At 33.4% G+C, this 135,450-nt stretch overlaps 14 protein-coding genes, 1 long non-coding RNA gene and 1 pseudogene across 18 annotated transcripts; 7 read left to right on the top strand and 9 right to left on the bottom strand.

The window, feature by feature from the left end:
- Positions 1-13,148: 13,148 nt before the first annotated feature.
- LOC106445159 (protein SMAX1-LIKE 3-like) lies at positions 13,149-16,645 on the bottom strand. Its single transcript, XM_013886674.3, has 3 exons — positions 15,106-16,645; positions 14,576-14,780; positions 13,149-14,472 (listed from the first exon to the last, which is right to left on the bottom strand). The coding sequence occupies exons 1-3, from the start codon at positions 16,215-16,217 to the stop codon at positions 13,399-13,401; spliced, it is 2,391 nt and encodes a 796-aa protein (XP_013742128.2). The 5' UTR covers positions 16,218-16,645; the 3' UTR covers positions 13,149-13,398.
- An 8,812-nt stretch (positions 16,646-25,457) lies between these two features.
- LOC125575493 lies at positions 25,458-26,147 on the bottom strand. The gene has a single exon (XM_048778074.1). The coding sequence runs from the start codon at positions 26,145-26,147 to the stop codon at positions 25,458-25,460; it is 690 nt and encodes a 229-aa protein (XP_048634031.1).
- A 17,621-nt stretch (positions 26,148-43,768) lies between these two features.
- Positions 43,769-45,560, bottom strand: LOC106445162 (probable aspartyl protease At4g16563). Its single transcript, XM_013886676.3, has one exon. The coding sequence runs from the start codon at positions 45,347-45,349 to the stop codon at positions 43,928-43,930; it is 1,422 nt and encodes a 473-aa protein (XP_013742130.2). The 5' UTR covers positions 45,350-45,560; the 3' UTR covers positions 43,769-43,927.
- A 2,990-nt stretch (positions 45,561-48,550) lies between these two features.
- Positions 48,551-49,766, top strand: LOC106445163. The gene has a single exon (XM_013886677.3). It carries the CDS (start codon positions 48,880-48,882, stop codon positions 49,315-49,317), a length of 438 nt encoding a protein of 145 aa, XP_013742131.2. The 5' UTR covers positions 48,551-48,879; the 3' UTR covers positions 49,318-49,766.
- Positions 49,767-53,246: 3,480 nt separating this feature from the next.
- On the bottom strand, positions 53,247-54,555 carry LOC106435179 (ubiquitin-conjugating enzyme E2 variant 1D-like). Its single transcript, XM_048778020.1, has 4 exons — positions 54,370-54,555; positions 54,024-54,163; positions 53,758-53,883; positions 53,247-53,682 (listed from the first exon to the last, which is right to left on the bottom strand). The coding sequence occupies exons 1-4, from the start codon at positions 54,401-54,403 to the stop codon at positions 53,542-53,544; spliced, it is 441 nt and encodes a 146-aa protein (XP_048633977.1). The 5' UTR covers positions 54,404-54,555; the 3' UTR covers positions 53,247-53,541.
- Positions 54,556-60,609: 6,054 nt separating this feature from the next.
- LOC125608131 (protein GL2-INTERACTING REPRESSOR 2-like) lies at positions 60,610-60,909 on the bottom strand. Its single transcript, XM_048778073.1, has one exon. The coding sequence runs from the start codon at positions 60,907-60,909 to the stop codon at positions 60,610-60,612; it is 300 nt and encodes a 99-aa protein (XP_048634030.1).
- Positions 60,910-67,052: 6,143 nt separating this feature from the next.
- LOC106445167 (ubiquitin) lies at positions 67,053-72,309 on the top strand. Of its 3 annotated transcripts, XR_007339190.1 has the most exons (6): positions 67,053-67,286; positions 67,360-67,444; positions 67,523-67,627; positions 71,800-71,901; positions 72,000-72,180; positions 72,266-72,309. XR_007339190.1 is itself a non-coding variant. In XM_048778019.1 (4 exons), the coding sequence occupies exons 1-4, from the start codon at positions 67,184-67,186 to the stop codon at positions 72,019-72,021; spliced, it is 315 nt and encodes a 104-aa protein (XP_048633976.1). In that variant the 5' UTR covers positions 67,054-67,183; the 3' UTR covers positions 72,022-72,309. The 3 variants fall into 3 exon arrangements, 1 of the variants encoding a protein (XP_048633976.1); XR_007339191.1 differs by lacking the exon at positions 71,800-71,901 and having other exon boundaries at positions 67,054-67,286; XM_048778019.1 differs by lacking the exon at positions 71,800-71,901 and having other exon boundaries at positions 67,054-67,286; positions 72,000-72,309.
- On the bottom strand, positions 68,331-70,982 carry LOC106394897 (beta-fructofuranosidase, insoluble isoenzyme CWINV2). Its single transcript, NM_001315602.1, is given in 6 exon segments — positions 68,331-68,529; positions 68,669-68,783; positions 69,039-69,286; positions 69,428-70,446; positions 70,535-70,543; positions 70,728-70,982. Coding segments are annotated over 6 exon segments (1,779 nt in total). The 5' UTR covers positions 70,921-70,982; the 3' UTR covers positions 68,331-68,334.
- Positions 72,310-73,858: 1,549 nt separating the features above from the next.
- LOC111214475 lies at positions 73,859-79,860 on the top strand. Its single transcript, XR_007339189.1, has 4 exons — positions 73,859-78,410; positions 78,680-79,183; positions 79,250-79,364; positions 79,458-79,860. It is a non-coding gene; the product is annotated as an uncharacterized LOC111214475 (long non-coding RNA).
- Positions 79,861-80,997: 1,137 nt separating this feature from the next.
- LOC106445169 (nicastrin) lies at positions 80,998-86,047 on the bottom strand. 2 transcript variants are annotated; one of them, XM_048778017.1, is made up of 16 exons: positions 85,744-86,047; positions 85,543-85,656; positions 85,361-85,475; positions 84,897-84,979; positions 84,736-84,812; positions 84,308-84,385; positions 83,654-83,725; positions 83,501-83,574; positions 83,301-83,433; positions 83,131-83,202; positions 82,895-83,014; positions 82,651-82,722; positions 82,411-82,551; positions 82,065-82,149; positions 81,542-81,986; positions 80,998-81,389 (listed from the first exon to the last, which is right to left on the bottom strand). In XM_048778017.1, exons 1-16 carry the CDS (start codon positions 85,829-85,831, stop codon positions 81,125-81,127), a joined length of 2,034 nt encoding a protein of 677 aa, XP_048633974.1. In that variant the 5' UTR covers positions 85,832-86,047; the 3' UTR covers positions 80,998-81,124. The 2 variants fall into 2 exon arrangements, with proteins under 2 accessions (XP_048633974.1, XP_048633973.1); XM_048778016.1 differs by having other exon boundaries at positions 81,542-82,149; positions 85,744-86,025.
- Positions 86,048-90,835: 4,788 nt separating this feature from the next.
- On the top strand, positions 90,836-92,834 carry LOC125608109 (F-box/FBD/LRR-repeat protein At3g52680-like). Its single transcript, XM_048778018.1, has 3 exons — positions 90,836-92,098; positions 92,175-92,312; positions 92,413-92,834. Exons 1-3 carry the CDS (start codon positions 91,259-91,261, stop codon positions 92,722-92,724), a joined length of 1,290 nt encoding a protein of 429 aa, XP_048633975.1. The 5' UTR covers positions 90,836-91,258; the 3' UTR covers positions 92,725-92,834.
- Positions 92,835-93,516: 682 nt separating this feature from the next.
- On the top strand, positions 93,517-96,004 carry LOC106448490 (annotated as a pseudogene).
- A 1,456-nt stretch (positions 96,005-97,460) lies between these two features.
- On the top strand, positions 97,461-103,073 carry LOC125608108 (F-box/FBD/LRR-repeat protein At3g52680-like). The gene is made up of 4 exons (XM_048778014.1): positions 97,461-100,938; positions 101,029-101,894; positions 101,972-102,109; positions 102,210-103,073. The coding sequence occupies exons 2-4, from the start codon at positions 101,055-101,057 to the stop codon at positions 102,519-102,521; spliced, it is 1,290 nt and encodes a 429-aa protein (XP_048633971.1). The 5' UTR covers positions 97,461-100,938; positions 101,029-101,054; the 3' UTR covers positions 102,522-103,073.
- Positions 103,074-104,850: 1,777 nt separating this feature from the next.
- On the top strand, positions 104,851-110,909 carry LOC106371448 (F-box/FBD/LRR-repeat protein At3g52680-like). The gene is made up of 4 exons (XM_048778015.1): positions 104,851-107,439; positions 107,530-108,395; positions 108,474-108,611; positions 108,712-110,909. Exons 2-4 carry the CDS (start codon positions 107,556-107,558, stop codon positions 109,021-109,023), a joined length of 1,290 nt encoding a protein of 429 aa, XP_048633972.1. The 5' UTR covers positions 104,851-107,439; positions 107,530-107,555; the 3' UTR covers positions 109,024-110,909.
- A 200-nt stretch (positions 110,910-111,109) lies between these two features.
- Positions 111,110-112,346, bottom strand: LOC106351327 (cytochrome b-c1 complex subunit 9, mitochondrial). Its single transcript, XM_013791137.3, has 3 exons — positions 112,080-112,346; positions 111,813-111,860; positions 111,110-111,351 (listed from the first exon to the last, which is right to left on the bottom strand). Exons 1-3 carry the CDS (start codon positions 112,182-112,184, stop codon positions 111,301-111,303), a joined length of 204 nt encoding a protein of 67 aa, XP_013646591.1. The 5' UTR covers positions 112,185-112,346; the 3' UTR covers positions 111,110-111,300.
- Positions 112,347-133,783: 21,437 nt separating this feature from the next.
- Positions 133,784-134,724, bottom strand: BNAA04G05270D (protein BIC1). The gene has a single exon (XM_013791138.3). It carries the CDS (start codon positions 134,438-134,440, stop codon positions 134,027-134,029), a length of 414 nt encoding a protein of 137 aa, XP_013646592.1. The 5' UTR covers positions 134,441-134,724; the 3' UTR covers positions 133,784-134,026.
- Between the last annotated feature and the right edge of the window lie 726 nt (positions 134,725-135,450).

The raw sequence follows: 135,450 nt of genomic DNA, 5'->3' as shown, positions 1-135,450 counted from the left end.
CTATATAAAGATCAATCATTTGTTGTAAACAATATCACCGAATCTCAATAATACAAAAGTATAATAATACAAAAGTATTTTCAGAAAAGTTTATAAGCCTGAAACGTCTATCTTATTCTTTCTCTTGAACTCGTGTGTAACACACTGTGATCGTTGCGTAACACAAGCGGTTGGTAAAAGATTAACATGGAATCAGAGCTTTAAGGTTGAGAGGACGAAGAACAAAGTACTAGTAAGAAAAACACTTGGCGTGGAGAAAAGGAGGCTAGAAGATTTTTGCATACGATTTTGGAACCACACGAAACGATGAAGAATCAAGTAATCCCCATATTTGATGGAGAGAAGTACGAATTATGGAGCATTAAGATGACAACCATTCTCAAGACCAGAAAGTTATGGTTTGTGGTTGAAGAAGCCGTAGGAGCCCCACCAGCACAAGTGGATGAAACCCCTGAAACAGCAAGGGCAAGATCGCTTAGAGAAGAAGCGATGATGAACGATACATTGGCTTTGCAAATTTTGCAAACTGTTGTATCGGTTCATATCTTCTCACGGATTGCAGCAGCATCAACATCCAAAGAGGCGTGGGATGCATTGAAGGAAGAGTATGAAGGCTCTCTTCAAGTTCGTTTGATTAAACTTCAAACATTGCAAAGGGAGTACGAGAATCTGAAGATGTATGAGAATGAAGACATTAAGGTCTTACGGATAAGATAGTTGAATTAGCAAATCAATTAAGTTATCATGGTGAACAGAAGACAAATGTTCAATTCATAAAGAAGATACTCATCTCTCTCCCAGCCAAGTTCGATAGCATAGTCAGTGTATTGGAGAAAACAAGCGATTTGACTTCAACAAAGATGGCAGAGTTGAACGGGATCTTGAAGGCTCATGAAGCAAGGCTGGCTGCAAGAGAAGAAAGCACCAGTGAAGGAGCATTCGATGCTCGTGTTAAACACATAAATTATGGTGTTACACAAGATAACTCAAAGCGCCGAGGAGGCAAGAAGTGGTGCGGTTTCTGCAAGTAGAACAACCACAATGAGAGCGAGTGTCTGAGGAAACATAAGAAGGATGATCCAAAGACGGATCACAGAAGTAACAAGGAGCATTACAATCGTGGCAAGTTAGGCCAATTTGCAAATAAGTGCTACTCAAAGAAGAAAGAGAAGGCACATCTAAGTCTCGAAGAATACTTGAATGAAGATCACATGTTGTTCAGTGCAAGCGAAGCAGCAACAACAGTGATGGAAGATGTTTGGTTAGTAGACAGTGGAGCAACTAATCATATGACAAAGGAGGATAGTTACTTCTTAAAGCTTGATAGGAGTATCAAGGTTCCAATAAAGATTGGAAATGGATGCACAGTCATGACAGCCGGTAAAGGAGATATTACCGTCATGACTAAAGGTGGCAAGAGGACCATCAGAAATGTGTTATTCGTTCCAGGTTTGGCAAAGAATTTGTTGAGTGTTCCACAAATTGTTTCAAGCGGATACCGGGTGAGATTCCAAGAGAAGAGATGCATCATAGAGGATGCAAAAGGAAGGAGGATAATGGATATCCCAATGACTCACAAAAACTATCGAATCAGGATGAGTTCGGCTCAGGTAGAAGAAGCCATGAGCGCTAGTGAGGAAGGAAACATGGAGACATGGCACAAGATATTTGGTCATGTAGGCGACAAAAGGTTGCAACAAATGTAACATAAAGACTTGGTAAAGGGATTACCAAAGTTTAAAGTCAAGAAGAAAGCATGTGAGGCGTGTACACTTGGAAAACAATCACACAAAAGCTTCCCAAAGGAATCTCAAACTAAGACAAGAGAAAAGCTTGAGATTGTACATACGGATGTATGTGGGCCGATGCAGCATCAGTTTATTGATGGAAGCCGATACTTTTTGCTATTCTTGGATGATCATACTCACATGTGTTGGGTATACTTCATGAAGCAAAAGTCAGAGACATTCTCATTGTTCAAGAAGTTCAAAGCAATGGTGGAGAAGCAATCGGATTGTACCATCAAGAAGCTGAGATCAGATGGAGGTGGTGAGTTCACTTCACGTGAATTCAACCTGTTCTGTGAAGAAGAAGGAATCAATAAGCAAGTCACCTTGCCCTATTCACCACAACAAAATGGTGCATCGGAGCGCATGAATAGGACCTTGGTGGAGATGGCTAGATCGATGTTGGCAGAGCAAGACTTACCGCTCAAGTTATGGGCATAAGTGGTATACATTGCCTCATATCTTCAAAACTGTCTGCCATCAAAGGCAATAGAAGAAGATATCACTCCTATAAAAAAGTGGTGTGGACACAAGCCATATGTGTCACACATGAAAATGTTTGGTAGCATAATTTATATACATGTCCCAGATCAAAAGAAGAGGAAGCTAGATATCAAGGCAAAGCGTTGAGTCTTTGTTGGATATAGCAACCAATCCAAAGGCTATAAAGTTCTCATCTTGGAGAATGAGAAGATTGAAGTATCAAAAGATGTCAAGATTGAAGAAAGCAAGAAGTGGGATTGGAAAAGGCAAGAAGAAGTGAGGAAGACATTGGAGTTGTCTCACTACAAGAAAATAGTCATATTGCAACATAAAAACTGCAACATCCATTTTCGTTAATAATTTGCTATAATTATTGCAATATTTTTGCGATAATAAATATTTGTTGCAGTTTCATTACAAATTTATTGCAAAATCACAACTATAATACATGTTGCATGGTTTCATTACTAAATTGCAACATTTTGCAACAAAAACAAATATATTGCGAATTTTGCAACAAACATTCAACAGTTTTGAATCATCGTTAATTTTCAAAAGAATAATAATAATAATAATATGTGGCAAAAAATGTGACATTAATTATATGTTTTTTATATAAAGTTCAATAGTTTCTCTATATTAAGTACAAGAAATACATAGTATATATTAAGTACATGGACATACCCCAGAATCTATTTCTCCACTTTTTATCGTGAAACAGAGCATATTACAGTTGGTTTCATATCACAGAGTGTTATCTTGATCATTTCAGATACACTATATTTTCTTTCTAGTACTGCCAAAATATAGTTTCTTGTTGTTACTCGAGAGTGACTGCGTTTTCTGGTTTTCTTTTAGTTTTCTACCTCTTTTCAAGCATATATTTTCTCTGTTTTAATTGACTTCTATAAAAAAATGATAAAAAATTCTGGATTCTCAAGTATATAGCTAAATTAGCTATCTACCTTGTGCATCTAATCTTTCACAACTAATATATCGCCATAGTGAAGACTCTCACTCGCCTGAGAAACAAACCGAAGTTACATCCAGCCCTGAGGAACAAACCGAAGGTACATCCAGCCCTGAGGAACAATCCAGAGGTATTTTCAGTCCTGTTTTCATTCAAAATGATGATCATGATACTAGTAGTGGAGATGAAGAAGCTTATAAGGCACCAAGGAAGTTCAGGTCCATGGTTGATATCATGGAAAGGGCACTGAGAGTAGAGCTTGATGAAGCGGCTCAAGCGATAGAAGCTTGTCTTCATGCACATAAAGAACCGTACACTTATGATGAAGTGTGTGGTACCAAGAAATGGAGAGAAGCAATGAATGAGGAAATATTCATGATCGAGAAAAACAAGACATGAGAACTAGTGGACAAGCCAAAGAAGAAGAATGTGATAAGTGTGAAATGGATCTACAAGATCAAGAACGATGCAAACGGCAATCACATCAAGCACAAGGCGCGGCTAGTTGCAAGAGGGTTCTCTCAAGAGTAGTCAACCTTGAGATTTTTGACCCTGTCTCAAGACATGATACAATACGAGCCAAACTTGCCTATGCGGCTCAGATGAAGTGGCGATTGTATCAGATGGATGTGAAGTCAGCCTTTCTCAATGGTGACCTCAAGGAAGAAGTGTATGTCACACAACCGCCTGGGTATGTGACACACGGGAAAGAACACAAGGTGTTAAGGCTACACAAAGCTTTATATGGTTTAAAGCAAGCTCCAAGAGCATGGTATAGAAGAATAGATTCATATTTTCTTCAAAACGGTTTTGAGAGGAGTATGAATGATGCGGCTTTATACATCATGAAGCAAGGAGGAGATGTGTTGATCGTGAGTCTATATGTGGATGATATAATCATCACAGGAAGCAACACTCAGAGCATCAAAACATTCAAGGAGAACATGAAGAAAAAATTCGAGATGGTGGATCTTGGATTGTTGAACTACTTTCTTGGAATGGATGTAATTCAAGACGATGGAAGCATATTTTTTCACAAGAAAAGTATGCAAACAAACTTGTAGACAAGTTTGGGATGCGAGACAGTAAGAGTGTAAGCAATCCACTTACACCACAAGGAAAAGGAGTTGAGGATGGCAAGGAGTATGGATGATGCAAAACGTCAGATATGTACCATCCCTCCGGAGAAACCTCATCTCTACAGGAACCTTTGACAAGTTGGGATTTAAACATAAAGGAGATGGCAGCAAGATCATCTTCACGAAGAACTCCAAGATCGCGTTGCAGGGCAGTCTGATAAACGGACTCTACATTTTGGATGGTGAAACAGTCAGTCCAGAGGCCTGCAATGCAGAGGGACTCAAACTAAAGGTGCCAATCTGGCACAGCCGCTTGGGACACATGAGCTACAAGAACCTTAAACATCTTTTAGGCAATGGGATACTAACCAAGAAAGATGTTGTGGCAGAGTTCTTCTGTGAGCACTGCGTAATGGGAAAGGCCAAAAGAGGAAGTTTTGGTACTGGTAAGCATGACACTAAAAATGTTTTAGAATATGTTCATGCAGATCTCTGGGATTCTCATAATGTTCATCCATCATTGTCTAGTAATAGATATTTTCTGTCTATAGTAGATGATCATTCTAGGAAGGTCTGGATATGGTTTCTTAGGACTAAGGATGAAACGTTTGCTAGCTTTAGTGAATGGAAAATGCTTGTAGAGAATCAGGTTGATAGAAAAGTTAAATGCCTTAGGACTGATAACAGCCTAGAGTTTTGCAACCATGTGTTTAATGAGTTTTGCAGGAAGAATGTCATAACTAGGCACAAGACTTGTGCCTATACGCCTCAACAAAACGGCGTAGCTAAGAAGATGAACCGTACAATAATGGAGAAGGCACAATGCCTACTAAATGAGTCAGGCCTTAGTGAAGACTTTTGGTCAGAGGCAACAGCATTCTCAGTGTACACTATCAACAGATCTCCAGCATCTGCGATAGGGTTGAAGGTCCCAGAAGAGATTTGGCTCGGAAAGAAACCAGGGTACAAACACATGAGGAAGCTAAAGCCAAGATCAGTCAAGGGAGTCTTTATAGGCTATCTTCCTGGCACAAAGGGATACAAGATTTGGCTGCTTGATGGAGAAAAATGTGTAGTTAGCAGAAACGTGAAGTTTTGTGAAGACATGATGTTCAACGACATACCTAAGGGAATTGAGGAAGAGTCAAAGGAAACTGCTAAAGAGAAAGCAGAAAGACCGTTTGTAAAGATGCCTGTTAACGAAGGTTTAGGTAGCTCAGAGAAAGGATGAGCTACTACAAGTTCAGCCGATGAAGGCGAGCCAGAGGATCTCGAGGAAGCTGATGTAGAAAATGCAAGGACTAGTCTGACCAACGATCAATTGGCCAGAGACATACGAAGAAGAACAGTAGTCCCACCAGTCAAGTTTAATGATTACGATTGCTCATAGTCCTTGCATTATATTGTCTATGTTCGAACTCATGAACATAGAAGAGCCGACATATTATGCTGAAGCAAAGGCGAGTGAAGACTGGGAGAAGTGGGATTTGGCATCTGATGATGAGATGGACTCACTGATCAAGAATGGTACATGGGTGCTGGTAAAGAGACCCAAAGACAGGAAAGTGATCAGTTGTAAATGGCTTTACAAGCTCAAGCCAGGAATGACTGAAGAAGATCCTAAGAGGCATAAAGCACGTTTGGTGGCTCGGGGCTTCACTCAAAAAGAAGGCATTGACTACCACGAAGTGTTTGCTCCAGTAGTCAAGCATGTGTCCATTCGTACACTGCTGTCACTAGTAGTTAACTTAGATCTGGAGCTAGAGCAAATGGACGTGAAGCCTGCGTTTTTGCATGGGAACTTGGAAGAGAACCTCTACATGGAGCAGCCAGAAGGCTATGAAGAAAAATCGAAGCCTGACCATGTGTGTTTGCTAAAGAAGTCCTTATCCGGACTCAAACAGTCCCCTCGCCAATGGAACAAACGATTTGATGAGTTCATGACTCTCAACGGGTACAAAAGAAGTCAGCGTGATGCTTGCGTATACACTGCAGAAGGTTCTGATGGAAGTCTGGTGTATCTTCTACTTTATGTAGATGATATGCTCCTAGCAGCTATGGATATGAGAGATATCAAGAAGCTTAAGGAGCAGTTGGATTCAAGTTTTGAAATGAAAGATCTAGGACCACCTCGACGGATATTGAGAATGGATATCTACAGAGACAGGAGTAAAGGCGTGTTAAGATTGTCTCAATCAGTGTATATCAAGAAGTTGGTTTCGAACTTCAGAATGGAGGAAGCTAAGAGTTCTCTAATCCCCATGGGAGCACATTTTAAGCTATCAGCTGTAAAATAGAAGGAGGAGGATATTGATACTGATATTATACCATATCTATCAGCGGTAGGAAGCCTCATGTATGCTTTGGTAGGATCAAGACCTGACCTTGCATATGCAGTAGGGCTTATGAGCCGGTTTATGAGCAGACCAGGGGAGATTCATTGGGAAGCTGTAAAGTGGCTTCTCCGGTATATGAAGGGGTCTGCTGAGTTTCAGTTGGTCTATACTCAAGAGAAGGAGTTCAAAATTCAAGGCTAATGTGACTCAGATTATGCAGGGGACAGAGATAGAAGGAAGTCATTGACGGGTTATGTGTTCACCATAGGAGGGAATGTGGTCAGTTGGAGATCATGCCTACAACCAGTAGTGGCATTGTCTAAAACGGAAGCGGAGTATCTCGCTGACTGAAGCAGTGAAGGACGCGATCTGGCTAAAAGGTTTCCTTGAGGATTTTGAGGTTGTTCATGGACCAGTTCAGGTGTGGTGTGATTCGCAGAATGCCATCTGCTTATCCAAGAACGTTGTGTTCCACGAGCATACCAAACACATGGGAGTGAGACATGATTTCATTCGAGAAGTCATCGATGAAGGAGAAGTTGAAGTGTTGAAGATTCATACAAGTAGGAACCCGTCTGATATTTTGACGAAGGTGGTTCCAGTGAGTAAGTTTAACGCAGCGTTAAGCTTGCTCAAAGTAACTCAAGCTTGAGGAAGCTTGGACCGTGCCAGATGGTGTAAGTCTAGAAGGTGAATCCACTGAAGGGAACAGAGGTAAAAGTCTTGATCGTTGCATAAAATGGTTGAAGTGTCAGGTGAAGCTTAGCTCAAGGAGGAGTATGTTGATATGTGATCTAAGCTTTAGTCTTCTTGGGTTAGTTATAAGTTTGTTACTGGGTAGATTAAGTTGTTGGTTAAATACAGTTATGTGTTGAGCCGGTTTAATACTTAGTCTTCGGTTAGGCTTTGTAAGTCTTCGATATATATAAGAGGATATGAGCTGAGAGAGTAACAGAATTAGATAGAGAGCTGAGAGAGAAGAAGACGTGATTGATCAGAGTTGTAGAAGACGATTGCTTATGTTCGAGTGGATTTGCTAGACTGAGTCTGGCTCCAGGGATTAGTTCTCCATATCGGAGAGATACCTTGGGTGAACAAATCTGTATGTGTCTATCTTCTTTGTGTTTTCTTTACGTGTTCGATCTTGAGCTTCGTTTTCTCGTGAGTGATCGTGAGATTGAGCATTAGTGAGATCGATTGAGACTCTGATTCATCTCGAATCTGAGTGTTTCCGCGCAACAATTTGTATATACTAAACATTCATTGCCAAGGGATTTGTCCCAGTTTTCTCTTCTACTTTAAATAAACTAATAACGACCTTCAGAAAATGATGCTTGATCTTTCTTTCTTTTTCGTACCATGTTAAGCTGTGATGCTTGATCTTTGTCAAAAAAGAAAAGTGATGCTTGACTCGTGAATTATAAGTGAGAAGAACATCACGTTCAGTGGCTATGTCCTGTGTTTCCTCAACAGTAAGGCTTTGGGTCATTTTAATATGGAAAAGCCGAAATGATTATCAAACTAACATCATGTTGAAAGGCCCATTTTAGCAATACACTAACGGGTTACGATTACATCAGTTTTTTTATTTCATATACATATATAGTCCGTTGAACAAAAATACATATATACCCGTTGAACGGAAATACATATATAGCCCAAGGATATACGTATTTTGTTGTTGGGCTCAAAGAATGCACCACAGAATGAATGTGTTGGATTCATGTGTTGGTTACATTCTAATAATAACTGACTTGTTGGTCCTCAAGGATGCGCCACAGAATGAATGTGTTGGATTCATGTGTTGCTTACATTCTAATAAATGACTTGTCGCTCTGTTCTTCTTATTTAGCTGATAAAAAACCATCACGAGGAGAAAAGGTTAGTGTGTTCTCATTACTTTTTAAAGATGAAAGGGAATTAAGTTGAGAACAAAGTTAAGGTCTCTAGTGACTAAATGCCCATCACAAGACTCTCAAAAGCTTAAAAACTCCAAAAGCAGAGAGATAGAATTTAGCTTTTTACTCTCTTTTTTCTGCTTTAAAAGGCTCACCCACTTTCTGCAATTCTTGTAAATAAATTAATCATATACTTTTCAAAAATCATGCTTAACTTTATATTCCTTCCTGCTTTTGAGGATAAACTTTAGATTCCATGCATGAATTTATGGACATATTATACGCATACATATCAAATATCAAAAGTGCCGTTATAATAATGTGGATATCTTTGTGTGTACACATTGGTGTTTCCTTCAAGTGATGCAATTCATATAATTATAAATGTTATCTATTAGACATTTACCGACAATTTGTTGTGTATCGGTTCTTCTTTGGACCATAGATGAAGTGGGATAAGTAAATAGAAAAGCTTTGCTGCATCATAGTTGGTATTATTACTTTGAATTGTTTTTTTTTTCTAAAGAAGTTCAGATGGTAGTGCATGTCTACGAATCAACACTTATTACTTTAATTTATTTTTAACTCATGTGTGTATATATTGGAAGGTTGAAATTTAAGAGGGCAAATTTAAGAACCATGGATTTAATCGAACTGTATACCAAATATTAGAGCAATATATATATAACAAACTAAAGAGACCTTTACCTTTGGTAACAAGGAATAATATGTAGGTGGACAAAAACGGCCTACAAACCGATATTCATTCACATATATTATGGCCTTTAGTATCTCAATCTTAATAAATTGATCCATTATTATATTTATAAAGAAAACAACTGTTCATATTTAATATACTTATAATGAAATGCTCATATTTGATTATTGTATATATATATGCAATGTTTAATTTTATGTTATTATAAAAATAATACATCATATATATCGATCAACTTTTGAGCTCTTTGTCCACCATACGCAACACATCCAAGCGGAAAAGCTTACCTTATTATTTCAAGTGTGAAAGAAGATTCATTCACAAAAGCGTTCCATGTATATTCTAATCCCCGGTCCAAGGGATGCACAATAATACCCAAAACTTCTGAGATTTAAAAGAAAACTAAACTCGGAAAGGCAAAAGAGAAATAGAGAAAAGCAGGAGATTCTAATTAAGGTGGTGGCTTCTTCCTTTTTTCTCGAGAAAAATAAAAGATGAAATGAAACAGAGTGGCAATAAAGTTTGTGGAGATCTATAATATCAATCAAGCTGTCTTGGATGCTAAAGGAAACAATGACTAGTGTTGTATGTTTTATGTTTAGATAGATTACGGCTTAATCATAGTTTATCTAGTTTATATTCCGTCTGTTCCATAGATGATTTTTTCGTTGAGTGTACATTAAAAGAAAAGGTGCATAACAACAACAACTAATTGTAAAGACAAATAAGCAAAATTGATTCCACTTGTGAATCCCTCCATTTGTATTGTAAAAGATAAAATATCAAATGTGTTTTAAAAGGAAAATAGAATGGTAGCATCACTTATTTCGAAATGGATGAAGTTAAAGAATTGTCATAGTTTTTTGTTCTTTTTAATTGTCATAGTTTTTATTTTTTACAATCCGGAGGTGTCCAACGGGTTTCTCGCCCGTACGTCGGCGCCAGATAGACATGATTCTCGAAATAAAATTAAATATCCATATCGTCTGGCTACACAAATAGAAATATTTAAGATGGTAGGTTTCAAATCCGGAATGTTTATCATATTTTCAACCTTGTCGTACAACTCGACTGATTTTAATTGTCATAGTTAACGACAAAACTTTCGTAAAAGAAGAATAAGAATAACATGCTTTATGATAAACGTATAATTGTGTATCAAGTGATTAAGTATACTGTCGCGTTGAATATTTGCATGTTCTTTCTTCTAGCTTAAGCGTTCTTTCTTCTAGCTTAAGTTTAGCTTATCTTCTTCTCTTTCTTTTTTTTTTGTTAGTGTAAATGTGTAATTATCAAAGATTCGAGCTTTGGATTATCCGAGAGTTTCCAAAAGCAATCGATTGAACATGAGAGCACCTCCAAACATAGATATTTACTAAGTATCTAAGTAACTAGGTAATAACTCACACCTTACGCAGAATGTGATTATTAGTTTTATTAATTTTTAATAAAAAGACATTAAATCTGTTTAATCTGGAAAAAAATCTGTTTATTTTGGATATCAGTTCAGTTTTAGGTTATTTTTTTTTTAATCTCTTAAAATATAGCTATAATTCAACATCAATATTTATTTTGGTATGTTCGCTTCAAATTATTGATGTTTTGGTTTTCTCCGGTGATAACCAAAAATTATAATTATTTGTTTAGTTTTAGATTGTATAAATTTTAGATAGTCCTGATATATCGAACCAATGGTTTCATATTATAGTTTTTAAACATATAATAGTTAAAGAAAAGGAAAATAAAATTATTAAGACTAATCATTTTACTATAATTTGGTCGATAGTGAAAGAAGCATTAAAAAAATATTTAAACTTCCAAGAGAATTAGATACTTCAGTTGTGGTGAATATTTAACTATATAGGTATTAACGTCAATGTCCACATGTATGTATATGTAAAGTATATAAAAGTGGTTGGTAAATATATAAAGATACTATTAATCAATATTAAATGACGTTTGTATTCAAAATAACACATGAAAGATAAAATTCTTAAAATAAAATTAATTAAAAATAAAATAAGCCTAGATATTAGTGCATTTTCTTTCATATAAAGAAAATCAAATTGTATCCGTAAATAGGGTAGGCACAGATCTAATATCCAGATATTTGGAGGTATTAGTGTTGATTCGATCCGTAGCCACCCGTATATTTGGTGTCTCGGATATCCGATTTAATCCGTAAATAAAATAAAAAAATTTAAAAATAAATGAAAAATCTAAAAATAATATAAAATAATAATATTTCATCAAAAAAATAAATTATTATTTAACTTTTTAAATTATAATACCTAATATAATAAATTTAATACATAAGAATACTGTAAAAATTATATAAACTATAATATATATATATATATAACTTATATATAATTCTTTAAATATATGTATATATATATATATGTATACAGCAGATCAAATCAGATATCCTTTCCTAAAAATATTAGTATTTGTGATTTTTTTCATTTTTTACAGATATTGCATTTTAGTATTTGATTTTCTTCGTAGGGTAACAGATATCCGGATATTTTGGTTCGAATAAAAACGCATAGCAAATCGAATCAAAAATTTACAAATATTTTACCCATCCTATCCATAAATAATAAAAATAATACATGTATAATTGGACTTTCGATTCGTTATATATCCGTTTTGATTCGAATCGAAAAATCTGGATAGTGTGAGTTTTATTGTAACTTTACATGTGAGTTATATATTTTAAAAAAACATAAACTAGATAGTGTAAGCACATTTATATAGATTTTGTCTAAGAAGCTCTCTACACGTGACATGTCAGTGTGCTTATTCTCAAATTGCTATTATAGTGTGAATGCATTTATTACAATTTGATTAATATTTATTTATATAATTCATATTTTTAACTTTTTATATATAATTCATGTTTTTAACTTTTTATATATACTTCATGTTTTTAACTTTTTATAAAAAGACTTTTTCAGATAAAAATACAATATATACATAAATTATCTTTGTTTATGATTATATTTTCAGATTTTGGATAATTTTTACTATTATTAATTTTAATCAATTATCTAATCAAATAAATTAAAATTCGTTTTTATTTTTAATTTAATTATACATTTTATTCATTAAGGGTATAAACGATATTAACCACTCTAACTTTTAACGTGAGAGCTCGATTCCAAAAATTTACTTCGCAAATGATAGTATAGATTAATATTTAGTTATATAATTCATGTTTTTAAATTTTTATATATAATTCATGCTTTTAACTTTTTATTAAAAGACTTTTTTAGATAACAATACAATATATACAGAAATTATCTCTGTTTATGATTATATTTTCAGATTTTGGATAATTCTTCATTAACTTTAATCAATTATCTAATCAAATAAATTAAAATTTCATTTTTATTTTTTAATTTAATTATACATTTTATTCATTAAAGATATAAACGATATTAACCACTCTAACTTTTAACGTGAGAGCTCTATTCCAAAAATTTACTTCGCAAATAATAGTATAGATTAGTTTTATTTGATTTAGAACCCTATCTTAAATACTAAACCAATGATGGTGCTCTGAGAGAGGAACACTTGTATGCAACTAAGCATTAACTTGCATGCACGAAGCTGCCGAATATATGAAACTTAAATCACACAATTCAAAATCTATAACATATAGAAATAAAAGAACGAATAAGACTTTAAGCGACATATATATATGATAGTAGTATCTAAACATGCTCTTCTCCTAGGCTAGATCTTGTTTTGTTTGTCAAGCTAAAGTACATATACCACTTTGCTGGTGAAGAATAATGTTTTGAAACTAATTTCAAAACCCTAGCTGCCTCATTCGTTACATGAAATTTACATTCATCTAATATATTGATGGTGAGAGGGGGAAAAACATTTGTTTTAAAATAGGGAAAACTTACATAAAATGGAAAATAAACAAACATATCCATCTAGAAAGTTCCTAAGCCAAAAAGTATTCAAAACTACGTCTACACGTTTAGCCCAAAGGCCAAAGTTTTGCCCCAATGAGAGAGAGAAATTCCTAAGGAAACGAATAGCGCATGATGTCATCGAAAAGTTCATTTTCATAAACTGGCATGTTACATTACATGCACACATGCATGGTGCTACGTTGATGAACATTTGAAATGAAACCGTCCATCTACAGCTTCGAGCAAGCCAATCTCATCAGATGACTCTTTTTCACAAACGCCATCATCAAGAGAGAGGTTAAGATCGAGTACAACGCAAGTAGCAACGTTCTTGTCCTCAGATTGATCTGAACCGTCCGACGACTTCTGATTAACCGGAGGAGAACAAGCTCTTGATCTTGAGCTGAATCTCTCACAGCTCAAGATCACAATTGCATCTCTAAGCGAAGCTTCTTCACCACTCGAGTTACAAACTCTTCCTCTCTCGATGGCTCTCTTGAAACCCATTAGAGACAAATAATCAGCTTGCTCTATATCTTCCACTAAGAACACTCTTCTTGGATCAAAGGAAACAGCTTCAGAGAATCTCTCAATGTAACTCCAGTTCTGTTCATCTCTCGGCCTCTTGTTCCTCAAATCTTTCGATGAGAAACTGCTCAAACAGATAGAGACAAAGCTGTCTTGTGAACCGAACACGAGTTTAGCCAATTCTCTAGCGATCTTCTCTTTAGCCTCTACATCAAGACCTTGAAAGAACATCCATGTGTCTTCTTTTGTATCATCTATTCCGTTTATCTTTATCCTACTCGATCCCGACCTACATTTCAAGACAGTTTTGGCTATCTCTGAGATTATATCCTTCTGCCATGGTACCTTGCTCTGCAAGGCATCACATAGTGTCGCTAGGTTTTCAACATTCATCTCTTTAAACCTAGAAGAGACGTGTTCCACCTCCATTCCATCGCTCGAAGAAGCTGCTGAATTACTTGTCGTATTAGGATTCGAACAAAAGAGTTCTGTTCTTTGCTTGCTATCATGTTCTGGAATGAACAGTCTTAGTTCGGATGCACCAGAGGTCACGGAGTGATGATGAAGGTACTTGTTTGTCTCGATCACGGGCCAATCACCGTTGGTTTGAAGATGATGAAAGGAACCAGAAAAGGAAGAAGTAGGGGAAGAGAGTGTGAGTGTTTTTAGAGATGGTCTCTTGTGGATTGAACCGCAGATTGTGTTCCACTTGACCACAAGTTCTTTGATAGAATCTGAATCCTGCCAAATCCAAGAATCACACATAGACGCTCTTAAAATAAAATTAAAAAAATGAGTTGGAAATGAGAGATGTGAATTAGATTTTGTTGGTTATGCAACTCACATTGTGACTACTTTGATTCTCCTTCTTGTACTGCTGAAGCCACGCCGGTAAAGCTGCAATGGTTACATTGCTTTTGCTATTGCTGCATTGCAAGAACCTAGCTTCTGCTTCAAATTTGGGAGAACATTCCTCACAGAAACTGAGCTGCTCCCCTAATGGATGCAGCTGGAAAGGTGAGTTCTCTAACTTCTTCACTTCAACCTCACTGCTTTGAAAACAAAATGGTGATTAGCTAAGGAGTGTTTAACTTGATTTTATCTTTAACTTAAACTGAAATTAAGTAATTCATAAGTCTTTCTTTAGTATTTCTCACAAGAAAGCATTTAAAAGTGAAAATAAATATAAAAAGGTTATAAAGAGGATGCACGTTGTTACACCGTTCTTTTAGATGATCACCAAATAAAGCAAAAACACTATAGGTGAAATTGTCTTTTTCGAAAAAGAGACAAAATAGTTAGAAAATATCCAAGAAAACTAAAAAAAAAAAAAACATTGCTAATAGTTAGATCATATCCAACTAAGACTTTTACCTCTCGGGGACAAGACTCAAGCGGAGGCTACTAGTTGTTGGAATAGTGAGAGTAGTGAGACACCAAAGGGACTCAAGAGAGGGTTGACCAGACTTGCATCTCACGTAAGTCTCTGAAGTCGCAAGACCCATTAACCAAAACCTTCCAAGATCTCCCATGACCAATCCACGAGCCAACTTCCCTATCTCCATTATCATATGCTCCACCGCACAGTAGTTGTTGTTGTTGTTACTATTCGTTCTAGACTCTACGAACCAGTTTAGGTCTCCAAGATTAAGAATCACTCCTTTTCCTACACAGCTTCTCACGAGTGTCTCCAACTCCTTTAGCTTATGCTCCACATCGAATCTAGTTGGTTGTCCAAACGAGGAGAATGATAGAGTTATAAACTTCACGTCTTTTAAAGCTTCGGGCACGTCTTTTTTGTCAACTTTCTCCATCACTGTTCGCACAACTTTGTCAACAGTTGCTAAACACTCTCCCACGATCACGAAGTTCTTTCTCTTTTTGTCGACTAGACTCTCTATAACGTTCATGACATCCTCGTTCCTGACTTGTCCTTCTTTAGGTTTACTCGAAGAGGTTGTTTTCGAGCAAGTCTCTGAAGAGACAGCTTGCTCGACTTTGCTTTTCACTTGAGGACTCGAGAAACCAGCTTCTCTCATAACTCTACTCACGCTAGGATCATCTAGGATTGATATGATCAGCTGCTCCACTTCAATATTGACTGCTAGGACCGGTTGCTGCTGGCTTTCGATGGATCCACGCCGCTGGTGAGCCTGCGCGCGTTTGAAAGCTGCACCGAGAGCGTTAGAGATAGAAGGGAAAGGGGAAGTTTGAACCCCTAACATAGGACTCCCCGTGGAGGTCGGGAGGCGGTTTAGTGCCACGTTAAAGCAGAGCTCTAGTGCTCTGCACTGAAGAGGATGCGTGTGGGATTGGAGACAAGCTGTTCTAAGTAAACCAGTGGGAGCGGAGAGCATGGTGCTAGCCACATGGAGAGGTGTGACTTGAGCATGTCCTCTCCTTCTAGCCAAGCTCATGGCTTGTTTCACCAAGTTTGCAGCCTCAGGCGTGAGAGCTTGCTCCACCGTGCAGCTTCCGGCTCTCATGGTGACAAAACACCGTAAAGGAAGACAGGGGAGGGGTAGTAATAGTACTTAGAAGAGAGAGTTATACGGTAAAGGCTTCAAGGGACTTGGCTTCATAGATAACAAAAGCACTTAAAGTAGAAGGATTGATCCTATTTGGAAGGTGGGATTAAGTCTTAAAGCTAAGAGCAGAGTAAGGAAATAGAGGGAGAGATCAAGGGAGAGGTGAAAAGAAAAGGGTTTTGGTCTTCAAATATATGAGGAAGGAGGAAACGTGTATGCTTTTCTTGTGAGCGAGGCAAAATTTTGGGGGATTTTTTAGGGTCCAAAGTGAATTTTGTAGTGCAAAGTGGAATGCATGTGATGACAAAGCAATATCAAAAGGAAAAGGTAACTCAGCTTTGCCCTTATATTCTTTTCTTTCTCAAATTCCACCAAAAAGATGTAATGGATACTGCAGCTAAGTGGGTCTCTTTCTTTTCTGCAAAGTGTATCACTTATTGATAAAAGAACCTAATTAAAGAATATATGGGGTACTGCAGCTAAAATTACAAATCATCCTTTGCTTATATAATATATAACTAAAGAATAAATTATAGCCTCAATAATATCTGTAGAATTTTTCTTTTATAGATATGGGTTATAATCAGTCTCTCCTTTTGGCACTTTGAAGCTACTAGGATCATATCACATGTAATCAACAACATAGGAGCAACAAAAAACATAGCAATGACCAGATTTTTGTCTTAAAAATAGTATATATTTTAGCCAACTATGTCTCAATAAGCATATAATATTTTTCCCAAAGAATATTTTCACTCAAATTAACATAGTTGATTAGGTGTTAACAGTAATCAATAAGACTGTGTATAATAGATGTTACTATCTCATTTACAAGTAACAAAAATGAAGTATCAAATTCTGTTCCAAAAGACAATCACAAATCACTCGCTTGATGACGAAAGTCGTAACCTGTTTATGTAATTTTCAACCTATCAAAAATTTGTAAAGAAAAATGTTCTCTCAGCCAAAATACACATATGTAATGATATTGAAATCGTACTTTAGTTTACAAATGTTATTACCATCCAAACTCTCAGAACATGACCGGTGAGGGTGGAGTTATTAACGGAATATAAGAAACCGTCTCTTAACTTTTAACTAAAAAGGTTAAGAGACGGTTTCTTATATTCCGTTAAAAACCCTACCCTAAAAACCCCAAATTAATTATGTTCTTAAGGGCAAGAAACACATAACAAAGAAGGGTCATTACCTTGGTCGTTGAATAATATTATACTAGGTAGTAATCCGCGCTGTGCGCAGATTATTGGATTATTTATTGTACATTGTATTAAGAGATTTGTTTTATATCTTTTTCTAGGGGTGAACATTCATATATCTGTTCGAATTCAGTTAATCTATTCGGATTTCTGATTTTTAGAATTAGAATTTTAAATTGTATTCGGATATTACAAATTTTGGTTTGAATCATTGCGAGTTTGATTCGTATTCGAGTTCGGGTACCCATTTTAGTTATGTAGTTTTTAAAAATAAAATTAAATATACTTAAATCCTCAAAAAAATTAAATATACTTAAATCCTCAAAATCCGTAAGTAAAATAATATAAAACATAGAAATTTGAATAATGTAAGACTAAATATTTAAATATTTGGATCAAGTAAATAATTTTAGTATTTTGAACATTTTCTGTTATTTTTTTTATATTTACGTGTAACTATGTTGATAATTTTTAGATATTTTCATTTTTGAATATCTAATAGATATAAAATTTAAAATAATTAACATACTTAAGTATATAATTGTGATTTAGATATTTTTGGTATCCAAAATATTTTAGTTTTGGTAAGATTTAGGTCTGGTTATCTAGATATTAAACTTTTAGATCCACCTGAGTAATTAATCAGTTTTATTTTGTGTTTAGTATTACTTTCAAATCTAGTTCGGTTTGGTTCTTCAGATCCATATATTTTACTCAGACTTACTTTTTTCTACTAATATAAAAGCAAAATAAAATAAATGTAAAACAAATATTCTAGGCTTGTTTAAAATACATAATTATTGGACCATACTTTAAAAATACCAATAAAATGGATGGGCGTCATATCAATATTGTTCGGCATGTTGCAAAATTAACGTAGTCTATAACCAATAATATGTATTTTCTTATAAAATTATTGGTACGTATAATAAAAACACGATAAAAACGAGTGAAAAGTGTTATAGTTGCGTGAAAAATAATGTGATATCTTCTCTCGGCACCTTAATATTATTTTTCAATCGATTCACGAATTTTCTTTTCTGATTTCTGATATTTTCTTAACAATTTGATTATGTTTCTAATTTTTTGTCTAATATGAAAACTCCGTAAAGAAAAGAAATATTTGTCTAAACTAAGGATCCAACTTTGTGTGTGGTGTTTTTAACCCCAGTTTCTTTAATTCATAACCAATCATAATTATTTATTGTCTTCGTGTGCATAAGCCTCAACCATGGCTAAGTTCGACAAGATACAAAACTTTCAATTTCTAAAATATTGTCATTCCAGCATTTTAGTTCATGCAAATCTTAATGATTTTGTAATTTTTTTTCTTTCAAAATGATATTTTTTAGTAGTTGTACAAAGAAAATTTCAGTTCACTAATACAAAGATTAAAAATGCAGGAACTAAAAATAACATGATTAAAAAAATTAGTGCAAACACATTAAATTATCCACAGTATAGTTAAAACAATTAGTACGTGAACGTATTAATTGTTAAATGACTGTGAGGTCAACAAGTATACATACTCAAATTTAAATCAATGTGAGACTACTACGTGACAAATATAGTGTGAATGCATCAATAAAAAATGTTTCTCTTTTAATATATAAGGGATATGGTTATTAGAAACTCAGCTTAATTTAGTCAATAGGCTTATTTATGTAAATACATAACTTATTTGTCAAACTCTTTACATAATTTTTTTTTTTTTTTTTTTGACAGCAAACATTCACAAACTTATGTCTCTGTGAACCAAAGTGGTAACTCTGCATCCATATGTATGACGAAAGACGGTTGTTTCCTAGCACTGCGTGCTAAGCTATCCGCCTTGAGGTTCGCCGTTCGAGAAACATGAATGATTTCTGAGTTGAGGAAACTTCTTCTGAGAAGTTTAATGTCTTCCAGGTAGCCTTCAAATGTTGGCCATTCTTCAGGTTCCGAAACCATATTCACCAATTGAGAACAATCCGTAGCAAACGTGACCTGGAACTGTCTTAAATTCTTCATGCATTTCATTGCCCATATTAATGCCTCTAACTCCGAATGGAGAGGAGACAGACATGCCCGTACATTCCTTGCCCCTAACAAACCATCAAAACCCGGGAGAGTACTATACCAGCCTTGCCCTGAAAAATGGTCATTATCCTTCCATGAACCATCTGTAAAACACCATCTTCCTGCAGTTACTTGAGTGGGTATGGTTTGTATTTTCTGTACCAAACTCTGATTCCTTGTTACCTGCGCCTCAGCCCAAAGTGTTGATTCCAATTCTGCTAATTTAAGAGTGTCCCTCGGATCAGCATCAATGTTGCTAAACACTTTGTTATTCCGACTTTTCCAAATATACCATATTATCCACGCAAACTGATGATCCTCCATTTTTGGATTAACTCTCCAAAAGAGATGATCCATATTGGCATAAAAAGAACTTGTAGGAAAGAAATTCGGATTTGATGGTATCTTTGATAGCGCCCAAACTTGTCGTGCTGGGGGACATTCAAAGAAAACATGGTTAATTGATTCCTCCTGATCTCCACACCGTACACAACAAGTGTCTCCATGTATACCTCTTGCCTTTAAATTTTTCATCACCGCTATACATCCTGAAATTAATTGCCATAAAAAATGCTTTATCTTTGGAGGACACTTTATTTTCCAGCAATAGGCTTTAAGTATATCCACTGTTGGTCCATAAAATTCCGGTGGTTTTTCCTTGTCTGGATAGACTCTTTCCACTTGATACCCAGATTGTACAGTATATTTGCCGTTGTTAGTGAAGTGCCAACCATTCCTATCTGATATCTGATTCCTACTTAAAGGAATACTTTCAATAATTTTGACATCATCAGGGTCCACCAAAGTCCTAATTACCGATAAGTTCCATGTTCGGGATTCCACATTAATGAGAGAATCCACAGTAAGATCCGGGTAACAGTGAAGAGGGTTTTTGTTTGCTGGTCTCGGGCGAGTGGATGAGATCCAAGGGTCGTTCCACACAGAAATAGTTGACCATGTTCCCACCCTTTTAATTAGTCCTTTACAAACCAAAGATCTAGCAGAAGTAATACTCCTCCAGCCATATGACGGGGAGTATGATCGAATCGGTTCAAGAGGTGAAGCATTCCTGTAATACCGTCCTTTAAAGACTCGAGAAAAAAGAGTATTCGGTTTCTCGATCAGCCGCCACAATTGCTTTCCAAGCATCGCCGTATTAAAGTCTGTGAGGTCTTTAAACCCTAATCCACCATTATCTTTAGGAACACATAATTTATCCCATGATTTCCAGTGCATACCTCTTGTACTTCCACCTCGGCTCCACCAAAATTGAGCTACTGCGCTCGTCAGCTTTTTTACCGTAGCTTTTGGTAACCTATAAACAGACATCACATGGTTTGGTAAAGCCGTAACCACTGATTTTATAATCACCTCTTTTCCCCCTCTAGTAAAAAATCTAAACGTCCATCCATTAACTCTGTTATTTAACCTGTCTTGTACGAAACCAAATACTTGTACTTTAGATCCTCCCAGACTTTCCGGCAATCCCAAATAAGATCCCATTCCTCCTAAATTTTGAATTCCTAAAACATCCCTCAATTCTTGATGACTAGATTCTTCAATCTTATGCCCAAATTGAATTGAAGATTTCTGAAAGTTAATTTGTTGTCCTGAGACAATCTCATATTCCTTTAGAATCCTGAGAATAGTTTGACATTCTTCTTTTTTTGCCTGACAAAAGAAAAGACTATCATCCACAAACAACAGATGAGATATTGCCGGACAAGCTCTTGCTACCTTCATACCCGTTAATTGTTTTAGTCTCTCTGCCTTCTTTATATTCACTATTAAAGCCTCAGTACACATAATAAATAGGTAAGGGGATAAAGGATCTCCTTGACGTAATCCACGCTGAGGAATTATCAGTCCTCTTGGCTGGCCATTAAGAAGTACCCTATATTGAACCGAAGATATACACTCCCGCATTAATTTGATCCAATGAGGGTCAAAACCCATTTTGTGAAGAAGAGCCTCAATAAAATTCCATTCTATCCGGTCATACGCTTTACTCATATCCGTTTTGATCGCCATAAATTTATTTTGACAAGATTTATTAGCTCTCAGACCATGGAACATTTCCTGCGCAATGAGGATATTATCCGAAATTAACCTCCCTGCCACAAAAGCCGATTGTGTTTCCGATATGAGTCGTGGAAGACAAATTTTCAGTCTTTGACACAAGACTTTCGAAATAATCTTGTAACCAACATTACACAAACTTATCGGCCTTAATTCCGTCATCCTTGTTGGTCTTTCCGTCTTCGGTATCATACAAATGTTAGTTATATTTAACCGAGGATCTAGATCACCTGAGACCAAAAAATTGTTCACCATTTCGACCACATCCTTCTTGATAATATGCCAGGAATGCTGGAAGAAAAGAGCTGTCATTCCATCCGGACCTGGTGCTTTCTCCGGGTGCATCATAAATAGAGCTTGTCGCACCTCCTCCTCAGTTGCTATTCTCAGTAATAATTGATTCATTTGAGGAGAAATGGATGGTACGACCTCTTCCAGAAAACCATCAAACTCCGTTGGAGAAGTAGTCCTAAACAGTCCATCAAAATAACCGACCGCCACTTTCTCAATCCCATTCTCGTCTGCAACCCAGTTTCCCACCTCATCATGAAGTCCTACTATTTTATTACGAACGCGACGTTGTTTTGTTAAAGCATGATAGAATTTTGTATTAAGATCTCCTGACGAATACCACATATTCCTACTTTTCTGATGCCAATATTCCTCCTCATCTTTATAAGCCTCCTGAAGTTTCCTAGAGACCTCAAGAATATCTTCTTGTGATCTATTATTATCCGTTTGTACTTCTTCCAACACCTGTTGAAGATCTTTAATTTTATCCTTCCCATAAGGTGGATTGTCTTTCCGCCATGAAGATATCTCATGTCGGCAATTACTAATTTTTGTAACAAAATCCTCAACCTGTCCTCTCTGGTTTCCTGTCCATCCTGACATAATTGATTCCATAAGACCCTCTTGACCAATCCACCGCTTATCGAACCTGAATTGTCCCCCCTTCCTTCTTTGTATTTTATCATCGAGAAAAGCCACTACAGGACGGTGATCAGAACCCACCAACCTCAAATATTGCGTATAAGAACATGGGAAGAGTGTATGCCATTCCTCATTTGCCAGAGCACGATCCAATCGACATCGTACCGTTACTGCTCCTTTACCTTTACCTCTCCGTCCTTGCCAGGACATAGTATTTCCACGTGCCGGAAATTCTAATAATCCACTATTCCGTATCATATTATTGAAAGATATAAAAGAAGTCGCACATCTCACGGCACCCCCATCCTTTTCATGATTCCCAGTGATTTCATTTAAATCTCCTATAATAAACCAAGGTTCCGATCTTGATAAACCATACCGGGTCAATCTTTCCCAAACTTCATCTCTTAATTTTTGAACCGGTTCCCCATAGACAAAGGTAAGGAAAACTTGTTTCCCGTTGGCCACCGCTTCGATATCAATCATTCTATTACTAGAATATAGAATTTTAACTTGATATTCATTATTATAAAATACCGCCAACCCCCAACTCCTTCCAGAAGGATCCACAGTGACCAGACTATCATACCCAAAGTGAGATTGAAATCTTTGTACAAAATCAAAATCCTGTTTCGTTTCTGATAAGAATAGAAAGTCTGGTCGATGTTGATGCCATATCTCTCGAAGATAACTTATGGTCCAATGACTCCCGAGTCCTCTGCAATTCCAACTTAATATTTTCATATATTAAAATGATTTGGTTGCTCTTTTGAGCATGAAAAATCAGGTTTAAAGACACCCATTAAAGTAACCATCTGAAACACCATCTTACTCCCCGTGAGACCATCATCCTGATAGGAACCATTATAAATATCCTTTCTCAATATTCTCCAAAATAGAATCCAAAACGGAAGTACCAATATGTCCGAGAAGATAGCCCTCTTTAAGTAATATCCAAATAACTGAAAATTCCAAAAACCACAAACATAACGAGAAAAATGAATAACTTCATCATGTAAATAATTTGACCAGCCATCTTGTAGTGCCTTGCACAGAAACAATATTATAATCAGCGAGCTAAAAAGAACCATAAACCCCGTTATTCCATTAAAAAAATTCATGTTCCACCATTCCTTATAGAGGCAATCTGGAGAATTATAGGAAATAAGAACCATATACAATCGTTTTATTACGTTTACATGCATCTCTACAACTCTAGTTCCCATAAGGTTCCACAAACTCTAATCATACTGCATCCAAATGATAGCAAAATAAAACAAAGGTGGAAACTTTTTACTATTTAAAACCGTCTGATCATTCAATAAATCCCATCCGTGTTGTAGATCAGACCCTTCTTTGGGTCCTATGTTTGACTCCATTAAGCACCGTACAGGACCCAGCAAAGGATAACCATGAACCTCCACTGAGTTTCGTGTTATAACTCTCCCAGTTCTTCTCCAAGTCGTTAAGGACCTCCTACATTGTGCACCATAACTCTCCCCTTCTTGCCACTTACTTGAAAAACACCACCCTGCATCCAAATACATAGCCAACAACACACAGTATACAAATTCTGTCTCACTCAACCCGTTTCCAGCGAACCACAACATGTTGAGGACCACACCAACAGTATCCAAGTGGGTCATCACCAACACCAACATCCATACATTTCCATATTTCCACATCACCATAAGGTAGCCATTCTCACAATGCCATAAGATAGGACGGAAGCACGATGAACACCAGAAAATTTTTTTATTCCAAAACATAACAAGAATCCAAAGAAAAACCCCAAATACGACTTTCCTTATAACCGTAAAACCAAAAAATATCCCAATACTCAAAGAGCTTATTCGAATAAATAAAAACACCCGCCCACAAACCATATCCTTCTTGCTTAATGTTACAAAAAAGGCGTGATCCATAAAACTTAGAATTTAAGATTAACCAGCTTCGGGTTTGAAGGACCCTTGCTCTCCGGTGGTTTGCTGCTATCTCCCTGACGAGGCCCCATTTTTGCCGCAGCCCTTTTGCGTGGAGACAACAGTGCACTTGCCAATCTCATCTTGGTGCTCCCTGCAGTACTAATTGAAGGCTTGTAAAGCCTCTTGCGGTTTCCCTGCTTCGTCGCTCCCACTTCTGGTCCCGTGCCCTTCTCCCCATCAGCTTCCCCATTCACCATCTTCTCTTCCTCCAGCGCGTGCTCACTCAGTACCTGAGCTCGTGAAGCTTGCTCAGCTTCCTCCTCCGAGAGTGTCTGAAACTCCTCTTCTTCCTCCATATCATCACCATTCTCCAGAAGAGTAGCATTAATTGCCTCTATCTCCATTTCTAGATCCTCTTCAGTATAATCCCGCTTCTCAACCATTCCATTGATCATGTTCAAGCCCCTCTCCTCATCAGTAGTTCCCACTATCACCTCTGTCCCCTCCGCTTGCGTCTTAGCTAGCTCCATTTGAAATTCTCGGGAAGGCAACCTCGTATCTTCCTCACCATTGTTATTTATCTCCCCCTCCTCTCTATCTTCCTTAGGTGGCCCCCTCTGCTCCTGGACTGTTCCAGACTGCCCCGAGGAAATTCCAGTCCGAGTTTCTTGGACTCCAAATCCCAATTCCGAGTTATCATTTCTCGCGTCGTCTCGACCAGGCTTGTACCTCGAGCCCTCACCATCTCCCCTGTAGTTTCCTTGATTGTTGTAAGGTCTCCTATGTCCCTTCTCCGCCACCTTAACCCATTTGGAATCTTGTACGTCAGCCATTTTCCCCTTGCCCTTCCCGTAATACTCCCTTTCTTCTCTTTCTTTATTCTGTTGTCCCATGTTACCGTTAATAACTACACCCTTGTAGCTCCTAGCTCGCTCATCATGCTTCGCCTCATCAAACCATCCTCCATTCCCTTCTCTGATTTCCCTTTATCGCTCCGGACTCGTTTTTGGAGCCTTTGGGCAAACCTCCTCCTTATGGCATAGGCAAGCGCAGAGTTTGCAATAGCCAAACAGCTTCTCGTAGCATAGTGAAACCGCCACTTCCTCCTCTTCATAGAACTCTCCACCTTTAAAATCGATGCTTGTTTCGAAACACAGTTCCTTGAAAGCATCAATCACTACCTGAACCCGATTCTGATCCAAGTCCACTGCCACCGTTCTTCCCAAAGCACCACCAATACTTTCAAAAGTAGGGACCGTTCTGAACTCCAGCGGTAGACCAATGACGCGGACCCAGAACATGATCTCTGATGGGAAAGCCTTAGATTGTTTTGGTTGCCATTTTGCCAAAGCTAGCATCCAATAGTCAAAGTGGAACGGTTTCTGCTTCAGTACCCCTTCGAGCTCCTCCTCAGTCTTAAAATCAAACTGAAATTTTCCAAATCCCAAATCCATACCAGTAACTCTTTCCTCCAATTTCCATATCTTCGGGAGATTAGTGAACAGTGCCTTCATCTGCTGCTCTGCTGGATTCATACACCTTCCAATCAGGGTTTTGGAATATGTCTTGATCAAGGCCGAGTTGTCGAAATGGGCCACTGAGATCTTCAGTTTCTTGCGCATACCCTCGCCATTCTTCAGTACCTCATTGTTATTCAAGAGTTGACTCTGTGTCATGATAACAGAAAAAAGGATCAGCTTTTGATCGCTGTTATAGTCAAATGATGAAAGAGTGATGGAGCAAATATGTGCTTCAAGTAAACTCTTATATTGACCCCTATTGGCCGTGATTTCCTGCAAAAGATCTTTCCCCATAAACCCATATCTCTGCAAATTGATACTTTCTGATCTCCAATCCAAAAAATCCCATAACATCCATGCCCCCCACACACCAAATCCTTGAAAATGTCGTGATATCCCCACAATAATTAATGAAAAGATAGAAAAAGCTCCAATCATTTCAGATCTAAGATATTGGAGAAGATCAGAAACCAAAAGACTACCTTTATTGTTCCACGATTCCATATTGATACCGAACGGATACCCAATCCAATCCATCGAAATCTTGCTTTTCCATAACCTCACCCAAATATCCTTATTGAACCCCAAAATTATCCCCAAGTGATCCGATTGAAATCCTCGTTTCTGGCTATCAGAAGCGTGTTCCTGAATCCCCGTGACGACCTAATCTCGTAAGCAAAGACCCGGATCCCATCGTCGGAAAACCATCGAAACCTATATCGTCATTCTTGTCGCGAGAGAGAATTAAAATTATTTGGTTAGATAAGTTGTCAACTCTTTACATAATAGAATAGGAATATAACTTATACATAAATGATATTTTTTTTTTAATGGTTACATCCAAATATATTATAGGCTATCTCGTATACATAAATGATATTTTCTAATAGTTACATCCAAATATATTATAAACGATTTTGTAATCCTCCAAGATCTCCTAATACCCTCCCACAAACTTATATATGATAACACGTATGAGAGTGGACAATCATCAAATCATTTTCATGGTGTTTATACCTCATCATAAGGCTATCAGTAGTATTTATACCTCGCCAAAGTTATCAATATCGTTTATACCTCACCATGGTCATCGCAATAAAATATACCGTAGTAGTTGTGTATCTTCATCGTCTCATGCTACAAAGTAAACTGAACGAACATTTCTGATCCATGCTCAAAGTCCACAGCAACATCATCAAAACATCACTCCACTGGATCCGTATATACCCGCTGGAGTCGTCACATTCGTGACTACATCGAAGTTGTAATTGATAAATAGCCACATGAAGATTGAATAAGAAAATATTACACAAGTGAACATGAACGGATCCATCAATGGTCCATGCTCATAATCCATAATAATATTATCAATCACTGACTTTGTAGTATGAGGCCACGTCTTTTTTTGTAGAAGCAAAATAACCATTTTTTTTCTTTGATAATCTTGGTATGATTCCAAAGGCTTTTGAGGCCCAAGAACTAATCACCAAGAGACCTACAGAAATCCGGGTTTTTTTGCCAATTAAAGCGTCTATAGGTGGCCAAGAGAAATCGAACCCATGGCGGAAACTCCAACTATAGTAGCAAAATAACCATAAGAAAATAAATCAAAGAAAAAGAAGCCTTTTTCAAAAAACAAAAATTCAAAGAAAAGAAAACATAATTGTAATAATCAAAACTCGTCACGAAGTGAAAGTAGTAAATAAGAACTACACATTGGAAGAAAATATTACGTAATGAAAACCATTTTTTTAAAGAAAAAATAATAACAATACCGGTCCGGTAGTAATTAGATCTATGGATTTGATACCATGATAAGTTTGAAGAAAACTCGTAAAATATTTTTTCTCATTTTATTAATGTAACCAATAGACTTATTTATACAAATACATTACTTGTCTATCAAACTCTTACATAATAAAATAGGAAATATAATTTATACATAAATGATATTTTTTCTAGTAGTTACATCCAAATATATTATAGGCGATTTCGTAATCTCCTAAGATCAGCTCCTAATTTATCAAAACATTAAAAAGCAAACCAAACCATCTGGCCCATCACAGATATATATATGTATCATTCACTTTCGTTCCTTTCGTAAGAGTGCGTAGCTTTTGGACCATATATTCCATTTTTAAAACGAGAGGCAAGAGGAAACGAAGGTGTTTTGAAACAAGAAAAATAATAAAAGAAAGCGCACAAGCTAGTCTCCTGGACCTTGGTGGGGATAGTCTTTGATTGTATATGCTACCAACACGACCAATCATTTTCATGCGCATAACAGCATGATTAATCCAAACTCTTAATTTGGAGATATTAATTCATGATTTGATATTTTTTTGTTTTTTTTGTTTTTACACTTTTCGGCTAAGAGTCAGCTCTTATATCTCTTATTTAATAGATGGTTCTTGGTTTTTCTTAATTAAAAGCTAAAAAACGGTTTTTAGTCGAAGCTAAGAACCTCACCATAAGAACACGGATTAATCATGTTCTAATGAAATAAGTTTCAGATCAGTAACAGGAACACAAATCAAAATATAAGAACATAACGTATTCGAGAACAAGAAAGAAAAAAAAACAAGAAAACAAGATATATTTATTCATAAAAGCAGAACTGTGAATTCAATTATTTTATAACTGCAACATAACAGAAGAAAAGTTTGATTCTCGTACCAATAATAAACATGCCAGGCCATGCATTAATATCTTAACTTGATTGCACATTAACACTATATGTATACGCACACAAAGCTAAAATTGTAGATGCCTATCAATCTTTCAAGAATTTATAACCAAAAAAACAGTGATTAAGGAATGATGTAAATCAATGAACAAAAAGAAATGATTCTCTATGATTGTCTTAGCATTGTTACCAAAAAAAAAAAAAAATGATTCCGCGTATGGATTATTCAAACATGAGATTATTGCAGTAATTGGTACAAGGAGCTTTACCTATCTATTATACTCCTACTTTGATGAAAACATCTCTCTCTCACACACACATGAAGCATGCCATTGCATAGAAAGAAGAGAAAAATGCACCACCATTCAACTTGCCTTGGAATCTTCAATAAGATTTATACACTTTGGTAAGAGAATCATATAAGCTATATTCCCACTATAGATATGTATGTCCCGAAAGACTAATGAAATAGTAAATAAATTTATCTTTTCGTATGAGGGAAAATTGAAGAATAACTTTCATACAATATCCTCACAAGAAACAAGAAATCTTCCTTACATTCCCCAATCATCTTTTCTACAGCTTTTTACGTGTTTTTATGTAAGCATTCACCTGAAAGCCACTATTCACTGCAACAAGTACCATTGCACTCACTTCCTCTGGCCAATGCTTCTATAAAAGAAGCTAAAGTATCACTTAACCATGCATATGTGTATAAATTCAAAATGAGGAAAACACAAATATGTTTTGCCATAAAACAAAAAGAGCAATGATCCATCAATCATTATTAAGGAAAAGTATGTGAACGTTTAGAAATCAAACACGATTCTTTGTTTTTAGGTGACAAAATAATATAAGTATGCTTAAGGGTTTTACTTGAGCAAGCAGAAGAATATAACGGGCGAAGGCCCCTAAAATATTTTGCTTATAGAGTTTTCTCTTTTATCAAATAAACAAAAAATCAGAGTTTTGAGGTATTATAAATATAAAGATTAAAATTTTATAATTTATTTATTCACAAAACTGATAAAAATAATATTAAAAGGACAGTAGGTCTCACTTAGTTTTATTTGCAGTGTTTTAGTCTTTCTTTTATTGATTCAACCTAGAACTTACACAACATATATATGTATCTGTAATATAAGAGGACACGAAATTAATTTGAACGTTAAGGCTCAAGTCACCATTCACAAGAGAGCTTCTATTTCTTTCATTAAATCATGAATGCTACTAGGACTATATATTTTAACGTTGCTTACCTAATATGCACAGACCATTACCAAGGGAATACATCATTTCATTTCCAAAGACCCCCTTTGTTCAAATTTTCGGGGTTTCAATGACGTTTAAATTTATGCAGAAGTTGATAAATGCTTAGTTACAGAGGACTTGTGGGACCAAAATAGAAAAGTTGTGAGAATAAACACAAACTCATCAACTGTTTCTTCCAGATTTAAGACAGACAAAAGGAAGGAAATGGGGTTTTGTTTATTAGCTTAGACCCAAAAGAGATCCAAAGGGAGACCAACATCATTTGAATGCAAAAGTGTTTCTGACTGATGAGAGCAAAGGAATATAGATAGTTGCTTCAGGCACACCCAATCAATTATTTTCTCCTTTAATAAAAATTAGAAAACTTTGTTTGCCCTAACAAAAAGATTTCAAACTCTACCACCCAAAAAATCTATTTGCATAAACCAGTCCTTTCGAGAAAGTGTATGACCACAACAGTCAAATGTGTTTGCTTTGACAAGGATCAGACCCCATATGCTAAAGCACTTGCGTTTACGAGAAGAACAGAATGTGAAATCAACCCGTCGCTCTAGCCCACATGCTAAAGATTTAGGTAGCCAATGTAGCCACCAGCTTTTGATAAGTTTGGCCTTTTACAAAAACAACGTAGAATGTTTTGAATCAAATTTTAAAAATTACTTACTGAGTAATTTGCTTCTTTTACGTTAAACTGAAACAGGCGGCATGTAGTTGTTGCACCAAAGTTAAAAAAAAAAAAAACAAATTATAAACCGACAATTAGAGCTTCATACGTGATTAATGCCTAGTTAGATGCTTAGGCGGTGGTTTAGAAAATGGTTTTGTTTATGACCGATTTGCAGTGTGTAAAACAATTTTTAGAACACTATGCAGAACAAAACCTATACAAATTCACCAACTTAGCTATTTTCCATGATGCTGGCCGTGTTTATTAGGGGGGGAGGTGGGGATGTTGAGAAGAAAGGGAAATTATGAGTAAGACCCATAAGACATACAAAGTTGAGACGAACATCATTTAAATGCAAAAGTGTTTTGAACCAAAGAAAGAAAAGGAAAATAGATAGTTTCTTCTGGCACACCCAATGAAACTAATTTTGTTTGCCCCAACAAAAGCATTCAACCTCAGTCACACAAAAAGTCGCTAGCGTAAGCCAATCCTTTAAAGAAAGTGTATGACCAGGATAGTCAAAATGTGAATATGCTTTAGCCAGGACCAGACCCTAGATGATTTTAAAGGACCAATGTTCGAGAGAAAAAATACATCCTAAATTCGACCAGTCTCTCCATCCCGCTTGATAAAGCTTTGAGTTAATGTTTTTTGACTAAAACTTTGAGCTAATGTTACATCAACTTTTGAAGAAATTAGCCTTAATACAAAACGTTTTGCATCAATTTTTTATAGAAAAACTAAGGTATTGCTTGTCTTAAGTTAGATTGAAACTAATTGGAATTTTGCATGATTTAAAAAGTCATACGTGTTTTGCATGACTTTTACGGTTTTACCAGTGGTTTTAGAAGAGCATCAAGAATCTTTTTAACAGTTTCAAAAATAAACAGTCTTATCACCAAATCAAGTATAAATGGGATTATCTACTCAAAAGGGGTTCCCAATTTGTTATTTTTAATAAAGATTTCTAAGCATTCAAGATAAGCATCTTTATTCTCCTGGGTGTGACCATGTGGGGAAAAACAACCAAAGAGAGAGAAAGATCAATGAGGAATTAGTTTAATTAAGGCATAATTCTCCTTAAGACGGCCTAACTTTAAGAAATAATAAAGAGAAACTTTATAAGATTAAAGAAGGAATGGAGAAAAGTTGTCCTAATTTTGACATGACAGCCTTGTTAATATAATATTATGAACTTTATGCACAACATGTTTTCTTTATTCACAAAAGAATTTTTGGCCTCGCTAGAACTTGAGTCTAAAAGTAAGGTTCATTTTGGTTCAAATATATTTTGAGTCTTGCTTGAGAATCTAAGGCGGTGCCGCGGCCGCATATATTCCTCATCACTTGTTCCTTAGATTTTTATAGAGTTTAAGCTAGCAGAGCACATAGGATTTAAATGTCAATCTATAATGTCTTCTTTTTTTGTGAATCTATAATGTCAACGAAATAGCGAGCATATGCTATAATGCAGTGAACATTTGTAATGGATGCTTGTGCTCGGCATCCCTCTCTCTTCTCTCTCTTTTCTTCCAAATCCTCTGAAACAAAACCCTAATCCGTCTTGCCTCCGGCGGCGGTGGTTCCTTTGACCGTCGTCGGGAGCTAACTTATTCTCTCTTTTCTTTGTTTACGTCTTGTTGAAGCTCTGGTTTTAAACGCCTCCTCAAATCACTTTTCTAGTCGTGATAAATCCACTGGTTTGGCTTGTGTGGTGGAAACACTGGTGTGACGACGACGTTCGGAGTGAAGGAATGTCAACGGAGTCGGCTTGTGGGTGGTCGGTGCCGTCTCTCACAGGAAATCTTTCAATAGATCTGTCGGTACCAAGACTGTGGAGAAGAGAGGGCTTGAACCGGCATCAATCCTCTCTAATGCTTGCTCAGATCGATGGAGTGTTCTGCCTGTTTTTTTTCGAAGCTAGGGTTCCGGCCAGAAGTTTGTTGGGCGCGTAGAGTCCAGATGAGGTTATTGTCCGGCGGTTCTTCATTGTATCATCATTGCGGTGAGGTATCTGCTTCTTGGCTTGGATTTAACCTCAGTTTCTTGGTCCCATCCGGATCCGCCTTGCTCATGTGAAATCATGTGGCTGGTTCTCAGTCGTGGGTACGTGTGGGAAGCTTCTTCTTTCGGTGTTGTCGGCCGCGTTTTGGAGGTTTCAGTGGCAGCGCGTGAAGGGTCACGAGACAGCATCCGCGTCTCTTTGGTGTCTATGTCTCCTAGAGTCGGGTTCTTGATTGTGGCAACGTGTATGTCTCTCTTCTTTCCCAAAATAAATCATCATCTTGTGGTGGTGTAGCTTCTGTGTAAGCAGCCCAGTCCTTTAAGTGTGGATTGTAGTTAGTTTGGCACTTGGGCCTCTTGCTAGTTCGAAGGTCGCTTCTTCTGGAGAAGGTGTGTCCGGCAAGTCCCATTACTCTGCGTATGTGGTGGGTTAAATGGGTGTATATGGTCCCGGGGTTAGAGGGTTGGTAACAGCAATCTCCAGTTCTTCTCCTCGAACGATGGCACCGCCTGTTAGAGGACTCCTTTTCGTGCTGTCGGTGTGGTGATTTTGAATGGGTTCGATGTTCCGTGATGTGTTTCTTTGTGAAGGTATTGATGATTGGGTTTTTCGAAAGTTGTAGGTTTTACCCGTTGCATAAAGGTTTGAGCCGCCTTTCTCTGGGAGCTCGCGGCAACCGGGGTCTCAGTCCGCTCATACTTTCCATTGGACCATCAACGCTACGCTAACTCCGGTTCGCCTTGACGGTTTTAGTCTGTCGTAATAGAATTTGCTTATTCACTTGGTGCTCTGTTTAGTTTATATTTATGCATTTTACTACTTGTTTTTTTTGTGTTTTTGTAAAATAATTGAAAATTTGATATAATAATAATTTAACATTTTACCAAAAAAAAAAGTGTAATGTGTTGGAAAGTCTTATCACAAGAAGCACTCCAGCTTTTCTGATATGACAACAAACGGGGCAAAAGGTTAAAAACAAACAAAGTTAGTTAAAATCAAACGTTTCTGATCTCTAAGCAATATTGTTGGACATGTGGTGTGGTGCTAGATAACATCATTCGATTGATTTGGAGGAAACCTTTCTCGACCGTTTCGCGTGTATACTATATCTTCCCTCTTCTGCGTGTCCAGGTTTGGGCTTGTTTGGTGTTGAATTCAAAACGAGATAAAAAAAAACTAAAGCCCAATTTACATATGCTTTCATGGAGCCCATAACTTGAGGGTTGGGCGCATTAATTGGTCGAGCCACTAACTATTTAAGGTTTGCTTAGTTTTGTTGCTAAGCGGGAATGCAGCGGATAGTACCCTTTTTCGCATTTTACAATAATCATAAAAACGTTGTAAACTATCTTACACCATTTTAAACCTCTAAAATCAAAAACCGGATAGCTACCGTTTATAGTTGTGGTGATTGTAGAAAAATAAATAAAATATACTTTTTAATAAAAAGAAATAAATATTTTAAAAACTGAGATAATATAAATACTATTATACACAAAATTTTATATTATAGAACTATAAACAAAAATATTTACTATAATTGGTTAGCTATTAACATATATATATATATATATAACATATAAAACCCCAAAAATAATTTTTTAAACTTTTAATACTATAATTTTAAAAATAGTTCGCTTTGTGCTCACCACATGGCTGCGTATATAAATGACTCAGCTTTGCAAAGGTTTTCTAGTGCTTATTCAGTGTTTGAAGCAGGAGGCTGTTCTGATCATATGCGTTGCAAGATTCAGCTATTGCCTCAAGGTGAGAAAATTAGAAGACCATTCAAGTATGTTAATGTTATTGGGAGTTTGCCAAGTTTTCTACCAATGTTGAAGGAGTTTTGGGATGAGACGCCGAGGTTGTATCACTCTACTTCAGCTATGTTTAGGTTCTCTAAGAAATTAAAGAGTCTGAAACCACTTATACGAAATTTAGGGAGGGAGAAGCTAGGTGATCTCTCGAAAAGGGCAAAAGAGGCTCATGAGATTCTGTGTGTAAAACAGAAGCAAACGCTTTCTAATCCAAGTGAAGAGTTTGTAAAGGAAGAAGCAGAGGCTTATGAGAAATGGCTTCATGTGGCGGAGTTGGAAGAGGATCATCTGAAGCAAAAGGCTAAACTCCACTGGCTAGAGATTGGAGATCAAAATAACATAACATTTCATAACGCTGTCAGGTCGCGACAGGCTCAAAATTCTATCAGGGAGATTCGTTGTTCAGATGGGAGGACTGTCACTAGTCAAGGTGAAATTAAGGCTGAGGCAGAGAAGTTTTTCTCGGATTTTCTCAATCAGAATCCTGTAAACTATCAGGGTACTACTACATAAGAGTTGGAAAATCTGCTTGGGTTTAGATGTTCTTTGGAAGATTGTAGGAAGTTGGAGGAAGATGTCACAGAGGAGGAAATTCGAAAAGTGTTGTTTGCAATGCCTTCTAACAAATCTCCGGGACCAGATGGGTATCCTTGTGAGTTTTTTAAAACCTCTTGGCCTATTATAGCTCACGAATTCACAGTGGCAGTTCAGTCTGTTTTTAGATTTGGATTCATGCCTAAGGGGATTAACTCTACAATCCTAGCTCTGGTTCCAAAAAGGATTGACTCTATGGAGATGCGTGATTTCCGTCCTATCGCCTGTTGTAATGTGCTCTACAAGGTGATATCAAAGCTCTTAGCTAACAGACTCAAAGTGCTTCTGCCTAGAATCATCTCTGCGCACCAATCTGCGTTTGTTCAAGGTAGGCTCTTGATGGAGAATGTATTATTAGCTACTGAGTTGGTAAAAGAGTATCATAAGGAGGATATCTCTCCTCGTTGCTTGATGAAAATTGATATATCCAAGGCGTTTGATTCGGTCCAGTGGTCGTTTGTGTTGAAGAGTTTGGAAGCAATAGGAGTACCAAGGAAGTTTATACACTGGATTAAACTCTGTATATCTTCCCCTTCATTCTCAGTGCAAGTGAACGGTGAGCTAGCAGGGTATTTTCAGAGTACAAGAGGATTGAGACAAGGATGTTCTTTGTCCCCTTACCTGTTCGTGTTGTGTATGAATGTCTTATCCCATAAGATTGACAAAGCAGTGTCTGAGAAGAAGTTTAGTTTTCACCCTCGGTGTAAAGCTATAGCATTAACCCATCTCTGCTTTGCTGATGATTTAATGGTCTTTGTGGAAGGGTCTAAGAAGTCTATAGAGGGAGCTCTTTCTGTGTTTGAAGACTTTGCAAATTGGTCAGGGCTTAACATCAGTATAGAAAAATCTACTATCTTCATGGCATGGGTTTCAACAGATGAAAGAAGTAGGATACTGAGGAACTTTCCGTTTGCAGTAGGGGAGTTACCTGTAAGGTACTTGGGCCTTCCTCTCATGACTAAGGCAATGAGGAAACAGGATTATTTACCACTAGTGGAGAAGATCAGAAGCAGAATAAACACTTGGTCATGTCGGTTTCGTTCTTATGCTGGTAGAGTGCAGTTGATCCAAGCTGTGCTTATGAGTATTATAAATTTATGGGCATCAGTGTTTAGATTGCCTAGTAAATGTATTAAAGAGGTGGAACAGCTTTGTGCTTCGTTTTTATGGACAGGACCGGAACTCAAAACCACGAGAGCCAAGGTAGCTTGGAAGGAAATTTGTAAGCTAAGGAGTGAGGGTGGTTTGGGTATAAGAGCTTTAAAAGAAGTAAATATGGTTCATGGTCTGAAGCTAATATGGAGGATGCTTTCAGGGGATTCATTATGGGGAGTTTGGATAAAGGAAAATCTACTTAAGAGAAAGAGTTTTTGGGAAGTGAAAGAGAATACTCAAGCTGGGTCCTGGATGTGGAAGAAAATGCTAAGACTCAGAGGCATTGCTAAAGGGTTTTATAAAAGGGAAATAGGGAATGGTTGTAATACGTCATTCTGGTATGACAACTGGTCTTCTAAAGGAGCTTTAATTGAGATTTTGGGGGAAGGAGGAGTTATAGATATGGGGATCAGTAAGGATGCTACTGTTAAGGAGGCAGTCAATAGAGTTAAAAGGAGAAGAAGACGTTATCGTATAGTGTTGCTTAATGCTATAGAAACGGAATTGCTAACACTGGAAGAGAAGCTGAGTGAAAATGGTGTGGATGGCAGTCTTTGGAGAGGCAAGTCAGGGTTTAAGAGGAAATTCTCAACTAAGGAAACTTGGTTGTTAGTGAGGGAAACTCATGCTCAAAACTGCTGGGAAAAAGGCATTTGGTTTTCTAAGGCTACTCCAAAATTTGCGTTCATGTCCTGGCTTGCGATGCTTGATAGACTTGCTACGATGGACAGAGTAGCACGATGGAGTCAGGGAGTGGATGTTATTTGTGTGCTTTGCCGGAGAGATGTAGAATCTCGTGATCATCTTTTCTTTGATTGTTCTTATACTTCTCAGATTTGGGAACATCTAATGAGGGGTGTGTTGCGTGATTCTTATACTACAGTTTGGTCTGAGGTGATTGATCTTCTTATGAAGACAGATTGGGATAAGAGGAGATTATTCTGTCTAAGGTATGCTTTCCAAGCTGCTATACATATGCTCTGGAGGGAACGAAACAAGATTAAGCATGGAGAGACTCCTATACCTATGGGAGTAGTGAAGAAGCTCTTAGAAAAAGGGATTAGAAACAAGCTGAGTATTCTTAGATATAAGGGGGGCAAGGGAATGGAGAATGCTCTTCAATATTGGTTTAGTACTAGAGTTTAAAATGTAAAGGAGGAAGAGATAGAGTTATATTCAACTAAGGACAATACCATGATGTAAAAAGGCTTTTTTGATGAATCAAATTTAACATTCATTCAAAAAAAAAAAATTTTAAAAATATAATTCTTATGTTTACTATAATGATATAATTTTTAATAATTTTTAATTATATAAATTTTTAATATTGTTAACTTATAATACTATAATTTTATAAATATAATTTTTATATTAAACTGATGCTGCATATAGTAGTCAGTCAGACATAAATACTCCGTAAAAGCAAATATTTCTAAAAGTTGTACCATTCATACAAATCGCTTAAAAATGCTTAAATCTGTTTATCTGATTATCTTTGGTCAATAATCTGTTTGGAAGAGAGAGATCAAAACAATTTATGTTTTTGTGATTCTTTTATAATTTTTTGTCAATATTTTTATCGTCTGAATATGATTTTTTTTTAATTTGGCTTAATTTTGATAAATGTTTATTCAAAAATTAACAGATTTTATCATTTCGATTTAAAAATAATTAAATTGTGTTGTGGAAAATTAAAATTTAAAGCATATATAAATTTATGAGAAAGTACCAACAATAATACATTCATAATACTACTTTTCATGTTTATATTAATCACTTTTACTCTCATTTTTAAAGAGGTAAAAATACATTTATAATTCTAGGGTAGGGTTTAGAGTTGAAAGGTGAGATAGGTTTTTTAGAAAATGAAATTTACGATTCTAATAAATATATAAATAAATACTTAAAAATATAAAAAAAAAATTTTAAAATAGTTTAGAAAAGAAATTTTGAATAAAATCGAAAAAAATTCAAAAAAATATTTATAAAAAAATTCAAATTTGAAAAAGTATAATTCGAAAACATAAAAAAAATTATTTTTTATATTTTATATTTTACTTATTTATTTAAATAATTATTTATTTAATTAATTATATATTTTATATATATATAACAAGGATATAAAAGTCTTTTGCCTCTTAATGAAAAATATGTTTTTGAAAATATCTCTTTAGTGGTGGTGAACATAAATAGTGGTATAAACAAAGTGGTAAAAATGAAAATTCCTCTAAATTTATAAACTTTCTTATTTAATGCATCATTTTATTGCTTACTTCCAAAAAGTTTGTTTGGTGCTATTTTGAAAACTCAGCTAGGCGCAATTCTTACGTTTAGGTTGGCCTAGAGCCTAATGAAAAAAGCATGGATTAATTGCTGATTAAATATTTCGGTAATTTTATCATAAAGATATGTCTAATTATTAGTTTCTCTTAACAAAACTGAAGTGTCCTGGTGGTAGCTTCCTCCTCCAATGTATATAAGACATCATTTTTACTCTTTACTAGATGATAACCCCCACTTATGCGCAGAATGAATTTTGTATACTAATGTTTGTTTATTAAATGGTTTTAACATTTTGTAACATTGTAATCTTTATCGATAGTAACATGTTGAATACAAACGGTCTCTTAAATGTATAATCACTGTTGAATAGTTAACTTATTACAGTTCATTTTAATTATTTTTAAGACTTCACATTCACAAAAGGAAATTAAGTTTACGACTGACACAAATCACAAAAATCATATAGACAACATTAATTGTAAAATGACGAAGGAGATTAGGTTTTCTGCTTTTGATTTGTTTACTATTGACTCTTCATAAATGATTTCATTTTCCACGGCTATAAAATTGTGCTTTTGTTATTGTTTTTGTTTCACTGATATGAGTTTTGTTTCTTTGTTTAACTTATGCTCTAAATTTGTTTGAATTACATATGTGTCAATTTAAAATGATGAAAATTTGTAAAAATTATTTTTACTCCAGATACATATCTAAAAATCAAATTTTTGAAGAAAATCACCGTTAAACTTTATTCATAGATTAGTGTTCAAATCTAATATATAAAATTGTTATAGAATATAAGTGCAGACTCAAAATATAAATGTCTGTCTAATATATATTCACCAGTTCGGTCTAAAAATCATCTAATTCTAGAACAAAAAAATAAATTACTTATTTTATGAACCTATGCTTTTGAGGTTTAGTTACTCAAGAGTATACCGATAAAAAATATATAATACTTTATCATTATAGTATATGTAAACTATGTATAAACTAAGAGCTGTTTGATTTATTAGATGATAAACCAAAAAACTTACAATAAATAGTTCAAATCTGTAACTCTTACAATTATAATAGCTAGATAGGGTATTAGGGAGAAACAAATATTAGACGAATGATCAAATCTCTCATTCTTCGAACAAACTCAAAAGGAGGTGATTGGAGTGTTGTCATGATATTTCATTAAAAGCTTTTTAGGAATAAAAATCAAGACAGTGTTTCCAAAATTTTAAAAATCACTTTGATTTGAAAAAATATATTTCTGGGATTGTCATGATCAAATAACATACTATAAATTACCTATTTAGAATAATAATTTGTATACATAAAAGTATATACATTAGAGTAAACACAAAAATCAAAACCAATATCTTTTGTTTATTTACAATTATGTATTTGGTAAATAAATCAAAATAGTCATTTTATGTACTTTATATGGTATATAATTAAATTTTAGTGATATTGACATAGATATATATATATATATATATATATAGTATATTTTAATATACATATTTATTATTAACATTGCCTACTCATATGATTTTATTAACACTTGTATATATTCTATAACAAAAAATTAAACCGTTAATCAAAACTTTTAATGTAAGATTTATCAATACAAATTTCAAATTTAAAATATTAAGATTTCAATAATGTTTCAACGCAAATTTTGAAATTAACATATTATATAGTACATAGTACATATTTAAATGATATATATTAATGAGACTTCATAGTCATACGATTTATGATCATTTGTATCTTGCTTGAACAAAAAAAAAAAACCATTGATCACAAAATTTTCAAAGTGGGACTTTTACCATTTTAGGTAATTTATATTCGTTTTAAAAAATTCAAAATATAACATATAAAAAACTATTTTTTTTATTATATGCTTAATGTGATTGTTTAGTTTCTTTTAATAATATAAAATTAAACAAAAGAAAGAGAGTACAAAAATTATTATCAAATATGTATTATTCATAATCATTAATTGTCAATATATATGTTAATCATATTAGGTAATTCTATAGCTTTTATTTAAGGAAATAATTGAAAATATTTCTTTGTATGCTACTAATCAATTTGATAGTTAGTTTAATAAAAAATATAATATATATTTATACCTTACCGGGTTTTGATGGTTTATTGGGAGCAAGGAATGTAAGGGCGTGTCTATCACCTCTTCACTCGGAGGTGGAGGCGTTGATTTGGGCAATGGAATGTATGAAGAACTTACGACAGTTTCAGGTTACGTTTGCAACGGATTGTTCTCAATTGGTGAAGATGGTTTCGGAACCAGAAGAATGGCCAGCATTTGAAAGCTACCTGGAAGATATCAAGCTTTTACGAAGAAGCTTCATCAACTCAGACGTCATCCATGTACCCCGAACGAAGAACCTAAGGGCGGATAGCTTGGCACGTAATGCTAGGAAACAACCGTCTTTCGTCGTTCATATGGATGCAGAGTTGCCGATTTGGTTTACAGAGTCAATATGAATCTGTGAATGTCTTGCTGTCAAAAAAAAAAAATAATATAATATATATTTATATGGACCGGCTTATTTTTTTAAGGATTATAATTAAGAATCATCTTAGTGATGGCATATATCTACGAAAACATATTGTAGTGTTTGATGATTAATATATAGGTGATTTTAACGCTAGAGGCATAATAGTAAATTTCACATCGTCTTTCATTAGTGGTTTCACATCTTTTATATATTAATTGAGCATCATTTAAAAAGTTGTGATATTAAGTTTGTACTAATTAAAAAGAGACCATGCTTAGATGTCACTTAATTAGGATGTCAATTTAGCTAACGTGGCAGCTTAAGAATCAATTGAAAAAATGTTGGTCCAAATCAAACTAATATGGAACATTATATCAACCCGAAATATAAGAAGCGTGTATTTTTTCCTTAAATAAAAGTGACAGAATTACCTAATATGATTAACATATATATGACAATTATTTACTATGAATAATAAAGATTTGATAACAATTTTTTGTATCCTTCTTCATTTTTGTATAATAAAAAAAATGTTTTCTTATATGTTATATTTTGAATGTTTTAAAATTTCTTTAAATTACAACAATTAGGAAACCTTACATGTTATATTAAAAAATTAAAACGACTTTAAATTTTAAAAATGAAGAAACGTTATATGTTATATTTTTCTTGTATGTTAGATTTTTTCTCATATGTTATATTTTGAATTTTTTAAAAAGATTTTAAATTACAAAATGTAAGTTTTTCTTAAGCATACGACTAAAAGCATTGAAATGATATGTATTAATTGGATGGTTGATCTGAAACGTTTCAAAACCATATGAAAGATAAATTTCAAAATAATTCAATTGTGGAAATAGTACTGTTCCTTTTTTTTAAGAATGTGTTCGGTGAAAAAAATAAAATTTTTGTGTCATAATTTGTTTAATGTCCAATCCGATCAACCCATGATATATTAATTATATTTTAGTTTCACAATTTTTAATAAAAATTGATCTGGTCCATCGGAAATAAATTATATAATAACAAGAAAAAACATTATATATGTATAAATAAAATGATCAAATATATTAAAAAAAATCGATAATATATACAAATAAATTCATCTTGTGCAAAACGCAGGTCTTATCCTAGTTTACTGTAAAATTCCGCACTTAAAACTTCTCACACAATACTTCCACTTTTGCTTTTTCATTGTTGTTTATATAATAACTTTACAAATTTATCATATATCAAGCGATTATGAACTCCAAATAGAAAAAAAAAAAAACTAAGTTTCTCAAACGGATCCGTATAAATAGCCGAATATGCTACAATTGCTACGTTCGAGAGACGTAAAGCGTTTAACCGCAGCAACCATGTTTTATAGAACAGTGCTATAGTTATATATATGTAGGTTCGGTCTTTTATCATAGGGAATATTAATTCTCAGTTAAATGAACATTGTGACAATCTTATTGAATATTTGTCATAAAAATGGATTTAAAAGCAATACAAATTCTAAGTTGGTGGTTTGTAATAAAATTCTGGTTTGTCACCGTATAAATTGATATCTAGTTATGACAGATTTTATTGAATAGTCATGGTCTGAAAGCTTGGACACTAATCTACTGTTCCTTTGGACCAGTTTCGGATGATGGAGATCCATCCAGCTGCATCTTGGCTATACACTGCCCCACTTTTTACTCGGCCAGCCACATCTGAGGGGAGCGATAACAGTTTTGATAAGATTTGGAATGTAAAATTTTAAAATGACATTTAGATAAGTTATCTGAAAAAGGCTGTTTCAGCATTTCTAAGCTGATGCAAAATGTTATAAAAAGGCCTGAAACAAAAAAAAAATTAATACTAGCTGGGCAAGAAAATTTCTCTGTATACAATTTTGATAAGTATAGGTAGTAGCATGTTTTAGTGCTTTTAAATGCAGTCTTTTTAATGACATTGATTACTGTAGTTGGCAAAAACAAAAACACATTGATTACACTGACCAAACAAATTACACTGATCGCGCCAGAAACATAAACCAATCGGAACCTCATTCCAATATTAATAAAAAAATAAACATCTTAATCTTATCTAGGTGTTGTCAAAAAGTATCTTAATCAGGTACTTTTTGTGAGCTGGCATAATTAGCAGGTGCAACTTCTTTTTAGTTGTCGCATTCATTGCTTTTATTAGTGAATTGCCTTTTGCAAAGTTCTCCAATTTCGTTAAACCGGATCTAATTTATCCTCATAAACCCGTACTGTAGTATCCTTAAGACAAATTTATTACTTACCTGCAACTTCACACACACACACACACACACATATATATAATGTGCATCATACATATACATTTTATTCATAATATTACACAGAAATGGGTTATGTTTTATTATTATATGAATGTCCCAAACTACACAACCCTATTATTCAAACTCTAGAAACTGAAAAATAATAGTTCCTTCTACTATTGTTTACTTTTGGTACACATGGTTATGTACTTACATGTTTGTTTCACATCAAAAACCATTTAAAACTTTTAAAATAGTATTATAACTAGTGGAATATGTATAGTGTCGATTTCAATATTTTTGTCGATGGACATCGACGTGGTGTCACAGCATTAGCATCCATTTTCTATTGTTTTAGATAATTGCATACAGCCTTACTTCACATGATACTGTCCAGCGTCCACAATTTCAGCATCCAACTCTTACAAAATAAATTGAAATGATATTTACTACATTTGATATTTTTATAATTACATAAAAATTTTGCCGGCTAAACTTTTTATAATCTGGCCAAATAATACTTTTAATCATGAAAATTATGTAAAAGTAGCAATGGTAAACATAATTATAAACAGTTAACAACTCTTTTTATTTGGAAAAGAAATTAAATCATAAAACTGTTCTCATCATTGGGAAAATTAAATTTCCAAATCTACCCCTGGAAACTCACTGGATACACTTCTTCTTCGCGAACCCAAACCTGTCATTCTCCAAATCGTATTCCACGTGATAGTTCTGTTGCTGAAAACTCCCGAGAATAATCGCCGGACCACTCCGACCACCGCTGGAACTCACGGTGTTATCAGAAACCACCGTTAAACAGACGTTATCAACGCTTCCGACAAGCGTGAAGTAGTTAGACAACGGCAGCTCCATTTTAGCTCCACCTTTGAACTCGAAGATTAACTCCGGCACCGTCAGTGATCCCTTGCCGGAGATATTGAAACACGGTCCAAGTCCGGTGATCTTCTCCAAGTCCTTTTCTCTGCTGTAACTCGACATCTGCGCCGCGAATTCTTCAGCGACGAGCTCGAAAACGGGTCGATCCATGAAAGTGAATGTGGATCCGGAGTCGACGATGGTTCCTCCGTTTCCGTCGGGCCCCGGCGCGAGGAACTTGTAGGGAATCTTCACGCGCTTGCTTCCGACGTAGATTCGACGGAGATTGAGGTAGTAGTACTCAAGAAACGCAGCGTTGGAGACATTGGGGTTGTTTCGAAACGGCGTGTAGCTTAGACCCGGAGTTTTCGACCCGGAATTATGACCCGACCCGGTATCCAGATCGAGATCCGTGCTCACGTCGGTATCGTCGAACCGGCGGGAAACCAAGCAATGCGAGTATCTCTTGAGCTTCATCTGCACAGGGAGAGATTCGGGTCCGCGTCCAAACCCGGCGATACCAGCGGGTTGTCGGGTAGACAAAATGGAGCATCCGACGACGAAATCGGGTACGGTTAGATCCGGGAAATCAAGCTTCTCGGATAGTAAAATCCCAGCCGTTGATCCTAATCCGTATTGGAGAATGTACGGTGGGCAACCGACGGTGCAGTTACGGGTACTCGGGTCACATCCACTGCATTTAACATTGGGTCCGAACAGAAGCTGGCATTTCGGATTCTGACACCCGATAACCCGCGACGAGGTGGAGTTCTTGGGGATGAATCTAGGGATCCGGGTCGGATCCAACCCGGAGAAACCGCAGCCGGTGCAGAGATAACGTGAGGTGCAAGGGAACCAGACGAGGCTGCTTCCCGTATCGAACACGAAAGGGATTGTCTGCGACGGCGTGCCGAAGCTGAGCGAGACGGAGTATCCGCCGTAGCTTTTAGCGGAAAGAGGGGATTTCACGACGGCGGCGGATGCAGAGGGGGCGGTGAGAGCATTTTCGTCGGGTTTGATGGAGCTCGGTTGTTTGAGCTGTTGGGCTCTTGCGATGGAGGAGTCGGCGAGACGGCGGAGAGAGAGGTAAGGATCGTTGTTGGGCAATTGGTCTGTGTGGTGGGAGAGAGGAGAGAGAGGTAGTTTGATGGCGGATGCGACGGAGAGGAAGATAAGGAAGAAGAGGAGAGGAGGAGGAGAAGAAGACATTGTGTTTGTGTTGCGCTGTTTTCGCTTGATGGCTTATGGGTTTATGTAAGAAGAAGACAAAGGAGTGGAAAGTGGAGAATCATGTTCGATCTCTGTGACTTTCTTCTTCCTTTTATAAAAGTTTATAATAATTATAAAAAGCAATTATAAAATGTGTTCATCGTCAAGGAAACTTACCACTAGAAGTAAACTATACGTGGAAATGTATTTTCGTATGTCTGACATGAAACGTTACAAGATAGAATAAAACCAGCTAATATTTGTATTTATTGAAACATGCCAATTTGAACCGAATGCGTGTGAAATGGAATTATTATGTATACGTATACAAATACTGAAACCCAATACAGAATATCCACTATGTTTGGTTAATTGGTTTGATGGTTGGCCATGTGATGGCTCAATACTCAAGTGGCTAAACCCATTTACAAATCATGTGATTCATTAATGCACATCTTCGCTAGTCAATTCACACGTTATTTTAATTGGACAACTGTTATTAGGAGTGGTTTTTTCTCTATCCAGCTTCATATTCGATTTCATAAGGAATTGTTTTTAAATATCTTTTATTCACCAATTACACTAATCATGAAAACTGAACAAAGTACTACCATGTGTTTTTCATTGATCCAAATTATCATAAGGAATTGTTCTTAAATATCTTTTATTCACCAATTACACTAGTCATGAAAACTGAACAAAGTACTACCATGTGTTTTTCATTGATCCAAATTATCATAAAGGTTTGTACATGTCCTATTTTTTATATGTAATTTTTGCGTTTAAATTGATACGAATTTGAATAGATAATTAATCACTACATGAGCCTCTATGGACGTTAGGAATCAATTGACCAAACCAGACACGTTGAGTACAATAAGTGTGAGTAATCGACCGACCACATGTACCTTTGCTGACCCTTATAAAGTCTGTGAACGAACTTAAAAATTTGTTAAGCAGTGATAAACCAATTTAATAGCTTTCCTCCTAAAACGAGTGACTTGTTGCACTTAGCAAAATAAAACCGCCTTGATGAAGAATCAACGAAATCAATAATGCCATATGAAATCACTACGGTTGATATATTTGCATAAAAACTCTTGTGTAAAGTGTGATGATTTACTAAATATTGAATTTAATAAAGTATTAGAAATAACAAAAAAGAATTTTGCATAACTTTAAACATGAGAATTGTGATTTTTAGCAATAACAAGAATAACTCTCCATAAGTATGTGTAATTTTATTTAAATACAGAAGCATGTTATATTTAATCTAGTTTTATATTAATTTTGGTATATTTGCTAATAAGATTGATTTGCAGATACTATCTATTTTTTGTAAGCAAATTTTGATCCTTGAGATTGATTAGATCCGGAATTAATCCTTTTGTCAATAATTAATCTAATTCAACATTTTGTAGCTGATTGTTAAGTTTGACTAACCTTATCTATAACTTGCTCCCTTCAATGTAAAATCGGAGAATTATTAGGCCGAGTCGTAAAATACTTGGAAGTTCATTCGAGTATTGAAATAGTTGAGAAATTTTGCAATCAAAGTGGATATATATACCCCTTTTCACACTTTATATAATTACAAAAAGCAACTGATTACGTACTCACATGGTCACATGCATATTTAGATACTATCACGATATAATCCTATAAATATTCCTAACTTGCTTTGGAAACGGTGAAATAAAACTATACTAACATGTTAAATGTGTATGATCAAACCAGAAGATTACCGCACGTAACGTTGCTATTCATTTTTAATAGCGGATTCCAAGTGTTATTTCACTAAATATGATTCATCATATTGAAAAATGTAAAATAGTCGAAACAGGAAGACAGGTAGTGAATTGTCACGGGAAAATTCAAACGCAGTGGACAAAAACAAAATATAATAACAACAAAAATTCCTGAGAAACGATGTTGTTTGTCTATGGAAATTAGGAAGCACGTGAATTAACCAAGGTACATGGTGGGAGTCGTGGGACCAACGGTGGTCGACGCTGAATCACAAGGCGACGTCACCTCTACGTTTGAGCCAGAATATAAATTGTACCTTCGTTTTTAAGAAACGATTCAAGTGCTATGACGTATATTATAGATGATTAAATTAATATAACAACGTGTCATTTGAAGTGGATTTCATTATTAGATGGTGGAAAATTTTGCTTTGATCTGCTGATCACACCCGTAACAAGAAAATGAATGGTGCCAATATGGACCAGATCGAAACTTTAATGTCTGTATAACAGAAGTACGGGGCCATCTTAACTACGCCATTACTAGTATATGTTGTCCACTCAGTTGAACTACAAAGTTACTATATACAACAATGGGCCTTAAGTGAGAGTTTGCTTACTATTCCATAAGTATGGTACATCATCTCGGCCCAACCCAAGTAGTCAACATCGTATAACTATAAATATAACATGTTTACAAATACACAAAAATTATTTTTGTCTATAAAGTATCACTAAACCTATAAAATAATTATATTCAATCAATTACAAAATATATTATTAAATATGATTACTTAAAAGTTAAAAACATCTTATATATTGGAACACAAAAATTCTTTGAAACATAGTTGTCCGTATGTTACAATTAGGACTTTTTGTCTCATCAACAGAGAAGCTGTAAAACACATCTAAAATGCTAACTTGAAATTGTGTTACTACAACTTACAATATGCAATTGTCATCTGTCATTTCACATATCAGAGTGACATTGTAAAGTTTTATAATCTGTTTTCGCTGTAGACCAAGTTAAAGTCGTTTAATTCTACAACAATACGTTCTAGATAATATAAAAAAAGTTAAAAAAATGTTGGAAAGATTGATTACGCCCGAATTTTTAAATTGTTTCCAAAATTGTTAACTGCACGGCAAAAAGGGTCGAAACAACATGTGATGTGCCAGTATCTCCGTTATATTAATCGAGTCGATGTTTAACTATATAGTCTCGAATGTCGAACGAACATTAAGCATTATAATGGTAGGGTGACAAGATTGACTAATGAAAGGAAAAGCGAAGGATATGGATAGCAATGAAACATAATTCATGTGAAGTGGGCTAAAGCCGCTCCTACCTACATTTCCCTTTTCTTGTGATGTTTCCTTTGACTTTTATTCAACTCATCTCCGTGAAACAGTGTTCTGTCAATCGTCGTCGTTTAGTCATAATTCTTGTAGTGGAATGAATTAGCTAGACATTCCATTGTTAGTGACATGTATTTTTAAACATAAACAAACGTTACAATAATACACTTTTATACCAAAAGGCAAAAAACTTATATTCAAATCTAAATAAAAATAAAATGGTTGTTGTTTTGCTTTGAAAATAAAATAAAGCAGTCGAGATTGGAGCGTAAGCGCCAGCCATCTTTATATATTTCTACTTCTAACAACAGAAAACAAGGCCCCGATATTAATATCATATCAACACGCTTTACTATATAGTCATTATTTGACTTTTAATATAAAGAAAAGTAACGCGATGGTTACGATATTAATATATATTGCATGTTAGCTCCCATCAACATCCAAAGCTTAAACCTTCTCACTCTCTCTTCTCAAATGGAGGCTGATGATTTAACGAAACTCTCTCTTCTCCAACGCAGAAACGGCGCCGTTTCACAAACTCTAGACTTGGAGCTCCTCTCAGTCAACAAATCTTCTGATGATCCTCTTCTACGTTACACCTCCCTAAGAGACATCCTCCCTTCATCCACAGCCACCACTGATTCCCCTGCCGTCTCTGTAGCGGCTCCCATCATCTCGATCCGCAACCGCCTTGTAAAGCAAGCCGCTTGTGCCTACCTTCAGCCTGCTACTCCAACTCCTTCGTCTAACTCTTCGTTCTTCCGCCGTGTTTCTTCCTCTTTCCTCCGCATCCTATCCGCCTTATTCGATTCCATCCTCCGCCTCTTCCCATCACCCCGGAGAATATTCAGAGCTTAGTGGTAAACAGAGAGACTTGACAAACTATTCCCACGTCATCATCTCTGTTTTTCCTTTTTTTTTTTTCATTTCAAAATTTATGTTCTTTTATTTCAAACAACTCGTGAATGTTTTTGATGTTCATGTAATACGCTTCAGTTTGAGCCCTGGAACTTGCGGGCTTAGCTTTGGCGCGAGTCTCCGTGAGCGATGTTTACTCAGTTACTTTCGCCGGTTCTTGTAAGACAATTGTGCCAGAGACCAGTTAAATAAATAAAAAAAAAAGAAAACAAGGCGCTGCCGTCAAATTTTGTTTTTAGTTGGATAAATCATTGTTATGTAATTTTTAGATCTTTAAACACTGTTATGTAAAAAATTTTAGATGGTAGAGTGATCAGGCAATCCAAAAAAGTGTAGGTGTTTAAAACATGTTTCGATAAAAACAAAAAATAATCAACGTGAAAAAGAGAGGGAACATTTGATTATTGAGCTTTTTAGACATATATGATCGTGTAAGAAATGTCAATCTAATTGTAATTCTATATAAGCATACTATTAACTATTACTCTGTCTTTTTACATCTTGTCTAGCCTAACCATGAGAAACTCACAAAAAAGAGAATATCATTAACCTTAAGGTCAATCTTAAACAGTGTCCTACGCCTAATTAAAATCATAGAGTACATTTTGAAGATTGTGTTTTCCCATGTTGGATATTTAGAGCATGATTAACCCTATAACCCAAATTGGGTTTTTAGTGATTAATTAATTAATTGTATTTAAGAATTCTAGTTAAGAAACTATTAGATTTTGTGTTTCAAGGAGAGTTTCTTAATTAAGGATTCTTAAAAAAATGTAAATTATTTTTGAAAGATAAAATTTATTTATTAATTAAAAAATATTAAAAAATAACATTTTAAACATAGAATTTAAAATAAAAACATAAAAATAAGGATTATTAAAATAAACGAGAATAATTTGAAAGAAACATCCACCTGTGAACTTTTGTTGTCTTCTCTTTCTTAAAACTCTGAAATATCAAATTGAGAGGTTGATTGTTTTTTTTTTTTTTTTTTTTTTTGGTAAAATGTTAACGAGAGGTTGATTGTTTGTAGATTTTAAAATGGTTTTTGGTTTTTGTTTTTGAAAACCATTATATTTGCCAATCAAGAATTTTTTTAAAAATGATTCCCTAAAAACTAAAATTTTAAAATGTAAAATCTAAAAACTAGTTTTTCAGATAACTACCTAGTTCTACACAGAATCTAAAATCTATGTTTTCTTAGATTTTGGCTGTAAATTTTAAAATGTAAGTATTTTAATAACTCACGCACTCGTTTGCCACAAATACTCAATTAGCACTTATAGTTAAGCAAGACACTGTCAAATAAACAATTAATAAAAAATAACTGATTATACATACAGTTAGACCAATCATTTTTCATCCTAACACTCGAAAAACATTTAAACACATTTTCTAATATTTCATTGTGTAAATCTGCACTTATAGTTAAAGTATGCAATAAAGTATTAAATGTTTTTTTTTAAATAATTATCAGAATAAAAAATGGTGGACGATTCATTTTGAGCATTAGGTTCCACATTTAATTATCAGAATATTGATATTCCACTAATAAGCTTTTAATAAATATCATTTAATATATCAGAGAGAATTTCGGGTATTTATATTCATCTAATGTATGATCTTAAATTTTTTTATTTGTATTTTATTATTACTACTGATTTTTATTTATTGATTTATTTCTTAAAACTAAAATCCAAAATCACCATTCAAGTTTTTTCAAAAACTAAAATCTACAGAAAAATCAAAAACTAAAAACCAAAATCCAAAATCTAAAATCTAAAAACTAAAAACCAAAAACTAGAAACTAAAATCTAAAAACGAGGAAACAATCATCACGAGTGTATCCATCTTGTTCGTTTTCTACTATCATATTATGTTCTACATTTTGATCACATATATAGCATCTTCTTCTCCATAATATGATAGTAGAAGACGGACGAGATGAATACATTCAATTTGATGTTTCAGAGTTCTAAGAAAGACAATATATGTGATCAAGGAGAGTGTTTGGTGAGAAGAATTGAAGAAGAGAATGGAACTTGTTTGGTGAGAAGGAGACTTTGTGAAGAAAAGGAGAGAAGAAGACTTTGGTGAGAAGGGAACTTGTGACTTGCATATACAATACTTGTTACTTATAGAGAAGGAGAGAAGTAAACTACAACTCATGCACACATACGGACAAATATACAACTCGTGACTTATACAGACTTGTGACTTGAATAAAAAATCTTGTGACTTATACATAGAACTCGTGACTTATACAGACAAACATAACAACATAAGGACAACGTTATTGTCACTTGTGACATGAATAACCATCCTGTGAGTTGAATAAACATCCTCTGAGTTGAATAAAATCTCGTGACTTCTCTTGCACACTTGTGACATGAAGCCTCTGTCTCTCTGCACACGGAAAGAGATACAATCAGATGCGATAATCATGGTCTAAACAGAACATGTTACAGAACATGAAACAGAACACATAATATCAAGCTTTAGCGATAATCATGGTCTAAAACAGAACATGTAACAGAACATGAAACAGAACACATAATATCAACATAACCTATTGAGTATAAACTATGTAAGTGTAGTTAACACATGATAACTGTAACTACTAAACAATATCAATCTACCGAACAGAAACTAACTGAAGCAAAAGTTATATATACCTTTGGTCCCATAGTGACTTTAACAGCATCAGCAAGCTCCTCGACACCTCAAAGCATCAAAGCACGACCCTCAACACCGAACCTTATGTCTTTCTAGTGGAGCTGAGTCTGCTTCCAATCTAAACAATATACAGACAGAACACACATCAATACATACATATCCACAATTGGACAAAACAGAATAAGGTAGATACGAAATGAAGAAGACACGAACCTGGGTTGTACAGTTTCTGGCAACTCTGTCAAAAAGCAAAGAAAGATTATAATTAAATTCAATAAAAGTGAGAAACTAGAGTCATCATCTATGAAGTAAAGCAAAGAAGAATAGATCTAACCTAGCTTTTGATTTCCTGGTAACAAATTTAACAAAATTAAAAAAAGGATTGAGCTTTGAAGACGAGACAGAGAAGACGAGAAGACCAGAAGAAGAGAGGGAGAAGACGAGAGAAAAGAGAAAAAAGAAAAAAGAAAAGAGAAAAAAGAAAAGAGAAAAAAAAAATAGAATCAATGCTTTGCTGATATGTGTTTCCAAAACCCACTTTAAAATCGGTCACCAAAACCCTTAGTTAAGGATCCGTAATATGCTTTATATTTAGTTTAGATGGTTTAGGGATCAGGCAATCCAAAAAAGTGTAGATGTTTAAAACATGTTTCGATAAAAACAAAAAAATGATCAACGTGAAAAAGAGAGGGAACATTTGATTATTGAGCTTTTTAGACATATATGATCGTGTAAGAAATGTCAATCTAATTGTAATTCTATATAAGCATGCTATTAACTATTACTCTGTCTTTTTACATCTTGTCTAGCCTAACCATGAGAAACTCACAAAAAAGAGAATATTATTAACCTTAAGGTCAATCTTAAACAGTGTCCTACGCCTAATTAAAACCATAGAGTACATTTTGAAGATTGTGTTTTCCCATGTTGGATATTATTGAGTTTGACGGAGTTTGATGAATCATTTACAAGAGATTTTGGACCTCTCTCTCAGTCCTCTGTAGCTACCCTACTCTTAAAAGCAACTCATGGATGGATCGTAGTTTGCAATCAATTACTATCTCTCTATCGATGCACATCATCATCACCAACGATCAGCAATACATTAGCAAATGTTATGACATAAGAGTCACTCCATCTCAAGTCTTTATGATAATTTCTTGCTGGTAATAACATTAGGAACATTACATAACTACCAACCAATACAACCAGGGCGATTTCATAAAAGGACTGATACAAACTGTTAGCATAAACCAAGTAAAATTCAAGAGACTGAACACATGGATTGGGGAAGACGCTGTTCTTTTTGGATAATTTGCACACAAGGATAAACTTCAGATGATCAATCGAACATCATCACCACCATCCACATAGACCATTTTTTTATCACAAATTTAGAAGAAAAAAGCTTGAGAACGACAATGGAGTACCCCCAGATACATACTTCAGTATGAGAAGGGGCAAAGATTTTGAACAAACCAAGAGCTACTAGAAGCAAGTGCCTTCTGGAGGTTGAACAAGCTTACGGTTATGCGACGTAGACATCTCCTTCTTCAGCTGTGTTAGTATAGTCTCCATTGTGTACTCCCTTTGCCAGTTCGCAAGAAGCCCAAACTTCTTAGGTTCCACCTATACATACAGAGACAGAGCATGTAAAGAAAGGAGTCAGAGAATGAGAGGGTGGTGATTCTTATGCGTACGTACCACTCCTGTTTCATGGTTGACACAAGTCATGTTGATACGTGAATGGAAGCGGACGGTGGGAGGTTTCTCAGGGTAATCTTTGTCACAAAAGAGCTTCAACTGATAGATCCGACCTTCATGAACAGTCTGCCCATAGAAGACAATTCATTTCTGTTAGTACAAGCAAAAGAAACCTTCACTAGTCATGATGATTGCTAAGAGAATTGATCCATGCTTCTTAAAACAATCACACACACAGATAATGAAAAAGAAAGAGATATAAGTACGTTGTGAGGAGCGATGATGGTGCCAGTCCAAGAGCGCATGTAAATGTCATCTCCATCATCCATTCCATAGCTCACAGTTCCATCTCCAATACCTTTCTCCCCACGTTCAAGCTCCTCCAGCAACCGAAAGTTCCTTGGAACTACATTTAATCATTAATAATCTCTCTTTAGTGAAATCAAGAACCTTAATCACTACCCACCCACGATTCTCAAGAACAAGACTTGCTATGTTCTAAGTAATTACCCTAATCCGAATTCAATAACCCTAAAAATCAGAGAATTAAAACCCAATTCGGATTCCAAAAACCCTAGAAAGGAAAATTCAAAAGATATCGAAATATCTTACCAACAACACTCGATCCTCCAGCGCCAAGAGTCATGTTGTGGATTCGATATGATTTAGTGTTTTTCGAGATCTGATCGCGCCGAGAGATGAGCTAAGGAGGAGAATCTGGTGAAAAGACAGAAAGCTCTATATGTGTGAGGGACGATGGAAAAAGAGTTCAATTTTCAATCCTAGTCCCCAGAAATATATATTCTATCAAATAGTTCCTACAATTACGATAATTACTTATAGTACCCTTAGATAAATCCGAGCAATTTCTTTTGGTTCGTGTAACAGATTCTGGGTTTTGGGTCACAATTATTGACCTTTTGGTTTTGGTTTTGGTTTTGGTTTTGGTTTTGGTTTTGGTTTTGGTTTTGGGTCACACAATATTGACCTTTTGGTTTTGGGTCACATATCATGTATTAGTATTAGACTATTAGTGAGTGTTATTGGTAAATATTGGGAGTAAATGGGAGGAAATTAAAATCAAGAAAATGAGTGAAAAAATGATAAACTGAAACCAGTTCGACTTTTTTACTCTTCATAGTTAAAAAAAAACGGTTTTACCTTTTTCAAACAATAATTAGTATCTAATCTATTAATTTAGGATTTTATTTAAAATTGCATTGGTATATCTTTCTTTTTGGATTTATTGTACATTTCATCATTTTATAATATACACGCGCATCTTATACAATAATTCATGATGACCAGTATACTTAAATTTAATCGATATGTTGATACATGTTATTCTGATCACCCGGTTAAGTTTCACTTTCAAAATAACCATGAACATTATTTATTTAGTGAAGATATATAATAATTTATGATGACCGATATATAGGACCATTTAATTATTAATATAACAAATTAGATTTATATTAGCTATCAACCATTTATATCGATGCTATTAAGCCCGCACACACGGGATTAATCAGTTTACAAATATTTATTAGTTTATTTTTTATTAATTCAAAACCCAACATAATAACTTATTATTTATGTTTTCAAAAAATTAAATCAAACATCAAATTACATATATATATATATATATATATATATGACGAAAAATTTAATTAAAATATATATGTTTATTATTGTGTAGAAATTTTAAAAGAAAACATTCACATATTAGAAATATTGTAAAAAATATTTTTATACAAATTTAGTTGATTAATATTTAATTATGAATTGTTTATATGTTATTTTCCTAACTTTTATAATTGAAAAAAAAATTAAGATAACAACACAATATATAAGAATTATCTTATTTAAAAATAAAAATAAAATTATAAATAAAATGTTGATGTAATTAATTATATATAAAATTCATTAAGAGTTTTAAATTTTATAATTAAAAATATGTTTTAAGATAACAACAAAATATATAAGAATTATCTTTTTAAAAATTAATAATAATATTATTAATAGAAATTCATTTTTGATTATATAGTTAATTATATATAAAATTCATTAAGCGTTTTAAATTTTATAATTAAAAATATGTTTTAAGATAACAACAAAATATATAATAATTTTTTTTTAAATTAATAATAATATTATTAATAGAAATTTGTTTTTGATTACAAATTATGAATATATAAGAATATATAAGAATTATCTTATTTTAAAAAATCTAATATTATAAATAAAATTTAGTTTTTAATTATGTAATTAATTATATATAAAACTCATTAAGGATTTTAAATTTTCTAATTAAAATTATGTTTTAAGATAACTACAAAATATATAAGAATTATCTTTAAAAAAATTAATAATAATATTATTAATAGAAATTCGTTTTTGATTATATAGTTAATTATATATATATATTCATTAAGGGTAATATAGATATTAACCGTTCTAACTTTTAATGTGAGAGCTCTATTGCTAAAATTTACTTCGCAAATAATAGTATAGATAGATTCTAACAAAACATGCATGAACCAACTATTTCTAACATCTATTATATTTCGATTTCTTTAACAAAATATATATACAACTCTATTATAAACCATTCATAATTCTCCAGCTAATCTTCTCACATTGAATCAACATACACAAACCGTGCCATCGAATCATCTGTAAACAAAGTTATACTATCAATAACTCAAACTAATATTAACCATTCGTAAAGTATACCTTAATCAAAGCTAAATATATCATAACCATTAGAAACCAAACATTTTCAAGAAAGCATTTGGTCTACGCATAAACGGTTTATACAATCAACCGTAAACCATTCTGCTACCATCATAACCTATCACTAGATTTTGATTCGCGATTCGAAAACGCGGATTTTATGGGTTATATACGAAGTTAGATATGAAATAGTATTTTGAGTATATTGTGTATTATTATGTTATAAAATTGTATTATATCAAATACAAAATTTTGTTTAAATTTATATAACTTATGAATAAGTTTATCTGAGATTTTTTATATACACTCTTATGTAACTCTTTCTTAAGTATGAAAATTTTACCCAAATTTGATAAACGAACCAAACCAATACGAAATACAGGTTGAGGTTCGGGATTGAGAAAAAGTACCTATTAGATTTTTTTGGACATGCGGGTCTCTGTTGGACTCCGAATATCCAAAGTACCCAGAATGTTTTGTTCATATTATGTATATTTGAGTAATTAATATATGTTCTCAGTATAAAAATATTATTGTAAATTTTGGATTCGCGTTTTCTGCTATAGTTTCAGGTTTTGGATAAAATTTCAAATTTTAAAAATATATTTAAAATATTGGATATTTTTGGTTCTCGGGTAAGATTTTGGTCTTTTAGATATTTAGTTATTTCTGGTATTTATTTGATTTTGGGTATTTTTGTATGTTGATTTTTCAGATTCTTTACATCTTTTTGTCCTAAATACTCGAACCGAGCTAGACTCATTATGTAGCCAAATTACATAGTAAATTTTATAGATACTTGAATTATTGACTCAAACTGACCTGGAACTAAAAAGAACTGATATGAACAAAAAAATAAAATACCTAGTTGGATATAAATGCCCAAATCCTAAACAACTTGTACCTCAAAGAAACCAATTTATATTTGACCCGAAGACCCAAATGCCCAAATCTAACCTTTCATTATATTTTTATGCATTTTATAAAAGTTACATTTGTTCAGTTGGTGAAACTTAAGATTTATTTGAGAGATTTTTGGCTAATCTAATAGTATAGATTTGTAGGTTTGTTGTTGAGCACTAAAAAAAAGATTTGTTGCGTTTTTGATAATTTTAAACTTATCTTAAATACTATTTATCAATAAAATAAAATTAACATAATATAATTTTTAAACTTATCTTAATTATGAAGTTAATGAGACATATTTAGAGAAGAATATAATAAAGTGTATGTGATATTATATTTTCGTGAATCAAATTTATGTGGTCGTATATATATGGTATAATCTTTATATTTCTAAAAAAATATGGGTCCAATAAATAAAATCTTTGACTAAATAATTTTTAGAGAAATTTAAAGTAATATATTGTTTGTCCAAATCAAAAAACGATCAAAATATTATTAGTTAATAAAATAGTCCAAACAAGTTTTTTAAGTAGATTTATTAAAACTCCTTCTCTTTTAATAGTATTGATTCTGAGTGTACACAAACCGGTTTTATATTCATCCGTAATTTTTTTTTCAAAATCTTAACAAGAGTAGGTAAACAAATATTTACTGACATTCCGCAAAATAAGCTAACTTACATTAATACAAAAATTGTAGTGTTTTTTTCGTTGTTAAACATAGATTTTGTGAAAATATTAACTATATAAAATATCCCTTTTTAATAAAATAAAATAAAAAATTTATATATTATTCTGAATATATCCTTGCAAATAATATCGTAAGGATACCTTTTAGAAACTATTAATAATCGTTGTAACTGAATTATCTCTTAATAACTACTTCTCTATTTAAAATATTACCAAACAATTATTTACATACTGTCAAAAATCATAATTAGATAATATGTCTTATTTGATATTTGATTTTACATACTGATTCTTCGGATCCTGATATTCAAAATGCTCGACCGCATGTTACATACATAATCCTTATTTAGACTACAAATATATAATATTTCAAATGATATTGGTAAATTCTGATTTGGTATATAACTTTGAGATATAACAATTCTCTGAACATATTTAAAATGTAAAGATATTCAACAACACAAAAAAAATCAGAAAATGTAATAAAAATATAGCTACCTAGATGAGAATCAAGATCAAAAATTTCATTTCCCTTTCCAGACGCACACGTTCGAATTGAACCTGAGATTTTATCTGGTTCATAACATTATTTTTTGAACCAAACCAAAATAACAAAACTCAAAACAAAAACCAAATGCATAAATAACCCAACTATCACTACATTTTTGAAGCGAAAACCAAAACTCAAAAACCGAACAAAACCAAAAATATAAAATCTCGACGTGAACCAAAATTTATAAATTATCATCAAATCATAAACTATACATATAAATAATCACATGCAACTCCGCAGGTCAGAATCTAGTAAGAAAATTAAATTGGTTTGATTGGCACGACAAAAATTAAAATGACAGTAAATACTTTTTCCAGTGTTTAGGAATCGCTAGGCGCTAACTAGGCATCTTATAGAGGATTAGTGACTAAAATATTATATGAGGCTTAGGCGTTAACAAATTATTGATTTATTATATATATAAAAGATATTTTAGTTTTTATATCTAATTCTAAAATTATTTTGATAAATTATCAAAATTAAATATACAAAACAAAAGAAATTAGAAAAAATTATGGATTTGTACTACTATTTTTACCTAATTTAACAGTCTTAGGCTGATTTAGATCGATTTAAACCGGTTTAAAATAGTTTAAACCAATTTAAATTGTATAAATCAAATTAAAAAAAATATTTTCGGGTATGACCAATTTGCCGCCTAAGCAGGGGCCTAGACCAATTTTTAGAACAATGATTTTTTTCCATTCAAAATATATCGCTAATTGTGATATCCAATCACATTCAATATTTGTTTTTGTATGATTTGTGTGATCACATGCATGTATAAAGAAATACTTTAGAATGCCATAACGGAACTACCCAATTTTCACAAACTTTAGGGTTATAAAGTGCTTCTAATTTTCTATAGCTGATGAAGAGTCTTGAAATCATGTGATATAGTTTCAAAGCTTTTTGAAAATCTTATAAATGATAAAGTTTGTAATATTTTAACTCTTTTCAGATTTTAATGGTATTTTATAAACTAAAACATAAAACATTCTGTTTTTGGAAGAATAATTTAATTTTAAAACGGAAATATAGTATTTTAATCTTATTTATTTAGAGTTGGATTGCTGGACGTTAAAATCAAAGAAATACCATTAGTCGACAAAAAAAAAGCAAATCATATATTATCATAGTATTTGCTTTCTTTATCTTTTTCGAGGTGTGTTGATTGTTTGTTTGCTTTAAATTTGTATTTAGTGCTTATTACTAAATATTTTTAGTTTAAATTTTTTGTTTATGCTAATAGTTGATTTATTAGTATATAACTATACATACATAAACGGAGATAAAGACCCTACGATCAGATTTCAAGATTGCTCTTATTCCTCGAAGACAGAATGAAATATTTGATTTCTTAGCTAGAACTGCAAGATTTTTTCATAGAGATCTCATTTATTAGTTGTTATATTCCGGCTTAGTTATTCATACCACCTCATGTTTTAGTAATAGAATAACCATATGACGAAAAAAAAATGGAGTTAGACTAACGCCAAGATTTAGCATTTGAAAAAATCAAACTCCACCAAAATTATAATCTTTCTATTATGATTTCGAATAAATAAATATAGATAATCATTACAGAAACAATTTTATAAAATATTCTAAATATATCTTACATATGTATTAGACTCTTTAAATATTAAAATATGAAAACGTATGGCTTAAAATGAGTTGATCGGAAAGAAAACACAACACCAGACCTAATAAGTAAGAGTGCTATAGATTTTTGAATCTGAACTTGTGTGTTTATTAGTTGTCATATTCCGCTTAGGTTTCTCAGACCGTCTCAAACTCAGTTAATAAAATAACATTCTAATAACAAAAATGAAATAAACAGAAATGATAAGGTTATTACTTAATTTGATTTTTCATTTGACTTTATAATACAGAAAAATTCACCATGCAGAGAGAAAATCCCAATACTAAAGTCCCAAACTGAAATCATTACTAAGAACAAATTCTTTAAAACAGGATCAACTGATCATTGCATTTGCAGTTAAGGCAACGTAGCGTTTTCTGCATAACCATAGTATACATAAGACACCTTCGACATCCTACCAACACCAGCACCGACGGTTCCTCATCAATCCACGACGATGCAACTTCCTCCTTCTTTTCCTCCGTGGTCGACAAGCACGAGTAAAACGATGATGATGAGTGGGTCGGTGAAGATCCTCGTTTAAACCTCTGATCAGCAACTACAGATTCCGCCGTTTTGGCCGGTGACTCGTCTCTAACTCTTTTACCATTCTTGTTTAACATCTTAGAAACTTCGGGCTGGTCGAGAGGGATTCTGTATTATCTTTCTTCTTTGTCTTGTTTTAGGTGAGGGGTTTAATGGTACTGATGGCTTAAACAAATGTATATATATGTATATATAAGGACGCAAAGGAGCTATTTATGATAAATAATTAATTTTGTTGAATAAAGTAATTGTATGTTGTGGACAGAGAACATGAGATTCTTTATCTAGTAATTGACTTATTAATTGGAAGTGGGAAAATAGTAAAGTACAGTAGAGACAAATATATGAAACAAAGGTAAATCAGTAAACATTGCATTAGTGCATTTAAACAAGCCCAGCAAACTATCTATTGCTTAGATGTTGAGGGAAGAGAGAAATGTTGCAACTAAATATGAACAAATGAATTTGACTAGTAAACAAATAATTTTTGTTTTATAATGTATTTTTTCACCTTTTTTTTTCATTTCTAGTGCAACATTTTAATTGATGTTCAAATTTTATCAACTTTACTTAAGTTTATTGGTTAAAAATAAGCATATATATTATACGGTAATAATCGGCACAACATAAAATCTAATAAATTTCTGTATGTGTCAAAATTTAAAACAGCGGTTATAGAAAATAAAAGAGTTGTTACGATGATTATTATAAAATAACGTGACTAAAGTAGTTTAAAGTTATTTTAGAAATAGTCTTTTTATAGATACGATTTATTCAAAAATGACTGAAAAATATTTTTTACAAGCGACAAAAAATTAAAAAATTTGCATACAGTAATAGATAATATTAAATAATAATAACCATAATTATAATAATAAAGCAGACACAACAAAACTTTAAAATATCTTGCATAAATATTTTAAATTTAGAAAAGTAAATAAATTAAAATAAAAGTTAATGATACGCTGAAACGTCTATTTCAAACGACGGTTTCAACTAAAAGCTACAAATGTGTGTCTATCAAATATCCATTTGGCTGTTTCGTAAATAACAATTAAACTCAATTACTTTTAATTACTTTCCATATTCACAAAAGTTGTGCTTTTTGTGTTTAGTTTTGATAATTTATAACAAACTAGAGGTTAACCCGCCCTACGGACGGATGAGTAAAAAAACGAATAATCTATAAATAATATAAATTTGAAATAGTATTTATAACTATAAATATAATTTGTAATATTAAATTTTACTATTTGTTTTGTTTTCTTAAATATTATATATATATATATATATATTTCACCTTTAAAAATTCATTCATGAAATAGTAATTGTTTTACATATTTTCAATATATTTTTCATCTTAGTTCTGATAGTAAGTATATTTTTTTTTTAGGAAATTGTGATTTGTGAGTTAAGTTCACAAAATATAATGCTGGTGCCACTCAGATTGATTAAAGTTTTTGAGCTTGTGTTATAATCTGGAAGAGACTTACGCGGATTGGAGAAGGGGTAAGATAACCATGTTGTTTTATGGTATATATATGGAGATGGCCGGTTCATCTCTGGTTTTCTGAACCCTTAAAAAACTTAATATGAATATAAAAAGACAATGCAGGGTTTTTATCAATCAACGAAAAAGAATAATACTACGTCGATCACTCTTCTTTTTCATTATTTTTGTCCCCTTCTAAACCACATATCAGTTTCTCTTCTTCAATAGAGTTTGAGTTTAGAGTCCATGACGGTAATGTGTCTTCAAAATCTACAAAGGTAATTTTTTTGTGGATATTTTCCAATATTTTATTCAGGTTGTTGGATCATAATTCTCAACCTGATGTTTTAGTACATATGGGGATGACAAGGTTCCATCTCCATAAGGCTACGTTTTTTAAACTATTGTTTGATAATTTCGATCATTGACATTAAATTATTATTTTTTCTGTAATTTTCGAATTGCATACCATGGAAGAAGATATAACACATTTAATGTGAATATGAAGAAAGGTTTGATATTTTGTATGTGATGTTAATTATCTTCCGCATAATCTTTGTCAAGAAGGCCGGGTATTTAAAACGCTACATAACGGATGTCAATTAATAAACTCTCACACTGCCGTTAAACATAATAACAGAAATGCTACGGTGCTCACAACTCAATTAACGCCGTTCAATGTCGTTTTGCTGAGAGTCAGTGTCGACCTTCTTCTGATGACGGGAGCTGGAGGAACGGCATCAGAGATAGCCTGAGGAATTTAAGGGAGTTTTATCTCGTAGGAGTCGTCTTCGTAAACGTTGACTACAACATCATCGTTCTCCACCCATGCCCCATCTTTCGTACGACTTTTTTAGTCGGAAGATACATCGACCGAAGCTTTGAAGCCGTGCACCGGCGGTTCCTTCGCCACAATTAGGTCTATGGAATCGTTTAAGCTTATGTGAAGGTAAAGGGAAAATGGCTTGCGTGCCCCTACATCTCATGGAGGAATCTTCTATGCCCTCATGAAATCTCCTATGCCCCTAATTCATTAATGAAATGGTGATTGACAAAAATACCTTTTTATTTAAAAAAAAATAGAAAAAACATAAATTGAAGTTTTGGTTTGGTTGGATTGGTATTTGGGTTTGGTTAAAAATCAGTTTTGATTTATCAAATTAAAAAAAAAATTGATAAAAGCTAGCCAAAAAACGGATCGAACTTCCCCTTCCCCGCCCCCTGCAGTTCCCACCCCCAGTTCCCAGCCCCTCCCAGTTCCGCTCACCTCCACTCCGCTCTCCCGCACTCAGCTCCTCTCTCATGCAGCTTCTCCATCGTAACCTGACATCTAGCAAGGAGTCTAGAAATCCGTAAGTTGTGGTCTCCGTATTGAACATTCTTGCAATTGAATCTAATTAAGAGTATGCACAACGGGCTTGTCTTGTTTGGGAGCCGATTCATAAAGGAAATTGGTATATAATGCATTTCAATGGTGGAATGAGAGTGTAATAGGCAGTAGAATGGAATTCCCAGTAAAATTGGACCTAGATCGATCTTGGGCAGTTGAAATTCAATTTGTTCTTGATTATAATTGTAGTATAACTGTATAACTCGGAACAACGGGTAGAACTTTGGATAACTGGAAAACTAGGAACAGCTGATAGAACCGTGGATAACTGGAAAAACTATGTACAACTGGTATAACTTTGGATAACTGTAGTCAGTTTCTTGTGTTTGTTCCTTTTTTGGCAGGATACAATGAGCAATCACGTCAGTGATATACATGGTAGTCAGGAAGAGAGCTACGAGATGATGTATAATTGTTTCTTCAAACACAATGGACCGACACCAAGAAGAAACATAAACAAAACTAAGAATAACCCAGAAATCAAATCAAAGAAAAATATCAACTCTTCCAAAGCAATAAGACATCAATTCATATTATTTGGGAGTTTTTAATATTCTTCTTAACTGGAACCTCCAAAACATCAGAATCGTTGTCTGCAAGAATTATAAACCGATAAAAATTAAATAATTATAATCTTGACTCCATAAACAAATCAATAACTAAAACTCACCATTAACAAAAAGAAAATTCGATGGCTGAACGCGATGGTAATCAAAAAGTTGCTTGAAAGCCCGACCTTCAAGTCAGAAAGGAGGAGAGAGGAGGTCGCCATTCTGCTCAAAGAAAGTTGTAAGGGATTTACGATTATGAGGAATGAAAAGATGAAGTGTACGGTTTCAAAACTCATCTATTTAGCAGATTCACCGACTGGAAGAAAAGAGATGCAATGAATGAGAAATTAAGGAGTGGGGAAAAAGGAATTAAGAAGGTTGTTAATGATGACGATTGAACAGTCCGTAACGGTTCAGGTTTCCCATTTCCGGTGTGAAGAACTCCAGCGGAATCGACACGTACGACGGATTAGACCAGATAACGCCATTATTATCTGCTCCCATAACCCAGTGAAAACGTCACGGTCGGTTTTAAGAATAGGTAGTTGCAGAACGTGAAGAACCCTATAAATGGTTGAAGATGAAGACTGAGACTGCTACTATTAGGCTGGGTTAATAATGTCTGCTAATAGCCCATTTAAAGAAACATGGAAAGTCCAAAACAAATGATCAAGCCCATTTTAGTTATAAAACCTATATCGACACTTTCGAAAAGAAAATATGTGACACGTGGCATGCTCTGAACAACCTATTTATCTGTTATAACACACGGAAAATAGGCCTTATTTAAATTACATTGGCCCACAAATGAGAGTCAAGATAGAATCAAAACAAACAACTATCCTAAAGCAACAAACACATAACTAATACAACAAAAAAATAGATCAACTGAACCCATAATACATAAAAAAACTTGCATGTACATCAAACAAGCTCCTTTGATAGAACCAAATCGAAGAAGCTATCACAAAGATAGTATTGAGAAGAATAACCATCCACAGCTACCTATACATGCTTAATCATCCAGCAAGCTATCTCCACTGTCACCCATCCACAGAAACGTATCCATTCGACCGTTGGAGACATGCAAATGACTTTGGAAGTTGTGACTTCTCTCTTTATTCAAGAAGCTTGCATGTTGTCTGTATTTATTATTATGTCCAGATCTAGATTAGGTTAAATATGTTTTATAACCAAAATTTACAAGTTAAGGAATTAAGTTTCTCCTTCTTTACTCTCTCTCTCTCTCTCTCTCTCTCTCTCTCTCTCTCTCTCTCTCTCTCTCTCTCTCTCTCTCTCTCTCTCTCTCTCTCTCTCTCTCTCTCTCTTGTTCTTGAGCTGTTTATTTTGGTTTCTTATTTTTTACAGATGTAGCTCAAAGTTGCAAGGTAAGGACTAAAGAGGCAAGAGCGAACATGCATTACAGAGCTGAGTATTTTATAAACCGTTTCTGTAATTGTAGTCGTTTTTTTGGACATGAGCTTGGAATCACAGCGATGCATGTGAAGCTCCGTGCCACTAGTCGTACAAGCAGAGCCGACTCTAGGTAACAAGACCAAGACCCCTGGTCCTGGTGCTCAGTCTGCACTAAGCGGCCTTGCCCGTTCTGGAATGAAAATTGGTCGCATTGGTAAAAAAAAGAATTTTTTTATCTCAAATGTTTTTGCTTATTGCATCTTAGAATGTGAACAAATCTCTAACATTGTTTTTGTTTCTGAGCTCAAGAGGATGTGACTCCAATTCCTAGTTTCCTACCGGCAGTACTCGCCGAAAGGGTGGAAGAAGGGGAAGGAGGCTTTGTTTTGGTCTTGGCCTCAGCTGGAGGATCTCTTTTATGGAGTCATCTCTACATTTTATTTTTTGATAGATGGAAAAGAGATTTGGATTACTAAAAGCTTTGTTGTAGTATCAACTCCGAAAGACTTTATTGCCATGTTATATGACTAAAAGTTTGGTGATTGTTAGTTATATAGGCCCTTGGGTTACAAGGACTTCAATACATGATTCCATTGAGGTTGAGATTTAACGGCATTACTAGCCAAAGTATCAGCACATTTTCTGTGCTGTGAAGAATTGAGATTGAGTATACTCCCTTAAACGTTTAACAAGGAATTCAAGAAAAGATGGACTACAATGGGACATGTTCCATTGAGATTGAGATGTAACCGCACTGCTGGCCAAAGTATCAGGACATTTGCTTCATGATCATTACATTTTCTGAAAATTTAATCGAAGTGAATATGCTATACATTTCCAGCATCTAATAGTATAGTTGTAGTGTTGATGAACCTTTAGATTATATTTATATGTAACTAGTAATGAGAATAACATTATAACCCAAAAACCAACATAATTGCATTACCACGATTATGCCTCTACTAGTGTGTGATACCCTCGTACTTGCCTCCCCCATTCAACAGTTTAGGAAATGGCCATAACTGTTTCTATTAGACCATCTGCAACAATGATCCTTAGCACAAATCATTAAGAAAAAAATTATTATAAAATTATGTGGGTCCCACTTCATCTATGTTTTTATGCCAACAAAAGCTCTTAAACTCCCTAGCTAAGGATTCGATTTGCTGAGCCTCTTAACTATTCGCGGCCCCACTGACACGTGACGGCCCGCGATTGGTTAGTTTTTTTTTAAATCCGAAAAAGAATAAAAAATTTAATCATAACTACTATTTCGAAGTATTTGTGCTTTGAGTATCACCATTGCTGATGCCCTTAATCCATCCAAGTGCTATGCATCATAGACACATTTAAAAGCCTTTGTTTATAAATATTCTCTTGGAATTTTAGACAGAACATGGCCCAGACCAATAATAAACAAAACCCTAAAAATGAAAGGGCATAAAACCCGCCTCCTTCTGTTGAGCTAACTCGCGGAAAGAAAGAAGAGACGGAACAGAAAGATGCAGATCTTCGTGAAAACCCTAACCGGCAAGACCATCACCCTCGAGGTCGAGTCCTCCGACACCATCGACAATGTCAAGGCCAAGATCCAAGAAAAAGAAGGTACCCCACTCTTCCCCTACTTCACTACTCTCTATTCTCCTCTACATATATACTTAACCAGATCTCTTAACAGGAATCCCTCCGGATCAGCAGAGGTTGATCTTCGCCGGAAAGCAGCTCGAAGATGGCCGTACTTTGGCTGACTACAACATCCAGAAATCAACTTTTATCAAATCTTTGTCCTAGTTATTTACGTTTATGTTGTGACTCTCTTGTCTGAATAAATATCTGTTTACAGAGTCAACGCTTCATCTTGTGTTGAGGCTTAGGGGAGGTATCATCGAGCCTTCTTTGATGGCCTTGGCTCGTAAGTACAACCAGGACAAGATGATTTGCCGCAAGTAAGCTTCCAAGTCTTTTGTCACTTCCATGTTAGTTTGTTCTGTGATTAGGTTTTTAAGTTGTTTTGGGAATTAACTTAGCTTCTCTAGCAAGTTATAATGCGTGCTGAGGTTATAAATTTTCCCTATATCAAAACATCCCATTCTCCAAACTTTGTTAGCTGGTCAAATTTCTCATCTTTCCAGATGATTTTCTTGAATGGTACATTATGAAAATGATCAGATAGACAGAATCAAAATGTTCATTGGAGTGTACTAATATGTTTTCTTTGACGAAGGTAGTGTAGATAGACCTATGCTTTCATCTCAATAAGTTTTAAGTTAATATTTTTACGGTTGAACAACTTAGAAGACAACAGTTTGAATATAGTATACATGCATATATGCATCTATACTAAAGATAGAAAGTAGAAACATAGATTCAAACCTGAACGTTAAATCCCTCTACGAGGCGCAAAGATGCATGTCTTCTCCAATAATTTGAGGAAGAATGCTCACTGCTGTTTCATTTTTTACTCTATATGTTATTTTATAAATAGTGATTTTATTGAGATTTCTAGTCCATATAAGCAATGGACTATGTACAAGTGAATCACAGAGAAGAAACACAATTAGTCTCTTCTCTATAATATTTGTCACAGGCTCTCTCTTTCTTATAAAAAATAAATGAATTTTATTAATTAAAGAAAACAATAAAAAGAATGTGATCATTTAGCTCCTTGGTTCATTTTCTCGGGCTTCTGCATGTTCCATGCGTTGAGGCTCTCAACAGTCACAGGCTGTGACCCATTGTTGAAGACAAACAAATGAGCGTTTTCACCTACAGCTTTGGTAGGATACACTCGAGATGTTATCACTGTCTTTCCTTTTGCTCCAAAGCTTTCCACGACCGAGTGATCAATCTGCACAGATTATTAATTAGTGTCATATCCGATAAACTATGGAATCTATTATTTTAATTTTCTTTTTTTTTACATCATTTTAATTTGCGAATGTATAAAGTATAATTCAGAATAAAAATGAATAAGTTTGTAAACGTACCAAACTCCTTAGAGATATCTTTCCGTCGGCGAGATCAACATCGACAAAACCAGCAAACGAGGGTTTGTACATCTTCTCCGTGGAGTCAGTGCCGGTGTCTCCTTTGAGAGTTGAACTGTGTATATATATATCAGATTAAATGTTAGAAAAACCAAATTAAAAACTAGATGGTTTTAAACGTAAAAGTGAGTTTTGTGTGTATATATATATATATTATGATAGATTGATAGTCTAGCCATAATATATATGTGGATTCTGAAAAACGTAAAAAACGTGGCGTTCAAAGTTTAAAGATGAAAATCCCATAATAACTAAATAAAAATATTAACCCAAAAAAGTATAATATAGTTAAAGAGTTATGAAAACATACGGCTTGGCATCAGAGCACATGAGGACCTTAGGCTTGTTGGTTGTGGCATCTTTGAAGACTCTGAAGAAGACGGGAGTGTATTCTTGTAGGTCAGATGTAGCCAAGGTGATCAGACCAAAAGGTCCAACCCCACCAGTCACATTTGAACCCTTCAAATTACATAAATCTAGTGGTTTTGTTGCAAAACTCGCGTCAAATGTTTCTGCCTTGTCTAGACTTCCAACGTTGAATGTCACATCCACATCAACCTGTATTTACGTTCACATTTTAGGAGTCATGCTTTCATATATAATAATTTGAAGGCCAAAACGAATGTTTCATCCGGCTATGTCCCTATATTAAGTGTAAATTGTTGAGAGGTATCCATAGTATAAAAACATGATAACTACCTGGGCCGGGGTGATCCCTTGAACCTCAAAGCGTTGACCCATTTCTATTTTCTGGTTGTTCATTTGAACATTCTTTCCTCTCAACGACTCAATTTCTTCAATAGGCCAAAACACGAGTTGCTTACCACTAGAGTGAAGCAAGACCGTTCTTGGGATAAGCTGAACACCGGCCCAACCCTTCAAGGTATCTTCCACAGCACTATCAGATTCATTAGCCCAACCCCAAAGGATTCTTCTGTTCTTCGTTTCATCAAAGAATGTCTTTGACGCATAGAAGTTACCATAATCTAGTCTCAAACCATCCCAACCATCAGGACTGGTACCATCAGGCTTGTAACGATCCTTCTTAGTATCATACGTTCCAAGAGTGTAGTACTCGTACCTGGTCAGGTCCAAGCTAACCTTCAACACATGCTTGGTGTTTGGACCGTCATAGCTGGTGTCTAAACCGGTTTTCTTGCCAATGGAAACCGGGAAAAAGTCGGGACATTCCCACATACCGGTTGCTTTTCTAGTGTGTACGGGACGTCTAGTTTTGACCCATTTCTTGAAGTCACGACTTTTGTACATATAAGCAATTCCTCTACGCTTGTTCTTTGAGCCCACAAGCATTCTCCAGTACCCATCTTTTTTGTTGAACCAAGCAGTTGTCGGGTCACGGAAAGCGGATCCATTCTCGCCATGGTCGGGTCTTACGATAGGGTTATCGTCGGGCTTGATCCATTTCTTGAGGTATGGGTCGGAAAGGTCTTGGGGAATGGCATAGTTTTGGATCTGAGTATGGTTCTCAGTGATACCAGTGTAGAGGATAACCGGTCCTTTTCCCGGTACGTTGGTGGCTGAACCGGACCATGTACCATTGATATCAAACCATTTGGAGGGGTAAATAGCCGGTTCAAGAGCTTCCCAATTGATCAAGTCGTTAGAAACTGAATGAGCCCACACAATGTTACCCCAAACCGCACCTTTGGGATTGTATTGGTAGAAAAGATGGTAGACTCCCTTGTACACCATCGGACCTGTTTTATTTTAGAATATTGTCACATTATAATCATATAATGGTTTTTGTTTTTAGTTTCAAAATAGATAAAAATGTGATGGACTTACCATTTGGATCTGTTGGAGTCGAGAAATGCCACCAAAAAGGTAGTTGCAAAAAACAACAAACCAAAGGAAAACAATGGTTAGAACAACAATACGTTTTGGTTACATCAACAATTTAAAACAACCATTTTCTTTTCGTTCTTATTATATTTTTTCTAGAATAAATATGAATTTTGAATAACTTTTCACAAGATACCGTTAATCCAATGGCGTGGAGGTTGAAAGTGAAACCCGGTTCTGTGAAGATGGCTCACTACCTCTAACGATGTTGATTTAGATTGCATTTTCTTGATAACTTTGTGAAATGCATTGACGCCATTGATATCATTACTGCTTATATTGATTAATACAAGCAATAGTAACAAAGAAACAATCTTTGAAGCACTCATTTGTGCATCAAAATCTATGATCACCGATTTATTTTGTTTTATTTGATTTGTTAATAAATTTATTATGCGAGAGGAAACTCTGTGATGAAGAGAAATATATTTTGATGCGATGTTTATAAAGAAGAGTAAGGAGGAAAAATACATAATGCTTTGAACTTTGAAGATAATCTTAATGATCCGTAAAATAATCTTATTCTCACGTTAAAATTAGAAGTATAATGTGTCCATGGCTGTTTTACCTTTTATTGTCTTCCTTATCCATTCTTAACAACTTTATTATTATTTCAAAATTACAAGTCAACTATTTTGGACAATGATCCATATATTTTGAGGGTTGTCAAAACAATAATGACTTGGTAAAAGTAGAAAAGATTAGATAAGACTGGTAAGTCAAGTAATCAGAGCCGGTTCTAGTACATATGTGGCTAGAAGGCAATTTAATAAATGTTGCCAGAGTCACTCGAACCCATGACCGTGGATGCTTACAACATCAAGCTGTTTAAAATGATAATATATGGCGGCCGCAAGCACAAGCTTCGTTAGCTTTCCTTTAAGGCCGGCTCTGCAAGTAATATGCGAAGAAAAAAGTAGATAATCCAAAGTAAGATACCATCTTCGTTACTTTCCTTACATTTGATCCGTGCAGTGTTTGCAAGCTGAAATTGCATTATTTTCGAGTGCAGATCCTCTTGTAGATATATGTATATCTTTAGTATAAAAAAAATAGTGAACAGTAGTCAGTAAATATATTTTTAAACATTCATATTTCGGTTACAAAAAAAACTATGAACGAGCCATACAGTTTCAACAAACAATTACAAAAATGAAAAGAACATTGATGAACCAGAAAATCAAATCATTCGGTTCGATTGATTTTAGATGTACAGAAATATCACTTTTACATGAGGGATGATGGAACTGAGATCCTTCACTCAAATCTCAGTAGTTTTGTTGAAGTGCAAAGCTATAAGAACTCAGACGGTGAGGATTTGTTCTTAAAATTATTTGTGTGCTCAAGGACTTGGAAAGCTACATGTAAACAACTGATTGTTATTGATGGAACCTTCTTGAATTCTAAGGTTAAAGGGCAGTTTCTGGTAGAACTTGGGAGGGATGGTGATAACCAGATCTATCCAATTGAATGGGGGAAATGGTGAGAAAGAGAATACAAATAACTGAGAGTGGTTTGTGAAGAAGCTACAAGAAGACTTGGGTTTAGGTGATGAAACAAGCTTTGTGATGGTCTCAAATCAGCAAAAGGTAATGTTGGTTCTTTGTTAATGCTTTAACCTTATTTTTTTTCTTTTAATTCCCAATGTTATTACTTGGATGTTTGCTTTTGTAGAGATTAATCAGTGTTGTGAAGAGACAACTACTTGCTGCCGAATATATGCATTGTGTTAGACACATTTATGGTAATATCAAGTCAATGTTCGGGAAGCTCAATCCAATGAATAAGTTTGTTTGGGATCTCGATTGAAAATTAAAATATAAGGGATAAATCGAGGTAATATGGATAAAAAAAAATTTTCTCGGCGACTGTTCTCATGGCTGTAACCTTAGAGAATCTGAGAGCTTATGACAACATATTTTCCAGCCAACAGAAGAAAAATGAAAGAGGATTTCACAAGGTTGTTTGTCATGGCGTTACTGAATGACTTTAAATCAGAAAAATAATAGATGGCTGCTTACTTTTTGCAGAAAAGAAATCTTGCATATTGAGAGAACCATTTCTTTCGAACCGTTGAAATTTTGGGAAAGATCTCCAGAGTAAGAGATCAAATATTACCTCCAAATGTAAAATTTCTCCCACAAAAAAAAAACAAACTAAAATGGTGTTTATCATGGTTGCACCAATCAAGCAAAGGACTTTTGCAATACCCAAAAATATATGTTGAGACATAATTTGATAAGGGATACTTGGGAATCAGCTTATACTAATGTAGGAAAGTTCCAACTAATTATTTTGACAGAGATTTTTCTAATTGTGAATTACCAGATGGATTTAACTTCGAAACTCTTCGAGGAAAACTAGTCAACTATCTAAAGTCTTGTGGCTACATACGACTGGAGGATGTCGAGCTATTGTCTTATTTCGAGGTAGCCATGACAGATGATGTATTTTTCTCCTACGGGTAAGCGCTTTATTTTTCTCTTTGATTTCACACTTGATTACATTCTTATTTACAATCACACGAAGATAGTGATATAGCCGTTAATTTCATAACTTCATACTTTCTTATTTCAGAATTAATCAAAGATAAAGATACCGCCGACAAAGCAACAATTGTGGGCACTGTGGACTGGTTTCACAATTATCTTGACAAGCACCACGAACCAACGACAATGCTTGTGATTTCCGGAGATGTTGATATGATTTATACAATAAGAGCAGTTATAGCTCTCTTGGTTTTAAAGTGTTTCTTGTAATGGATAAGAATATTTGTTTTGTACTTTGACAGTTTGTTTCACAATAGGAAATTGATGATACAATATGTAGAGGGTCTGAGGAGAATTTATGTTAGAAGAAAGTGATATACATTTTCTACGATATTTTGTGATTATTGAGTAATAGCTTGGTAATCAATTGTGAAGAAAACTAATTATGTTTGCAGCAGTGCTAGTGCACTAAAGCACCATGGAGGTTAAATTATAATCTGTTGTGGTTTCTTTTATCTTTTAGTTTTGACAATCTAGTTTTTGGTTACATTGTGATATGTTTATGCGTAATCATATACAAATCTATATTGACAAAAGTAAAAAAAAAAAAGAGAGTTCAAGTTAATAAAAACCAATAAAAAATAAACTCAAACATGTGTGAACCAAAATTGATTAAAATTTGGTTCAATTTAAAGTTAAAACAAAATTAAATTAAACTTAAGTTTCTCCATTGATAATCAGTTTAAACTGAACTCCATCAAATCAAACTTTGGGTGACAGTACTTTAGACCAAACAAAATCAGTAGTAAACTGAACTAACTCCAAAAATTGAAGGTTTATCTTGCATTTCTTTAATCACATTTTAATATACAATTTTTTTTTTCATTTAGAGTATTCTTTTTGAAAAAAAAATCCGTATTTTATGAACATCTAAGAGTGAAGAATCACATAGTGTTTTCCAAACCTCTTAAAATCATTGAGACCAATTCCATCATCAATCACCGAGACCGATTCCTCCTAAAATCTAATCCATTCAATGTTGTATCTTCTTGGATTTTTTGCGTTGCACAATATTCGCTTCTCATCACTATCGTATTACACCATCATCGCTTCTCAAAATTTTGGTAAGTAATCCTCTGATTCGCTATTTGTTTAAGTTGGTTTCCGATGTATTGAATTTTATACTATTTCTCTTAAAGATTGTTATTGACATGATTTGGATTTCAGTATTATGGTGAAACATGAGATAAGTAGATTGAATATATTTTCTAGCCTAGAGCATGTATGATTTAATGTCTTAGCTGAGATTACGGTTTACAAATATGTATGTTGTCAGCAGGAAAAGAAAAAAACGAGAGAAACGGGATATAGACTTTGTTGTTCCTTATTTTTGATATGCTTAAAAACTTGATTTTCAAGAGAGTGCATTTGTGAAGAGAATAAATGGAAGATATTTTCGTTAAGTTTTTGGTGACTGCATCTCTCATGGATTGCAAATCAAAGAAGGAAGTTGCAAAAATATTTTGGGTGTGAAATGATGGAAGAGTTGAGAGGTTTAAGATTATACATGAGTTTAATAAGTTAGTTCTAAAGGATGTAGAGGAAAAGCTTTTCCAAAAAAAAAAATTCTTAAAGGCTTGTTGTAGAGAAGAAAATGAGTAGTTTATGAGTGGAGAAAGGTTTGATGCGGAATCGAGAAATTGAGCCGATATTATTGAGGTTTTGGGGTTGAAAGGTTTGTTAAGTGAAATTTGGTTCTTTGGGTATTTTGAATCCGGCAAAAGTTTGATGAGTTTTCACGATGGTATGAGAGCTCCGTGGAACATAAGAATTTCAGTTTACCAGAATGATTTGATGTCCTTACTCTCTCCCCAAACCTACAATACTTTCTGAATGATCAGGGTCACAAAGGAAAGTTAGAGATCACAACTTATTCAGAAAGATTCATAGATAAAATTTTATTCTTTTGCTTAATACTTAATGGAAACATATTGCTTATTTTGTGTGATCATGGTCTTTGAAATTTGATTTTTCAGTGAAATTAGTATTTAAACCTATAGCAGATAAAACTATAATTGCGGGCATAATCTACTGGGATCATGCTTACTTGGATGAAAACCATGAAGCTTGTACCATGTTAATTATTTCAGGTGATGCAGATGGTTAGAAAGCTAGGGTTCACTGTGATTCTCGCAGGGCCTGAGGATTCTATCATAGCATAAAAAGTTGAAGAAATTGTTTATGCTACTTATTGTTGGGAAAACATGATTTGGCTGCATTCAAGATGAAGTTGTTTGAGGTAAGCATTGTTTCTTCTTTATACGAAATGTATAGTTTTGAGGAGAATTTATGTTAGAAGTAAGTAAGTGGGGTATGCATTTGCTACAATATTTTGTGATTATTGAGTAATAGTTTGGTAATCAATTGTGAGGAAAACTTATTTTGTTTGCAGAACTAGTCCATTGCTAGTGCAATCTTTGTCTACATCCGACTCATATTTTGTATAACACTTGGATCCTTTAGTACCCGAAGATAATATGATCCTTAAACCATCAAACCTTATAGAAATCTATTTTGACAAAAGTAAAAATTAGCTCAAGTTAATAAACACCAATATAAAAGTAAGCCCAACATGTGTGAACCAAATTTGAGATAGATTTGGTTCAAATTAAAGTTAAACCAAAAATAAATTAAACTAAAGTCTCTCCATTGATAATCATTTTAAAACTGAATGCCATCAAATCAAAATTTGGGTGATAATACTTTAGACCAAACCAAATCGGTAGTAAACCAAAGTTAAATCCAAAAATCAGAGGTTTATCCTACCATTTTCAAAGTGACAATTTGATATTCATATTTTTTTTCATTTAGAGGGTTCTTTTTGCAAAAAGAAAAAAATGAAATCCACTTTTTTTCTGAACACATAAGAGTGAAGATTCACACAGTGCTCGCCAAACCTCATAAAATCACATAGACCGATTTCTCCTAAAATCTAATCCTATCAACACTGTATCTTCTTGGATTGTCCGTGTAACACTGTCATATTTGACCATCATCGCTTCTCAAAATTTAGTAAAAATTCTCTGATTCGCTATTTTTTTTAAGTTGGTTTGCGCTGTATTGAATTTTTAACTATTTCTCTTCGAAATTGTTATTGACATGATTTTGGTTTCAGTTTTATGGTGAAACATGAGATAAGTAGATTGAGGAAATTTTCTAGCCTAGAGAATGTCTAATTCAATGCATTTGTTGAGTTTACGGTTTACAAATATGTATCTTCCCAGCAGGAAAAAGATTAAATAGAGAAAATGGATATAAACTCTATTTGAGGATGATTTTTGTTAGAAGTAAGTAAGTGGAGTATACATTTGATAGATATTTTGTGATTATTGAATAACAGTTCAGTATGAATTCTGTGGAAAATTGATTCTGTTTGCAGCAGTACTAGTAATGTGATATTGGGTTCATATGTGAAGCTATGGACATGGAAGACATTCAGAAATTGACCCAAGATATTAGCTAATATGTCAAACCTATTTTTATCAAGTTACAAGACCAAGAAGATTCAAAATCAAATGGTTTCTTTGCTGTCCAAAGAGAGTGACGAAAATTAGGTGGTTAATTGCATGAAAAGCTTCTCTCTCCTCGATGCAAAGAATGCTTGTTTAAAGAACACTCTCTCTCATCCATGCACTAGTTTTATCATTTCCAATGTAATAACTATCTAGCTTTGTGAGCAAGTTTAGTCTCTTATAAATAAGTTGTAATCTCCATTGAAATAAAATAAGTTTTGAGTGATTATTTTTGGAACCTTGAGAGTGATTCTCACTTTTCTTTCAATGGTGTGTAATATCCATTGATCTTTTCGATCCGTCTTGGTGCGTCATATCTAAGTGATCAAACCGATTCGTCCTGGTGCGTCGTATCCAGGGAATCATTCTCATTGTCGTCTAGGTGCGTCATATCCTAGGGCATTGAGTTGGAATATCGGAGGCCTTCCGCATCCTTCGTGCGAGCATTAATATATATTTTCTAACCAGAGTAACATTTCAAAACACACACACTCTACCTTACCAACTATAGAGGGTTTATTACCAATAAGGCTCATTTTATATTGGAATTTTTTTTTGATTTTTACAATGACATTAAATATGCAAAGCTAAGAAAGAACATAAGATTCTCATAACAAAAACAACAATTCCAACGAATAAGACAAAAATCTTCTGAATCCCCCAAATTGTCTTTTGCCATTCTCCCTCAACGAGACAAGTTTCTCTTGGAACTTCCTGAGATTCTTCAAGATTCCAACTTCGGTTTTTTAACCCGGATCCTCGAAAGAGCAGTGATTGTTTCACTCAATGGGAAAATAAATCTGAGCTATCACGGATTTGTGTACTTTTAAACCCAAAGATTCTTGGAACATATTAAGCTCTGAGTCAGTTTCTGCGGCTTTAAGTTCCCATAACTCACAAATAACAAATGAGGGAATGTTGTTCCAAAGTAAGCTCCATCAATATCTGCAACAACATTCATTTACAGAAACAAAAACACACTAAGATACAATCGTGCCATTTACGCAAAGGATACTACTTACTGCCTTCGTTTTTAGATAGCGGGTAAGATATATCTTCGCATTTCGGGCCACAGTACTCGATCTCAGTTCCAAGTGGAAGACAAGATTGTCCGCAACAGATCCGAAACCACAATTACTTCTCTGTCTACTAACAGAATAGACCAAACTTGTTAACCAAACGACAAAATCTATAATATAATGAGGGAGTTTCTCTCCTCCTGAGGTGACACGTCATCACTTTTTAAAGGGGCCGAATTTATTTTCGTATAACACTTACGTTGCCCTGGCTATAACAACTAAAATCTACTTGGCCCAGTGGTATAACCCGTTCATAGTAATGCTTGAGTGTACGGGTTCGAATCCCCCTGGCTTCCTCTTTAATTTTTTTTTCTAATATAACTTCATCCACGTTTCAAGACTCCTTAAGCTATCCACGTAGGCAAGCATGTGGTACCCACTTCTATTATTTTTTTTAAATATCCAGTTATCAAATTGTCGCGTTATGGGTGTGATCCGTGTTTTGGGTTTCTTTCATGGGATTCTCCGGCCCGCTACCGTCTTCCTATGCGTCGCCTTTGGCTGATTAGGGTTACCGTCTCCTTCGAGATCCTTCGTTTGAGGGCGCTTCCTCTTCCACTAGAGTTCAGTTTTCTTATGAACTCCAATAATCTATTGTCTCGAAAAAATAGAAGTCGATCGAGTATCTTCCCTGCAAAGGAGTGTCAACAAGCGATGGATGAGCAAGGTTCTTCCGAAGGTAATCATGAGATATGTTTCCTCTTTGTCGATTTAATGAGTTCATGCTTCTGTTACGTAAAATATTTGTGCTGATATACACATGAGTGCTTGAATTTAGTTACTTGATCTCTGGATTTTGACGGATTCACTTTAGATTTGTCAATTGGTATTTATTTTTCTGAATGATGTTTGTTAATCAAAAGGCTGAGTTGATTTTCAGTATTGTTTGATTTTTTTGAAATGTCTTTGATGTTGACAAGTTTGGTTAATTCTTCATCTCCTTTTCAGGTTAAGATCCCTCATTGGCTAAATCATCTATCTTCCATGGTAAATACTTAAGCGATTATCTAAACAGTTATTTGGCTATCTCTTTTATCTTTTTGAATTGATTCAAGACGAAACCTGGTTTACAAGATCTGTGACTCTGTTTTGAGTACTCTCAAAGTCTCGTCGTGAAAATAAAGAAAAAAATGAAGCTTGTATAGGAAAAATAAGTTGAGATATTTGAATGCTGAAACTCCATGGCTGTCGCAAGCTGAAACTGAAGCTGGTAATCTGGAAGAGAACCACATCTCCATGGCTTTCTCAAGCCTTTTGTTTCCCATTCCTCGAACAGAAGAGACTCTTTTTCTAATCTGTTAATTTGGCTCTTTTTATATTTAATTTTTTTTATTATCATCTTTTTATTGTCTCACGTAGAAGATGATAATCAGAGCTTAGCTCTTTCCTACATCGGCTCTTCAACACAGGTCCCAAAGCTTAGCTATTTCCTACATCGGCTCTTCTACACAGGTCCCAAAGCTTAGCTCTTTCCTTTCATGGGTCAACAAAAGTCTCATACTTTTGCCGTTTCTCCAGGTCACCAACTGTTGCTGTGATAGAGGAGGGACCACGCGAGCAAAGGAATCAGTTATTTTCTGTTTTAGGGTCTCTCACTGATCCAGAAGAAGAAGAATCAAAGGACTCCTCAGAGGTTAACTCAATGAGAAGTTTGCTCTTTGATGTTGGTGTTTTGTGTCTTTCTCTTTTTCTCTCGCTGATGATTTTTTTGGTTAATTGCATGCAGGGACAGGTTGCTTCGTAGATATTAAACTACCAAGAAGAAGAAGTTTGCAAGTGGAGTTGAGTTGCAACTCACTAGAAGAGAAATGTTTAAAAACTGGGAGAGCGTTGGCCTTCCGAAGAAGATACCAAGTTTATTTTCACTATGAAGACGCTTCATCCCGAATCTCTCAAAGAATCAAGTAATGCATGAAAGTAGAATTTAAATAGGTGGTGCGGTGACACGAAGAGACTGTCAAATTTTACCATTCGCACGTTCACTTTCGTTATACGCAAAACCAATGGTCATGGCAGATGAAGACGACTTCGAACTTGGGGTCTTTCATTATATCACTTTCGTTTACGCAAAATCAATATGTTTGATAGACTAATTTTTATAAATAAATGATAAAAATCGATTTTAAAAAGGAGATGGATAATGCTGACTAGCCAAATCGGAACAAAAGCAAAAGCACCTCGCGCTTGCGCGGGGTTGAAGATCCCTAGTAAGTAAAACACACTACTAACCATTGCAGCAATTCATTTAGTACTAGTCAAAATGTAACAAACATGAATCAAACCATATAAAATTAAGTTTCAGCAGCTGATTTCACCATTTCATTATGTTCTTCACTAACATCTCACCAAAAGATCATAATCAAGATTTAAATGTTTTCCAACTTTTCTTATTTTTTAGACTTTGATTTTTGTACTTGCTGTTTGAAGATTCAACATCAAGAATGAGATATAATATGGAACTTGACCACTTAAAACAACAATGATTGAAATCATCTTGCATATAATCCTCATATCTACTTTACATCAGAAATCATTGCCTCTCAAATTTCAAAACCCATGATCTATCATCACCTTCTGATCCACTCAGATCTGAACCCGTTTCAGATTCTACTGTCTAAAAATCAATTAAAAACTCAAGAAAAAACAAAAAAAAATTCAATAAAGCAAACTTTGGATTCCCAAAATTTTACCTTCTGGAGGAAGCTGAGATTAAGCAGTGGAAGTAGATGAGAAGGAAAAGGGATTTTTGTTGTTATTCTTGTCTTTAGAAACGAAAAAAACCCTAGCTAGTAGATGTGGATGGTGAAGATATCTCTAGTTTCTTGTTGAGTGCATCGTTGAAAACTTTCACAAAATTGCTTATATGACAAGGACATGGATTGTAAACCAAAATACATTAAAAGCTTAAAAGTGCACGACAAAAGTCTAAAAGCACTAGTTGGTGATTAAATATTTCGAAGATTGCCCAAACCCTAAGAAGAATCGCTCTCCTTGCTAATGATGGTTATCTTGGTAACGTGTCAATCACTGCTTATTCTGATATGGAGCAAAACTCTAAAAGACTTTGAATTTTCCTGAATCACCCTCATCACCATCACAACGGGCTGAAATTTGCCAATACGTCTTCAGCTTTGGAAAGGAAATACTCAAAAGTTTAAGAGGAAGTCTTTTATTAGCACAGAAGACTGAATGGAGTACGCTTGTTACTTCTTTGACTGTTTAAGCAACTTCTTTGCTTATTCAAGCTTTTGCTTATTTTTGATAAATAGTGAGAATTTAATATGAACTATCTTTAAAAACAAAAAGAACAAGTGTTTTCAATATAACTTTAGTTGTGAATTGTGAGAAAAGGTTTCTACCACCATACAGTTTTGGGAGCTACAATCATAAGTCTCAGTCCTGCTTCAAAGCTTTTGTGATGAACGATTTGGCAACCATAATTCCAAAATAAGCCAGTGTTGTGACTGTAATACCCGCTACAAGGACTGCATTGTCGTATGCTGAGTGCTGGACCGTGTATACTTGCAAGCCTATAGTGTTCCAGTTGCTCTCCGTCCAGACCGGATCAACCATCCCCATAGAATCCGATGTGTTTTGGGGCAGAATAGTCCAAGCGCCATCTGCATACTTCAATCTTGTTGAATACGCTGGAACATACCTGACACGACCACAACAACCGAATCAACCCTAGGTTTTGTTGAAGAGAACCTAGAAAGGTTCTTCCAAGACACAGTTCTAATGTGACATCACTAGCTTATGATTTGTTCAGTTTCAGGACACAAGACACAGTTCTAAGCGAAAAGAGTTTACCTGGTCGTGGAGACCACGCATGTTCCCTCCTTGTTACTCTCTGCTTTGATACACACTTGGTCGGTTCTGCTACAGCTTCCTTTTGAACAAACCGAGGTTGTGTTTCCCTTTTGGACAGATGTTTTTTCAGCCAGAAAGTTCCATAGGAATCTAGAAACGTCACTGACGGAACCAAGGTAAGGGTTGGAGGAAGGTTCTCCACTCATGACGCCAGCATAGTTGCCTGGGCAAGTGTTCGTCGGTGAAATGTAATCTTTGACCAAGTTGCATGATAACCCCGGCTCACAAGATAGGAGACAGGCTAGAAGCTCTTCAACGAAAGAAGCATTGACTTGGATAGATCCCAGAGCTGAACTGCTTGTATCTTTGTTGTCACTTGCAAGGATGTAAAGCGTACGGGCCACAACAGAAGCAGCAGCTACTACAGATGAGGAGTTGACATTTGCTGCAATAGTAATACCAGAAAGTATCAGAAAACTGCACAATGGTGTTTCGGAGTTAAAAGGAGAGTGGCACTGCTTACACAAATCATCGAGGTGACTATGGTAGAACTTGTTCGCAAACTTGGTATCAAAGTCTTCAAGAACAACAGCTGAAGTCTGAGGGTTCTGCATCAATGATATATGATGTTAACCATTTTCACTCTTGCCATCCGATTCAGAACCACATATAACATTAAGCAATAAATATACTTTTCCTGTCATGTTCATGATTTTTTTTTTTTGCAGTTAATTTTTAAAAGAGATCAAAACATTTATGCTCATATTAAAGAAAGTGACGTATCTTTGAAGAGTTACTCTCTCTTTCAAATTCCGGATACAAATTTGAATTGTCTTTCCATCTATATACACTTGGAAAACATATTGTACCTTTTTCATGAATGCCATCAAGGATGATGGAGGTATTCCAGGGTTTGTCTTATCAGCTGAAAGAATCTTGATATTCTTTGATGCAAATGAATCCTGAGCTACCTTTAAAGCATCCAGTGTCTTGTTTGTAGCAGAAGAAACCTAAAGCAGAACACCAAATGTGGAGGTTAAGTCTCCTACGACAAATTCAGATGATCTAATGAATTACGTAAGAGTTTCAGCGTATCAGGAATTTCTCACCCTGGTTTTATGAGCAAAGAAGGTATTGATCCCTCCACTCAAGCCTTTTCCTACGGATCCTATTTCAAGCACCTGATAGATAATAGAAGACAGCAATTTGAGAATTGTGAAGCCTCCTCGATATCACAAGGAACACTCATTAAGCAACAAACTTGTTTTCTTTGCTACTAAGAAAAAAATAACACTTATGCAACTTTTTCCACAAGGGTACTCATGCATGAGACTAGCTGGCAGCAAATGTTACCGTTTCAATCAGGGTATCACTAAGGCCTGCAACAGCATCTGAATGGAGATCTAGTTCGTGTAAGAACCTCCTGCTGCCAAGGTAACCCCATGTTTCTCCGGTCAAAACCAAAAATACAAGCTGCAAGATACACACGTCAAGCTATAAGAGGAACAGAACAGCAAAGTACAAGCTATAAATGCTTAATAACAACAAATGCACATGGCACTGATGTGATTAAATTTACTGATTGGCACCTGCTTTTTGAGATTACTAAAACCCTCAACTCGAGAAAGAGCGTCAACTGCTCCCAGAAGAGCTACCAGTCCCTGAAAATCAAATGAGTCATTGATCATAAAATCGGAAAAGAAGAATAAAATAAAATATATACAGGTGAAGCCAGAAGTAATAAATAGCAAGATCTCACAGATATCGGTGAATCTGCACCAAAGCTCTTGTCACGGAAAAATGATGCAGAATCCATGGAGGCCACAGTTAGCACAATTGGTTTGCGATTGTTGGAAGAAGAAACGTTGATTGGTGGAAGTGAGGACCAAACACTGTCCTTCATAATAAATATATTAGAAAAAGTTATCATAGGATCATTAGACCTTCCACAAATGTTACCTATATCCGCCCAATGGGAGGCAAGTTCCTTCCTGTAAACAAGCCTCCGAATTGTGTGTACCAGCTTTGGTAGTCTAATCCATAAAAATAACGGGTCAAAATATTAATCACAATAAAAAAATCGTAAATATTTTTGACATTCTAGATTGCTACCTCCATAACCATACTGAATTCAGCAACGTCACTGGTATAAGTTTTATGCTTCCTCTCTTTCTTGGAAAGGAACTGCAAAAATATATTAGCATGCAAGTAAATAGTCAACAACATAAAAGTAAATCTATCCAGATAACTTGACAGCCACAAAATTTTGGATTGATACCAACACAACAATATACATAAATCTAGCTTCCTGACAGAGCCTCATCTAGTAACAACAGCAACATATAGTCTTTCCAACAATATCTGAAGCTACATACATATTTCATGAATTTGCCACTACCGCAAGACAGATGGAAAGGCAGTGGTTGGTTCCAATTGCAGGCTAAGGAAGCCAAAAAATACGAACATAAGAAGTTACAAACACTCAGCTGCACCAAGATGCATAAGACAAACATTCAAGGACAAAATTGTATTTCTATCAGATTGAGTAATTGAATTTTAGCAAAATTTCTGCAATCTAGCTCAGTCTAAAGTAAGAGTAATCATTTCCCGTGACATAGGGAGTCAAGTCTCATGCATGCAACATTTTTCTATCAAGGAATACTGCTCCTTAGAGTGACCAACAGTCATAATAGCTTTTAGTTATTTTCCTCACAAATAGAAACTTATGTTTATAATTTTAAAAGGAATGCAAGTTTAAAGAATTACCTCGTGCACAGCTGACATACCACTTTCTGACAACAAGTACACAGGAAAATTATAAGCTTTCCACATAATGCTTGATGCCTGCAAATAAAATGGATCATATTTTTATAATGGGCAAAAGGGATAGAGTTTCACTATCAGTTTATCAAGGTAGATAATATGCGACTGTCTATTGAACTTCTTTGTAAGTGGAAATCTTAGCAGCACATACAAGCATTCTGTTTTTAAAATCTATACCAAGAACAAAACACAAGAATGATTTATGATGTGTGAGCATGTAGTAGTATAATTCCAGTAAAAAAAAAGCATATAAATCGGAAATGCTTGACAATGGACTTGGTAATAATTGATTAAGATATTTTCCAACCCACATACATGCATCACAAGAAGATGTAACTTCAAAGATTCAGAAAGAGTTTATGATACCATACCGTTGGATTCCATTTATACTCAACGTTTCCATATGGTGAAAACTCCGCCTGAGGAAACATGTTATCAGGGGAAAGACCTACAGAGAAGAAGAAAGAAACATTAATGCCGTGAACAAAGATAAGGTTGCCAGAATCATAGAGTATGCGGATTGGCATAGTACCTTTTAACTTTTGTTGAAAGCTAGATCCTGACTCAATTAGAACGCCACCAATTTTGCTAGCAAAACTCAAATCATTTGACACCCTGAAAATGGTACTAAATCATGAGTCATGTCTGGTTTATAACAGAGTGTACAAACTCTAACGAAACATGCCAGAAGTAAGACAGAATGCACAATGCAGGATTCTAGCGTAAATAGTTCTAACCAATAGTGCCATGACTAAAATAGTTTGTAGAATGAAGAAATACATGATCCTAGTGAATAGAAAATGCACTAGTTCCTGATGCACTAACAACAAAAGCGGCTACATTTATAGATGTTGAGTAAACACCAAATACACCAATTTCATGCATAGCTACATGCTTATTAGCATGGGAGGTAAAGCACTAGTCCACAGATTAAGAGATTTGTTCTAAAACCGAATAGAACTTTAGCAAAAAAAAAAAAGAGACAAAGGAACATGCCTGGTAAAAAAATCTTCCATCTCATCAGGTGTGACCAAAACAGTGTGTGGCTGAACCAAATCTTTAACATCCTTTAGTTTAATGATTGGAGCCACCACCTTACTCAATCCAGGATCTGAGTATATTATAAACAAAAATAAAAACCAGGGGGAACTAATCAAATAATAATAAAAGAATCTTACTGGAACAGCCAATCTCTCCAGAGAGATTGAGGAGGCGCACACAAGGATAACCATCAACAGCAACATACATAAGCCTCTGAAGGTCAGGAACAGATTCAATTGATGTTATCTCACCTACACACACACACAAAGCATAGCAATGGATCAAATTAACAAACTAATGTTCTATCAAAATCAACAAACTAAGGTCAGGTAACTCACCAGCGAGAGAGAACGGGAGAGGGAGAAAGATTGAAACTAGAGTAAGTGTAAAAGCAGTAGCAACGAGACGAGGAAGTCCCATTGCCATGGAGGCCGCTTAGAGAGTTGGAATCAGCGGAAGCTATGTAGAAATCATCGCTACGGAAGAAGCATTTGGTGGAGAAAGAGAGTATCTGGGAGAGATCGAGAAACCCTAGTTGGGAATTACGCGGTGGGAGTTCGGAGAGTCAAGACTGAGAGATGTTTCGTGTCGGAGGTAGTTTCTTGTGCGCAGATTAATTAAAACAAATATTTATTTTTATTTTCGACAAATGCAATTATGCCAATAAACTAAATTTTTATTAAGACGTGGGAAAACTTTAAGAAAAATTCCCTAGCATATTCCTAAATTTTTTTTTTTATCACAAATACAATTCATAAAGATCAAAATGACCAAAATGTTTTATTAGAAGATATGTTTTTAGGTTTACGATTTAGAATTTAGAGTTTATGATTTATGATTTAGGATTTAGAGTTTAGAGTTAAAGAGTGAGATTTTGGGAGTATGATTTTAAATTTTAAAAACTAAAAATATATTAAAATTTTCAAAATAAAAAAGTATATTTTAGTCATTTTATTTTTTAAGGTATATTTTTGTAACAAAAACATAAAAATGTCTATTTGAAAGAACTCCCCAAACTTTAATGTGATATATGTTTTTAGATTCTTTTTAAAATAATCTAAAACTACTTTTTTATTTTATTTTTGGTTGACTAGAAAGTTTCTACATCTCTTTAAATTGAGGTTTAAACTAACCTAAATTAATGTCTTATTAAAATTTTGATCATAAAACACTTTTTAACATTGTACCTTAAATTTTAGATATGAAAATTAATTTTATGACCATTTAAAATTTAATTTTCATATCTAAAATTAATTTAAGGTACAATGTTAGTTAAAGGTGTTTTATGATTAAAACTTACTAAAACATTAAAATGATAACCATCACCTACATATGTGTTGCTCTCATGTTTATACGTTGTATTGACCTCATGTGTTTTCTGTAATACTACCGATGTAAATAGCTATTTTATTAAAATATAAATCACAATTTTTTTCATGTGTTATTTTAAGTATGAACATCCTTAAGAAATTTTATTAAATGTATTTTAGTAAAGCTAATAATACATAGAATCTTTGAACTACTTTAATCATAATATCTTTTCATTTAAAATATAAATATATATATATATAGTAAAAAAATTCGAGAATCTGTTTAAAAAGATTGTAACAAAATCTGAATTTTCAAAAATTATATATAAATATTTTAACTAATTTTTAATGAGTTTTGAAATATTATTATACATTAATATAATCAATTATCATTTATAAAATGAAAAATAAATATTCTATCATATTTTTATCTATTATATAATCAGAATCAATCATATTAAAATAAAATAATTATATTGATCTAAATATTTTAACAATATATTAATTTTCAAAAATTTTATTTAAATATTTTCACTAACTTTTTAATTAGCAATGAACTCTTATTATGCATTAATATATATTCAGTTATTGTTTATAAAATTAAAACTAAAAATCTATCTTACTTTTATCTATTTTATAATCATAATCACTCATGTTAAAATTATTATATTGAAATAAATATGATAAACTATATTAAATTGATAAATTTTATTTTCAGAAATATAAAATATTTATGTTAAAAATCTAATATGATGACATAACGGCTTAAAATTAGTAAAATATATAATACATGTGTAAAAATATTATATCTTAGACTGTTGTATATACAATAATATATTATGTAAAATGAATAAACGTAAAAAATAGTGCTAAAAAGAAATCCAGTTCTGAAGGGCGCGTAAAAATTTAACATAAATTAAATACAAAATACTTTTTAAATATGGTTTTTTCATGCACATATTATTTTGTTTGATAACTAAATGCAAATACAATAACATAAATGTATAATAAGAAACAACAAATATATGTGATAGTTTTAAACAATTGGTTATTTACAACTTGTAAACGATAAATTATTGTATTTAAAATAGTTATATAAAAATTTAAATATATGATTAAAATTAAAAATGTATACTACTAATGATCTAAAACAAATATATGTACATATAAAACTGAAAATATTATCTGCACGGTTGAACGGATGTAATGTTAAAACCACAGTCAGGACGAGCAGCACTGTTAAAACCACAACCAAGGGGCCTAAGGCATTCACCACCGTATAGGAGACTCGCATCATTCTCTTTTCTTTATTTAGATAAACACTTCAGCTAAATCACTAAAGCAAAAAGCCAATATTAATCGGTATATTCTTCCTCCTCTACTTTCTATCATTTTTATTTGGGACTTGAAGATTTTGTTGGCGGAAATGGAGTTTCCTTAAGGAAGGTTATATGATATGGTTTTGTAGTATTAATTAAGTTAGATGACATTCTCTTGTTTCTATGAAGTCCCTTCAGAGGTATTCACCTTGAGTCAATTCGTAACCTTCCTACTTAACATGAATCACCTCATCATAACTACCCAAAGCATGGAAACGCGTAACCATCTGTTTTTCTCTTGTTCATACTCAAGTCAAATCTGGCAGAAGCTTGTGAAAGGGTTACTCCAATCGAGATATACAGAGAAATGGGAAGACATTTTCAATCTCTTGCTTGATAGTAGACAGAAAAGCGTAAGGTTATTCTTGCTGAGGTACACTTTCCAAGCTACTGCTCATACAATTTGGTGGGAAAGAAATAAGAGAATGCATTGAGAGGAGCAACATCCATATAGTCTGTTGATAAAGACAATTGATAAGACTGACGAACAGATTATCTACCATTAGGCGCCAAGGTGATCAAAAGATGGAGGAGGGACTTAGAATTTGGTTTGGAACAAGATGATATGTAAAGAGGAGTTTATACTTTCTTTATCATTCTAACTCGTAGTTACATCATATGTAAAACAGTTTTTTGGATGAATAAAATTTAACATTTATTCAAAAAAAAGAATGGTCTCTAGTCAATCAAAAATATTTAAATCAACATAAAAAGGAGAACCAAAAACAAAACCCGAACAAGTTAATGACTCACACAAACTCAACAACAACTACATTGATCAAAAGTTCAAAAGCTCAATCAAGTAATTCTTAAGAATAAGGATGACCTCTTCTCGGATCCTACCTACTTTTGAAGCTAAGCAGGAAATCTTCAATATATCACATCAAAGATATATACAAGTTTCCATCAATTTTTGTTTGTCATAAAATGCATCATCTTTTGATATAAGACTTTTCTCTCTAGAAAAAGTACTTCTTTGTATAAAAAGTATGGTGAAAAGGAAACTCTACTTCTCTTCAGATTTAGACTCAACACTCGGAGTCCATAATAACTGGACATGATGTAGGAAGCAATGAGATCTATTGATGATGGTTTATGTATATTTCTTGGCTCCGTATCATTTTATGGTCTAAAAAGGACAATCCACACAGTCTCACATGTTCATCTCTTTATGCTTCAAACTGGGGGTGAATTATCCACCCACTTTAAATGTGAAAAATTATAATAACACTATAGCCAAAAGCTTCCACTTCATCAAAAAATTCTAATTCAACATCAGAAATGCAAAGTGGGTTAACCAAAAAAATAAAAGCCCAATAAGCATTAATAATGGTTATATTGACCAAAAGTACAATTTTATCCATACAAAACTAGTACGACAAAAACACCTCATCAAACACATATTTCAAAATATTTATGGTTTACTCTTGAATTATAAACTTTGAACTAGATTTTGACCCGCGCTTAAAAAGCGCGGGATTGTTCTCGAAATCAAATAAATTCATTTGAAATCATTTTTTATAGATAATATATAGTTTGGGCATATTTATCCGGAACTGCGTATCGAACGATACCAAACTAAAAACAACAAAATCAATTGAACTGAATTTCATAAATAACCTAACAAATCATATATCTTTGGAAAAAAAACATAACCGAGAACCAAACGGATACCTGAATTTTAAAATTCAAATAATATACTTAAAAATATTGGATTAATGAAAACCTATTTATATATTCAAAGTTTGACAAAATCCAAAAACTTTTCATTAGTCCTTGAACCGACACCGGTTGACCTGACAAAGATCCAGAACAATCTTATAATATTTTAAAAATTTTGATTAAATTTCCGATATACATTATAATTGTATATAAAACTGAATCAACTATTTGATCCGCGATTTTAAAGCGCGGAAATCTGTTTTGACAAAATTTTACTTTAACAAAAATAATGATATTTGTTACTTGCGTTTTTATATTTGCAATATTTTATTAAAATACAAATCTGAAAATTAAACTGCATCTAATTTTTATATTCAAGAAATCATTTTATTAAAATTAGAAATAATAATTTTTTTGGCAATATATTTTGTGGTGTAAATTAATATTCTAAAGGTTTGAAAAAGTTCGTTAGTATTTTTTTAAGTTGCAGACTTTTATATTCATATTTCTAAAAAATTAAATTTGTAATATTTTGTATACGCTAGAAAATAAATGAGGACTTGTATTTAAAGAAACCAAATATTCCATATGTTAAGCTAGAAAATTAAATGAAACAACATTAGCAAATTATCTCAATAGATATGGTATAGTTAGAGAAAATAAGGGTAAGACCAAAAAAATATTTATGAGTAAGTGCAACAATCTTTCATAAGTAGATGTTTTAGGACTCCTTCCCTTTTAATAGTATAGATTGGAATTGACACATGTCCTCTTTCTATATTGTTTTGTAAATAAATCGATATACTCGAATCTAACTATATAAATAAGAATATAAAATTAGATTATTTTCTTTAAAATCTACAACGGTCACATTAACCAAAAGTATAACATCTTATCCACACAAAACTAGTATAACGAGTACGAGTAAAACACGTCATCAAACGAAGATTGCAAACAGATATGGTTTACTCTCGGATCATGAATCTTGAGTTGGCATTGACATATATCCTCTTTGTATTTATATATATATATATATATATATATATAACGATTAACTCGAATCTAACTAAATAAATACAAAGAAATCCTAAATAATTTTCTTCAAATCTTTTCATCCTTTTTAAGTTTTTTTTATGGTATCAGAGCCATGAATGATTTTTCCGATTTTTTCTCGTCTTAGATTCCGATGGTTCGTCTTAAATATGTTACATGTCCAGAGACCACCAACTGAAAAAAAAATCTGCAATTGACAACATGAAATCTTAATATTTGGAGTCTTTTACTTGTTTAGATTTGATTTGTGCAAGCCAATTTTTGGGTAAAAATATCTTCAAATAGCAGTGCATTAATCTGAAGGATTTTACTAGCAGCAACCATTGAAAAAGGTATATTTCTTTGTTTAAAGAGTTTTGAATTCTGATACCAACTGAAACGCTTAAATCAATATATTTTTCTCTTTGATTTTTTTTTTTGTAGTAAAAATTTTTCCGAAGAGAAGTGTCATGGCTGAAGAGATGAATATCGGTCAGCTGGATGAAAATTTGATTCTGAAAATCCTTTCTTTAGTTCCAATAAAAACTGCCGTGTCGACGAGTGTCTTGTCTAAAGAATGGCAGTCTCGTTGGAAGTCGGTGCCAAAACTGAAGTTTAATTCTGAGGACTACCAGAGTGAACACCAAACATTTTCAGAGACTGTGTACAAGTCTCTCCTTTCATATGAAGCTGAGGTTCTAGATAGTTTTCATCTCAGCTTTGGATCAGATAAACCTGATGCAGTAGATGTTGTAAATTGGATTAAAACAGCGTTTGCTCTACATTTGCGTACATTGGTACTCGAATTTCTCATCTATCCATACGAGGTCGACGAGTTCATATTTACGAGTAGCTTGTGTACTTGTGATACACTAGTGACTTTGAAACTCGGAAGTCTGATTCTTGTAGATATCCCTGCACCGGGTTCGATGAAGTCTCTTAAAACGCTGCATCTTATTCATGCGTTCTACACAAACGATGAATCTATCTGTAATCTTTTATCTGGCTGTCCTAGACTTGAAGAACTCGTTGTGGAACGATCTTGTGAACACAGTGTGAAATTTTTCACTATCAAAGTCCCTTCTTTGCAGAGATTAAGGATTTATGATGACAATGATGAGGACGAGTTCGTTGGATATGTGATAGATACTCCTTATTTGAAATACTTAGAGATTGGATACTTAGGATGTCCACAGTTTTCTCTGAATGCACCGGGGCTGGTGGCGGCATATATTGGTAGAGTTTCTAATGTAATCAGTGAATCTCTCGTTTCAGTCAGACGTCTTGCCTTGAATGTATCAACTTCGATGGTAACTTTTTTATGTTCCATTTTTTTTTTGGTTATCTCATTATTTGTATAAGTTATTAATTTCGTCTCATGGATAGACTATATATCCTCCTACTGGATGTATCTTCTATCAACTGGTGTATCTACAGATATATACGCATGAACCAGGCTGGTATGATCTACTTACGTGGATGCTCGAACATTCACCGAAACTACAAGTCCTGAAGCTCGTTGGTGTAAGAAATTTTATTGTTTTATTATCCAGCTAGCTATTTTTGATGGTCTAATACTGATGATATATACATTGACTACTACTATTTTTCACGTTGGTTACAGAAATATAGGATTAATCCTGACTATCATGTTCTCGGCTGGGAATGGAATAAGCCAAAGTCTGTCCCTGAATGTTTATTGTCACATCTAGAGACATTTGTGTGGAGAAGATACGATTGGAAAGGAGAAAAGGAAGAAGAAGTGGCTACATATCTTCTAAAGAATGCAAGAGGGTTGAAGAATGCGACTTTCTCTACAGGTCCCATCGAACCGGGCCAGCTTGACAAGTTGAAACAGAGACGTAGGACACGCAAAAAATTGGATGGTGTGCTCAAGGCTTCTAATACATGCCACCTTGTGTTCAAGTTTGAATGATTTTAATTATGTATTGGACTCTGCTATACTTACAATATAGAGAGTGAACAAAATATGGCGCTTCTAGCTTAATCGGTTATCGTTTTAGACTTTTAAAACAGCTTTCTCAATTTTATTCATTTTGCTTTTGATTTTGCTATGATGATGCATTCTTATATATTTTCTTTCCATTTTTTTTGAAATAAATTGAATATTTATGTTTTATGATTAATCACAAACAACAAATCACATTAACTTCTTGCAAAATAATTGAAAACATTATCTAATCTGAAATAATTTTTTTTTTCTAAACATCAATTAAAATGAAACGGAGAGTATATTATATTGACGATTGACAACATTATCAAAATATCTCTATAATATTATTAGAGAAAACAGTTTCATATGTGCCGTGCTCACGTAAATTATTACGATGAAAAGATACTCTTAATGGATTGAAAAATATTGTATCTAAATACCATCACTACAAAAATTTATTTCATAAATCTTAAATTTATATTCCTTTTCCTTTTAAAAAAAAACATATATAATAACACAGAATCATTTATAAATTTTTTAATACATATATATATATATATATTTGATTTAATAAAAAGGAAAATTCACAAAAACAATCTTGATATTAAGAAAAAAATTAAGATATATTAAAAATAATTTTAAGCAACATTATACATATATATATATATATATATATATATATATTCCAAAGTAATAAAAATATTTTGTTTATATCTTTCTTTTTTCTTAAATGAAACGAGAATATATTTATGTATAATTTATTTCATAAAAAAAGAATATAAATAAAAATAGTCTTGATATTAAGAAAATAAATATCTTCCCTTTAAAACATATTTTTAAGCATTTTATCCAGGGAATCATTCTCATTGTCGTCTAGGTACGTCATATCCTAGGGCATTGAGTTGGAATATCGGAGGCCTTCTGCATCCTTCGTGCGAGCATTCACTCCACATTCCTTGTCTTTGAAACCTTACAGTTTCATAGCAGCAAGGTTTATCCCCTTTACCAACTTAGAGTGCCGACTCCTCGGGAGGTTTTCATCAACTAGTGCAGTGAGTGTTAAAAGCACCATGGACGTTAAATTTAAATCTGATGTGGCTTTTTTATCTATTGGTTTTTTGACAATCTAGTTTTTGGTTACATTGTGATACGGTTATGGTTTTGTATCAAAGACGTTTATTATCTTGAATTATGTGTAATCCTGAATCTGGTTTAATTGAGTTTTAGTGTGGTTTGGGTTAAATACTGAGAAAACTTGTCCTCTACTGCTAGTACCATAACTGTTAGAAGCACCACCAAGGAGGTTGAGCAAATATGTTGTGGCTGGCTTTTATTGTTTGTTTTGACTTTTGACAAAATCTGTTCTTTTTTTTGTTTTGACTCAAGACGTTTAATTTTTGTAGGCAGAGTATTGAATTGCTATAACTCTCTAATTTAAACTTGTTCAGATTCAGTCTAAACTGGTTCGTTCTTATATGTTACAATGACTATGATGGATTTTCAAATTGGATTCAGATTCTAAGGATAAAAAGAAGTGAATCCGTTTGTACGATGGTTTGCCCTATTAGTCTTTTATCTATTTTGGTTTGGAATAGTTTATCTAAACTGAGAAGATATATATACATATATCTTCTATCTTCTATAATAATAAAGCAGAGTTTTCTCTCACCTTAACCCTCCATGTCACTATGGAGATAGGGGCATTCTGCGCCACGTGTCGACACATTAAGGTACTCTCGATTTTTGCTTTCTGCCGGGTTTCTACATCCTTATTTTAATTGGGCTTTTATTAATTTAAGCCCAAAATTTTGTAGACCCCTTACAAACCCACAGGGGATTAGGGTTCCTTCCTCTGTCTTTCTCTTGAGCGGCGGCCTTCACAATGAGAGCACACGGAAGGTTAGAGTGATGATCCGATCTACAGTTCGACTCAAACGATATTTAGAAGCTTCAGCCGGGTTCGTATGTTTTAAGTATGTTCTACGATTATATTTGGAATCGACTGATCTGTTCATTACTCTTTCTTTTTGCCATTGGAATCGATCGAGAGGGCTTGAGATGCCGGGCTTAACATGTAACGCGTGTAACATGTTATTCGAGAACGAAAGCTTCATTACAGCTCCGATTGGCACAGTTACAATCTCAAGCGCAAGGTCAATATTTTTTGTCTATTTTATTATTTGTTCGTCTGAAAATTCTACTCTAACGGTTTTGCTTAGATAAGATGAAAATTTCTGAGAAAAAAATAAAAACTTTCATCATTTTTCCATCAAAATGGTTTTACTTTATCATTGTTCTTGATGTGTGGCATCTGAATCGTTGAGGTTTTGAATACGTCTAGGAAGCTGGAGCTCCTGGGGTTACAGAAGAGTTGTTTGAGGCTAGACAATATGCTCTTGCTATGGAGAAAGGCAAATCAGATGAAAGGCTTATGCTTTACACCTGCAGAGTCTGCGGTTAAGGTTACAGGAGTTCCAAGGCTCATGAACAGCATTGCAAGTCTTGGAGCCACGTTTTGCGCGTTTCACAAGGGACAACAAGCAACGGAGATGAGGATGTAGCGATAGTCACGCCACTTCCTTGCCGTTTCAAGAACAAGGATAACGAGGAGAGTGATAATGAGTAGGTGGAGGCAGATTCAGATGAGGAACTGGCTGATGCGGAAGAAGAAGAGGCCTCAGATTCTTTGTCTAAGTGAATGTGCTCGGGAGCTGGTGGAGAAGATGATGCAGACATGCATAAGCACCATGGTTTCTTTGTTCCGAATGTTGAGTATCTAAAAGATCCAGAAGGCTTCTCACTTACCTCGGTCTTAAGGTTCGGACTCGTCAGTTAAGCATTGTTGTAAAGCTTTGAATTTTCTTAACTTTTATTTACTCTTATACCATGGATTATGATTCATGTCAAGAGAGACTTCATGTGTCTCTATTGCAGCGAGCTGTGCCATGCATTCAGCAGCTTAGAAGCTGTAAGAAAGAGTCATTGCGAATTGCATTATGGTGATAAAAAAAAGAAGCTAGAAATAGAATTCAACTTAGGTGATTGTGAGGAAGATGCTTTGTATCCTGTTTCGTTTTATTAAAAAAAATAAAAAAACTGCTTATTTGCTCTAACAAAAAAACAGTACATCTTCCCCTGCTTTAACCCAGTATCACGACATAAATGTTACATGAATTTTCCTATTACAACACGTTCTTTTATTACAATAACTTGCACTCCAAGCTCCAACAAATCCAACCAAAACAAGTACTCAACTCTCTACGCCGCTTACGCTTGGAAAACATTTAATAATTGAATTGTAAATTTTGTAGCCATTGTTGCCTTCACAAAATAAATTCAGTCAAACTTATACACAAAACAATAAACCAATAAACCATCAACTTTCCGTTTAGGATAAACCAATAAACTTCAAAAAAGAAAAAAAAACAAATTTCCTATACATACGAACCTCAAAAAAGAAAAAAAGAAATCCCTTATACATACAAACCGTAAACCAAAAAAATGCATCTCCCACATTACCAAAAACTTTTAACATTTTCACTCAGCAGGAATCAAAAATGCATTCACATGCCTTCGAAAGCTAAGGATTCCATGTCTGAGATCTCCTAACATGCACTCACAAAATCCATTATTAGGTCTAGGCTCTCAATTCCTAATTGTCAAGAACTAATAATTCTATCTCGATTGGACTAACAACTAACAAATGAAAAATAAAACTAAATGAATTCAAAATAGAAAACAACATCCGAACCCGGCGCGTAGCGCCGGAATACCCCTAGTATATATATATATATATATTAATATATATTTGCTAACCAGAGTAACATTTCAAAACACACACACTCTACCTTACCAACTATAGAGGGTTTATTACCAATGAGGCTCATTTTAGAGAAAAACAGTTTCATATGTGTCGTGTTCACGTAAATTATTACGATGAAAAGATACTCTTAATGGATTGAAAAATATTGTATCTAAATACCATCACTACAAAACTTTATTTCATAAATTTTAAATTTACATTCCTTTTCTTTTTTTAAAAAAAAAAACATATATAATAAAACAGAATCATTTATAAATTTTTTAATACATATATATATATATATATATATATTTGATTTAATAAAAAGGAAAATTCACAAAAACAATCTTGATATTAAGAAAAACATTAAGATATATTAAAAATAATTTTAAGCAATATTATATATATATATATATATATATATATATTCCAAACTAATAAAAATATTTTGTTTATATCTATCTTTTTCTTAAATGAAACGAGTATATATTATATATAAGTGATTTCATAAAAAACAAGATAAATAAAAATAGTCTTGATATTAAGAAAATAAATATCTTCCCTTTGCATGAGTCTGTAAAGTTGATGACAAAAAAATATCTTCCCTTTAAAACATATTTCTAAGCATTTTAAAATATATTTTCAAAGTAATAAAAATATTTTCTATATATCTATATATTTTCTTACAAGATTACATAAAATAATCAAAATAACAGAAAATTAAAATATTTTAATTGACTAAAAATGAATTATAAATAGTAATATGGAGATATTTTATTTATTTTTTGCATACTTTTTAGTTGACTATAAATATATTATAATTTAAACAAAATAAAATAGTATCTACAAAATTTAATTAACGTATATAATATGATTTGTATAAACAATCACAAAAATAAAATTTGGTATTTCTTTTAATATTAAAAAAGGAAACTAAAACACTTTTTACTATTAGCATATTTTTATCTAATAATTATATAAATATTTTAAAATAGCACAACTCTAGAATATAGATACCTTTAGTGAACAAAATATTATAAAATATTAAATTTACTTTTAGCCTAATATTAGTCTGATTTATTTTGCTTTATGTTTGTAGAACCTAATATACCCTAGTAAAATTACCCTAACAAATCGGAATTCTCTTGTTTTAGCTTATTTTAAATTAATTTTCACTTTACCTTTTAAAAAATCTAATTTATATAATTACTTAGAATTATGAAGTATTTTCATTATTGTAAATACCGATATGTGCTCATTAGATTTCACAATTTTATCAGTAATGTTCATTTATGAAATGATATATTGATCACAGATCATTTTTTTCTAATAATTTCTTTAAAAAATCAGCATATATCAAATTATTATAATATTACAAAATATACTTGTACATAAATGAAGAACTAAACTAATACGATAAATAAAACTAGTACGATAAATAAAAATAATTTGATTTGTCTTAATTAAAATAAAAAATAATTATACTTTAATTCAAAATTGCAAGAATATATATACATATATAACTAAATATACTCATAAAATTAGTAACTAAATTAATCCAGTTTCTTATATCCAAAATCAAAGATCTAACTAAAATATTAATATACTATTTTATAATAATATTTTATTTATTTTTCTATATATAAATTATGAGATGACCCGAAACATATTAATTAGCAAAAAAAATATTAATTATTGTTACAATTTAGTTCTTGTATATATATATATATGCATAAGAGTTCAGATTATTATCTTTATAATCATTTATTTTAATTTGAATAGAACATTTTAGATCTTTTCTGTTTTGTTCTTAAAACAATATGTATTGAGTTATACATAATATTGATAAAATATGTTTACATATCTAATATAACAATCAACCTAAATGCAGATAACAAAATTAATCAAAAATATAATTTATTTTAAACTTTAATTTGGAGAAGTAGATAGATTTGGACATTCGGATCTTGGGGTCTGGTTTGGTTAGTGCATATCGGGTCCGGATCTTTCGAGTCCTAGACAGTTGTTCCTAACTAGTCCGACTAGGTATTTAATAATTTTCAGTTCGGTTTGATCCCTTTCATGTTCGGGTTGGTTCGAGTCCATAAGTAAAATACATGTAGTCTATGTTTTCCCAATTGACACTCTTCAACTTGCATCCATTTAAGCGGAATCTTGGAGAAAAGCTAACGCAAAAAAGGAAGAGGACAAGGATCATGAGGACCCTCCTACTTCAAAGGTTCAGACAGTGCCCCCTTGGATATTTCGATATGTACCTGCCAAATTGATACTTCATTGATTGATAATAGCAATGTAGTGGCTTAGGGTGGGGCTTTAAAGATCAAATTGGTTCGAATCTTTCGGATTACGGGTGTGCAAGAGAAGCCTCTCAGAGATGGAAAGTTTATTATGGGCAACTCCATGCATGAGAGACATGAGGATAACCTCGATCCGGTTCCAGAAAAACTAATTAGATCTATTGGATATGACTGCGAACCCGATGGATTGGCCAGCATTCGCGTCGAAAATTGAATTGTTCCATAGACTACAGGAGGACTACGAGACCGTGAATCTGACTCATATTCCTCCAAGTAGGAATGGTTGAACGGATTCAAAGCAAGAACCAGAGGTTGCATTTTCTCCCATATAGATCAAACATGGACATGCAGAAATGTTCTTCGGAAAATCGGTACGTTTGACCAGCACGTGATCTAGTTTAAACGGGAAAGAAATAAGAGAAGGCATGGAGAGCAGCAACATCCATATAGTCTGTTGATAAAGACAATTGATAAGACTGTGACGAACAGATTATCTACCATTAGGCGCCAGGGTGATCAAAAGATGGAGGAGGGCCTTTGAATTTGGTTTGGAACAAGATGATATGTAAAGAGGAGTTTATACTTTCTTTATCATTCTAACTCATAGTTACATCATAGGTAAAACAGTTTTTTGGATGAATAAAATTTAACATTTATTCAAAAAAAAAGAATGGCCTCTAGTCAATCAAAAATATTTAAATCAACATAAAAAGGAGAACTAAAAAAACAAAACTCGAACAAGTTAATGACTCACACAAACTCAACAACAACTACATTGATCAAAAGTTCAAAAGCTCAATCAAGTAATTCTTAAGAATAAGGATGACCTCTTCTCGGATCCTACCTACTTTTGAAGCTAAGCAGGAAATCTTCAATATATCACATCAAAGATATATATAAGTTTCCATCAATTTTTGTTTGTCATAAAATGCATCATCTTTTGATATAAGACTTTTCTCTCTAGAAAAAGTACTTCTTTGTATAAAAAGTATGGTGAAAATGAAACTCTACTTCTCTTCAGATTTAGACTCAACATTTGGAGTCCATAATAACTGGACATGATGTAGGAAGCAATGAGATCTATTGATGATGGTTGATGTATATTTCTTGGCTCTGTATCATTTCAAGGTCTAAAAAGGACAATCCACACAGTCTCACATGTTCATCTCTTTATGCTTCAAACTCGGGGTGAATTATCCATCCACTTTGAATGTGAAATTTTATAATAACACTATAGCCAAAAGCCTCCACTTCATCAAGAAATTCTAATTCAACATCAGAAATGCAAAGTAGGTTAACCAAAAAAATAAAAGCCCAATAAGCATTAATAATGGTTATATTGACCAAAAGTACAATTTTATCCATACAAAACTAGTACAACGAGTACGACAAAAACACCTCATCAAACACATATTTTAAAATATTTATGGTTTACTCTTGAATTATAAACTTTGAATTGGAATTGACACATGTCATCTTTCTATATTGTTTTGTAAATAAATCGATATACTCGAATCTAACTATATAAATAAGAATGTAAAATTAGATTATTTTCTTTAAAATCTACAACGGTTACATTGACCAAAAGTATAACATCTTATCCACACAAAACTAGTATAACGAGTACGAGTAAAACACGTCATCAAACGAAGATTGCAAACAGATATGGTTTACTCTCGGATCATGAATCTTGAGTTGGCATTGACATATATCCTCTTTGTACTTATATATATATAATGATTTACTCGAATCTAACTAAATAAATACAAAAAAAATCCTAAATAATTTTCTTCAAATCTTTTCATCCTTTTAAAGTTTTTTTTATGGTATCAGAGCCATGAATGATTTTTCCGATTTTTTCACTGCTTAGATACCAATGGTTCGTCTTAAATATGTTATATGTCCAGAGACCACCAACTGAAAAAAAAAATCTGCAATTGACAACATGAAATCTTAATATTTGGAGTCTTTTACTTGTTTAGATTTGATTTGTGCAAGCCAATTTTTGGGTTAAAATATCTTCAAATAGCAGTGCATTAATCTGAAGGATTTTACTAGCAAAAACCATTGAAAAAGGTATATTTCTTTGTTTAAAGAGTTTTGAATTTTGATACCAACTGAAACACTTAAATCAATATATTTTTCTCTCTGATTTTTTTTTTGTAGTAAATTTTTTTCCAAAGAGAAGTGTCATGGCTGAAGAGATGAATATCGGTCAGCTGGATGAAAATTTGATTCTGAAAATCCTTTCTTTAGTTCCAATAAAAACTGTCGTGTCAACGAGTGTCTTGTCTAAAGAATGGCAGTCTCGTTGGAAGTCGGTGCCAAAACTGAAGTTTAATTCTGAGGACTACCAGAGTGAACACCAAACATTTTCAGAGACTGTGTACAAGTATCTCCTTTCATATGAAGCTGAGGTTCTAGATAGTTTTCATCTCAGCTTTGGATCAGATAAAGCTGATGCAGTAGATGTTGTACATTGGATTAAAACAGCGTTTGCTCTACATTTGCGTACATTGGTACTCGAATTTCTCATCTATCCATACGAGGTCGACGAGTTCATATTTACGAGTAGCTTGTGTACTTGTGATACACTAGTGACTTTGAAACTCGGAAGTCTGATTCTTGTAGATATCCCTGCACCGGGTTCGATGAAGTCTCTTAAAACGCTGCATCTTATTCATGCGTTCTACACAAACGATGATTCTATCTGTAACCTTTTATCTGGCTGTCCTAGACTTGAAGAACTCGTTGTGGAACGATCTTGTGAATACAGTGTGAAATTTTTCACTATCAAAGTCCCTTCTTTGCAGATATTAAAAATTTATGATGACAATGATGAGGACGAGTTCGTTGGATATGTGATAGATACTCCTTCTTTGAAATACTTAGAGATTGGATACTTAGGATGTCCACAGTTTTCTCTGAATGCACCGGGGCTGGTGGCGGCATATATTGGTAGCGTTTCTAATGTAATCAGTGAATCTCTCGTTTCAGTCAGACGTCTTGTCTTGAATGTATCAACTTCGATGGTAACTTTTTTATGTTCCATTCTTTTTTTTGGTTATCTCATTATATGTATAAGTTATTAATTTCGTCTCATGGATAGACTATATATCCTCCTACTGGATGTATCTTCTATCAACTGGTGTATCTACAGATATATACGCATGAACCAGGCTGGTATGATCTACTTACGTGGATGCTCGAACATTCACCGAAACTACAAGTCCTGAAGCTCGTTGGTGTAAGAAATTTTATTGTTTTATTATTCAGCTAGCTATTTTTGATGGTCTAATACTGATGATATATACATTGACTACTACTCTTTTTCACGTTGGTTACAGAAATATAGGATTAATCCTGACTATCATGTTCTCGGCTGGGAATGGAATAAGCCAAAGTCTGTCCCTGAATGTTTGTTGTCACATCTAGAGACATTTGTGTGGAGAAGATACGATTGGAAAGGAGAAAAGGAAGAAGAAGTGGCTATATATCTTCTAAAGAATGCAAGAGAGTTGAAGAATGCGATTTTCTCTACAGGTCCCATTGAACCGGGCCAGCTTGACAAGTTGAAACAGAGACGTAGGACACGCAAAAAATTGGATGGTGTGCTGAAGGCTTCTAATACATGCCACCTTGTGTTCAAGTTTGAATGATTTTAATTATGTATTGGACTCTGCTATACTTACAATATAGAGAGTGATAAAAATATGGCGCTTCTAGCTTAATCGGTTATCGTTTTAGACTTTTAAAACAGCTTTCTCAATTTTATTCCTTTTGCTTTTGATTTTGCTACGATGATGCATTCTTATATATTTTCTTTCCATTCTTTTTGAAATAAATTGAATATTTATGTTTTATGATTAATCACTAACAACAAATCACATTAACTTCTTGCAAAATAGTTGAAAACATTATCTAATCTGAAATAAAAAAAAATTTCTCAACATCAATTAAAATGAAACGGAGAGTATATTATATTGACGATTGACAACATTATCAAAATATCTCTATAATATTATTAGAGAAAGCATTTTCATATGTGTCGTGCTCACGTAAATTATTACGATGAAAAGATACTCTTAATGGATTGAAAAATATTGTATCTAAATACCATCACTACAAAAATTTATTTCATATAATTTACATTCCTTTTCTTATTTAAAAAAAAAACATATATAATAAAACAGAATCATTTATAAAAATTTTAATACATATATATATATTTGATTTAATAAAAAGGAAAATTCACAAAAACAATCTTGATATTAAGAAAAACATTAAGATATATTAAAAATAATTTTAAGCAACATTATATATATATAGATATATATATATATATTCCAAAGTAATAAAAATATTTTGTTTATATCTTTCTTTTTCTTAAATGAAACGAGAATATATTTATATATAAGTGATTTCATAAAAAAAGAAGATAAATAAAAATAGTCTTGATATTAAGAAAATAAATATCGGGAAAATTACATGTTTACCACTTTTATGGTATTACTTTTCATTTTTACCACCACTAATGAGACATTTTCAAAAATATCTTCTTCATTAAGTGGCAAAAGACTCTTATGCCCTTGTTATTCATAAATTTCACATTTTAAAAACCCTACCCCACCCCTCAATTCTAAACCCTAAGTCTAGATTAGTTAACCCTAAGGGTATAATTGTATTTTATCCTTCATTAAAGGTGAGGGTAAAAGTGGTTAGTGTAAACATGAAAAGTGGTACTATGAATGTGGTATTTGTGGCAATTTCCCATAAATATCTTCCCTTTAAAACATAATTTTAAGCATTTTAAAATATATTTTCAAAGTAATAAAAATATTTTCTATATATCTATATATTTTCTTACAAGATTACATAAAATAATCAAATAACAGAAAATTAAAATATTTTAATTGACTAAAAATGAATTATAAATAGTAATATGGAGATGTTTTATTTATTTTTTGCATACTTTTTAGTTGACTATAAATATATTATAATTTAAAAAAAAATAAAATAGTATCTACAAAATTTAATTAACGTATATAATATGATTTGTATAAACAATCACAAAAATAAAATTTGGTATTTCTTTTAATATTAAAAAAGGAAACTAAAACACTTTTTACTATTAGCATATTTTTATCTAATAATTATATAAATATTTTAAAATAGCACAACTGTAGAATATAGATACATTTTGTGAACAAAATATTATAAAATATTAAATTTACTCTTAGCCTAATATTAGTCTGATTTATTTTGCTTTATGTTTGTAGAACCTAATATAACCTAGTAAAATTACCCTCACAAATCGGAATTCTCATGTTTTAGCTTATTTTAAATTAATTTTCACTTTGCCTTTTAATAAATCTATTATATATAATTACTTAGAACTATGATGTATTTTCATTATTGTAAATACCGATATGTGCTCATTAGATTTCAAAATTTTATCAGTAATGTTCATTTATGAAATGTTATATTGATCACAGGTCATTTTTTTTCTAATAATTTCTTTAAAAAACAGCATATATCAAATTATTATAATATTACAAAATATACTTGTACATAAATGAAGAACTAAACTAATACGATAAATAAAACTAATACGATAAATAAAAATAATTTGATTTGTCTTAATTAAAATAAAAAAATAATTATACTTTAATTCAAAATTGCAAGAATATATATACATATATAACTAAATATACTCATAAAATTAGTAACTAAATTAATCCAGTTTCTTATATCCAAAATCAAAGATCTAACTAAAATATTAATATACTATTTTATAATAATATTTTATTTATTTTTCTATATATAAATTATGAGATGACTCGAAACATATTAATTAGCAAAAAAATATATTAATTAATGTTACAATTTAGTTCTTGTATATATATATATATATATATAATGCAAAAGAGTTCAGATTATTATCTTTATAATCATTTATTTTAATTTGAATAGAACATCTTAGATCTTTTCTGTTTTGTTCTTAAAACAATATGTATTGAGTTATACATAATATTGATAAAATATGTTTACATATCTAATGTAACAATCAACCTAAATGCAAATAACAAAATTAATCAAAAATATAATTTATTTTAAACTTTAATTTGGAGAAGTAGATAGATTTGGACATTCGGATCTTTGGGTCTGGTTTGGTTAGTGCATATCGGGTCCGGATCTTTCGAGTCCTAGACAGTTGTTCCTAACTAGTCCGACTAGGTATTTAATAATTTTCAGTTCGGTTTGATCCCTTTCATGTTCGGGTTGGTTCGAGTCCATAAGTAAAATACATGTAGTCTATGTTTTCCCAATTGACACTCTTCAACTTGCATCCATTTAAGCGGAATCTTGGAGAAAAGCTAAAGAAAAAGAGGAAGAGGACAAGGATCATGAGGACCCTCCTACTTCAGAGGTTCAGACAGTGCCCCCTTGGATATTTCGATATGTACCTGCCAAATTGATACTTCATTGATTGATAATAGCAATGTAGTGGCTTAGGGTGGGTTCGAATCTTTCGGATTACGGGTGTGCAACAGAAGCCTCTCAGAGATGGAAAGTTTATTATGGGCAACTCCATGCATGAGAGACATGAGGATAACCTCGATCCGGTTCCAGACAAACTGATTAGATCTATTGGATATGACTGCGAACCCGATGGATTGGCCAGCATTCGCATCGAAAATTGAATTGTTCCATAGACTACAGGAGGACTTCGAGACCGTGAACCTGACTCATATTCCTCCAAGTAGGAATGTTTGGACGGATTCAAAGCAAGAACCAGAGGTTGTATTTTCTCCCATATAGATTAAACATGGACATGCAGAAATGTTCTTCGGAAAGTCGGTACGTTTGACCACCACGTGATCTAGTTTAAACGGGAAAGAAATAAGAGAAGGCATGGGGAGCAGCAACATCCATATAGTCTGTTGATAAAGACAATTGATAAGACTGTGACGAACAGATTATCTACCATTAGGCGCCAGGGTGATCAAAAGATGGAGGAGGGCCTTAGAATTTGGTTTGGAACAAGATGATATGTAAAGAGGAGTTTATACTTTCTTTATCATTCTAACTCATAGTTACATCATATGTAAAACAGTTTTTTGGATGAATAAAATTTAACATTTATTCAAAAAAAAGAATGGCCTCTAGTCAATCAAAAATATTTAAATCAACATAAAAAGGAGAACTAAAAAAAACAAAACTCGAACAAGTTAATGACTCACACAAACTCAACAACAACTACATTGATCAAAAGTACAAAAGCTCAATCAAGTAATTCTTAAGAATAAGGATGACCTCTTCTCGGATCCTACCTACTTTTGAAGCTAAGCAGGAAATCTTCAATATATCACATCAAAGATATATACAAGTTTCCATCAATTTTTGTTTGTCATAAAATGCATCATCTTTTGATATAAGACTTTTCTCTCTAGAAAAAGTACTTCTTTGTATAAAAAGTATGGTGAAAATGAAACTCTACTTCTCTTCAGATTTAGACTCAACATTTGGAGTCCATAATAACTGGACATGATGTAGGAAGCAATGAGATCTATTGATGATGGTTTATGTATATTTCTTGGCCCCGTATCATTTCATGGTCTAAAAAGGACAATCCACACAGTCTCACATGTTCATCTCTTTATGCTTCAAACTGGGGGTGAATTATCCACCCACTTTAAATGTGAAATTTTATAATAACACTATAACCAAAAGCCTCCACTTTATCAAGAAATTCTAATTCATCATCAGAAATGCAAAGTGGGTTAACCAAAAAAATAAAAGCCCAATAAACATTAATAATGGTTATATTGACCAAAAGTACAATTTTATCCATACAAAACTAGTACAACGAGTACGACAAAAACACCTCATCAAACACATATTTCAAAATATTTATGTTTACTCTTGAATTATAAACTTTGAATTGGAATTGACACATGTCATCTTTCTATATTGTTTTGTAAATAAATCGATATACTCGAATCTAACTATATAAATAAGAATGTAAAATTAGATTATTTTCTTTAAAATCTACAACGGTTACATTGACCAAAAGTATAACATCTTATCCACACAAAACTAGTATAACGAGTACGAGTAAAACACGTCATCAAACGAAGATTGCAAACAGATATGGTTTACTCTCGGATCATGAATCTTGAGTTGGCATTGACATATATCCTCTTTGTACTTATATATATATATATATATATATATATAACAATTTACTCGAATCTAACTAAATAAATACAAAGAAATCTTAAATAATTTTCTTCAAATCTTTTCATCCTTTTTAAGTTTTTTATGGTATCAGAGCCATGAATGATTTTTCCAATTTTTTCTCTGCTTAGATACCGATGGTTCGTCTTAAATATGTTATATGTCCAGAGACGACCAACTGAAAAAAAAATCTGCAATTGACAACATGAAATCTTAATAATTGGAGTCTTTTACTTGTTTAGATTTGATTTGTGCAAGCCAATTTTTGGGTAAAAATATCTTCAAATAGCAGTGCATTAATCTGAAGGATTTTACTAGCAACAGCCATTGAAAAAGGTATATTTCTTTGTTTAAAGAGTTTTGAATTTTGATACCAACTGAAACGCTTAAATCAATATATTTTTCTCTCTGATTTTTTTTTTGTAGTAAATTTTTTTCCAAAGAGAAGTGTCATGGCTGAAGAGATGAATATCGGTCAGCTGGATGAAAATTTGATTCTGAAAATCCTTTCTTTAGTTCCAATAAAAACTGTCGTGTCAACGAGTGTCTTGTCTAAAGAATGGCAGTCTCGTTGGAAGTCGGTGCCAAAACTGAAGTTTAATTCTGAGGACTACCAGAGTGAACACCAAACATTTTCAGAGACTGTGTACAAGTATCTCCTTTCATATGAAGCTGAGGTTCTAGATAGTTTTCATCTCAGCTTTGGATCAGATAAAGCTGATGCAGTAGATGTTGTACATTGGATTAAAACAGCGTTTGCTCTACATTTGCGTACATTGGTACTCGAATTTCTCATCTATCCATACGAGGTCGACGAGTTCATATTTACGAGTAGCTTGTGTACTTGTGATACACTAGTGACTTTGAAACTCGGAAGTCTGATTCTTGTAGATATCCCTGCACCGGGTTCGATGAAGTCTCTTAAAACGCTGCATCTTATTCATGCGTTCTACACAAACGATGATTCTATCTGTAACCTTTTATCTGGCTGTCCTAGACTTGAAGAACTCGTTGTGGAACGATCTTGTGAATACAGTGTGAAATTTTTCACTATCAAAGTCCCTTCTTTGCAGATATTAAAAATTTATGATGACAATGATGAGGACGAGTTCGTTGGATATGTGATAGATACTCCTTCTTTGAAATACTTAGAGATTGGATACTTAGGATGTCCACAGTTTTCTCTGAATGCACCGGGCCTGGTGGCGGCATATATTGGTAGCGTTTCTAATGTAATCAGTGAATCTCTCGTTTCAGTCAGACGTCTTGTCTTGAATGTATCAACTTCGATGGTAACTTTTTTATGTTCCATTCTTTTTTTTTGGTTATCTCATTATATGTATAAGTTATTAATTTCGTCTCATGGATAGACTATATATCCTCCTACTGGATGTATCTTCTATCAACTGGTGTATCTACAGATATATACGCATGAACCAGGCTGGTATGATCTACTTACGTGGATGCTCGAACATTCACCGAAACTACAAGTTCTGAAGCTCGTTGGTGTAAGAAATTTTATTGTTTTATTATTCAGCTAGCTATTTTTGATGGTCTAATACTGATGATATATACATTGACTACTACTCTTTTTCACGTTGGTTACAGAAATATTGGATTAATCCTGACTATCATGTTCTCGGCTGGGAATGGAATAAGCCAAAGTCTGTCCCTGAATGTTTGTTGTCACATCTAGAGACATTTGTGTGGAGAAGATACGATTGGAAAGGAGAAAAGGAAGAAGAAGTGGCTACATATCTTCTAAAGAATGCAAGAGGGTTGAAGAATGCGACTTTCTCTACAGGTCCCATTGAACCGGGCCAGCTTGACAAGTTGAAACAGAGATGTAGGACGCGCAAAAAATTGGATGGTGTGCTGAAGGCTTCTAATACATGCCACCTTGTGTTCAAGTTTGAATGATTTTTATTATGTATTGGACTCTGCTATACTTACAATATAGAGAGTGAACAAAATATGGTGATTCTAGACTTTTTAAAACAGCTTTCTCAATTTTATTCCTTTTGCTTTTGATTTTGCTATGATGATGCATTCTTATATACAGTATAACCTCTTTAAACTAATGCTCTATAAATTAATATACACTAAAAATCTCTATAAAATAATATAATTTTATAGTTCTAAATTGAGCTTTTGGTTCAATTAGTATATCGATAAAATAATATCTCTTTAAATTAATAAAAAATTATAGTTTTGGTGTAGTCCAAACATTATTAATTTATAGAGGTTTCACCTTTTTTTTTGAATTGAATGTTAAATTTAATTCAAAGAAAAAAAGACTGTTTTACATCATGTGTGACCAAAGCTAAAGATTATAAACCTCTCCTCCTTTTTTAATCTATGAACTCAAAGAATTTCAAGTCTATCTAGAGCCAAACCAAAATGTCATTCCTTCAGCCAACTCCTTATCTCCTCTTCTTTGCAAAGTGGTGAATCTGTTTCTCATGTTCTTGTCCGGTCTCTTAGTCAAGACCACACTTGGAGACGGGAGTTCATTGTGTTTCCTTCGGTTCCTTTCCATCCAAATAGCATGAACTGTCGACTGCAGTATGTATCTTGATACAAAGATTTTAACCTTACTCCAGTTTGAGAAGACTAGTTATCGTTTCCCACTCCATAGTGAATTGACTCTCCATCACCCCTTTCATTAAGGCTTCCCATATATGCGCTGAGTAAAGGGCACTTGAAAAACAAATGATCTGCAGTCTCCAATGGTTCTTGGCACAGAACACATGATGCATCAACATTAATGTTCCAATCTCCCGTCGATAGTCTACCCCGCATCGCCATCCAAGTCACAAAGGAGTACTTCGGGGTAGCATGTTTGAACCACACAACCGAAGACCAAGAACATAATAGGTGCTTCTCTCTGATACAACTCCACGTCTCACTTGTCAAGAACCTTTTCTTGTATTTTCCTTTTTCATTCTTCCATAACGATATGTCTTCTTCTTGTGACCAATTCTCTTTAATTGAAACTCTATGACGCCTCCTCCTATGACTCCTACTAGCCTCCACAATCGCATTCACCAGTATGCCCATATCAATATGACCTCTACCTCGCAACACATCTTCCAAGCATCCTAATGGAGACCAAGCTAAATTACAAAATAACAACTTATGGGTCAGAAACATTTGGGCTTATAATTTTGTCACAAAAACCCAAATAAAATCTTTTTAAAAGGCTCAAAATATAATTAAGTATTCTATATGGGTTTCTATTCAATCGTAATAAAAATTGTGGAAAATTTTAAAATTAAAAGATCAACCTAGGAAACATGTTATTTTTGTGGCTCTTACCCTCTTTCATGCAACTTGAATTTTTTTTAAAAAGAAAAATTAATTTTCTTTTTTATTTTAGAAAATTATGAAATAAAACCCAACAAAATATATTTATTTTATACACCAAAGATAAAACGAATTTAAACAAACAATTTTAAGAGTTAATGTGTATTACATAAAGTCCACTATATTTCCCTTTTATAAAATATATACTTTTAAGTTCTATATAATACACTTTATATTATACAAATGCAAAATACAGTTTCATAATTTTAATAATTCATTTTTATATATCATTTTTATATTTATCTCACCCCGCCCCGCGCAGGGCGTGGGTCTAATCCTAGTATAAACTATATCAATTGAATTTCCAACTTACTTTATTGTCATAAACCATATTATAAAGTGTGTACCGAGTAGAAAATAAAATAATGTTCGGGAGATGATGCTGTTCAGGAGTGTGCTGCCTATGCATTTGTTTTAGAAAGTATTGGAGCACAAATTAAGTGATTTATGTTGCAGAGATGGTCAAAATCTGTTGAACAAAAAAAACAAAAAGATGGTCAAAATCTAATCTTTAACATTTTCCCCAAAGCTTAGTGGAAAGCCTTTAAGTTCTCTCTGCACGTGACCCTTCTGGTTATTATTCTCATATAAGCATAATCTTCATTCTTTTTTAGAATCCAATTGAGGAAATGAAACGAAGTATGATGAATGTTATCATATTCAACAATGCAAAAAATCAGCTAATCAGAACCAAATAGCGGTTTAGGTGAAAATATGGAAAATCATAGCAATGATTTATTGAACAAAAGATGGAGACTTCTGAGTGAAAAAACAACAATGGAAAATTCCATTTCTTTCTTTTAGTAAGCAGAGATTTAAAAAGGAGAACTCTCATTCTTCAACTGGCCTTTGACCCAACACAGATATGTCTTCATACCGTTTCTGCACCATGACAAACAATAAAATAAGATTATGTACATAGACATTATACAGAAACATGATTACGAAGTTATGTGATTTAACTACCTAGCAGCAGATATATAACCTTGTTTTACAAAAAAAAAAAAAGAAGGTGAACCAGAGATTTATTACTCTAAAATAAGCATTCACCTAGTAACCAGTAAAACTAAAAAGAAACAGAGACCGGAGACGATGAATATGATGGTAGAATGAAACAAAAGAGGTGTAAGCAGAAACTTGATCATTCCATATCAAGATGGGCTAATTACTGTATTATCATCATCACAGTCAAGCTTAAGATGAAGCAGATAATCGAAAGTTAATTAACAAAGGAACCAAGTAAGATTCACATACTTGCTCAACCGATTAAGCAAAACAAGATTGGAGCATCACGAAACTACACCAGAACACAAGACAAAGACAGAATAAAAAACATAACATACCCCAATATTCTTGCTTTCCCAGAGCTTATGAACACCGTAATCCACAGCCTGCACACATACATACATACATACATACATGTAACATTTCCATATAAATTTGATCCCTTTATGAATACAAGCATGATAAAGTTGTAAACTTTAATCTATTGTAGATCGCTTATTTTTATCCAACCAAGTTTATTAACAGACAACAAAGCAGATCCGGCACATAAATAATAAAAATAAACTAAAGGAAAGAAAAGGAAAGAAAAGGTCGAGATGTCTCACCCTTTCGCCGAAGAAAGCGCCGGCGATGATGAATGAGACGTAGACGGAGTTACGGCGCATGATGAGTCTGTAGAATCCCTCGAGAGCGCCTTTCTGGTTTGCCATGATTAACCCTTTGTTTGATCTCTTACGTATCGGTGCTCGATTTAGGGTCTGGAAAAAGCGGATCTACAAACAATGGCGAGAGGGTGAAGAAAGAGACGATGGGAATAATCTGAAAAAGATTCTCTCTTCGTTTGACTACTTCGTACCTGGAAAGGCCCAACGGGCCTAATTCCCCATATACATTGTTACTTGAAGTCGAATGGGTTGCATTTCGCAACACTGGTTAAATGACATGACAATCTTTTTTAAATAGAATTATTCCACCAACCACTAGGAATTTGATATTTTATATTCAATATAAAGTAAACAAAATATTCCCAAATTATATTATGTTTTTCAAAATAAAATAGAAAAGCAAAAATACATAAAACATAGTACAAACTGCAAAAAAAAAACCTTTTAAATATTTTTAACATAGTCAACAAAACACTAAACCATAAATCCTAAACCATTAGATAAACTCTAAACTCTTGTGTAAACCATAAATCCTTGGATAAATCCTAAAATCTAAATCAAAAACACTAAACATTAGGGTTTATGGTTTATCCAAGGATTTAGAGTTTAGTATTTAGTATTTAGGGTTTAGTGTTGTTTTACCCATGGAAGAAGTATGCACGAAGTAATCACCTCCCGAGTCTATCCACAGCCCAAAGCAGTATGAGCAAACTGAAACCAAGTCCAGCGTTGAAGAACTTGTTTGCGCAAAAGGGTACACGCCTTGAAGCAAAGCTACAAATCACAGTGAAAAGAGCAGTGTTCCAGTTCCAGCGGCCATGATAGAAATTTGTGTAAAAAGCTCTGGGATCTCTCCACATGATCTCTGAATAGAGAGCATTGATGTTCGTTTGAGTTTGGAAGTGTATTCTCAATCTGTTTGGAGCGATGAAACGACAAATTTACAAACCACTAAAAACGGGAGAAAAATATGAACCAATAAATTTTCATCAATGAGAAGAAGGTAGAGTCTGATGACCAATCCGGTGGATTTGAAAACCAAAAAGGCTCGCGCAAACAGGGGAAGATGTTATTGAAGTAATCTTGTTATGGTATTGATGCGGTAGATTTCGAGTTGTGCATAGCCATTTCTGCGAAGACGATTAAGAAGTAATCAAGAAATCAAGAAGTGGTGAGCTAGATTGATTTGGATGAATAGAAGAAGAAGTAAGGAATCTGATACCTGCTTGCCTGTAAGGAGAAGATCCAAGCCAATAAGCAAACCACCTTTAGCTGTGCTTATCGTCTCCCAGAAACGGATTAACCGGAAGCCTAGTTCTGATTCCGATGTTGGGTAAATACACAGCGACATAAGACATTCCGGAGGACTTAGCAGATCTCATGGACATAGCTTGATCTTCGACTGAAGAAGTCGTAGATTACGGTATATATAAGAATCGAGAAATAGATCATACAGGAGGTGAGAGGATACATCTTGTAAGAAGGTGTAAAGAGCAGAAACAATGATTTTAGAGTGGATAGTTACTGCAAAGTAACGGAGATTTGGAGAGAATGGAACAATGGCTACAGAGAGGAATTGTAAGAGACTATTGACTGAAGAAGGAAATCGTGGGTTTCGTCGGAAAATGTAACATGGGTCTGAAATGGACCACAACCAAATTTTAGAAGACCAAAACATTTGGCCCATGTCGATAAAGAGGATGTAACGTGGCAAAATAGGACATCGAATTGGTTGATTTTTTTTACTGACGTGGATAGCTTAGAATTTGAGGGTTAAGCGCTTTTAGTATTGTAAGATTAAGTGGTTTGGCTAAACCAAAGTTTCTATCAGTTTTAAATCTATTAAGGACATTTAATAAAAAACCGGTTGATACAACAAATTCCAACATTTCAATGACTCATTTCTCATACACATAATAGTCGACGTTTTGTAAAAAAAAAAATGGTCGATGTTTTTTTGGGTAAAGTAAACAGTTTATTTGAGCATACAAAAATAAATAAATGACTGATGTATGCTCGACTAATATATACAACAACTAAAGCTAAGTAATCATATTTTTCATGCTGGGTGCACAATATAATTTGACAGCAGGTACCTAATTGTTGTATATTAGTCAGCTTCTTTATAAGATTTTCTTTTAAATTCCTATTATTTTATAAAATAGATTTTGATTACAAAAAAAACACAAATATGATTAAAAATATGATTAAAAATAAAACTACAAATATAAAAATTAAATTTTTAGAATCTAGTAACTCTTTAAAATATCATAACATTTGAAGTTTTTAGAATTTGGATTAAGAAAATTTAAGTATCTAAAGAAAATTTGGCTTGTTTACTTTAACAATAAAAACCTAAAATTATTCAAAATACCAAATCAATGGTACAGAATCTACATAAGCATATAGTATTATCCAGAAAATAATAATGTTAATTTTATTGTGTATTAAATATTCTGGATTAGTTGTCTCATTTGCTAACAATATAATCCATATTTTCGGTTAGAGATTTGGGTCATTCATATTTTTTAGTAAATTTCAATGAAATGAAGGATATTTGAGCCTGATTTCATGATGATTTTCAGTATATATTCATCTAAATTCATGAATTCTTAGAAAAGCTGACTCCAAAATGTTGAGAAATTGTTTAAACTATCACACATACTGTTTTTCATGTTTAATTTCACCACATTTATATATTGTTTTAAAGAGCTAAATATACACTTATATTTTTAGGATTTATATTTGAGGAGTGGGGTTTAAGATTTAAATAAATAAATACTTCAAATTAAAAAAAAAATTTAAAATAATTTTTCGAATTCCAAAAAAAAATCAAAAAATATAAAAATTTTGAATTTAACAAATATATTTTTGGGGAAATTACATGTTTACCACTTTCATAGTACCACTTTTCATTTTTACCACCACTAAAGAGACATTTTCAAAAATACCTTCTTCATTAAGTGGCAAAAGACTCTTATGCCCTTGATATTTATATATATAATAAATCATTATTTAAATAAAAAATAAAAAAAATAAAAAAATAAAAAAGTAAATTTTTTTATGTTTTCGAATTATACTTTTTCAAATTCGAACTTTTTTATAAATTTTTTTCTTTTTTGAAATTTTCTTTTTCGATTTTTTTTTTATTTTTTGTTCAAATTTCTTTTTGAAAAACGAAAATTATATTTGAAACTATTTTTTAAAATTATATATAAATAATTTTAAGTATTTATTTATATATTTATTAGAATCCTAAATTTCACATTTCAAAAACCCTACCCCACCCCTCGACTCTAAACCCTAAGTCTAGATAAGTTAACCCTAAGGGTATAATTGTCTTTTACCCTTCATTAAAAGTGAGGGTAAAAATGGTTAGTGTAAACATGAAAAGTGGTACTATGAATGTGCTATTTGTGGCAATTTTCCTATATTTTTATTTATTTAAATAATTATTTATATTTATGTATCTATAAAGTAAGGGTAAAATGATCTTTTGTCTCTTTAATGAAGTCTTATACTTTAGGTATTTGTGGAAAATGTCTCTCTACCGAAGATAAACATGAAAAATAGTATAAAAATAAAGTCAAAGCAGAATTCCCTCCAAAATGTTTGTATAGTTCATTGCTATTCTATAACTCCAAGCTTCCAATCCAATTTTATTTGCTTGGACTAAAACAAGCCAGTGAAATTTGGAATTTTACAATGAACGACTGTTCTATATTACTCAAACTTGAGTGGTCTGAGTAACCAGACCGAAATAGAACAACTAATGAAACAAAGCTCACGATAAAAAAGATTTTGCTGTCCTAGCTAGAAATCAGAAATTCCATTTTATGCTCGCAGAATATGAGATATCTTGAAGTCCGAGAAACATATCATCAACGTTTTTATCGCCCCAATTCTGTTGCAAAGCTTAGCCAAGCGTGAGGCTCCTTTATCATTGCAATCAGTTCTTTGCAATCCGTCCCGAAGCTCTAACATGACGAGTGTTGAAGCATGCTCTCCTTATCCCACCACAGTGCTTCCACTTCCGAATGAAAAGCTGTCTCTTGCTGTGTTATCTCCATGCCCTCATAAGTTGAATCTTTCCCAAGCTATCCTTCCAGAAACAACTGCACCCACTAAACTGTGGAGGTCCATGAACCATACAACATACACGTATTATCCAAGCTTAATACTTGGGCCGCCTCAATATTATCCTCTTGTATAATAGGGGTTTCATTTGCATCAAACCAAGTTTGGCATTCATTCTCAGCATATCAGACTAACTCCATAGGATCCATTAAGGCTGGGTAAAAAATCCAGATCCAAAGAACCGAACCGAACCCGATCCGAAAAGTAGTACCTAACCCGAACTGAAATTGATTAAATATCCGAACGGGTTTAAAATTTTGGTATCTAGAGAACAGAAACTGAAACTGACCCAAACCGAAGTATTTCAGGTATCCGAAATAAATTTTTATATCTAAATATATTAATTATTTTTAAATATAATGTATATTAAAAACATCCAAAATATATAAGATACTTTTAGGTTGTCTAAAATACTCGAAAATATATATAAATAGTCAAAAGTAAACATCTAAAATGGCTAAAATATACTCAAAATACCAAAAATACTTTAAATATCTACTAATTCTCTATCAAAATATTCAAAGCAAACCAATTTATGTGTTAAGTTTAGGTATTCTGACATATTTTATTCAAATTTATATGTAAAATAGTATTTTATTTACAGATTTTGAGAAATTTAAACTATATATTGAATTTTAAAATTTTAAAAATCATTTAAATGAGTTATCCGAATCCGAACCCGGAAGGATCCGAACCAAAATTTAGAAATACCCGAATGGGGCTGAAATCTTTAACCCCGAAAACCTGAAACCCGAATAAACCCGAACCGAACCCGAATGGGTACCCGAACGCCCACCCCTAGGATCCATGTCTATCCCTCGAAAGAGCTTATCATTTCGAGCCTTTCAAATGTACCAAATTGTCCAGGGATAAGGATTTATATCTAATTATGGTTCTATAATGTTATTCTTCCTCCAGGAAAGATAATCCATGTTGGCATAGATACTTGGTAGCGGGAAGATGTGAGATGATGCTGATGATAGAGACCATGCTTGCAGCGCTGGGGGGGCATTTAAATATGGCATGAGTCATTGTTTCTTCTGGTTCACCACATCTGGGATAATATTTATCGCATCTCATATTACAGCGTGTCAGGTTTTTCGTTACTACCACATGACCTGTTATCAGTTGCCACATAAGATGACATATCTTCTAGGTGCTTTAATTTTCCAAACAAAGGCTTAGAGCTTAGTTATACTGAGTTCCAATATATATGTCTCTTCATCCGCTTTCAGTAAGTTATGAGCTACCCAATATCCAGATTTAACCATCTATTGGCCGTTCTTTGTGTAATTCCAACAATATGTATCTCGATGTGAGTTGAGCTTATGGACAAACTTCGAATAAGAGGTATGTCATCTGGGGCCACATAGTTCTCAAGTAATCTAACATTCCATTTCTTTGACTCTCCGTCAATGAGGTCACTAACGCGCATTTTTGGATGTAACACATGAGCGGAAGGTCAGGCCAGCCTAGCCGGTGTGGTAGGAATCCAAGGGTTTTCCCACACATTGACCTAATATCCAGAATTAACTTTTTGTCTAATTCCCAATAGCAGAAGTTTTCATGCTGCTGAAATACTGGTCCACACATAAGATGGGTTATTTGCAAAACTTATTCGCAAAGGCGGGCTCATTCTGTAGTATATTTGCCTCATAACTCGATCCACCAAAGAATCTGGGTAATGAACAAGTCGCCACAGTTTTTTTGCTAATAAAGCCAGATTGAACTCGTGGTTCATAAGAAAACCAATCCCTCCTTCTTCTCTTGGTAAACAGAGCTTATATCATTTTTTTCCCAGTAAATCCCTCTCTTTGTGGATTTGAGCTCCACCAAAATTGTGCAATGGCACTTGCTAGGGTTTCAGATATCTCGAGTGGAAGCAAAAAGGTAGACATAACATACGTCGGAAGAGCTAATAAAATATATTTAATTAGCACTTCCTTCACTCCTTTTGATAGCCATCTACCCGTCCATCCATTCACTCTACTGGTTAGTTTTTCCTTCAGGAATGCAAATAACTTGCATTTGGATCCGCTAATATCTTTTGGACTTCCTAAATATTTAGAAACGTTTAAGTAGTTTGGATTGAGTATTTTGATATATTTGAACTAACTCTCTAAAATATTAGTGTATCGTTGATAATGTGATATGTATTTTGAGTACTTAAACAATTAAATTCATATCAATTTTTTAGTACTTGAGAAATTACAGTCATACATATATTCTGAGCACTTTGTTTCAGGTTATGTTGATAGTTCGGTGATATACTAAGGATTTTACCACATTTATACTATGGTATATAACCTTAATTTAGACTATTATATGTATTTGGAGTCTGTTTTAGAGTATTTTCAGGTTTATGTACGTTCTGGAAAACTTTGGTGATTATGGAGCTTTTTGAGGTGCATAACTGCACAGATGCGTCAGAAGTGTAGCTATGGATGGAGACCTTCTCACTGTGATATTTAGCTCATATTTGGACACAAGATAAATCTTTGATAAGTTAAATTTCCAATGCCACCAGTTTAAGGTCAATCATTATCCTATAGCAGAAGTTATGCCCGATTTACTGATGAGTGGCATGTCTGCCTCACGAGAGGAAGCTGTCTAAGATACGAAGGAGTTTCGATCAACACACAGACCTTGGTGTCGAATGACACTGATGCCAGAAGATGGTCCGAGTCTATTTTATGACCGACTAGGGCCCAGAAGTCACTACACATTACCAGAATGCCCCTGGACGATTTGATACCTAGTTTTTATAATTTTCTAAGCTATTGTTGATGACTATTCTTTGTATTCTTGATTCTATTGCTTCTCTTAGGTTAGGAGAGAAGACCAATTCTCCTTCAAATATTGATTGGAACTCCATTGTGTTTCTATTGATTTATATGATTTCTATTTAGTTTATGATTTGTATTTCAGCTATCATGTTTGAGTAGATCACATGTTAGGTTTAGAGAAGTTCTAGGGTTTTTGATGAAACTCTCCTAGGATACTCCACTCTGATTTTGGTTGGATCGAACAAGGACATATGATAAAGGGTTTATTTTGGGATGGATAGATGAATGGTAGATGGATCGATTGGTCACATTGAGGTTGCGGAATGGTCTTAGTTTCACCACTCTCTTGTTCTGGATATGACACACCAGTCAACAGGAGAGGTTGCTGATTTGTTTTGGGTTTACTCACCTCCACAATCAAGTTGTTCATAAGAACAATCTAATCTATTAAAACTGAATTACATTTAATAGTTAACCCTAACTTTTCCTAAATAATTACAAAGAATTGTGACTGACATAATACTATAAATATACATAAATTAAATGGAATAAGTGGTTACCAAACAACCTTATATCATGCTAAATACAGTAGCTTTAATATTAGTTTTCTAAAATCACGTGATATCTTTTCTCAACAAAATCGCTTGATATCTTATTTATTATACTTCACATATTTCAACTATAATCTAATATTTGTGATTTAGTTTTTAAAAAAACAAGCTTAACAAAAACTTATCATGAGTTTTTTAGTTACAAGAATAAAATTGTGTTGTAGGTCTTTGCGCCAAAAAATAAATTGATGGGCCAACTAAATTTTGTCAAATTCATATATAAATGTTAAAGGTCCATTTTTAAATATTTCTGCAAAATAATTGTTACAATATTGTCATTTTATATTCAAATAATCACCAAAACTTTATAATATATTTTGTTTTTAATATTAAAATAAAACATCAGTTTATGTAAAATAATTATATTACAGTATTCCTGTTTTTAAAATAAGATTTATTACAAAAATTAAAAATATAAAGTAAAAAATTAAAATAAACTTAAATGTTTTATAAAAATAATTTATATAAATTATAGAAACTTAATAGATTAAATAGGTTTCATATAAATGGAATTAAAATAATTTATCTAATATACAAGTTATTTAATATAGGTTTTTGATTACGTCTATATACAAAATAAAAAATATATATATATATATATATTACTTTTGAACAAAGTCAAACATGTACTAATTGAAAACAACTGTAAATATTAGATATTACAAACTAAAATAACACCCGCGCGGATCAAAGTCTAGTGAATCATTAAAAAGAACGGAAAATGATTTTTATAAAAATGATGACTGAAGTTTTAAATACTTAAATAGAAAACATCAGACCTGCTGGAGCAGCCTGGAAAACATAAAAAGACAAGGAAATAACTAAGCAAGCTGCATGAAAACGTAAACAGACAAGACAATAAATGTAGGTGGTTGGGACAAATGGTAGTTGCAGCTTCTTCTTCTTATTTTCGTCCAAGGCTTTTACTAACTTTTGTTGCTCAATATTCTGATCAAAGTCAAGCCCAAATACCAATTCTAGAAGCCCAATATGTCCATCAACCAAACTAGTAGCTTTTCTCTGTCAAAAACTTCATGAATGAGTCCAATAAGATTAATAAGAACTCCCACTAATTGTGCAACAATTTTTGTTCCTTTTGATCTAAACTAAACCTTCTTGTCTTTGTATTTGCTGCTTCTCAGGATTAGATCATCTCTTCCTCCTTTGAAAGTATTTGTCCTCAAATCCAAGCCTTTTAACTGATCAAACTCATTCATGACCTGATCCCCATGCTTTTCTTTGAGCTTCAGTGAAGCTTTTTTCAGATCCTGAACGTTGCTACCTCTTTCAAACTCAGACCAGATTCCTCCTGGTTCAAAAAAAAAATTGATGTAGGCCCTTGACAACTCTTGGATGTTCAAGTAAGCTAAGCTGAACTGATTGGTTGATTTTTGCACCATATGTTCTTTCTTCTCAGTAATTCTTCATGTCCAGTTATAACTGCAGGCAAATGAGACTCATGTCGTTGATTATGTTGTTGCTTCTGTGGTTCCAGCTTTTTAGGCAGCATGATTTCAGATTTCAGAATCTTCTCATGATTTCAGAAACCATAGCCTCCACTTGCAATGGATTAATGTTTACTGCTGGTGGGTTCGCTTTTCCTTCTGAATCAGACATGGCTTTGCTTAGTTTGATTTGAGATGCTGATGATGGTACTTTCTTACGAGTTGGTCTCCTCCCATATTGTTCCTTGACAGCTTCAGGAAAGTCTTTTGGTATGTACCTTTTATCCATGATGTTCTGAAGCTCCTCCCAAGTTGTGATGGCTGGCCTGTTATGAAACCAACGCTTTTCCTCTTCTCTCTCCCACCATCTCCTAGCTTCTCCTCCGAGCCTACTTGCAACCAGTGATAACCTTTCATTCTTAGGTATGTGATTGTGCCCGATACATGTTTCCACATTTGCAGTCCAAGAGAGATAAGTTTCAGGACAGTTTCCTCCATAAAAAAACCTAGGTATGAACATAAGGACAAGTAATAAAACCCAGAAATTATGAAGAGCTCGAAATCAATCCCAGAGAAACTGAGAATTCGAAATTAACCCAGAAAACAGAAAATGCATCAAAATTGAAAACCTAGAAAACAGAGAATCTGTAACAGAGAAAAGATTGAGAAATAAATCCAAAAATGAATCGATCTTCAGAGTTGTGCTCTGATACCACTTGATGAAACCTTTCCAAGGATATTTCACTCTGATTTTAGTTGGATCGAACAAGGACAGATGATAGATAGATGGATCGATTGGTCACACTGAGGTTGCAGAATGGCCTTAGTTTCACCACTCTCGTGTTCTGGATATGACATACCAGTCAACAAGAGTGGTTGCTGATTTGCTTTGGGTTTACACACCTCCACAATCAGGTTGTTCATAAGAACAATGAATCATCAAAAAGAAAGGAAAATGATCTTTATAAAAATGATGATTGAAGTTTGAGATACAACTTTGAAATACTTAAATAGAAAACATTAGACTTGCTGCATGAGAAGCCTAGAAAACATAAAAAGACAAGGAAATAACTAAGCAAGCTGCATGAAAACATAAAAAATACAAGACAATAAATATAAGTAGTTGGGACAATGGTAGTTGGAGCTTCTTCTTCTTATTTTCGTCCAAGGCTTCTACTTCACTTTTATTGCTCAATATTCTGATCAAACTCTAGCCCAAATACCAATTCTAGAATCCCAATATGTCCAGCAATCAAACCAGTAGCTTTTCTCTGTCTAAAACTTCATGAATAAGCCCAATAAGACTGATAAGAACTTCCACTGATTGTGCAACAATTTTTGTTCCTTTTGATATAAACCAAACTTTCTTGTCTTTGTATTTGCTGCTGCTTAAGATTGCATCAGTTTTGATGAACTTGTGATTTATAGAATTGATAGGTGATTTATTGTATCATTCACAGGATTGTCTTTACTGCTTGCATTCTAGAGTAATTAACTAGGATCATGATTTTAGGTGTTGACAACTGGGAGAGTATGCTCATACCTGATTATAATTCTACTAAGCTAGGTTGCTAAATGCATGCGAGAGCTGGTCTAGACATATAGTGAACATATCGATAAGGACGTTAATGCTTATAGGAAGAAGTATCGATCGATACCTAGTCAATAGTATCGGTCGACGCTCGATTCTTGTTCGCATGCGAGAGCTGGAACAAAGACTTAGTCACTGATTAGTAATTTCATGCGAGAGCTGGATTACTTGCTTACTGAAATCGAGTTCTAGGATCAACCCTTAGCATCTATAGATTATAGTTCTGATAACCTGAATGAAACCCTAAGTCTAGAATCCATAATCATCAACCCTTAGAATCAATAGATCTGATAACCTGAATGAAACCCTAAGTCTAACCATTTCGCGTGTGGTTTATGCTCAGTCAAGTTCGCTTTGTCATCGGATTTCGTCTCTCCAACAGGTGTGTATGGTAAGTGCAGAAAGATCTGATAGAGCCAAAAAGCTTTCTCCTTAAGGTTCTCACACTCTAATGACAAAGTGGCCATTCACGTCAAGAATAGACTTTTTTTATTCCCTTGCTTTTTCTATTCGGACCAGTGTGGCAGTCTTTTTTTAAGAGTGGATCTGTCTCATAAGTAATCGTCATGGAGACCTGGGTGGGGATTGTCATCCCAGTGATTGATGTCCGCTTGGACACTCTAGCAGATTAATCCACTTCTTTTTTTCAGGACTTTGACTACCTTGACTCTTGATGCTGTCGACTACACAGCCCAACTTTGTATCGGAATGTTTGTCTCATGTGTGTCTTTGGCTACAAGCGGTTTTCATTCCTTGCCGATGGTTTATGGAGGATCCAGTGGCTCTTCTCAGGTTCGGTCCACTCTCACTCCTTTAGCTTTGGTATCTAGAGCGTTAATGTCAATCGAGATTGCAAGCTCGATGTGATCGTCATGAACCAGCTACTCCGGTGATGTAACGATAGTTACCGGCAACCAAGGCAATGAGGTGAACACCACATTTAAGTGATCAACATCAACGGTAGAGAATGGGAATTGACTAACTACGGATTATTGAGTGAACTAGCGGAACACGCCGGTGTGGTGGTTGAGCGAAGTTAGTCTTGCAAGATTTGATTTAGTTTGTTTTGGTCAATTCGAGTATGTAAGCAATATTTTTATTCCCATTTTCGGATTGACAAATAAAAGTAACAAACTAAAAAAGAAAAGAAAAAAAAAGTCTAGCATCATATCCCATATGTTTACAACTATCTTATATTTACTATTTTGTTATTTATTGGTTTCTACTATCTTGCCTAATTTAGTCTTAATATCTTTAGTCTATTACTAGAGGGTTTTCCGGGCTATGCCCGAATTTTTCCTATAATATTTTTAAATTGAATTAAACTTGTGTATTTTATTTTGAGATAGTAATTTCTGGTAAAATTGTATTGTAACTCTTTTTATATGTAAAGAGTAGTGCATCTAATTTTAAAAGAATGGTTATTGTTGATGTTATTGGATTCAAATGTTGTTATATTATTTTGGTAAATGATGCTATGCGCGGTTAGTACATATGAATTTTTAGTTTTTATCCTATTACTATATAAATTATTTTGTTTGAACTTGAATTTATTTTGCATATTTTTTTTTTATATTTAAGCAGTTTTACTAAATAGTTCATTTACTATTTGCTTTGTTTCTTCCAATAAATTTAAAAGATAATTTGTTATTTCTTATGGTATACCACATATCTTAGAGTAAATATTCATTTACTACGGGCGGGATGAATATTTAAAAATAGTTTAAATTGTTAAAGTAAATATTTAATATAATTTTTTATTAATTAAAAATAAATATATTAGTTAAATTTTATACATGATTTTTTAAGACTAAATAAACCATGCTATGTTGATAATTAGTTATGTTTTTTTTTCTTAGGGTGGCATTACATCATTTCTTTCTGAGTATCCATGCTGTTGTACTGGAAGTTATTATAATATAATAACTTATGTGGTGCATTTTATATTTATTATAATTTATTATATATGTATATATATATATATATATATATATATATATAAGTGAGATAGTATTTTGTAAGTTGTGATTGAGATGTAACAGTAAATTGTAGGCTAAAAATCTATTATTATGTTTAATATTTATTTTGTTTCAAATTATAAGTATTTTGGGTTAAAAATACAAATATTAAGAAACATATCTTTATATATTTATCATTTAATTAAATAGTAAAATTGACCAATGATAAATTATAAAGAAATTATCTCAAATAGACATTTTTAAGTTAAAAGTGATAAACTGGTGATAAATTATAGGTAAATAAATCTAAACAATCATTTTTATATATTTTGTATAGATATAAATAAATTTAAATGATAGTAACATAAATTACTTTTTGAGGAAATTGTTTTTGGGAAAAATGATATTAACATAAATATATAATCTATTTTAATATAGATATCTATTAAATGAAAATTATTAATCGTATGGTTTTATGATTTTAGGCATCTTTTATAACAAAAATTGTAAGCTTATGATAACAAAGAAATTAATGTGAGACTTTTAATAATTTTAAGTAATTTATAACAGCTCTTGAATATTCACTGCAAATCATCAATGAAAATTTTGAAATAAAAATATTTTTATATGGTATATACTTTAATATATATATTTTGAATATCTATTAAATGAAAATTTTCACTCATATGTTTTACGATTATTTATATTTTCTACAATACAATTTTTAAACCCTTGATCACAACCTTTAATGTGGGAATTTGAATAGTATTAGTAATTTATAATCATTTTCTAAAATTCAAATAATAAAATATACGAAAAAATGTAACTTTTTGTTATATGGTCAATATGATATGTTTATTTTATGTTAATAATTAAACATAGACTATGGAAGATACGAAAAACTGTTATTAAGGTTTTGAAACAATTTACAAAAATGTAAATTATATTTATATCATGTTTTGTGAACATCACTAAAGATCTTCAGACTATATACTCCAGAACATTTCAGTTTTCTTTTGTGATTTCCAGTACACATTTTCTCTTAATTCTTTATTCACCTCTTCTTTATTATCTTAGAACTTTATCATCTCCATAGCCCTTGCAGACAACCTCTTCCGTACGTAGCAACACTAAAAATGATTTAATATTTTTTTGTCACAAATATATAGGTTCTGATGAGTCCTCTGACGCAAGTATGTGGATAACAAAAGTACAACACCCTAGAAAGTAGATGCACATGTTGTAATTCTTATTAAATGTGTATCTGCATGTGTGTTGTGTGAAAACACCCATTGATGTGAAAGCTCATATGATATTGGATTCTTTGATTAGTATAAAATAGTTCACGTTTCTAGTTAATAAACATGAGCAATCAGTAAGAATCAGATCAAGAAACTGGCGAGCTTGAAGATGGATTTCTTCATATCCTCCTCCCCTCTAGAAGAAGCATTTCTCAATTTATATCAGATGATTCCCATATTTGGACATTACAACAAACAATCTCAAAATATTATTAACAAAAAAGTTTTTTTTGGGTTGTTGGTTCCAAACCCCAAACGTTCAAACTCTAGGGAAGGTGGTTGACTTATCCGTCAAACACATTGAGACAGAGGGTCGAATCAATGAGCAGTTGAAAAGATGCACTATGCAAAGAAGCTGCATGCTAGAAGAGCCGCAAAAGAGTTTGACATGAAGTTGTTAAAAAATAAATAAACTTTTTAGCCATTCCGCATTGGACCAGCACTTCCCTTTCTTTATTTTAGAAATGGCTTTTGGAACTTCCCACAAACCCAAACTCTGTACATGTTCTTATTCTTTCTCCGGTTTACTGCTTTGACACAATAATTTCAAGCTCGAACTGCACTCAAGATAGAAATATTAATAAGACATGTGATCCATTCAAATGTTTTTGTCCCTATTCATATTTTGAAGCCACTTATAGAGAGGACTGTGATAGAAACACCATGTAACTGTAGAATCCCAAATACTGCAAAGACTGTGCCTGGAAACACACATGATAAAAAGAAAGTGAAGCAGAGTCATTAAATAAAGAGAAAATTACTAGAATGTTATAGAAAAGTTGGTTTATTACTAAAATATTATACATCTTTTGAAAATTACTAGAGTGTTTTGATACCCCTAGTAAATGACAATAAGGGCCGTTGGTTAGTTTTTTTTAATTGAAATTATTTTTAAACATTAAATCCACATCACTAATTAAGAATCCACATAATCAATAGAGAACAATCAATCATCTCTTTAATTACATAACGTTGAAAAAAAAACACAATAACACAGCACAACTTCGTCGAAGAACTAAAGGAACACTAACCACATCTTCCCTAAAATCGTCATCGACATTGTGTTTACTGCCTCTTCCTCGAACTAACTCTCTGTCTTGTCTTCTCCGATATCGTTTTCCCCGAAATCGTTGTCTCCAATCGTTTTTACGAAATATTTTTCGCTGCAATCATCCGAAATCCTCTTTTCTGCTGCGTTTTTTGAGTTTGTGGCTGAGTTTTAATTTATGTTGTGGCTGAGTTACTTTTCTTTTACGGCTGGTTTATATATGCGGTTGTGGCTGAGTTACTTCTGGCCAATTTCCGAAAACCTTGTTATAAGAAATGTGCATTCCGAGGAGAAAAGACAAATACATTCAAAAAAACACCCAGATCGGCAATTGTGGGATGTATTTAATTAAGTTTGTTTGTGATTTCATACCCATATATGGATAATCTAATTTTTTTTCAGATCTGAGTGAAAGAGAAATTTGAACAAAAAGAAAATAAAGGAGACAAAAAGAAGTGACGGATTCAGCAGAGACGACACAGAGGAGTTCATTGAAGCTTGGATACATGGATGAATACCAGAATGGTGCAGAAAACATGTATTTTTGGTTTTCTATGTAAAAAACATAACTCACCCATGTATTGTGTGTTTGATTATGCTATGTTTACACTATTCAGTCGTGTCGTTTATATATCACAGCCGTGTCGTTTACATAACTCAGCCATACCTCAAACATACCCTAAAATCAGAAAATGTTTAGATAACTCAGCCGTATCGTTTGTAAAATCAGCAATACCTCAAACATACCCTAAAATCGGAAAACTGAATTCAAGTACTTTAAGAAGTTATATTGAAGATCATCTTATCAATATCAAGTGAATATAAATCAACTGAACGTGTATAGTTTCTTGAATTTCAAGTTGAGACTTTAACTTGATCTTGAGATATATGTTCTCTTACAATCACTTATACAATTCTTACTTACAAGACTGTAACTTTAATTTTTTTCTTAAATATAAACCTCAAACCATAAACTATAGAATTATAAAGTTATAATAATTTAAAATTTATCTTTGAACATTAAATCCAATATTTTTATTATTATTTAAAGTTTAAGGTTTAGGTCTAAAGTTTAGGTTTATAGTTTAGTGTTAAACTCAAATTTTAATCATTTAAAAAATAATCTTTAATTTAAAGTTCCATTTTAAATTCTGATTTAAACCCGTAACTACATTTTATAAATTTAAGCAATTTTTTTAAAAAAAATGAAAAGAACTAAAATTACAAATTATATTGCTTTTTTCATGACCATTGATTGATTTTAGTCTAAGGGTTCAATATTTTCGATATAAAATTATAATATTTTATAACGTTTTAAAATTTAAACTACAAATATTAAAAATAAAATTATAAAGTTAAATATTTTCAAAACATGATCTCAAACCATATCTATTTCGAACGATTAACCCTAAACCCTGAACCACATACTTTGACCTATACCATAAAACATTAAACTTCAAACTTTTTTAAAAAATTAATTAATCATCTACCATAAATTCTAACTACAAATGTTAAAACTCTAATTATTTTTATTTAAAAATATAATCTTTAATCTTAAATCGAAACCCAAAACACTATATACCCAACCCTAAACTTACTCGGTTATATACCCTAAACTTTAAACTTCATATTTAAACCACACATCAAAAAATCAACATATAATCATAAAATCTAAGTTTTAAAATATAAAGCTTTATCAAAAATACACTTTAATATAAAATATAATTTTAACCATCAAAATTAAAATATTAACCATTGATTGTTTTAATCTAAGGGCTACAAATTCATCTAGTGGTTATCTTCTAACTTATTTCTCATTGGTTAGATTCTTTAGTACAAGGATTACAATTCTTGACCATTGATTAGTTTTGATCTAATGGTTTAAAATGCATTTTTTCTTCACTTTCTCTCTTCTATTTGACGTCTCGTTCTCCTCTTCTCTTTTTTCCTGAAGTTCTTTACAGTTCCAGATCTTCTTCATTTCTTTCACTTTCTGTCTTCTAAACAAGAGAGATTCATACATTATCATTCATTTCTCATGCCTTAGTATATTTGGTTTGTAAATCTTAGAAGTGAGAAAAGAAGAAACGTCAAAGAAGAAAAGAAGATTGTCGGCGAAGAAGAGAAAGTGTCAAAGAAGACTGGTCTTTGCCATCATCACGGATATTGAGCTCGTCGCCATCTATACTTGGCGACGTCGTCCTTGTTTCAGTTTCTCAGATCCATTTTTGCCTGTCTCCATCTTCACCGTAGTCGCCACTACCACCGCTTGTCACCACACTGGTCACCTCTCTCTCTTTCAATCTCTCTCGCTCTTTCTCTGTATTTTGAATTTGTTCTTGTTACTAGAAGGTGGATAAGGCAAAGGAGCTTGATGGTGGAGGAGATAACAAAACCGTTGTGTGGCTTGAAGACGTTGGAGCTCTCATGGTAACGGGACTGCAGTGGCGAAGGAAGAAGACAAGAATGACCTCCCGGCTCTCGTGATATGGAAGAAACACACGGTGGTTTAGTTAGGTTTAGATTTTGTCAACACGGCTGCAAGCTTTTTTTGTTTTTAGGTTTTAGATTAGGGTTGGTTTATAATTAAACTCAGCCGTAAAGTATGCATAACTCAGCTGTAAGTGTACATAATTCAGCCGTAATGTTCCTATAACTCATCCGTCAAGTGTAATATGTTTCACGACGTTTCGTATTTTGGGCGGGAAAACATTATTCCTTCAACTCTGAACACAATATTTAAACTTTAATATTTTCTTAAATTTGAACCTCAAACCCTAAACTATAGACCTATAGAGTTATAAAAATTATAAAGTTTATCTTCTGAACAAAATATTAAAATTTTAATCTTTTCTTAAATTTGAACCTCAAACCCAAAACTATAGAACTATAAAGTTATAAAAATTATAAACTCAGTCGTAACCTATGCGTAACTCAGCTGTAAAGTATGCATAACTCAGCCGTAACGTATCTGAATGGTATAAGTCAGTCGTAACATATTTGAATGGTAAAAGTCAGCCGTAACGTTCCTATAACTCAGCCGTTAAGTGTAATATGTTTCGCGACGTTTCGTATTTTGGGCGGGAAAAAAATATTTTGGGCGGAAAAAAATCATTCCTTCATCTCTGAACACAATATTTAAACTTTAATATTTTCTTAAGTTTGAACCTCAAACCCTAAACTATAGAACTATAAAGTTATAAAATTTATAAAATTTATCTTTTGAACACAATATTAAAACTTTAATCTTTTTTAAAATTTGAACCTCAAACCCTAAACTATAGAATTATAAAGTTATAAAAATTATAAAGTTAATCATTTGAAAACAATATTAAAACTTTAATCTTTTCTTAAATTTGAACTTCAAGCCCTAAAACTATAAAGTTATAAAAATTATAAACTCAGCCGTAATGTATGAATAACTCGGCCGTAATGTAAGGATAATTCAGCCCTAACGTATGTGTTGGAGACTTAATGTAGAACTAAAGTTATCATATTCAGATGACGCACCATCTGAGTCATCGAACATATAAACTCAGCTCTCAAATTCATCATCTTCTTCGTCTTCTCTCATTTTCTTATTTTTTTTTGTTCAACTCTCCTCTTTTCTTATAATTTACGGGGCTTAACTTCTTCATCTCTCTCTTTGAGTCTTTTTTCTTCTGCAAGACGACGAAATGTTTCAGATTTTGGGGGGGAACAAAATGTTTTCTTTCGTGACGTTTCAGATTTTGGGCGGGAACAAAATGTTTTGGGCGGGAACAAAATCATACTTTCAACTCTGAACACAATATAAAACTTTTATCTTTTCTTAAATTTGAACCTCAAACCCTAAACTATAGAAGTATAAGTTATAAAATTATAAAATTTATCCTTTAGACACAATATTAAAACTTTAATCTTTTCGTAAATTTGAACTTCAAAGCCTAAAAAATAGATCTCAGAGAAAGATGAAGAATAAGATGAAAAAGATAGATAAAAAAGATGAAGAATAAAGATAACATAGACCCTTATTTTACTGTTGTAACATTAGACTAGTGATGACATGGCAAATCCGAGTTGATGACATGGCGGATGACATGGAAAATCAGTTAGTCAGTCGCCAAACGAATATATAACTCATCCTAAATAAATTAGCCCTCATGTACAATGTAAGTCAGCCGAAACGTGGAACTATTTCAGTAATTAATCTTTTGCTAATAAATCAGCCGTAATTAGGATTCAAAATCATAAGTCAGCCGTATCGTCAAATAAATCAGCCGTCAAACGAATGATATTCTAGTAATTAATCTTTCGCTAATAAGTCAGCCGTAAATAAACATAATTTACTGTTAATCCATCCAATTATGGCTGATTAAATATAACTCAGCCATAACAATATCCCATAAGTCGGTCGTAAATTCAATAACTTAGCCAGTCGATGTTCATTAACTCAGCCGTGGAAACATAACTCAGCCATGTCCTAACTATAACTCAGCCAAATTTTCCAGAAATCAAACCGCCAATGTGTAAGTCAGCCATAACGCGTGTACGTAAGTCAACCGTTATCTCATAAATCAGCCAGATTTCTGTAAATCAACCGTAACTAACAGCTGACTTATGTTCTTAAGTCAGCCGTTTTCTCTTAAGTCAGCCGCGTTGTTTAATTCAGCCGCAACGTAGCAATAACTCAGCCGTAACGACGTATATAGCGCTTTACGGCTGACTTAATGAAAACACGGAACCAAATTCCTACGTGGCGCCGGATTTTTGCTTATGTGGCACTAAAAAGTAATGGCATTCTTGCAAAATACGTTTTTTCTCATAACATAAAGAAAGAGCACGCTAGGTATAAAAAAAATGGCAGTAATAAAAAAAAGATTTGTATAGTTCTAGTCAATTGTCCTAAAATATTGTATATTTGAGTAAACTTCCCTTAAATAAATATACTAAAGCTGTAACTTCAGGGATTCAGCCAGAGCTTAGTAGTTGTGTCTCTAGGTCCGCAGAAAGGCCATCAACAACACTGAGGCATACAGGCTTGTCCCTGAAATGGTTGGAAAGAGGTATCTTATCGTACACTAAACTTCGCACAAACATATAAGTTACATGTTAAAAGTTTATGGAAGCAAAATATGAAATATCTATCATCAAACTTTATGGTTTCCTTGCGGCGTTGAGTGCTTTGGGTGTCTTCGTTGTACATGGTTTTGTTGCTCCTAATTTCTCCAACTATATCTGTTAACCAAGATAAACATAAACGCTACTTATTATATAGTGCGCTTGTAGTGAAGCTTTAGCTATTCAAACCTGAAAAATGAGTGCTGGTATTGGCAAGTGACATGAGCTACTCGTATTGCGGAACCTGAAGCTCTCCCTCGGGATTCAGGATCAGCTTAGTTGTGTCTGTGACCTCCAGGAAAGCTGTATGGTCCATGAATTTAATAGAAACGGCTGCGTCAGCAAACTTGAAGGTAGGATTGCTTCTCGGAATCAAACCATTTAACTCATAAACTGGGCCTTCTTGCAAGATATGTCGGAAGGAGTTACAACAAATATTAAATCGATTAATCGGTTCTAACAGCATAAAGTAAATATCGAGTTACTTTGCATCATCTTACATCATAAACCTTAAATAAAATCAATAAAGGAACACAAAATCATATAAACTAAAACTTTCTAAATCAATAAAACGAAACCAGAATCATCTGAACTCAAGCTTTTAAAAAAAATAGATTGATGATTGAAGAGAAGATGAGTTCAAGGAGAGGGATCTCACAAGTCACATCTATTTATACTGTTTACACACCGCCTTTCACATCTAAGCCAAACATTGAAGATGAATCACGGAGAGGTGAATCAATTCGAGTAATCACCCAGCCATTAATAACACCGTTTCAGTTCGAAAGAAGAATCGCGAAAGGTCATCACAGTCGCGTGACTCGCTTCGAAGAAGAAAGACGATTTCGTTATTCGTTGAAGCCAAGAGAAGCCAAAAAATTTAAGCAAAAGTGAGAGAAAAAGCTCAAATAAAACACGAAGCCCAAATCAAAATTAATCAAAATGACATAGATGATTGTTGCAATATTAGTAGCTGATTTTTTTCATCTGACGTGGACAGCTTTAGAGTGTAGTATATCTCCCTTTTGGTATAGTATAGATGTGCATATGCTTCCTGTGAATTCGAATCTCAAGTACTACATCGAACCTTTCATTTGAAAGCGTAGCTAAAAGATTAATTTGAGCATATGAGATTTAATGAAAACATCTTTCAGCAATGTCCATACGCGATTTTCACCAAAGAAAGTAAACACATTCTCATTACGTTCTGCTATATAGATACGCACAAAGATGTTGGGTTCGATACTTGCAAGGGGCAGAATTTTCGTAAATTTGCTTTAGGCGTTTAATTACTCTGGACCGGCACTGCACATGCATATGAAAACTCATTAAGTACGTTCCTTGATTTTTAACTGAACATGATTCCTCTCGCTTAGTACGCTCTTATCTATTTAGTCGCTTTGGCATATGCCTAACTCATGACGCAAAGAGGCCAATAGAAAAGATATGTTGAATATTGGACTTATACGAAGTTAACAATAGGATTGGGTGGGTTTCAGCACATGCAAATGAAACATTAGGTAAATGGGCAAATTAAATGTCACATTCAAAATTCGATTTGTTTTTCTAATATATATTTTTATTTAATTTCTTCATATGTAACATATGGGAGGTCTGATATATAAAAGATCTAGTTCCTTAATGAATGTGTAGATCCGAACGGAATGGGTCCCAAACTATCATAAAATTCATATAATATACGTTCAATATCCACCTCTACCAATACAGGCAACGAAATACACTAAAACAATTGGCAATGTTCTCTAAAACTATGAGTAATATGAAAAAGACTCTATATAAACAATATACCAATAGTGTCTTCTATTATAATATATATTGCGGAACAAGAACCACATTTATATGTTTTGTTTTTGCTAAAACCACATTTATATGTTACTATATTAAAAAATTCAGCGTAAGATCAAGCAACGATTATGTAACCCACCAGAAGCTGAAGCAGCTCGTCTAGCTTCTTCTACGAGAGCCGCACGTGCCGACGAGATCCCGTTAGGGACTAGACACGTATCAAACGTCGAACAGTCGATCCAATCCTTAAGAAGCTCTTCTTGTCCCCATATCTCCGGTATCCAAACTCTTCCTGCCATCTCTCTCCGATGATGCTTTAGCTTCTCTCTCCCCGTGACCGCTCTCTCGTTTTCTTGATTCTGTTTCGGTTTCTCTTCAGGTAAAGCTTGATCTTTCTTGTCGGAAACAGAAGAAGCCTCGTTGGTCAAACTTGGTTCTTGTTGGCTTTGGTCGGATGGAGGTTGAGATGGATCGATAACACGGGTCATTGGAGACGTAGTATCGTCGATGTTCTTCATGTTTGAAAGCAAAGTAGATTCAGATTCTTGGAAGAAGAAAAATTGAAGAGAAATGTGTGTGTGTGTTTGTTTGAGACTCGGTGTTGATAATATGTACTGCTTGGGGTTATGTAAAGAGAAAAAATCGGGTGGGAGTTTGGGTTACACGTCGACTTAAGTTTATTGTTTGGTGAATTTGCCTTTTGTTTTTGTATGGTAAGTGACAAGTTTACGTGTCCTTTTTGTAGCTTGGATTGCTTTGGCTCTTAATTTTTGGAGTTAAGAAATAATCTACACTATTAAAAAAAAATCCCGTATAGAAATTCTGTCATTATTTTTTTAGAATTATTTACAAAATTACAAAGTTATGTCACTATTATTTAATTTTAGTACCCATATGATTTATTTAAACTAGTTAAATGAAAATTCCAATAAACGTTTTTGGAAACCATTTTGCACCCCATTAATGTTGCCTAACAAATACTCCATCCGTTCTTAAAAGATCTATGTTATAGTTTTTTCACACTTATTAAAAAAATGTATCTTTTTAAAACAAATTTTTTTTCTAAAAAATAGATCTATAAGGAACAGAGGAAGTATTAAATACTTAATGCAACATAATTTTCGTAATCCTACCTACATATATCCCCTTATTATTTTTATTAACTTTCCATTTTGCATTGCACCCCATTAATGTTGCCTAACAAACATTGTGTATTAAAATGTTTTCTTCATAATGTTGCCTACATAAATCTTAGTGGCACTCCACTACTGTGTTTTCTTCATGATGTTTCGCATACTTGGAGTTTCACTCCACTGAGGCTCCGAATAGAGAAATCGGATCAAGTTTTGCGGATCTAATGGATTCAGTAGGATAAAAGTGGATCAAGCGGATCAAGCGGTTTAAGTGTAGATCTAGCAGATCTAGCGGTTCAAAACATATGACTGAATGTTGAAAGTGGATAAAACGTAGTCCAAAATAATGTACTAATTTAAAGTAATCTATATAAAATTTAAAATATTTATTTTCA

Source organism: Brassica napus, chromosome A4, assembly GCF_020379485.1.
Source record: "Brassica napus cultivar Da-Ae chromosome A4, Da-Ae, whole genome shotgun sequence".
NCBI lineage: Eukaryota > Viridiplantae > Streptophyta > Magnoliopsida > Brassicales > Brassicaceae > Brassica > Brassica napus.
This window is presented reverse-complemented; position numbering and strand designations above follow the sequence as displayed.

Bases quoted from the DNA above. Each gene is read 5' to 3' on its own strand.
- LOC106435179 (XM_048778020.1), bottom strand. From the start codon at position 54,403: ATGACTCTTGGCGCTGGAGGATCGAGTGTTGTTG. The intron at 54,164-54,369 runs GTAAGATATTTC...GATTAAATGTAG, and splicing joins TGGAGGATCGAGTGTTGTTG to TTCCAAGGAACTTTCGGTTG. The intron at 53,683-53,757 runs GTACGTACGCAT...CTGTATGTATAG, and splicing joins TCAACCATGAAACAGGAGTG to GTGGAACCTAAGAAGTTTGG.
- LOC125608109 (XM_048778018.1), top strand. From the start codon at position 91,259: ATGGCTGAAGAGATGAATATCGGTCAGCTGGATGAAAATTTGATTCTG. The intron at 92,099-92,174 runs GTAACTTTTTTA...TCTCATGGATAG, and splicing joins TGAATGTATCAACTTCGATG to ACTATATATCCTCCTACTGG. The intron at 92,313-92,412 runs GTAAGAAATTTT...CGTTGGTTACAG, and splicing joins AAGTCCTGAAGCTCGTTGGT to AAATATAGGATTAATCCTGA.
- LOC125608131 (XM_048778073.1), bottom strand. From the start codon at position 60,909: ATGTTAAACAAGAATGGTAAAAGAGTTAGAGACGAGTCACCGGCCAAA.
- LOC106445159 (XM_013886674.3), bottom strand. From the start codon at position 16,217: ATGAGAGCCGGAAGCTGCACGGTGGAGCAAGCTCTCACGCCTGAGGCT. The intron at 14,781-15,105 runs GTAAAAGTCTTA...TTTTCAAAGCAG, and splicing joins TTGAGTCTTGTCCCCGAGAG to TGAGGTTGAAGTGAAGAAGT. The intron at 14,473-14,575 runs GTGAGTTGCATA...TGGATTTGGCAG, and splicing joins AGAATCAAAGTAGTCACAAT to GATTCAGATTCTATCAAAGA.
- LOC125575493 (XM_048778074.1), bottom strand. From the start codon at position 26,147: ATGACACAGAGTCAACTCTTGAATAACAATGAGGTACTGAAGAATGGC.
- LOC125608108 (XM_048778014.1), top strand. From the start codon at position 101,055: ATGGCTGAAGAGATGAATATCGGTCAGCTGGATGAAAATTTGATTCTG. The intron at 101,895-101,971 runs GTAACTTTTTTA...TCTCATGGATAG, and splicing joins TGAATGTATCAACTTCGATG to ACTATATATCCTCCTACTGG. The intron at 102,110-102,209 runs GTAAGAAATTTT...CGTTGGTTACAG, and splicing joins AAGTCCTGAAGCTCGTTGGT to AAATATAGGATTAATCCTGA.
- BNAA04G05270D (XM_013791138.3), bottom strand. From the start codon at position 134,440: ATGAAGAACATCGACGATACTACGTCTCCAATGACCCGTGTTATCGAT.
- LOC106351327 (XM_013791137.3), bottom strand. From the start codon at position 112,184: ATGGCAAACCAGAAAGGCGCTCTCGAGGGATTCTACAGACTCATCATG. The intron at 111,861-112,079 runs GTGAGACATCTC...GTATGTGTGCAG, and splicing joins GCGCTTTCTTCGGCGAAAGG to GCTGTGGATTACGGTGTTCA. The intron at 111,352-111,812 runs GTATGTTATGTT...GTCATGGTGCAG, and splicing joins GGGAAAGCAAGAATATTGGG to AAACGGTATGAAGACATATC.
- LOC106445169 (XM_048778016.1), bottom strand. From the start codon at position 85,831: ATGGCAATGGGACTTCCTCGTCTCGTTGCTACTGCTTTTACACTTACT. The intron at 84,813-84,896 runs GTACTATGCCAA...TCTTCTCTGTAG, and splicing joins CTTTCAACAAAAGTTAAAAG to GTCTTTCCCCTGATAACATG. The intron at 82,723-82,894 runs GTAACATTTGCT...ATTATCTATCAG, and splicing joins GTGATACCCTGATTGAAACG to GTGCTTGAAATAGGATCCGT.
- LOC106445162 (XM_013886676.3), bottom strand. From the start codon at position 45,349: ATGTCTTCTTCTCCTCCTCCTCTCCTCTTCTTCCTTATCTTCCTCTCC.
- LOC106371448 (XM_048778015.1), top strand. From the start codon at position 107,556: ATGGCTGAAGAGATGAATATCGGTCAGCTGGATGAAAATTTGATTCTG. The intron at 108,396-108,473 runs GTAACTTTTTTA...TCTCATGGATAG, and splicing joins TGAATGTATCAACTTCGATG to ACTATATATCCTCCTACTGG. The intron at 108,612-108,711 runs GTAAGAAATTTT...CGTTGGTTACAG, and splicing joins AAGTTCTGAAGCTCGTTGGT to AAATATTGGATTAATCCTGA.
- LOC106445167 (XM_048778019.1), top strand. From the start codon at position 67,184: ATGCAGATCTTCGTGAAAACCCTAACCGGCAAGACCATCACCCTCGAG. The intron at 67,287-67,359 runs GTACCCCACTCT...ATCTCTTAACAG, and splicing joins CAAGATCCAAGAAAAAGAAG to GAATCCCTCCGGATCAGCAG. The intron at 67,445-67,522 runs ATCAACTTTTAT...ATATCTGTTTAC, and splicing joins GCTGACTACAACATCCAGAA to AGAGTCAACGCTTCATCTTG.
- LOC106445163 (XM_013886677.3), top strand. From the start codon at position 48,880: ATGTTAGCTCCCATCAACATCCAAAGCTTAAACCTTCTCACTCTCTCT.